The 144179-nt window shown below is 37.4% G+C and overlaps 1 protein-coding gene and 1 pseudogene across 2 annotated transcripts; one reads left to right on the top strand and one right to left on the bottom strand.

Moving 5' to 3' along the window:
- The first annotated feature begins 64122 nt into the window (after positions 1-64122).
- On the top strand, positions 64123-128654 carry LOC129902182 (K(+) efflux antiporter 3, chloroplastic). 2 transcript variants are annotated; one of them, XM_055977263.1, is made up of 19 exons: positions 64123-64477; positions 65166-65546; positions 66880-66981; positions 70307-70387; positions 73967-74068; positions 92790-92867; positions 99745-99813; positions 108070-108120; positions 108540-108653; positions 108774-108875; positions 108959-109093; positions 109193-109374; positions 109446-109581; positions 109995-110066; positions 110149-110241; positions 110349-110510; positions 110783-110872; positions 110943-111104; positions 127746-128654. In XM_055977263.1, exons 1-19 carry the CDS (start codon positions 64442-64444, stop codon positions 128244-128246), a joined length of 2649 nt encoding a protein of 882 aa, XP_055833238.1. In that variant the 5' UTR covers positions 64123-64441; the 3' UTR covers positions 128247-128654. The 2 variants fall into 2 exon arrangements, with proteins under 2 accessions (XP_055833238.1, XP_055833240.1); XM_055977265.1 differs by lacking the exons at positions 64123-64477; positions 65166-65546 and adding an exon at positions 65778-65906.
- On the bottom strand, positions 115335-117413 carry LOC129902183 (uncharacterized; annotated as a pseudogene).
- Positions 128655-144179: the final 15525 nt, after the last annotated feature.

Raw genomic sequence — 144179 nt, 5'->3', positions numbered from 1 at the left:
TATTTTTGAGACAAGTCTTGTTTCTCGGGTCCACTTTTGGGACTTGTACTCTTTTATTTAGTCAGCTCTATACTTGTGACTTCCAGATTCTAGGAGGGACCATTTTGTTTGTATATATATTTTGGCTTGTTTTTGCTTATCTATCTTGTATATCTTTATATTGCTTACTCTTGTTTAGTTTCTAACCTAAAATCCATTACATGTTGTTCCGGATTATAGGTTGGGTTACCTACTGGTAGTTATAGTAGGTGTCATCATGACTCGAGAAATCGGGTCATGAAAAATTCACCATCTAATTAAAAAAAACAATTCAAACTAATTAAGCCCTAAAATCAAAATTATACCTTCATTCAGTAATTCACAATCAAATATACAAACTAATTACATTAAGAGAAAAGACATAAAGTGACACCTGAAGTTGTCTTGAATTTTAAAAGACACATTAGCTATGCGGGCGTCCTATTACCCCCTTAATAATTTTGAACTGATATTATTACACCATTTTTTGATCAGTCCCAGATTTTAAAAAGTGTCATCACACACTAGTTATTACGTGACACATGTTAATTTAAATTTATTTTTTAAAATTTTAAGTTTTTCTTTATTTTTTTTTCTCTTTTACTTTTTGACTTTTTCTCACCCTACCCACCCCTACGTTCCAACCTCTCCCTCAATTTTCTTTCTTTCTTCTTCTTCACCTCCCACCCTCACCCCTCCATTTTTTTCTATTTTTTCTTCTTCAATCAACCTTCTTTCTTCTTAATGACACATTAATTAAGAAGGTCACATTAATTAATTTTATAGATAAAAACAATAGTGAAGTAAATCATAAAAGTGGATGAAAAATTTGATGCATTTGTCGCCGGAAAATGCTTTTTCGCTGGATAAAATGATGACTAGTAATGATCATCTCCCTCTTCATTTTTTTCCTTTGCCTTTTTACTATCTTTTCATCATCTTTATCGAATAAATTAAACAGCAACGATGAAATTTATTACCAATATAGTGTAAAAAGTATCTCTTTATCGCCGAAAAATGCCTTTTCACCGGATAAAATGGTGATCAATAGTAACTATCTCCCTCTTTATTATTCTTGTCATTTTTATTACCTTTTCATCATTCATATTTTAAAAAATCAAATACGACTATGGAAATCAGTATCAACGCATTGAACAAGAGCGGAAAAATAAATGATTCAACAGAAAATAAAAATAAAAAAGGAAAGAAAAATAAAAATAAAAAGTATAAACAAAAATAGAAAATACATTGGGTCATCTTTCTTACTCTCCTTGAGAGAATGAGCTACACTCTCTCTACCAGGTGGATATAAATGGTATACTAATACCAATATAAAATTATTTAGGGAGGTCATAGGACACCCGCAAAATTAAGGTGTCTTTTTGAAAAAATGGGACAACTTCAATGGGGATATTATGCCTTTTATCTTATATTAATAACATATATTCAATAAACTAAATACAATAAAATAACTAACAAATCAAAATTTAATCAATATGAAGAAAAAATAATAAAAATTCAAAGCCCTAACCTTTACAAGAAGAGAGAGAGAGAGGAGATGGGGTGGCGTATAGGGTTTGCGGAGACGTGGGGGCAGTAGTGGTTCAAGTACAGGTGGAGCGGCCAGCGCTAGTGGTGGATGTGCCAGACGGCAGGGACAACAGGGTGGGAGTGGAGTTCAGAGAGAAGAAAGAGACAGAAGAGAGAAAGAGAGAATGAGGGAAAACTCGTCTGGTATCCCACATAATTTAAGAAAAGCGACGGACAACATCATTATGAGCGTCACTTTTTTAAAAAGTTTTGATCACGATTTTGACCAAAAAGCGACCAACAATGAAATGTGTTTTATCTCTTATTTAAAATACTTGACCAATTATTTTAACCAATAGAGACGGACAAACCAAAGCCGTCCGTCGCTTTTTTAAAAAAATGATAAGTTAAAATTGAATGTAAGCGACGAACAACGTTGTTATTAATTAATATATAAATAATTATTTTAATTTCAAAGCAATGGACGATGTCTATAATATTAAAAAATAATTAATTATTATATATATATATATATATATATATATTTGGCATACAAATCCGTCAAAATAAGCGATGGACTTAACGTCATCGTTCGTCACTTTTTATAAAAAAAAATTACAAAAATGACGGACAACATCGCAATTTACGTCGCATTTATTATATGACGTTGTCTGTCATTTTTTCTTTCCTCATTTTTTGATTGTTTTTTAGTAGTGTTGGCTGGCCCAAGCACACAATGCACATATAGTAGAGATCGTGAAGAATTAGCTAAATTGGTTGTTGTTTGGTGTTTACCTTATGGTTTTCCTTCACATTCTACTTTTATTCATTATATTCAACAAGTATATAACCCATCTTTTCAAGGTTTTTCAAGAAATACCATTGAAATGATATTCTTAAATATCAAGCTGAACATTGTCATTATCTTCGTTGCATATTTGCTTATTTTGATGATAGAATAACTCTTACTTTTGATATAAGTCGTAGTCCTAATGGTAATAATTATTTTACTGTTACTGTCCATTGGATTTACCTTGATTGGATTATGCAAAGAAAATAATAGGCTATAAATATATTGAAGAGAGTAAGAGCCCATTTGGATAAGCTGTTTTCAGCTTTTTTGAGTGTTTGACTGGTCAATTTTAAACTCTTTTTGTGCTTAAAATAAGCCCAAAAAAATAATTAGGCATGTTTGATTTATCTTATCTAAAGAAGCATATAAGCCAAAAAAATAAGTTAGTGTAGCGCAATATATTCTTTTTTTGGCTTATAATTAGCTGCTTTTAAGATATTTTGGATAAACTAAGCCAAACAGGATCTAAAACTGGTTCTTAAATAGTGCAACAATAGGTCTTATTTTGTAATATTTTGGAGTATGTAATAAGATAATAAGTATTACTTTAGATAATGCTTCTAATAATTTTAAAGCAATTGATTTTCTTAAATCTGGACTTTGTTCAATTGATAATGATGTTTTACATATTATGTGTTGCACATATATATAGTTTGTTAGTACAAGATGGTATTTTGATATTTGGAGATTCTTGTAATAAAATTTGAATTGCTTCTTATTATGCCCTAAACCTACACCCTAGGCGTGGCCTGCAATCAAAAACCATTGTTGATCCCAAGCGAACCATTTGACCTGGTTAACTCACTCAGCAAAAGATTTAACTCATAAAACTAGAACTCGAACTGGCACAAATAAGAACATAAGTTCAACTCAAAGCATAAGTGTCAAAATAATTTCTGAATATAGTATAACTCAATGTTTTTAGGACATGATTCAAATAAATAAAATAACTCTAACACAGTTTGACTAGTCTACGAAGCCTTTAGGACTGAATCTGAAAGGGGTACCAGGAAAGGCCCACAGATACCTCAAACTGATAAATAAAAATTGGAAAGCAATGACTCAAGAGCACCTCTAAATGAAAAGAGGTCTCACCAAAGCTGGATAGAGAACTGGACCTTCAACGTGTTGAGAATCTCTATCACATGTGTCTACATCATAAAATAATGCAGGTCGAATGGTGTCAGTACATGAAATGTACGAGTATGTAAAATGGCAAAAGAAAACTTACATCAAGACACTCAACTCAAGAAACTCATCTCTAAAAATGACTCAACTCAATGGAACATGCAATGTAGTAAAACAGTGCTTAAAAAGGCATGCAATGATAGATGCAACTCAGTAAAATAAATTATAGTAATTTTATGTCATTAGAGAGATTCTCTAACTGACAACCACCACTTATGAGCTAGTGACGATAAAACAAAGCAATGTTGTCACATCCATCCAATACTTTGTCAGGGTAAGGGATGTGACATCCTCTTTGAATCCATATACAAGTCCTCTTTTGGGACAATGAGGAGTCGCTCGAATGAACGGCACGATCCTATCCAATGCTAGCTACGTAGTCTATGGGGATTGAGTTAATTAAATTCTTTCCCAAGTAGGTTCTCAATACTAATCCCAACAAACATCATTGTGCTTATATATTTTCACGACCTAATTTCTCAGGTCATGATGGCGCCTACTATAACATATTAGTAGACAAGTCGATCCATATCCCAAAACTATAAGTAATGGAATGTCAAGGTAGAAGATCAACAATTTAATCTAAAACAGTAAGGAAAATAACATGAGCATACATGAACGGGCGGAAGCAACTAAATATATACAAACCAAAAAGAATCCCTCCTAGAACCTGGAACTCACCTGTGCAGAGATGCTAGTAAAAGAGTACAAGTCCCAAAAATTGACCACAGAAACAAGTCTGTCTCAAAAAGCAAAAGACAGATAAAATATATATACAGAAGGAGACGGGTAAATTTAGGACACTATGTGCTCAACCTCGCCTCTGATCACAACTGTAGCTGGCTCGAATCAATGTCGGCAGCTAGTACTCGGACCTCCATCACGAAAAAAACTCCCTCAAAACAAAAAAATTATACTACAATGCTCCTTGCGAAAAACCCCATAATCTAGCCTCAAAAATTACTAAAAATAGAGTTAAATTGGCCAATTTATAATTCTCCAAAGTTCAATAATTATTCACTCAGAAAATCAATAAAGTCGAAGGTAAATATGAATTCTTACCTCACACAAAGCTTCTCCTCGCATTTTCGAGCTCACCACTAGATTTCCCATGAAATTCTCTTGAGTTTGGACCCTGAAATTGCCTAATTTGGTGAAGGAACGAGAGAGAAATCAATGTTTGAAATAAGGAAATATGGCTGAGTTCGAGTTTCTAGTCTTAATTAAAAGGCCATGAGGTTGCTCTTCGCGATCGCGGGGACACGTGTTGCAATTGAGACCAGCACACAAACATACCATCACAATCGCGAGGGCAAAGTCTCATGATCGCAAAGACCAATTAGGTCAAACCCTAGTCAACTCTTCAACGCGATCGCGATAGTTCCATCACGAATGTGATGAAGAAAGCCACCTGCACCAGATATCAGCTAAAAGCTGAGTTTTTGCCGAGTTTAAATACTCCAACAGGGTGCTTGGAACACGTTCAAAATACCGTGCGCGCAAATGAGATAAGTTTCCCTACCAAATTCAACATTTTGGAATGGCGCATTCAAGATTTCCATACGAGGTCCTTATGACTGAAAGTGGGTCCCACACCCAGGGTTATTTTGAGCAAAATTCCATAATAGGCCACGACATTATATCGAAAGCCTCAAGAAGCGAACAGAGGGTCTTTCTAGACCAAAATTCAATATTCCAAAATTAACTACGCTATCAGAATTTTCATCCAAGCACTTTTTTTGAGATTGTTGACCAAAGTCAACTATAGGCCAAATTTTGAAGGAAAAAGTGCCAAATGGTCCTAAACTCGTACGATTGCCTTGCTTTTCATGTCGACCATGCTACTAGCCTAATTTGGCCACTTCAGGGCTGACGGAACCGTCCAAATTTTGTTTTGAGGTCATTTTTCCTTAAGTTATGACCGAGATCAACTTTTCAAGTTATAAAAGCTCCAAAATAGGGAAACGGGCCTAAAACCCAAATGAACGACCAAGCGACCAAAAAGTCAGTGCCAGCAAGTCATAAATTACTTGAGGTTGCTACAAGAATGCTCTAAGCGATGGAATGAATGCTTTAATTCAAAAATAACCTGGAGGGTCATTACAATATCCACTACTAAAAGAACTTTCATCTATAAAAGTTAGCGTCAAGAAGTACTTGAAGGCTAAAATAAGCTGGGAAACTGTGCCCGTATCTTATGCTCGGTCTCCCAGGTAGCATCCTCAACTAGACCATGTCGCCAATGGACCTTACTAAATAGGAATGGATCTGAAACGTAACTATGTGACATATTTGGCCAAAATAGCAATGGGTTTCTCAATGTAGCTCAAACGATCATCAAATTCAACTGTGTCATACTGAATCACATATGAATCATCTAGACCATATTGATGCAGCATCAAAACCTAAAAAACTGGATGAATAGGTGAAAAGGCTGGGGGAAAGGCTAACTTATATGCAACCTCACAAACTGTCCTCAATATTCGAAAAGGACCAATTTACTTGGTGCTAAGCTGGCCCCACCTCCTAAATCTAATCACGCCTTTCATGGGCAATAGATGGAGGAATACTCTATCACCAACGCTAAATCTTAATGGCCAACACCTAATTCCAAATAATGCGACATGTAATTCCAAATATCTTTCCTCACTCCACTCCACCAGCAATGCTGCCTCAAGTCATGATACATCTTAGTGGTGCACAATGGATTGAATATCTAGAGTTAGGGGCCTCGCTAAGGATCATTTGAATCAATTCCCCAACTCTAGAAAACAAATTCAACCACCAAACATCTAAACCCCATCAGAATCTAACGTAGCCAGACCGGCATTACCTCCCAAAACCCAATCTCATAGTGCAACTAACTCCTCATCCTTAAACTGACGGCTATGAATCTGGTCCAACAGAGATGACTGAAGGCATCCGCTACTATATTCACCTTTTCTAGATGGTAGAGAATATAGAGGTTATAGTCTTTCAGGAGCGCAATCCAACAGTGTTACCTTGAATTAAAATCCCTCTGGCTCATATTTTACTAAAGGCTCCTATGACCAGTGTAAATCTTGCAATGCACTCTCTATGTAGCTTAAGTTGTCTCAAAGCATAAGCAATAACCCAGCCCTACTGCATCAGTACACACCCCAAACCAATGCTGGATAGGTCATAATAAATGGTGAATCCCTTGATCTCAACTAGAAGATCCAATATAGGAGCGGTGGTAAGAAACTCTTTGAGCCTCAGAAAGCTCCCCTCACACTCCTCCAACCAAAAAAAGGAGACATCCTAGTAAGTCAAATGAGTCAAAGGTGTTGTTATAGTAGAGAAACCCTCAATAAAATGCCTGTAGTACCCTGCCAATCCAATGAAGCTACGAATATCACTCATAGAGGTTGGTTTGGCCCAATCACGAATAGCCTCAATCTTCGCCGGATCTACCATAATGTTATCCTTGGACACCACATGCCCCAAGAATGCTACGGACTTAAGCATAAAGTCGTTGATCTCTCAAAGTCGAGAGCACTACTCTCAAATACTTCTCATGCTCCTCTCGGCTCCATGAGTATACCAGAATGTAATAGATGAAGAGTATGAAAAATGAGTCCAAGTATGGCCTAAACTCCTTGGTTATCAAGTCCATGAATGCGGCAGGGGCATTAGTAAACCCAGAAGACATCATTACAAACTCATAGTGGCCATAACAAGTCCTAAATACAGTCTTAGGAATGTCCGTTGCCCTAATCCTCAAATGGTTGTGGCCGAATCTCAAATCAATCTTAGAAAATACCACAGCACCCTAAAGCTGGTCGAACAGGTCATCAATTCTAGGCATGGGCTAATGTTATTCACCTTTACCTTGTTCAACTGCATGTAATCTATGTACATCTGTATAGTACCATCTTTTTTCTTAACAAAAAGGACTGGGGCACCCCAAGGTGATACACTAGGACGAATAAAATACCTTATCCAAGAGATCCTAAATCTAAACACTGAAAACCTTGAGCTCTATAGAGGGCCATACGCTATAGTGGAATGGAAATAGGAAGAGTACCCAGCGTTACATCAATAGCAAAGTCGATTTCGTTGTGAGGAGGGAAGCCAAGCAGATTGGTAGGATATATATCTACAAACTCTCAAATAGTAGGGACTAAATTATTATACCCTACACTCTTGTGCTCGAAGTGTTTCTTAAGCTTTTTAGAAGTTACCATATGAGCCAGATAATCTATAATGCTATCAAACAACTATAAGGAGAGAAGAATGAGTTACCCTATAGTAAGGAAGATTAGAAATAGGGTTATAAGAATCTAGAAGGAGTTGGAGGCCAAGTAATGAGTCGTAGGACTCGACTTACTTGCGTAGGCTACCAACTTGTATGTCTTATATACTTAAGCTACTTGAGTACACGTCGAGCTTACGTAGCAATGATTACATAGGGTCTTAAAGTAAAATGAGATTACGAATCCACGAGGAGGAGAAGAGAGTGACATGTGGCAGTAAAAGAGAGTGATACATGGCAGAAGGTGATGCACCTACTTAGGGTCAAGTAGGTGATGCAGCAGCTTGGGGTGGACCCCACCTGCCATGTGGCAGCCCCTAATTGGCTGCATAGATGCATTGGCCCAATAAGGGCTGGACACAAGTTACTCTTAGCGGATGAAGCATGTCACTCGAGTCTTTGATGATGATTTAAATTACATATGGTTACTCACTACTCCACTCGTGTATATTGTACCACTTCTTTTATTGAGTCCTGGCTGGGTACGTAATCGTGCACAGTTCACTACATTATGCACCAAGTCCCTCACTAAAGGGTCGGGTACGCTATATGAAGATATGATAATGCAATGGCATAATTGACTCACTGAGACCCTCACTAGAGGGTCGGGTACGTATGTATATATATGATGATATGATGTGATAAGGTGAGGATAGAGCCGGGCCCTATGATGGTCCTACAGAGATATGCTTTATCGAGTCTCTAAAAGGGCTGGTTATATTGTATGATATGAGTATGCATGCTTCTATGATTCACAAAGCACAAGTACAATGGTTTCTTCAAGTAACACAGTTATCTCCTGACTCTCTATTTCATATATGCTCTTAGTTTTGCTCTACTATGCTTTACATACTCAGTACATATGTCGTACTGACCCCCCTCTCTTCGGGGGGGGGCTGCATTTTATGCCTGCAGGTACAGATACACACTTTGGGGATCCACCAGCATAGGAGTCTCACTCAGCAGTTCAGAAGCGCTCCATTGTGCTGGAGCCTAGATTTTGGTACTAACCCTTGATGTATATATTTAGTTGTTCACGGGTATGGCGGGGGCCTTTTCCTGCCTTACGTTACTGTTCTTCCTCTTAGAGGTCTGTGGACATGTATGTGGGTTGTATATATATGTGTGTATAGTGGTGCCTATATGACTTATGTTTTGGGACGTTCCCTTTGTCGTGGCAGCCTTGTCGGCTCGCGCGTGTATTTATTATGGAATGACCCTACATGTTACAATAGCCTCGTCGGCTTATATGTTATATTGTCAGTTGATATGTTAGAACTCAAATGGGAGACAGTTTTACTTATAGTTAGCTGGGGTATATGCGAGTGTCCATCTTGGGCACCCATTATGGCCTACAGGGTTGGTTCGTGACATGAATCAACTGTAGGCCCTCCCTACTCACATATCTAACACAAGCCAAGTATGTCGAAGACCCACTAGCCACTAACCTCCAGTATTGAACAAAAGAGATCATCCCAACTGGTGTGCAACTATAAGATCCTTGCCACACCACCAGCGAAATACCAGGTATGACTAAGGTAACGGTCTTAGCATAGCAATCCAAGACTGCAGAGTGAGGGGATAACCATTCCATGCCTAGAATCAAATCAAAATCCACCATATCAAGTAAAATGAGATCAACTCTAGTGTCACTCCCCTAAATAGTCACCACACAGGATCTAAAGACTTGATCCACTATTATTATTTTTATTTTATTTTTTTACGGGAACAGACCCTATACGAGGCTCCCATCTCTCGTGCACAGCCAGGGGTTGAGCCACACACCCCCAAGCCTTATTATACATAAAACAGAAAAATACACGGAGGGGGACATAAACCTAACCTCCAATCCTATGGTGGTTCATAAGTCGGCCATCCTACTAAGGTCAGCCAACTCATCCCCGATACAAGCACATGAAAAGGAAACCTAAAAACTATGCACCTAAAGAAGAGGACTCCTCTCGATACAAAGAAACTAGGAAAGCATAAATAAGGGAGACTCGTCCTTTACATAAAATAAAGGAAAAATCTAAATAAAACTGGGGATGAATCCTCATAAAAGCTATATACAACAAAATTTTAGCGTCAACGAGGATCATCAAATAACATGGCTAAAAATATAACATGGAGACAAACACTATAATTGGGCGCTCAATCCAATGCTACAACACAAGTAGTAGATCATGGAGGCTTCTTAATCCTTTTGGTCTTCCTCCGTCTAAAGCTAGGTAGGCCGTCTCTATCTAGCATGTAGTATCCTCGTGTACCCTGAGGTAGCTGCTGGAGGGTGGTGTAGTGGCCTGGAGTGGTAAGAGTGTGACTGTGCTTGGAGAGAGCATCCGCAGTGAAGTTTGCCTCCCTATATACATACCTGCAAGAAAAGAAAACAAATAATTCGGAAATAACAACAAGGTCATGAGTTACCCGGTGAAGGCTCCACGGAGGTTTCATCTGATGATTGATCCATTTAGTGATCAACTCCGAGTCGACTTCTAGGATAACATGCTGAAAGCCCTGTTGAATGCACCATTTAAGCCCATAAACTGCTGCCTCTAGTTCGGCTTCATTGTTGGTTCCCTCCCCTAACGGTATGGCGTAGGCGAAGATGAATCTACCCATATGATCTCTTAAGATGTCACCCCCCTAATTTCCCCCGGATTACCCAATGCGCTTCCGTCAGTGTTCAGCTTAATGAAACCGAGTTGTGGCTTAGTCCACGAGACTTGGGTGATCTTCATTTCATGAGCACACTTATCTATGCAGGAAATAATGTGGATCCAGTTCGAAGGCCAATGGATATAGGGGTACGCGACTCTAAGTAGATTAGAGATGTTTTTGAAAACGGCAAATTTCACTCTCGCCAGGCTAGAAATCTTTCCCCCGTATTTGCTCGCGCACCTATTCTTCCATAAATTCCAACATATAAATATTGGGGTAGAGTGAAGGATAAGTTTGTGAGCTTCTGTGCGGTACTTGTGAAGCCACCAGCTCATAACAAGAGGTTTGAGGGATGTGGCTTCATGCTTTATGCCTAGGGAGTCAGAGAAGTAGCACCAAATATTCATAACGAAGTGGCCCGTGTTGAAAATGTGCTCTATGGTGTCCGGGCCTGGGTTGTGGCAGCAATAGCATGGAGTGGAAACATGACCGAATGCAATGATCTTTTCCTCCGTTGGCAGCTTGCCTCTAAAAGCCCTCCACAGGAAAAAAGAGCATTTAAAGGGGATGTTTTTATGCCAATTGTAATGGTCGGAAAGTGTCTTGGTCCTATGTTCCCTCACAAGCTGCCATGTCGAGGAGCATGTGAAGTTCCCATTGGTATTCAGCTTCCAAATGGCCTAGTTCGGTGTGTTTCCTTGCAGCTGAAGTGTGGAAGAAGTGATGAGAGGAACGAGTTGCGCTGGTGCCAACTGATTTAGCATATCGATGTTCCATTGCCCATCTATAAGAAAATCAGCCACCCTAGCATTGCTTGCTCTTCCCAACTCCTGCCTATAGTTGGCTAAGGGTCCGATACCTAGCCAATCGTCCCACTAAAAACAACATGAACCCGAGTGAATCCTCTATTGAATGTGAGGTTCGGTAATGTGTTTGTTGTGCATCATGTGTTTCCACACAAGCGACTGGCCAGAATGGAATTTTTTGATGATGGGGTTGGCTCTCTGACAGTATTTGGCTCTAAGGAACTCACCCCACAACGTTGGTTTAGCTCTAAAGATCCACCATTGCTTTAACTGGAGAGATTTGCACACATCTATAGTTCTCCTTAACCCAATACCTCCTTCGTCATAAGGGTAACAAAGTTTTTTCCATGAAGCCCAATCGTATTTTTTCTTGTTATCCTTCCACCCCCAGAAAAAATCAGCGGTGACTCTCTCAATCTGTTTGAGAGTGGTACGGGGGGGAGTAATGGCCGAAAGAAGGTGAATGGGGAACGACTGAAGTACGTATCTCACGAGTGTAGCTCTACCGCCGTAGCTGAGGATTTTGGAGTGCCACCCTCTAATTATGTTGACAACCTTAGAGACCATGTCCGTGTTGTACATGACTCTCTGCCTGCCAATGTACAGAGGGCATCCTAAGTAGGTAATGGGACTATGCTTCTGAGTGAAACTCGTAACCTGTTTCACCGTTTCCACATTATCTTGGAGCGCACTGGGATGCATCATGAAGTGGCTCTTATTCTTGTTTATAAGCTGCCCCGATGTCTTTTCATAAAGAGTCAAGGTCTTCATGATAATCTGAAGAATTTCCCTCCTTCCGGAGGAAAAGATGATAATGTCATCCGCAAAACTCAAATGATTAATCTGTGGGCCTCTTTTCTCCATATAAAAACCACAGTAGAAGTGGTAACTATGAAGACTATTCAATATTCTTGACAGCACCTCCGCTCCCAAAATAAATAAGGCGGGAGAAAGAGGATCACCCTGTTTGAGCCCTCTGGTGGAGTGGAAAAAACCATGTCTAGACCCATTAACGATAACAGAGTACCAGTTGTTAGACATGATTCGCCAAATCATATCAATAAAGGTCTCACTATTAAAGAATCACCTATCAGGGTCGAAACATGCAATGTCTCAACTAATAGCTCGGGGCTCATACTCAGTCGAGGGGCACAATATATAGATATATAAAAATATCTAGAGCCTGGATCAAATAAATTAGATGCGTTTTGACGGCATAATAAAATTGTACCTATGATCACATCATCTGCGGCATCAGCCTTTACTCTAGTTGGAGCTGCATAGAAGTGGGCCTAGGCTCTTCCACCCTGTGCATCAACTCTGTGTCTTGACCTGCCTCCCTCGGGACCACCCCATGCACCCTAATAACTACCCCTATAGTCCTAACCCTAGCCTCCGCCTCTAACTAGAGGTGCTGGTGCTGGCACAGGTCTATCTGCATGTGGAGCTGGTAAGGCTAGCCTACGGTGAGGGAACTCGTAGGACCAATGATCTATCTCCTCACACTCATATCACCCCTGGGAATGTTAGCCGAAAGTTGGGGGTCGGACACCTCGGCTGAAAGAACCCGCTTGCGAACCACATCGACCCTGACTCAGACCGATACTAGAACTAATTTGATGAGGCTTATAACCCTCCGAAGTTTGTAGAGAGGCCTGAAAGGCAGCTGGACTGACCTGACTAAAATCACTGGCGAGATCTATCATAGGACTCCCGGGGTCTAAAGCATAGCCCATCATGACTATCATCCTATCTAATTCTCTTACCGCTACCCCCTTGGGCCTCGCGATGGTGCTACTCGAGCGTGCGAGCATGTTCTACCACCTCCATAAATGAGCATCCACTCAAATTAAAGACTAACTCTCAATCCGTAGTTGGAGCCTCAATCCCCTAACGAATCACTGAACTTTCTCCTCCACAGTAGGTAATATCATGGTGGCATGCCTGGAGAGCTCATGGAATTGGGCCTCGTACTTTGATACTTTCATGGATCCTTGCTCCAAAGGTGAAAACTAATCCCGGAGTTGATATCTGATACTCCTGGGGTTAAACTAGGCTAAGAAGGCCTCTAAAACCTCAGCCCATATGACCGGTGGAGACCCAGCTGGCTTGGTCTCTCGGTATGTATGCCACCACTGCTTGGTAGGACTGTCGAGCTAATTAGCAATGAATTCAGCCCCTCTTGACTCCACTAAACCCAAGGTCTGTAGAAGTTCGCAACATGTAAGTAGAAACTAGTTGACATCCTCACCCAAAGCCCCAAAAAATCTCAGTAGTGATAGTCGAAGGAACACCCCGAGCATCTTCTGTTCCCGAAGTAGTTTGACACCCTCTAAATCGCTAGGCTGAGCGGTCGGTACCGATGGTTGCTGAACAACCAATGCCACTGGAGCAAGATGGTCTTATGGTGGTCTGCCGCATACCCCCAATGGCAGCCAAAATTTTGGCAAGCATCGCTTGTAGGAGAGTTGCGGATGGCTCAAGCGGTGGCTAGGCTGGTCCCGAGCCCAATGGCTATTGATATACTAGAGCTACAGGTAGCTCTACCTCTGGCTCTAGAGTCTTCTCTTGGTCTCGGGCTGGTGCTGCAGCCTAGGCACGACCCCATGGTTATCCTCTACCTCTAGTGCACATGCAAGCCATCCTATAAATGAGTGAAACAAGTGAGATTTCCATAAAACCAAAAGACACACACTACACGACAGCGATAAACAAGAGACATGTCCCTAAAGACATCTTGTAGCCTCCAGAAGATAAGTCACGGACGTGTCCGCTCCAATCCAATGGACTGTACTTGACGTTATCTCTCTACAAGTAAGACCGATGAACCTGGGCCAATGATACAAACTTGAAACGATTCGATTTCTCAGGTCATAATGGTGCCAACTATAACCCACCAATAGAAAAGTCGACCTATATCCCAAAACTATGAGTAATGGGATGTAAGGGTAGAAGACCAACAATTTAATCTAAAATAGTAAGGAAAATAACAGGAGCATACATGAACGGGCGGACGCAACTAAATATATACAAACCAAAAAGAGTCCCTCCCAGAACCTGGAACTCACCTATACAAAGTTGCTAGTAAAAGAGTACAAGTCCCAAAAGTAGACCACAAAAACAAGGATGTCTTAAAAACTAGAAGACAGACAAAATGTATATATATAGAATGAGACATTTAAATCTAGGACACTATGTGCTCACCCTTGCCTTCAATCACGACTGCATCTAGGTCGAATTAACAACGGTAGCTAGTTTTCAGACCTGCATCATGAAAATAGATATAGAGTGTAGTATGAGCACCAAAACAACAGGCACCCAGTAGGCATCATAGGCCGACTGAGCAAGATAAGCAAAAGTAAACCAAAATGCGAGTAAAAGATCGCAATCAAAGATAGAACAAGAAGTAAATATAGGTATGTACACTAGCATATCAGGAAAAAAAAGAATCTAACTAACTCTATAGAGCTCTGATAAATCCAACGGGTGCGCTCGTGCACAAATAAAGGATAACCACCTGTCTGGACTCCCATAAGCCTGACAGATGCAAGAATAACTAGAAGAAAAAGAACAAAACCTAAAGGATCATAATAATATCACCATTTCCCAGACTTGAACAAAACCATTTCCAACTCTCACACCTCAACCCACAACTGAGAGTACATGAAGACTTAACCGAAGATTCATCAGGGAATCAAGAATTTAACCACGTCCAAGCTGGACCATGGACTTCAATCGGGTAAATATAGCTAATGAGTCAACATGAGTAGGCTAGACCACAGACTTTAACCAGGTAACTATAGACAAAGGTTGAGCATGGGTAAGCTAGACCATGGACTTTGATCGAGTACCAGTAGCTAAGGAGTCGAACATAAGCAAGCTTGACCACGGACTTCAATCGAGTATCTGTAGCTGAGGAATCAAGTCGAATTAGAATCAGTGACCAACCGTGCATTATGGGGAGTACCCCTAAATCAAGAGTCATCAATGCATCACTCCAGCCCGAACTAAATATAACCTGAATTACCGAGAAGACTCCCAAGAATCAAGAACCGAGCGATACAGGACCGATAAGATAATAGGTCATTATAAAGGTATGGTCACAAGCTGAGTTACTGCATAGCTAAGGCTTAGACTATCAGACTCAAGTCTGTTACATTAGTATACAAGAAGCTAACCATCCGAAATGACGTCGGAGAATCTCTAAGGCCCAACGGCACCCAACATCACACAAGTCTAAGGACACACTAGTGTAAGCCTAGACTAAGGCCAAACATGCTACCAAACATATAACCACAGGCACAGTATTCATCATAGGATAGGAACAACCAACAACCATAGGAGTCATGCTTACACAGTCCAACAATTACACGAAATAAGGCATAAGACATAGATTCTAGGAATTTAGCATGCTCGATACAAAACCCATCCAAACTCATGCAAATAAGTGTAAAAATACCTAAACATGCCCAATCTTACGAGGGTAAATCGTAGCCTACCTGTAAGCCGACCATGCATGCTCCAACTCATGAAATCAGAGCTTTTCCGCTCTGAATGGCCTCCAAATAATGCCACGATATCAAATATAGAATCACAACGTTAATACGGTCATTATGACACTAAAATTATCAAATTCAGAGATGTACCTATTTTGGGGTCTAAAACAAGAAGTATGGGACCCGCGTCTGAAATTGACCCAAAAAATAGGTTCTAAATATCTCTCCAACCTCACAAATAAAAATTATAACAAAATTCGAGATGGAAAACTATGCGAAACGACCATGCAACTAAAATTCACAAAGTTTGAACTAAAAAATGAAAATGGAAGTTTCTTTGATCAGCTATAACTCAAGAACAAAACTCCATCAAACCAAACAAATTCTACTACGACATTTCTAGTGAAAAACCCTAGAATCTAGCCTCAAAATCACTAAAAACTAAGTTAAATTGGACAAGTTACAATTCTCTAAAGTTCAATAATTATTCACTAGAGCAGTAGCTAATACGAATTCTTACCACATACGAAGCTTCCCCTCGCATTTCTGAGCTCACCACTAGATTCCCCACGAAATTCTCTTGTGTTTGAACCCTTAAATGGCCTAATTTGGTGAAGGAACAAGAGAGAAATTAATGTTTGAAATAAAGAACTATGGCTAAGTTTGAGTTTCTAGTCTTAATTAAGAGACCAGGTAGTTGCTCTTCGCGATCGCAGGGACATGTGTCATGATCACGACCAACTCCCAAATAGACCATCGCAATTGCGAGGGTAAGGTATCACAATTGCAAATACCAATTGGGTCAAACACGATGAACAAAGCCATCTGCACCAGATATCAGCTAAAAGCTGAGTTTTCACCAAGTCAAATACTCCGATGGGATGCTCGAAATTCAATTCGGAATCTCGTGCGTGCAAATGAGATATGCTACCCTATCGAATTTGACATTCTGGACTCAATGGCGCAGTCGAAATTTCTACACAAGGTCATTATGATTAAAAATGGGTCACACCCAAGGGCCATTTTGAGCCAAATTCTATAATGGGTCTCGTGATTAGATCGGAAGCCTTGGGGAAAAAATGCAGGGTCGTTCTAGATCAAACTCAATATTCTAAAACTAAATGAATGACCAGGTGACTGAACAACCAATGCCAGCAAATCATAAATGACTTGCGGTTGGCATAGGAATGCTCTAAACGATGGAATGAATACTTTAATTCAAAAATAACCTGGAGGTTCATTACTTATATGCATACATACATACATACATACATACATATATATATATACATCATCTAGTCTCATTGGAATTTTCACATCAATTTACATCATCTTTTCTCATCATTGTCTCTTTTCTCAATCATAGATAACATTCATCTCATCAATTGCATTTAAAATATACATCAATTTTTCAAATTATGACATTTAAAATGTATTATAACTCATTCTTGAAAATAGACATCAAAAGACTCCCTCAACTCAACATTATACATAACTCATCATTCACTTTACATAGATAAATCATCACACTTTTAACATCAATAATGTATAAAATATGTAATGCCAACCTCAATTAGGGTTCATGTGGATATAAATATGAATCAGTAACCTCAAACATTGACTCATCAAATATCATATAATATACATACAAAAACTCTATAAAGGAATGTAAAAAGGTCAAGAAATCATTTTTATAGGATTAGAAACTCAAACATTATGACTCAATTGACTTTATGAATATGTAGGGTATGAGGAAAAACTTATTCCAATGTTAGGATACCCTTACATACCTGGAATGAAGATTCTCTCATTCAAACCAAAGACTTTTCTTGAAAACCTTGAACCCTAGCTCATTTCCTTCTCTCTAATGCGTACTCTCAATATTTCTAAGCGTTAATGACAAAAAATACATATTGGGTACTAATCAGGGGTTAAATTTAGTCCCAAATTGTCTTGGTTTAAGTTTGGAAAAGGTAGAGAAAAGATCAAAATACCCCTCATTAAAATGGACTAGACCGTCTACGGGTGCCTTCCTATGGACCGTAAGAGGTCACTCGTAGGACCTTGGTCCAAAAGTGGTAATTTTTAGAATTTGGGGTAAGTGGATCTACAACCAATTCCTATGGGTCATAGACCATTACATGGTCCATCCTACCAACTTGTAAGAGGAGTTGAGAAACTCTTCTAAAGGTAGAGTCTATGGGCCAACTCCTGCGGCTCGTGCATCCTTCTACGGGTCGTCAATATAGGTAATAGGATTCTTCCTTGGCCACTATATTTTGGCTAGATTTAGAGGGTTCCAATAATACTTTCCTACAGACCGTTGACCAATCAATGAGTCATCCTGGCAACTCGTAGGGATGGTTATGAGGCTCCTTTCTGAGGGTGGGATCTACAGGCCATTTTCTACAGCTCGTAGACCTGTCTAAGGATCATCAAGAGCGGTCTTAGGAAGGGTCTCAAGTTTATGAGATTTTTCAAAGTGTTGAGGTGGCCTATGAATGGCCACCTATGACTCGTAGACCCTCCTACGGAGCATAGGTGCCACTCGTGGGCACTGGACAGTCCACTCTTATTTCTTTTTCTCATATGTTCTCTTTGTTCTCGGGCTTTGTCTAGGTTGGAATTGTACTGGGTATTACACTTATAATTGGATTTTCAAATATAAAATAAAGGGTAGAACTACATAATTTAAAAATCATTGTAATGCATATGGTTTGGAATATACAAAAGTTCCAAAACAAGAGTCTACTAGATGAAATTCTTTATTAGAAATTCTTGAAGTTGCTAATATTTACCAATCTCCGATACAATTAGTTTTTAATATTAATAATGCAGACCCCAATTTAAGACTTTGTAATGAAGATTGGAAAGAGGCAAAATAACTTATTAATTTTTTAAGAATTTTTTATATAGCTACAAATGTTATTTCTGATAAATATTATCCAACTATTTCATCCCAATTAACAAAATATAAAAGAAAAGATAGGTTTAGAGAATCAATTCATTCTATGATTGAAAAATTCAAAAAATAATTTTTCCTATTCCTCAAATTTATTTGACTACTACTTTATTTAATCCATCATACAAATTAAAAGGTGTTGAAGAAATTTATGTTAATTTAGAAATTCAATCTAGTGGTATTCCTAATGTAGAAGATTGTAAAAGTAGCATAATAACAAAAGCTAAAAAACTAAGATACATATAGAGTCATGGAAAAACATGTTCCACCAGTTGTACCTCCATCTCGTAGACCTAGAAAAATTGATTTAGAATGATGAATGATTATTTTGGTCTTAAAACTTCTAAGAATAATAATTTTTATGAATATATTAATAAGGGAATGGCAAAGATTAGACATGATGATGGAGAACATCAACTATTACAGTGGTGAAAGAATCATGAAAAACAATTTCCGAACATTGATAAGGTTGTTTGAGATGTGGAAGCAATTCAAGCATCATTGGTAACTTTGGAGCAAGCTTCCAGCGCAGCGAGATTTCAAATTGGAGAAATCAATATTCATTAGAAAAGGATAGTTTGGAAATATCGGTATTATTTAGAGATTGGATGTCACGGCCCAATTTCTCAACTCATGATGGCGACTACTATGACCCACCAGTAGGCAAGCCAACTCATATCCCAGTGCTATGAGCAATGGGATGTCAGGGTAGAAATCCAACAATTTAATCTAAAAATAGAAATGAAACAATAGGAACATGAATGGGCAGAACAAAAACTAAATATATACAAATAAAAGATCCCTCCTAGAACCTGGAAATCACATGTGCAGAGCTACTACAAAAGAGTACAAGTCTCAAAAGTGGACCACAGAAACAAGGTTGTCTCAAAAGGCAAAAGATAGGTAAAATATATGTACAGAGTGAGACGGCTATATCCAGAACACAATGTGTTCACCCTCGCCTCTGATCATGACCGCAGCTGGCTCAAATCAACGCTGGTAGTTAGTAGTCGAACCTTCATCACGAAAACATATGCAGAGAGTAGTATGAGTACCAAAATATCAGTAACCAATAGACATCATAAGCCGACTGAACAAGATAAGCAAAATTGAACTGAAATGCGAGAAAATAACCACTACCAAAGACAAGGCAAGAAGTAAATATAGGTCTATACATGACCGTACTCAACACACAAAGAGAAAGAACCTAGCTAAATCGGTCGGACTCCCATACCATATATTTCATGTACTGACATCATTCGATACTACATCTTTTAATGATGCAGATACAGGTGTTCAGGATTGCAAAAGGTTCTTCATTGAGATCTTCACTTAACCAACTTTTGGTATAGCCTGCTTGATTTAAGAGGGCTCCATGTATTTACGTCTTTCATCTTATTAGACTCATAGCTATTATTCTTAATTTAGTAGAGTCTTCATGTACAAGTAAGTGAGTCAGTTTGGTATTATTATTCAGATGTTTTCAACATTATTATTATCTATATTCAGACTTATTTTCATACTTCTACTTTAGTATGATTAAGTGATTTAAATGTGTATCTCTTTAAGCTTCTGCATATATGTTTAGCCTTTCGCTCACTAGTCAGTAGGCTAATGGTTCAATCGGGACCAAAAATAGTTTATGAGTGTGTCACGATCCAACTCCGTAGGCCGTGATGGGTGCCCGAACTGGACACTCGCTTATACCCTTGCTAGATATAAGCAAACCTGTCCCCTGTTTGAGTCACAGTATATAACATGCAAGAAAAATATATAAGCCGACAAGGCCATCACGACGGGGGATACGTCCCCAAAATATAAACCATTTTTGCACAACTCTATATACATACCTATGTAACCCATATACAACCCACACACATATCTATAGACCTCTAAGAGTATAATAATAATAGAAGGTGGGACAGAGCCCCTGTTGTATCCCTAAATAAATAAAAAGAGTATACAAATCAAGAGACCAGTACCATGACTAGGCTCTAATACAATGGAGCTTCTTCCGAACTTACTGGTAGGAGTCCTAAGCTGGAGGGTCTCCAAAATATGCGTTTGTACCTGCGGGTATGAATGCAGCCTCCCGAAGAGAGGGGAGTTCAGTACCACAAATGTACTGAGTATACAAAGCATAACTGGAAACATATCTAGAGTAAAGAAAGCTAGGGGGATAAATTCATTACGTAAGAAAATAATATACCTGTACCTCATGAATCATAAAAATATGCATGCTCATATTATACAATATAGCTGGCCCTTTCAAGGCTCGGTGAATCATAACTGTAGGACCATCATAGGGCCCGGAGCCATCACCACCTTATCACATCACATCATCATCTCATATATATATACATACGTACCTGTCCCTCCAGTAAGGGACTCGATGAGTTGTTCATGTCATCCTATTATCATTTCCTCATATAGCATACCCAGCCCTTTAGTGAGGGACTCGATGGATAATGCAGTAAACTATGCACGATTGCGTATCCAGCCCGGGACTCGATGATAGAAGGGTTACCGTATACATGAGTAGAGTAGTGAGTAACCATATGCAATTTAAATTATTATCAAAGACTCAATAAAGTAATAAAGATGAATTGTCATTTGAAAATCATGACTATAGTCATATCAATCATGTCTAGAATATCACTATTGATCATATCAAAAGAGTCTTATAAATCATAGGCATTTTAGATCGTATTTTTGACTCGATAGAATACTCAAAATGTGCTATCATTCAAAAACCAAGACATTGGTCATATCAAGTACCTTTTGATTGCCCTATGTATTAGGTCCAAATGGAACTTTTGGAATCATATACCCATATCAAGTCATCATCAAATATCTTCTGGGAATCAAAAAGTTGGTTATCCTAGTGGCTTTAAGAAGAGGAACTTCCTTGGAATCGTATACACTTCATCTATTTGTTTCTTAAAGATCATGCCAAAAAGAAAGGAAGATTAGCTTTACATACTTACTACTTCCCAGTGTTTAGAAAAACTTGAGAAGCAATAGCTCAATTATTGTAAGAGTTCCAACATTAGAGGATGAGTAAGAAACACTTAGGAATGGAGTCACCTCCGAGATTGTATCATCTTTTCTGTACATCTAGAACATGCCAAAAGAAGAGAAAGGATAGGCTTTGTATACTCTCTACTTTCCCTCATGGAGTCATCATATACATATATGCCATGGTACGTACGGCTCGATCCTTAGATGGTAACATATGCCGAGGAATGTTCGGCCCGATCCTTATATAATAACATATGCCGAGGAACGTTTGGCCCGATCCTTAGATAGTAACATATATCATACTTGGCCCATAAAGGGACTAGATACCATAAATATTTCATCATAACATCATAAATTATGTCAAGGACATATCAAGAGAGAAGAAGGGTAGCTTTACATACTTATGTCAAAACATGCCAAGAGAAATAAGGTAGCTTCACATACCATTTTAGGGATTAATTGAAATATGTCCTCTCTAGATACCCTCTTAACCTATTTGATATGAAAGTATATCCCAATCTACAACCAAGTACTAATAGGAGTCATTTCCTATCCATTACCCTCGACTAGTTTGTTACTAGTTTCGAAGCTACTGAAACTCGGGCATCATTTCCCCTATAACTTCAACATTCTCGAGATTTTGTCTCGGCCAAAAACAACAACAACCATACCAACAAAAACAACAAGCATCATATTTTATAAGTAAATCACTTCAACATTATACAATAAATGCTCCAAACAACTAGCTCCAAACTACGATACCAAAATAGAGTTTTTAAATCTTTATTTTGCAAAATCTTTAATCATACCAAATGGAGGGTCGTGTGGCTACAAACAGAAGAACCCACATCTTTTTAAAACATTTTACAGCCCTGCAACACACAACCCAACCAGCTTCAACCGCAGCACCTCATCGACAACACACCACGCGACTTCGATTTAGCTAGTACGACTTTAATTTAGTTGTTTCTAACGTCAAGCATCCTTATGAAATTTTTATACTTCCAAACTCATTTAATACATGTAATACACTGCATAAAAACATCATATACTCCAATTTGAAAGGAAAACCTTACCTTGCCCAAACTCGCCCAAAACCCATCGAAACTTGCCTCGGAAGTCCCTTTAGCGCGCCCAAAACTTTGTGGCTGTTTGATAACGTTTTGGGATTCTCCAAATCTTAAATTTTCATTACTAACACCTTCAAAACATCATGGTGCACCCTAGATAATTAATTCATGGAACAAAATTGGAGACTCACCTTTTTTTCTCCTAAATCTAAGCTCTCTCTCTCTCTAGCTTCAAGTTTCTCTCCTTTCTTTTCTCTAGAATTTTCTTGTAGTTTTTTTTTGATAAAGATGAACTTAAGGGATAAGAATGAGTTGAAAAGTCATCTAATATGTATATATACCACCTTAGGGGGGTGACACATGTCAAGCCCTAAGTGGTGACATGTGTCAAGCCTTTATTGGGCCAACACATCGCACCACCCCTCATGGGCTGCCACGTGGTAGGTAGGGGCCCACCCCTTTGCTGCAGCTGCTGCTACGTGGCACCTCTAGCTGCTTCCACGTGGCACTCCGTCTTGCTGCCACGTGTCTCTCTCTTCTTCTCCTCGTGAATTTGTAATCTCATCTTGCTTTATGAACTTATGTAATCCTTATCACGTAGGCTTGGTATGTACTCAAGTAGCTTAAGTATGTAATATTTCCAAGTTAGTTGCTTACGTAAATAGGACGAGTCCTACGACTCATTATTTGGCCTCCAACCTCTTTCGAATTCTTATAACTCTATTTCCAATCTTCTCTACTATGGGGTATCGCATTCTCCTTTCCTTAGAGTTGTTTGATAGCGTTATAGATTATCCGGCTCACAAGGTAACCCTTAAGAAGCTTAAGAGTTCTTAAGAAGTCTTAAGAAGCTTTAACAAACTTAAGAGGCTTACAATCCTTGCAAGAACTTGAGAGCCTTTCAAGAGACTTAAGAACGCGTTCCAAGGTACAAAAGTATGGGGTGTAACAGAGTGTCGGTGATGCCTAGGATGTAAGCTCAGGGCATGATATTTTATTTCCAACCCCACTAAATTTTCCTCAATCGGAGTTCAAAATAAAAAGTCATAACCGTTTTACTACAAACACTCCTGTCTGAAAATTATGTTCCAGGAACTACGATCGAAAACTACCAACCGTAGAAGCATATATCGGTTGTAGTTCTTAGTCGTAAAATTAAGAAATTATACAAGGTGTCCCACAAATGCAGTGGTCTTGAGTTTATGTCTCCCATAAAAAGTCTTTAGAATATGGTCTTCCTTCAACTTTAAGTAGACTAAAAATACATTGTTTTCCCTCTATATCTCACATATTTTTAAACAACTCACCACGCTCAATTGCCTCTTAATTTTTTTCATTCTTCTCTTTCTTTATTTTTCTTTTGTTTATTGTTTTTTCTTTTCTCTTTTTTTTAAAAAACCTTTTTTCCTTTTCGTTTTCTTTCCTTTTATTTTTCTTTTTTTTGTTCTCAACTTCTATTATTTGTCTTTTTATCATTTTTCTCTTTCTTTATTTTTGTTTCATTTATTATTCTTTTTTAATTTAGTTTTTTCATTTATTATTTTTTCTTTTCTCTCTTTTTTCAAAATTATGCTCTTTTATTCTTTTTGCCCATGGACTTAACTTGTTGTTGAAAGTCCTTGGGTAATAAGTCTTACCTCTAAGGCTGTAGTTATAAAATATCTCATAAATTAAGACATCTTGCCCATGGAGTGTATCTTATTCTTTGAAAGTCCTTTATATAAGTCTTGCCTACAAGACAAGACTACTTATGTAGTATATGATAAATTAAGACACAAGATGATAGTGGTCTTGCACATGGAGAGGGACTTACTCTTTGGTAGTGTCAAGCCTTGCCTATGGAGCGTAACTTGTTATTTAAAAGTTCTTAGACTAAGTCTTGCCTTTAAGATAGGAGTTATAGAGCATCTCATAAGTCAAACATAGTGAAATAATGTAAATTGTTATATATATATATATATATATATAAATTATTCAAATACGTTTTACTTCTAAGGCCAAAATTATTGTGTTCCCCATAAGTTTGACTTAGTGAAGATGGCATAATTGTTGTCCATGAGGCGCAACTTATAATTTGAAAGTCCTTGGGCTAAGTCATGCCTCTAAGGCAAGACTTATAGAGCATCTCAAAATCAAGACCCAATGTGGTAGTGTCAAGTTTTGCCCATAGAGAGTAACTTGTTATTTTGAAGTTTTTGGTTCAAGTCCTACCTCTAAGGCAAGAGTTATAAAGCATCTCATAAGTTAGACATAGTGAAATAGTGTAAATTATTATCCATGAGGCATATGTTATTTTTGTAACCACTGAGTTATGTTTTTCCTCTAAGACAAAAGTTATTGCATTCGTCATAAGTTAGACTTAGTAAAAATGGTGAAAAATATTTCCCACGAGGCGGAACTTGTTCTTTGAAGTCCTTTGGCTAAGACTTTCCTTTAACGCAAGAGTTATAGAGCATCTAATAATTCAAGACATAATGTGATAGTATCAAGTCTTGCCCATGGGGCTTAGCTTGTTGTTTGAAAGTCCTTGGACTAAAAAATCTTACCTCCAGGGCAATAGTTTTAAAGTATCTCATAAATCAAGACACAATGTGATATTTTCAAAACTTGCCCATGAGGCTCTACTTGTTTTTTTAAGTCCTTGGTAAAAGAGGCAAGATTTATAGAGCATATGATAAATTAAGACACAATGTAGTGTGTCAAATTTTGCCCATGTGGTATGTCACAAACCAACTACCCCCTAGGCATGGCATGCCAAATAGGATCCCATGAGACCCTAAACAAGCCATTTGAGATAAGAATGACATTAAGATAATCAATATATTCAAGTAAATCTAAAGGCGAAAGGAAATTCTCAACATAGCCTGATATAGCATAATAGGAAAATCAGATACAACTCAACATACGTGGAATCATCTAATGTCTGAAAGCCTCTATCATAGACGAGGTGCTAAAACATGTCTCTAACTATCTCTAGCATAAGGAAAATTAGAACAAAAGTCTTAACAGGGTCTATTATGAACATCTTTGAAACATGAGGACTTGCCAAATGCTATGAAGGTTGATAGGAGTCTATACTAATCACGGGCCTGATGAGAAATGTCATGACCTATATTATAAAATAATATATCCAAAAGTATGTGGCAGTACAATAGTATGTACTGAATATGGACAATGTGCAACGCATAGTATGAATTATGATAATGCAATGACCAGGCTAAAACACGACATAATTTGATAAATTTGATTAAAAACATAATACATGGTCAAAGAAATTGTCATAAGAAAATCATACTTGTAACATAACATAGTTTATAATTATACGTCTTTATGAGAGAAACCGTTAACCGACATAAATCATGTGAGATATAACTTAAAGTCTAGTGGCTTTTCCACACCGAAAAGAGATTGTCCTACTTGCCAAGGTAAGGACCATGAACATGAGCTATTGTGGATCCACTAGATAGATTCAATTGAGACTAAGTCCAATGAAGGCACAAAGTTTTGGGGCAAGGAGATTTTTTCTAAAGAACTTCGCCTTTACTAATGGTGAGCCTTCACCCCAAAGTCCACTCGGTGCTAAGTAAACTATCAATGGAATATCATACATAAACATATCATAGTCTTTGAAGATGGTAAGAATATATTAATTCTGAGTTTATCATAGAATACTTAAATCATAAAAATAGCTTCTTTCAACATATCATGATTTAATAACATAATCATAAGAGACACTTATCTAAAGCATCTAAATCATGATAAGTTTTTTCATAGAAAATCACACTTCAACTGGAAGTGGCTAAATAATGGAAATCCTTCATAATGAGAATACTTCATTTTGAATCAACTTTGTTTTCATAAAAACATACTTCATACTATATCTAAAAACATCCTTACATCATAATTTCTTCAATTCATGATGCATGCTTGAAGTCTCAAAACTTGATTTCAAAATCAACATATATTTGTAAAAATCCTTAAAACATGTAATTAAGATAAAATCATGCATAATAATATCAATAGGATTGAATAAAATAGTAATTGTTTGAACCCAACACATAATCATAAAAACCTAGTTTTTTAGAAGAAAGAATTTAAAAATCCCTTGAGACTCCATGGATGAAATTCTCAGATACCTTGATGAATTCTAACTTTGGAATTGAAAGAGGACACTTCAATCCTTGAACCCTAGCTTGCTTAAAGAAGAAGAAGACCTTGAGAGAGAAATTACTTGAGATATTTTAGGGTTTTGAGTGAATGAGATAGAATGGGAATAATTTGAAGGGTAAAGGTAGTTATAGAACTTAGGAATAGGCTTAAAACAACATAGTGCTTAAAGGATAGAAAAATATTGAAATAGCCCTGAGAAATAACTGTCGGAGGGACTTTATGCACTACATCTATGGTGCCTAGATCCTCCAATAGATCATCCATGGGCTCATGGAAAACTAATGCAACCAAGTCTCTGAAGTTTGGTCTACGACCATCCTCTACGGGTTGTAGACACTCCAACGGTCCGAAGACTCTTTCGTCCTATTGAGCCTAAAAATCCACTCTATGAATCTCATCCTACAACTACTCCTTCCAGTGTAGGTCCCATCTATGAACTATTTTGTTGATCTATAGGAAAAGTTCAGAACCCACCTTTTAGAGCACTTTCCATGACCGCCTTGTACATACCGTAGGACCTTGTGTTGTCCGTAGGTAGGCTCGTAGAACTTGTTCTGAGACTTTTCATTGTTTTCCAACTTTCAGCACCTTCTATGACTACCGACCTCAGACTCGGTACTGTCCATAGGTTGGTTAGTACAAACTGGCAGTAATAATATTTTCTGCATTTTCTTTCCAACTTTTCAGGTGTTACATGGCGTAACTTGTAAAATTCTTTTTCTAAGTCTTGGATCTAAGGCAAGAATTATAGAGTATCTCATAAATTAAGATAAAATAAAAAATATATAAAATTTGGTGGTGGCCTGCACCATCAGGGGATTAGGTTGAATATAGGGGCACAGATAGTGTCAAAGTGAAAGGATTCCTACTAAATCAACAAGAAGTCCTACCAAGACTGGTGTCGATGTTGTGAAATCGGGTTGGGGTGCCCTTGATGGAATCCAACATAGAGCTATGCATGGATCGCCTATTTTACCCTCTTTGAGAGAGACTGGTTGTCTCCAAGAGGAAGAAGAAGAGGAAAGTGGGCAAAGCTGAGAGTAGCCAAGCTATTGTAGGTTCGAGTGACGAGGAGGATGATTATGATGCTAAAGATGATGTCCCTCCTTCCCAGAAATAATACCCATTATCTAGAAACTTCTTGGAGAATGATTTAGCCATCATCTGGAGGTCTGTGAGAGCTTCTACTGTTGGATTTATGCCCCACTTCCCTTTTCTCAAGATTTTATAGCACTCCACAGAGAGATGAGTGGTTAGAGAAAAAAGAATGTTATCCAAGACCACTTGCTGGCTGGGATGTGGAAGACTATTAAGGTCATGTTCCATTATGTCATTCCTGAGCAGGATCTCCCCCAGCATATGTAGGAGGACGTTCGGTAATTCCCCTTCCTAAGTGAGTTGTCATTAGGAAATCCCAACCTAGTTGATATTGGGACTTCCAGCTAGGACCCCTCCCCCTGTGTATTAGATATTGACTTGGTTTTGACCCATTTGGGCATGTAATAAACAATGCTCCCCTTTTTTTTGCACATGGATGCTTGGTTAAAAATTTCTATTCATCAAAGAAAATTGTTATGGTTGTTTTTAATCTAGTTCTACTGTTCTTGCATTAGTCATAACTTGAATTAACGATTTTAAATGCCCTAGAACTAAAAGGGAAAACAAGGCAAGAATTTTGTTCGACGCTGCCTGCTATAGCGACTTTCATGATGTTATTATGTAAGCATTATAGCATGTCAATCACGCTATGGTGGCCCCAATGAGGTCATCCCAAAAACTAAAATTTTCTACAAGGTTTCCCATTTTTCTTTATCAATGCTAACATTGAATTCACAACACAACCTTGAGAATAATCCCAAGATTGCCCCCAGACATGTATCATACGATCCTTGCATCATTTATCGTGAAATCAACCAAGCAACACATCCAAAATTTGTTAATCACAAATGTTCTCTCTATCATACAAGAATCTCTCTTTTCTCTCCCATGGTCCCTAACCAATCCTGACTGTTTTGAAACCAGGGTTTCTTATAATCAGAATTTTATCCTTGTCCCTTTTCATTCTTACTGACAGTAAGTCCATCCACGAGTTTTAACAAAAAATATCAGTTAATCACATAGCAGTTTATCACTCAATCATTACACATAATCAAGTTATGTATTTTTTATTACCCATAATCTCATAAAAATTCATGCAAATACATCTCACATAATTTTAGTCAATCAAGCAATATAGGGCACATAATTATAATTCCAAGCTTCATAACTAAATCAAGTCATAATTATTAACTTATTTTTTTCCTTGTGGATGGCCATTTAGCCTATCATCCATGTATTTACACAGTCTCTAAAGTCAGATACCAATTGGAACTTTATCAGTTCCAATTTCCCTTGCTCATGTCATTTTAGTCGGAAATGGCGGCGTTCAATTAACTCAATAAGATATCAATTGGAATCAGCCCATACAAGCAAGTAACAGACCATAAAAAAGGAGTGAAAGAAGTGGAATGACTTCCTAGAAGGCCTCATAGCTCTCCAAGATTAGATGTGGACGTCAATACAGCGATCTACGGGAATCTACTCAACATTTACTCTTGTACTAGGAGACTCGTAACCTGAATTTGATACCAAATTATCACGATCCAACCCATCAGTCCATATGGGCACCTACTTTAACACCTAGATAGAGAACCTATACAACTCCAGAAGTTGGAAAATTGGAACAAAAGAAAATTTCACAAAGAATGTGATTGTCTCTAAGTCTACGGCTCCCTAAACGACTTGTAGACATTCTTATGACTCATAAGGATGAGTCGTAAAGTTAGTCTCTAAAACTTCTCATGAAAAATCTCAGAAGGGATCCTACACTCAAAAGGACGAGTCATAGACATGATGATGATTCGTGATATTGGCTCATAGGGAAACTTTAGAACTCAGAAAAGTTGCAGGTTTCTCAGGCCTGCAAAATGAATTAGGTCTATGACCTGTAACACTTTTCAGAGTGGTAACCATGACTTGTAGGATTTATTCAGAAATCCAAATCTTGGGGGTTTCTCATACCTGCAGCATAACTCGAGTTGATGAGTCGTAGGAGTTTCTACAACTCATAGAGTCCAAGTCATAAGCATAATGTCTAAAGTTCAATGAAGGGTATATGGGTCTTTTTTCAAGCTCGATTCATGTATCTAGACACTTTTTGGGCAATGTTTAGAACTTATTAATCCCTCCACCCTTTAAATTTCCTCCTATTTTAATTCATTCTCAAAAAATTCCCTAAGGAAATCAAATCAATGCTCTCAAGGTGCTTTCTTACAATTCAAGTTAGGGTTTCAAGAACTCAAGTCTCCTTCTCAATTTCAAAGTTAGGTTTATCAAGGTATGTAGGATTTGATTTATGGGTTCCTTTCACCCATGTAATCCCAAGGTTTTCCTAAAAAATCTCTTCAATTTCAATTATTTTCTAACCCTAGATTGATTAACTGCATTGGGTTATTTCAATTATGTTTTAATTATCTTCAATATTCATTATAAGCATGATTATGCACTAATTGTATGATTTTATGTTATTTTAGGAATGTCAATGCATAAATATAGTTTCAATGATGAATTTAATGAATTATGATCATGAAGTTCAATGACTTTCGAAAGAAAGCTTTTATGAAAGAAATTGGGACTTATGAATGATTGATGAAAGTTGCAAAGATATTTAAATGATGATTCAAGAAGTTATTATGGTGTGATAAGGACAATTCTCACACAATTATGATTAAAGAGTGATAAGTACAATCCTCACTAAAGTTTATGGATTCTCATGAATTACTAAGTTAATGAGCTACTCTAATGATTATTTTTACAATGATGTTAATGATGATGTTTGAATTTTTTAATGAATTTCATTAGGATATTGACTAAGCACCTAGAGGATTTTAGAAAGGTTTCGGTCAGTAACCAAAGGTTAGTGCCCCAAAAATATCCTAGTAGCAACCTAAAGTCCCAAACTACGTTGCCCCTACAGGTTGACTTTATGGCCTAGATAGTGAATCCACATATAACTCATGATGTTAAGATATTCTCATAGAGTCTACCTTGGCAAGTAGCCTCTCTCTTCTCGATATGGGAGTTACATCGGATTTCATATTATAGCTCTTATGGTCTTAGATGTCGGTTAAAGGTCTTATCCCACACATGTTATATGTAAAGATGTAAGTTTTACTATGAAGTTTTATGATGCATTGACCATAAGTTTTTATGTGATTTCAAATGATTTTAAGCCTTATTCATGATTCATTATATTGGTCAAGCATCCTATTCCATATTTCTCAGATTCTATTTCTTGTTCACACATATCTCACATACTTAGTACCTTCTATGTACTAATGCATATTTTGCCTATATTGTCTCATAATGCAAGGACGGACGATACTCACGCTCTTCACATTCGTGGCTAGAGTTGATATAGTTGTCTTGAGAGTTAGGGTATCCTCATTCATCCACATGACTTCCCTTTTATGTTGCGACTTTGACTTTTTTTATGATTCGGGTGAGCTAGGAGCTTGTCCTAAGCCCCCATCAAGTCTAGTCTTAAAGGCATATTTAGATGATCAAGTTGAGGTAGTCCTCTTTGGACATTGAGTTGAGTGTATTTTATTCTTAGACATCTATGTTGAGCTATTTCTTCTACTTGTTTCTTTATGTTTATGTATCTTATGAATGCAATGTATACTAAGAGGCTTGGTTGTGGTCCTTCGGTTTTTGATCACCATGTCACTCTTCGGATCTCGCTTGATGTGTGACAAAACCCTTACCACCCAATTACTAAAATGGATAATGCGAAAGTAAGCAAAACATGATAAAACAGCTTATGATCAAAGATATAATTCTGAACTTTCCCTTTTTAATAGAAATTTTGAAAATACAACTAAAACCCTTTTGAAAAAACCATAGAATCCCCTCCCTAAGAACTAGTCTGAATAGGTACAAAAGCTTCTACGAATAAAGAATCAAATAAAAAATGGACCCAGCTTCTACCATAAGTGGAAAGGAATGAAAGTTGTGGCTGGCACTCAAAAAGCATTATTGGTTCTCAAGTGAACCGTTGGCTAGGGTAACTCATTAAGAGAAAGATTTAACTTATAAAAAATATAACTTATAATGGGCATGCAATTTATAAAAGTGCATTTCTCGCAATTAAATATAACTTTGTAAATAATGTAACTCAATATTTTCAACACAAGATAGAATATACGGTATGTAAAATGGCTGAAATGAAACTTACTAAAAAATACTCAACTAAACTCAACTTAATGAAGCATTTCATATATGAAATAGACAATGCTTTACAAAATATAGATATTTAATGCAACTTAATATAAAAATAGTACTTCACTCTTTGGGAAGTTTCTCTAATCGAAAATGATCACTTATAAGCTACGTAATGATACAATAAATGGTTGTCGTTGCCACAGACGTCTAATACCTTTCCAGGATAGGGGAGACAACTCATAGCATGGATCCAGTAAAAGTTCTCTTTTGGGACTATAAGTATTCACCCAAATGAATGGCATGATCATATCCTACGTTGGCTAAGTATTTTATGGAGTTTAAGTTGTTTTATACTCTTACCCAAATCGGTGCTCAACATTACTCTCAAAATATATTTATTATACTCATACCTCAAGCTAGTGTATGTACTCAATTAACTCATTTAGTCTTATTGGACTTAGCTCAAAACTCAAATCTTCTCAATTCATCTCTTCTTTTTGAAATAGATATAATCTCAATTCAATGATGTATTAAAAAGCATAATTTGACTTCTCAACACAATCTCAAAATAGATATTTAAAAGCATTACTACTCAACTCATTTAAACTCAATAATGCTCATGATCCACATAATAATTAAGAGACTTCTCAAAACTCAACTCATACTCAAACTTTTTCTCAATTAAAAGATGAAATATATTATTCTTTAAGCTTTAAACAATGCATAAAAATAATTAATGCAAAAACTCAATTAAAACTCATGTGAATTCAAACATGAACGACAATTTAAAGAACTTGAACTCATATGAATGATTACAATATCAAAAATATAGAGGGAACTTAATGAAAGATTTATAATAAACTTAAAACTCAATATACAGGCTTGAAACTCAAACTCAAACTCAACTCAACCGAATATAGATATAGGGCATGAGGACGAACTTAGTCGAGTGTTATGATTAGCCTTACATACCTAGAATGAAGATTATCTAAGCGAAACTTGAAGATCTTGCTTGAAACTCTTGAACCCTAGATTTTCTCCTTCTTTCCAATTCTTGCTCTAAAAAGATTCTAGTGTTAATGAGAGAAAGCCTCCTTGGGTAGTGATAAGGTACTAAGTTTTATCCCAAGGCGACTTAGTTTTAGTTTTGGAGAGGTGGAAAAAGTCAAAAATACCCCTATTTAGAAACTTCATCTTCCTCTACGGGCTCTTCTGCGGAGTGTAGAGCTTTTTAAGGCCCATAGAAGGCCAATTGTAGAACCTTGGTACCAAATCCAGAGCTCACTAGTTAAAGGCTTAGCTGGTCTACTATCATACTTCTACAGGTCGTAGACCTGATAACAGGTCGTAGAAGTTCACTCGTGGACTTGGCTAGAGATTTGGGACTTGGGGACTATGGGTCCCTCTATGGCTCATACAAACTCTCACAGGTTATAATACCCAATCATAGAAACGTGTGCACACTCCAGTAGCTATTGCAATGTGACACTAAAGTCTATGATTGATCCTATGGGACGTAGATTGTATTATAGATCATAAATATCACTCGTAGGATTCATCTCCGAAACTCAAAATTTGAATAATTATGGGAGAGATCTACAGGTCACATTTATGACTCGTAGACCTTTCTACAAATCGTAGGTGCCCTCATGGCCCACGTGATAACCCACTCTTCTCAATTTTTCCTTGCTTCACAGGACTTATCTAGTTTAAAATGGTATAGGATATTACATTATCTTCCCTTTGGGTTCATTTGACCATGTTATTGCTTGCATGATCTTAGACATCGATTAAAGGTCTTATCCCACATATGTTATATGTAAAGATGTATGTTTTACAATGAAGTTTTCTGATGCATTGACTATAAGTTTTTAGGTGATTTTAAATTCTTTTAAGCCTTATTCATGCTTCATTATATTGGTCAAGCATCTTATGCCATACTTCTCAGGGTCTATTTCTTATTCACGCATATCTCACATACTAAGTACCTTCTATGTCCTAATGCATATTTTGCCTATATTGTCTCATAATGTAGGGACAGATGATACTCACGCTCCTTATATTCATGGCTAGAATTGATATAGTTGTATTGAGAGTTGGTGAGTCCTCATTCATCGAGGACATGACTTTCCTATTATGTTGCTACTTTGAATTTCTTTTATGATTTGGGTGAGTTAGGAGCTTATCCTAAGCCCCCATCAAGTTTAGTCTTAGAGGCTTGTTTAGACGATCAAGTTGATATAGTCCGCTTTTGGACATTGAGTTGAGTGTATTTCATTTTTAGACTTTTGTGTTGAGCTGTCTATTCTGCTTGTTTCTTTATATTTATGTATCTCATGTATGCGATGTATGCTAAGAGTCTTGGTTGGGGTCCTTCAAGTAATCGATCATCGTGCCACTCTTAGTGTCTAGCTTGAGGTGTGACAAACTTGGTATCAAAGCCCAAGGTTTAGGAGTATCCTAAAGATTCTAACATGTCGTCTCAAGTAGAGTCTTGTTCATGGGTGAAGCATGCCATATCTATGAATATGAGACTATGAGGTGTCTTAGTAAAATCTCACTTCTTTCATAATCTATATCATGCGATGGAGTGATACTCTGTCTTTCCCGTCAAACAATTTTTTTTTATTTTTAGAAAATGCCTGGACGAAGATACCCCATTTGAAGAAATGTTGTTGGAGAGGAGAAACAAGCTACGAATGATCCTTTGAATGACCAAGTGACTAATGTAGAGTTCCAAGTGGCCTTCTAAATGCTTGCTCAAGCTAAGGCGGCTTAGGTGAATTGCGAGGTGGCAGCTTCCATGAACCCTATTATGAGTACGGCGGCGACAAGGGTTTGTGACTTTATAAGGATAAATTCTCTGGATTTTTGGGGATCTAAGGTGGATAATGCTCCATAAGAGTTTGTTGAGAGTATCCACAAGATTTTTGTAATAATGTGTGTTAGCCCAACTGAGAGGAAGGATTTGGCTACATATCAATTGAAAGGTGTTGCTAGGATTTAGTTTGACCAAGGGAAGAGTGAGAGGCCTATAAAGGCGGGCCCCTTGAATTGGGGAGAGTTCAAAAGAGTGTTTATTAATCTCTTCTTTCCATTAGAGTTAAGAGAGGCCAAGATATAAGAGTTCATCAACCTTAAGAAAGGGAATATGAGTGTGAGGGAGTATTACCTTAAGTTCATCCAATTATCAAAGTATGTTCCATTTATGGTTGCTGACCCAAGAGCTCATATGAGCAAGTTTATGTTCGATATGTCAGATTTGGTGTCAAGTAATGCAAGATGACCATATTAATTTGGGAAATAGATATATCTAGGCTCATGACCCATGCGGAGCAAATAGAGGATGAGAAGCTAAGGAAGAGAGCTAAAAAGTCCAAAAAGGCAAGGACTGATGGTGGTGATTCCTCTCAGGCTAGGTTCGAAAGTGGTAGGTGTCCTCAATATCGCCAAATATATTCCGATCAAGGTTCTTCCAATGCTATTACTCCAAGGTTTGACAATAAGAGGGTGCCTAACCATTTGCCCCAAGGAGGAGTCCCAAATGGCCAAGTTACCCCCGCATGCAAGATGCATGGGAACAATCACAAATGAGAGCCTAGCAGGATTGAATGTGTTCTATATATATGGCAAGCCGGGTCATCATGCCAAGGAGTGTAGAGTTAAGGATGGTCGTCCTCAAGGACAAGTTGCTTATAAAGGGAAAGTAAAACAAGGTTCCCAAGCTTAACCAAAAGGTAGTAAACGCAATAAATGATTTTATGCTCTTCATGCTAGACAAGAAGTGGAGAAAACTTTTGATGTTGTTACCGATATGTTATGGGTCTTTCTCTATGATTTTTATTTCGTACTTGATCCGGGTGTAAATTTATCCTTTGTTACTCCTTATGTGTCTATGAGATTTGATGTAAGTCCCAAAATATTGTTGGAGCCTTTTTCCATTTATACTTCTATAGGTGAGTCACTTGTGGCTAAAAGTGTCTATAGAAACTGTCCAATTTTGGTTTTTCGCAAAGTTACTTTATGTGATCTATTTGAACTTGATATGATCGATTTCGATGTTATCTGATCGATTTCGATGTTATCCTTGGTATGGATTGGCTATATGCATTTATTCTTTTATTGATTATAGAACCTGAGTGGTTAAGTTTCAATTCCCTAATGAGCCAATCCTAGAATGAAAGAGTAGTAATTTCATGTTTAAAGGTCAATTCATCTTGTACCTTAAAGCTCAGAAAATAATTTCCAAGAATTGCATATACCATCTTGTGAGGGTTATGGATACTAATTCTGAAGCCCCTACTCTAGAGTCAGTCCCAATTATTAATGAGTTTCCAGATGTGTTTCTTAAGGATCTACTCGGTGTTCCTCCTGAAAGAGAAATTTCCTTTGGCATAGACCTTCTTTCGACACTCAAAATATTCCTATTCCTCCTTACTGAATGGCTTCGGTGGAACTAAAAGAGTTAAAAGATTAATTGAAGGATTTGTTGGACAAAGGTTTTATTAGACCAAGTATATCCTAATGGGGTGCTACTATTTTTTTTGTGAGGAAGAAAAATGGTTTGCTTTGTATGTGTATTGACTACCAGCAATTGAAAAAAGTGACCATCAAGAACAAATATCCAATTCTGAGGATAAACGATTTGTTTGACCAATTGCAAGGAGCAAGTTACTTCTCTAAGATTGATCTTCATTCTGGCTATCACCAACTAAGGGTGAGGGAGTGTGATATTCCCAAGACAGAATTTCATACAAGATATGGCCATTATGAATTCTTAGTCATGTCATTTGGACTAACTAATACCCCCATGGCCTTCATGGACTTGATGAATAGGGTTTTGAAGTAATATTTAGACATGTTCGTAATTGTGTTTAATGATGATATTTTAGTTTACACTCGAAATAAGAAGGAGCATGTGAATCCATGAGGATTGTGTTCCAAACTTTAAGGGACAAGCAATTATTTGCCAAGTTCAATAAGTACAATTTTTGGCCAAAAGAAGTTGCATTACTTAGCCATGTGGTGTCCGGTGATGGGATTTAGGTTGATCCAAAGAAAATGAAAGTGGTGAAAAATTGGCCTAGACCATTGTCTCCTTCAGATATTAGGAGTTTTTTAAGCCTAGCCAGATACTATAGAAGGTTTGTGGAAAGTTTCTCATCAATTTCTTCGCCTTTGACCAAGTTGACCCAAATGAAAGTAAAGTTTCAATAGTCGGAATCTTGTGAGAAGAATTTCTAATAGTTGAAGGATCTTCTTACTATTGCTCCTATTCTGACTCTACCGAAAGGGTCCAACGGTTTTGTTGTGTATTGTGATGCCTCAAGGATAGAATTTAGTTGTGTTTCAATGCAACATGGTAAGGTAATAACCTATTGTTCTAGGAAACTGAAGGTGCACGAAAAAAACTATACGACTCATGACTTGAAGCTAGCGGCAGTTGTATTTGCCTTGAAGATTTGGAGACACTATCTTTATGGTGTCCATGTGTATGTGTTCACTAATCATAAGAGTTTGCAATATGTGTTTAAGCAAAAGGAATTAAACCTTCGGCAAAGGAGATGGCTTGAATTGTTAAAGGACTATGATATTAGTGTATTGTACAATCTGTGCAAAGCTAATGTGGTTGCCGGTGCACTTAGTAGATTGTATATGCATAATGTTTCCCACATTGAATAAAGTAAGAAAGAGTTAGATAAGGATGTACATATATTGGCCCATTTAGGTGTTTGTTTGGTTGATAATAATGATGGAGGTATTCTTGTTCAAAATGGTTCAGAATCTTCTCTAATGGTGGATGTTAAGGCTAAACAATATAATGATCTGGTGTTGGTTGAATTGAAGAAGTCGTTTGCCGAAAAATGCATTAAGGCTTTCTCCCAAGGGGGAGATGGTGTACTTCGTTATCAAGGTCGGTTATTTGTACCCAATGTTGATGGTCGAAGAGATTTGATATTTGGTGAGGCCCATAGTTCTCGATATTCAATTCATCCGGGATCCACAAAGATGTATCATGATTTGAGAGACATTTATTGGTGGAATGGCATGAAGAAAGACATAACTGAGTATGTGGCAAGGTGTCCAAATTGTCAATAAGTTATGGTTGAGAATCAAACACTGGGAGGTTTAGCTCAATTCATTGAGAGTCCTACTTGGAAGTAGGAAAATATGAATATGGACTTTATGACGAGTTTCCCTCGTACTAAGAAACAACATGATTCTATTTGGGTTGTAGTGGATCGGATGACTAAGTTGGCGCATTTTCTATTGGTTAAGATTTCTTATGGTGCCAAAAATTATGCTAAGTTGTATATTCATGAGTTGGTAAGACTTCATTATGTCCCTATTTCTATTATATCAGATTGAGGTACTCAATTCACCTCATATTTTTTGAAGTTATATCAAAAGGGTCTTGGTACAAAAGTCAAGTTAAGTACCTCTTTCCACCCTCAAACTGATGGCCAAGGCAAAACAACAATTCAAACTTTAGAGGATATGTTGAGGGAATATGCCATTTATTTCAAAGGAAGTTGGGATAAGTATCTACCGTTAATTGAGTTTTCCTACAACAATAGTTAAACTCAAGCATCCAAATAGCTCTTTTTGAAGCTTTGTATGGGATAAGGTGTAGGTCCCCAGTGGGTTGGTTTGAAGTAGGTGAGATGGTATTGATTGGTCCCGATTTGGTATTAGATGCTATGTAGAAAGTGAGACTCATAAGAGAGAGGTTGAAGATGGCTCAAAGTTGTCAAAATTCCTATTAGGATGTTAGAAAAAGAGATCTTGAATTTGATGTGAATGATTGGGTATATTTGAAGGTTTCACCCATAAAGGGTCTAATGCATTTTGGTAAGAAAGGGAAATTGATTCATAGGTATGTTTTATCTTATAAGATATTGAGAAATATTGGCAAGGTGGCATATGAGTTAGATATGCCATTTGAGTTAGCCATGGTTCATTCGGTGTTTCATGTGTTGGTGTTAAGAAAGTTTGTGGGTGATATGATTTCTATTGTACCATTGGAAGAAGTGAGTGTTAAAGAAAATTTGACTTATGAGGAAGTTTCGGTGGAAATTCTAGACCGGCAAGTAAAGAGGTTAAGGAATAAAGAGGTTCCATCCGTCAAGGTATTGTGGAAAAATCAACAAATAAAGAGTACTACTTTGGAGGCGAAAGCGGATATGATGAAGCGTATCTCTTTCCCTCCATTCAAGCATAAGGTATTAGGTTGCTTTTATTAAAATTGAATGAAATCATACATATTCAGTTCTTCCTATGTCATTCTTATGCATGCATGTTCATGAAGATTTATTTTAAAATCATGTTTTATGTTAAGTTTGAAAAATCTCATGTTCTATGCATTTTAGTGTGCCATTATAAATCATGTTGGGTAGATACTCCTCTTTTCGTGTCCTTTCTATGCTAGTTGAATTTCATTCGAGAAAGAATGTTCCCAAGGGAGGTATATTGTAAGACCTCGGGAGTTGAAAAGTTGAAATAAAAGAAAATTTCAAAAAAAGTATGATTGTCTCTAAGTCTACGACTCCTAAATGACTCGTATACATTCCTACGACTTGTAAGGATGAGTCGTATATTTAGTCTTTGAGCCTGCTCAAGACAAATTTCAAAAGGGATCCTACGACTCAATAGGATGAGTCGTAGGCATGAGGACGATTCGTGATATTGACTCGTAGGGGAATATTAGAACTTATGAAAATTACAGGTTTCTCAAGCCTGCAGAATAAATTGGGTCTACAACTCATAACACTTTTGAAGAGTTGTAACCAGGACTCATAGGATTGATTCAAGGACCCAAATCTCAGGGTTTTGTCAAACCTACAGGATGACTCGGGTTGATGGGTCATAGGAGTTTGTACGACTCATAAAGTCCAAGTTGTTGGCTCAAATTTTGAAGTTTAATAAAGGGTATAATGGTCTTTTCCTAAGCTCATTTCAATGTATCTACACATTTTTTAGGCAATGTTCAAAACCTATAAATCCCTCCACCCTTCAAATTTCCTCCTATTCTTATTCATCCTCTAAAAATTCCCTAAGGCAATCAAATCAATGCTCTCAAGGTGCTCTCTTATAATTCAAGTTAGGGTTTCAAGAAATCAAGTCTCCTTCTCAATTTCAGAGTTAGATTCATCAATATATGTGGGATTTGATCCATGGGTTTATTTTACCCATATATTCCAAAGGTTTTCCTCAAAAATCTCTTTAATTTCAATTGTTTTCTAACCCTAGATTGATGAACTATATTTGGTTGTTTCAATAATATTTTAATTGTCTTCATGATCATTATAAGTATGATTCTACATCAATTGCATGATTTAAAGTTGTTTTACGAATGCCCGTGCATAAAGCTAGTTTCAATGATGATTTTAATAAATTATAATCATGAAGTTCATTGTCCTTTTAGCGCTTTTGCCTTTAAAATTTGGCCTATAATTGACTTTGGTCAATATTCTTGGAAAACGCGCTTGAATGAAAATGCTAACAGCGCAGTAAGTTCTGGAATGTCAAGTTTGGCCTAGAATGACCCTTTGTTTACTTTCCAAGGCTTCTGGTCTAATCATGAGGCCCATTATAGAATTTGGTTCAAAATAGCCGTGGGTGTGGGACCTACTTTTAGTTGTAATGACCTTGTATGGAAATTTTGAATATTCTATTGAATCTAGAAGGTCGAATTGGGTGGGATAGCGTATCTCATTTGCACGCATGGGATTCCAAACGAATTTCAAGCACCCTGTCGAAATATTTAAACTTGAGAAATATCAGCTTTTTATCTAATATCTGGTATAGCAAAAAATTGCTCTCCGCGATCACCGGCCTTGGCCGTGTTAGGGGAGGTCCATGAAGTTGTTCTCCGCATTTCGAAGCCATGGCTGCGTTTGTGGAGGTGTAAGCCTTTGGACTCCGGGATTGCGAGACTCTGGCTGCGTTCGCGAAGGCCAAGCTTCTTGACCTCCGCATTCACGGGCCACCATAACCGTATTCGAGAAGGCCAAAGTCCTAGTCTTTTAATAAAAGACAAAGGACGATTTCAGCTCACTTCTAAAACTTCCAACATCGATTTTTGCTTCATTACAAGCTCAATTTGGGCGATTCAAAGGTCCAAAATTCAAGAGAATTTTATTGCCAACCCAGAGGTGAGTTTGGAAACTTGAGAGGAAGCTTCAGTGAGGTAAGAGTTCATAACTAGCTACTGATTTGGTTATTTTTGGAGTGTTATTTTGTTGAATTTGTGGAGATTGTATCTTGATCATATAAACTCCATTTTTAGTGATTTTTAATGCTAAGTTGTGGGGGATATCGTAATTAATGTCATGGTATAATTTCTTTGGACTGGGAGAGTTTCATTTTTTTTAGAATTCGTTGATCAAGATGCTTCCCTTTTTTACCTCCTTAGTTCAAAGTATGGGATTTTAGTTGCATGACCATCTTACGTAGTTTTTGCACCCTGAACTGTGTTGTAATTTTATCCTTTATCTTTGGATGTTGTTTAGAACCTATTTTTGAAGTCAATTCCAAAATTTTGAATGCAGGTCCCATATTGTCCGCTTTAGACCCCAAAATTGACCCGTCTTTGAATTTGATAATTTTAGTATCATAACGACCGTATTAATGTTGTGATACTATTATTGATTGCGTGGCAGCTTTTGAAGGCCACTCGAAAGTGAAAAGCTCTGGTTTTGTGAGTTGGAGCGTGCGTGATCGGCCTATAGGTAGGCTACGGTTTCTCCCCTCATTAGACTGAGCACGTTTAGGCAATTACATATTGAATTGTATAAGTTTAGAGGGGTTTGGGCGTCAAGCATGTTAAATTCCTAGATTTCATGCAAGAGGTATTATTTTTGGGAAATTGTTGGGCTTTTTAAGGATGACTACTATGGTTGTTGGTTGTTCCTATCCTGTGATGAATATTGTGCCTGTGGTTATATGTTTGAAAGCATGTTGGGCCTTAATCTAGGCTTAGACTAGTGATTGCCTTATATTTGCGCTAGTTTGGTGCCGTTGGGCCTTAGAACTTCTCTGACATCATTTTGGACGGTTAGCTCTCTGTAGACTAATATAGAAGACTTGAGTCTGATAGTCTGAGCTTTAGCTAGACATTAACACAACTTGTAACCTTACCTCCATAATGTCTAGGGGTATGCAAAAATTGAACCGACCGATAAACCGAATCAAAAAAAGTGTTATTAGTTTATTGTAATTGGGTTATTGGGTTAGCGGTTATTTAATGGTTTATAAAAAATAATTATTGAGTTATTGGGGAATCCGATAACCCATTAAGACTATAATTGTTTACTAATTTAATTTTTAAATTTTTACTCATATACAAATATCAAATAAAAAATATTAATATAAATACATAATAAGTTACCCACTATATAATACTATTTAGTATTTTAGTATTTACCCTTTAGGTTTTACCGCTTTAGGTTCAGTGGCAAAGGTTTGCAAGTTGCAACGACAGCGGCTCCAGGATTCATATATCTATTTTAAAAGCTTTTCTTATTGGTTAAACTGAAAATCAAACCGTTCAAGACCAAAATCGATAAACCAAAAATTGATAACAAATATCGTATTGGTTTAGTTATTGGTTTAGCATATTTAGAAACTAAAAATTGATAAACCAAACCAAAAATACTTAAAATCGAACCGAACTGATCGATACTCACCCCTAATAATGTCCTATTCTCCTATCGATCCTATATCGCTTGAATCTTTATTTTTGGGAGTCTTCTCAATGATTTGGGTTACATTTGGTTCCGGCTGGAGTGATACATTAATGACACTCGGCTTGGGGGTACTCCCTGTGACGTACGGTTGATCGATGATTCTAATTCGGTTTGATCCCTCAGCTACAGTTACTAGGTTAAAGTTTGTGGTCCAACTTACTTGTGTTCGACTCCTTAGCTACAATTACCCAGTCAAAGTCCATGGTCTAGCTTACTTGTGTTTAGGCTTCCTAGCTATGGTTACCCGATTGAAGTCTGTGGTCTAGCTTACCTATGTTCGACCTTTGGCTATAGTTACCTGGTTAAGGTTCGTGGTCTAGCTTACTCGTGTCGACTCATTAGCTACAGTTACCTTGTTGAAGTCTGTGGTGTGGTTTATACATGGTTAAATTCTTGATTCCCTAATGCATCTTCGGTTTAAGTCTTTATCTACTTTCAGCTATGGGTTGAGGTATTAGAGTTTGGAAATGGTTCAGTTCAAGTCCGGGAAATGGTGGTATTATGGTAATCCTTTTAGCTCCGTTCATTTTTCATTCAACTATTCTTGCATTTGTCAGGCTTATGGAAGTCTGTACAGGTGGTTACTCTTTACTTGTGCACGAGTATACCCGTCGGGTTTATGGGAGACCGACGAATTTAGTTATATTCTTTCTCTTTATTTGATAGTACACTCGTGTACATACCTACATTTACTTCTTTTCTTGTCTTTGGTTATGATCTTTTACTCGCATTTCAATTTACTTTTGCTTATCTTGTTCAGTCGGTCTATGATGCCTACTGGGTACCTGTTGTTTTGGTACTCATACTACACTCTACATCTATTTTCGTGATGCAGGTTCGAGTACTAGCTATCGTTATTGATTCGGGCCAGCTGCGGTCGTGATCTGAGGTGAGGGTGAGCACATTACGTCCTAGATTTACCCGTCTCCCTCTGTACATACATTTAGCTTGTCTTTTGCTTTTTGAGACAGCTTTGTTTCCATGGTCTACTTTTGGAACTTGAACTTTTTTACTAGTACCTCTGCACATATGACTTCCAGGTTCTGAGAGGGATCCTTTTTGTTTGTATATATTTAGTTGCTTTCGCCTATTCATGTATGTTCCTATTATTACTTTATTGCTTTAGATTAAATTACTAATCTTCTACCCTAACATCCTATTACTAGTAATTTTGAAATATGAGTCGGCTTGCTTACTGGTGGGTCATAGTAGACGCAATCATAACCTGAGAAATAGGGTCGTGACAGTAGTGGGCCTATCCCGGTACCTATTTCAAAGGTAGAGTTAGAGGCTTCATAGACTAGTTAGACAGACTTTGAGTTATTCAATTTCATTCATTGAGTTATGATTAGACTTTGAATTATATTTCATTATTTATATGATTAAAGTATTAAGAAACTATTTTGAGAAGTCGAGTTTATTTATAATTGTTGTGTCCATTGAGTTGTATTATTCGAAGTAAGTCTTTTGCTTAGTGATTCAGCCAGGACAAGAGTTCTCTTAGGAACCAAAAATGGTTTCTGAGTGTCAGACACGCCTAGGGTTTAGACTCGGAACCTAAAAAACTTGGTATCAGAGTAGAGAGTTCAAGAGTCCTAGAGAGACTATGAAGCCGAGTCTAGTAGAGTCCTTCTTATCAATGTGAAGCGTACCACATCTATAATGGGGAGTCTACAGCACTTTAGGAATTCTTTCACTTCTTTCTTACTACAGTTTATGATATAAAGTTTAACTCTATGAAAAATATCCATCTAAATTCGTGCATTCATGTGTTACAAATCATGCCTCCAGGAAGAACAGTCGGACGTCCTGTCAGATAGAACAGAAACTAGCAAGAGCCCCAAGTTCCCAAAGGACCAAGGTGTCCAGCTGAGCCTGACAAGTAGCAACCTCAGGTTGAACTTACCAATGTTGAATTCTGTAATGCCATCCAGATGATGGCTCAGGATATGATAGCACAGGTTTATCGACAGGATGCTCCACATACTTCCAGAGTTTGTGAGTTCTTAAGGATGAACCCACCAGAGTTTACTGGGTTTGCACTCAATCAAGATCTAAAGAACTTTATGTATGATCTGCAAAAGGTGTTTTAGGTTATGCACATTACTGATGTAGAGCGTGTTGAATTGGTTGCCTATCATCTCAAGGGTATTTCAAGAGTGTGGTTTGACAAGAGGAGTGGATGCACCATTCTTACGTTGGGATGTGTTTGAATAGGCCTTTTTGGGACATTTCTTTCCTAAGAGCTAAGGGAAGCTAAGGTGAGAGAATTCCTACATCTTTAACAAGAGGCTATGAGTGTGCAGGATTACAACCTCAAGTTCACCAATTTATACCGCTATGCTCTGAATATGGTGGCAGACATGAGGAGTAGAATAAGTTTGTTCGTTTCTGGACTATCTCGCTTATCTAACAAGAAGGTAAGGCAGTTATGTTGATAGGGCATGGAAATAGCCAGAGTTATGATTCATATGCAGCACGTTGAGGAACATAAGTTGAGGGACAGAGAAGAGTTTCGAAACAAGAGAGGTAAGATAACTAATCAATAGTCTAGTTAACAAAAAACTGGAAATGGGAATCACTCATCTTTTCATCAAAAGTCAATTGGACCTATTTCTTCATCGGCTAGTGCACCTGCCCCAAGAAATTGGAATGACTACAAGAGTTAAGTTCTAAGAATTTCAAAGCAACTTAGTCACAAGGTAGTATAGCACAAGGTGCTAACTGGGTCCCCTCATATGCTAAGTGTGGCAGGAACCACCTAGGAGAGTGTTGAGATAGCTGAAATGGATGTATCATGTGTGGACATACTAATCAATTTATGTGAGATTGTCCAAAAAATAGACAAGGTAATAAGGAAATAGATCATAATCATCTTCAGTAGCTCCAGCATATAGGACTTCTCAAAGAGGAGCAATTGTAGGGACGGGCGAAGGTACAAACCATTTGTATGCTATAGCTAGTCACTAAGATCAGGAGAACTCACCATATGTCATTATTGGTATTCTTAAAGTCCTTTCTATTGATGTATATACTTTACTTGATTCGAGTTCCACTTTGTCCTTTCTGACTCCATATATAGCTGTGAAGTTTGGGATTCATCCTGAACATCTTTTAGAGCTCTTCAGTGTTTCTACTCCTATTGGTGAGTTTACTCTAGATGAAAGAGCCTATAGAAATTGCACAGTTTCCATCTACTATAAAGACACCACCACAAACTTAGTTGAGTTAGACATGATAGATTTTGATGTCATTCAAGGTATGGACTAGCTTCATGCCAGTTACATCTCAGTCAATTATAGAACCCGAGTTCACCATTTTTAATTTCCTAATGAGATAATTATTGAGTGGAAATGTAGCCCAATAGTGCCGAAATATCATTTTATCTCATACCTAAAGGCAAGAAAGTTAGTCTCTATAGGGCATATCTACCACATTGTCTGAGTTAGAGATAATAGTATGGAGACATCATCCCTTCAATCAGTCCCACTTGTGAATGAGTTTCTTGAAGCCTTTCCTGAGGATTTGCCTGGATAGGGAGATAGTCATTCTCGATACTAAGTCTATTTCTATTTCGCCATATAGAATGGCTCTAACAGATTTAAAAGAGCTAAAAATAATAGTTGAAAGATCTATTAGATAAGGGATTCATTATTCCGAGTGTCTCACTACTCCTGTCTTATTTATGCAAAAGAAAGATGGGTCGTTGAAGATATGCATTGACTATCATCAGGTGAACAAGGTGACTATAAACAATAGGTACCATCTTCAAAGAATCGATGACCTTTTTAACCAACTTCAAGGTGCCACATATTTCTCTGAGAAATACCTCACATCAGGCTATCATCAGTTGAAAGTGAGAGAGAGTGACATTCCAAAGATAACCTTCAGAACCAGGTATGGTCACTATGAGTTCTAGTTATGTTCTTTGGTTTGACTAATGCTCCTACAATATTTATGGACCTTATGAATAAAGTGTACAAGTAGTATCTATACATGTTTGTTATCATGTTTATCGACAACTTCCTGATCTATTCGAGGAATGAGGAAGAGCAACCATCTCAAAATTGTCCCCCAAACTCTCAAGGAAAAGGAATTATATGCTAAATTTTTAAAGTGTGAGTTTTGGATAGAATCGGTGGTATTCTTAGACCAAATTATTTATGGAGATGGTATTCAAGTTGACTCACAAAGGATTGAAGTTGTTAAGAATTGATCGAGACCCACATTCCCGACTAACATAAGAAGTTTCTTGAATTTGGCAGGATATTATAGGAGATTTCTGAAAGGATTCTCATCCATATCGTCGTGATTGACTAAGTTGACTTAGAAGAAGACTAAGTTTCAATGATCCAATATTTATGAGAAGAGTTTTTTAGGAGTTGAAAACAAGGTTGACTATTTCTTCAATTTTGTCCCTACCCAAGGGAAGAGATAGGTTTGTGACGTACTGCAATGAGTCCAGAGTTGGATTGGGTTGTGTGTTAATGAAGAAGGGGCAAGTCATCGCCTATGCTTCTAGACAGCTTAAGATCCACGAGAGGAATTATCTGACTTATGATCTAGAGATGGCAGCAGTAGTATTTTCACTCAAGATTTGGTGTCATTATCTTTACGGCGTACATGTAGATGTGTTCATAGATAACAAGAGATTCTATTACGTGTTTAGTCAGAAAGAAATGACCTTGAGGCAGAAGAGATGGCTTGAGCTATAAAAAAACTATAACATGAGTATTCACTACTATCCAAGTTAAGCTAATGTTGTTGTTGATTCTCTTAGTAGGTTGACCATGGAGAGTGCCACTCATGTTTAGGAGAAAAAGAAAGCGTTGGCCAAAGAAGTGCATAGTCTTGCACGATTGGGAATTCGTCTTATGGACTCTGATGAGGGAGGAGTGACTTTTCAGAATGGGGATGAGTCTTCATTAGTTGTTAAGGTAAAAGAAAAGGATGGTCAAGATCCTATCCTCCTCCAATTGAAAGATTATGTTCATAAAGAAAAAGGGATAGCTTTCACCAAAGGAAGAGATAGTGTGTTGAGATATCAAGGCAGGTTATGTGTTCCGAGTGTTGATGGTTTTCGAGACAGAATTATGGCAAAGGCCCATAACTCCAGATATTTAATTCATCCAAGCTCTACGAAGATGTAACACGACTTGAGAGAGGTCTATTGTTGGAATGGTATGAAGAAAGACATAGCACAATTCGTATCCAAGTGCCTGAATTGCCAACAAGTCAAAGTTTAACATCAAAGTCCTTGTAGTGTAGCTCAGAATATAGAGTTGTCGGAATGGAAGTATGATATAATCAATATGGACTTAATTATAGGTTTATCACAATCTTACTACCAGCACGATTCTATTTGGGTGATCGTGGATAGAATGACCAAATAAGCCCACTTCTTGCCAGTTAAGACTACAGACTCAATAGAGGATTATGCAAATTTGTACATTAGAGAGATAGTAAATTTGCATGGAGTTCCCTTGTCTATCATCACAGACAGAGATACCCAATTCACTGCATAGTTTTGTAAGTCATTTCAAAGAGGTTTGGGTTCACATGTGAATCTTAGTACCGTCTTCCATCTGTAGACTGATGGTCAAGAAGAACGTACAATTCAGACCCTTGAGGATATGTTGAGCCTGTGTTATTGACTTCACAAGTAATTGAGATGACCACTTAGCGCTTATTGATTTTGCTTACAATAATAACTTATATTTGAGCTGTTACACCCCGCACTCTTGAGATCAGAACGTCTTCTTAAGTTCCTTAAACACTATCATGTGAGTCGTATAAGCTACGACACTATCAAACAACTCTAAGGAAAGAAGATTGTGATACCTCGCGAGAAGGGAGGTCGGAGATGGAGTCATAAGAATCCGGAAAGAGTTGGAGGCTAAGAAATGAGTCGTAGGACTCGATTTACCTATGTAAGACACTAAGTTAAGAGTCTTATACACTTAAGTTGCTTAAGGATATACCAAGCTTACGTAGTGCGGATTACATGAGCTCTTAAAGTAAGACGAGATTACGAACCCGCGAGGAAGGGAAAAAGACGACGCGTGGCAGCCAATGGAGGAGCGACACGTGGCAGCACCTCAAGAAAGCAGGTGATGCACCTACTTAGGGTCAAGTAGGTGATGCATCTGCTTGGGGAGGTGGACCCCGCTGCCATGTGGCAGCCCCTAATTGGCAGCATGACACGGTGGCCAATCATGGCTTGACACGTGTCATCCTTAAGGGATGACACGTGTCACCCCTTGGGACCACCCATATAAATGATATATATCTCAAACTTCAGCTTGTTCACCAACATTTCCAGCAGCAACGTGAATAAACAAAACCCTAAAGCTAAGGAGAGAAAATTGCGACGGCTTGGGAGAAAAATAAGGTAAGTCCCGATTTCGTTCCGTAAATTAATTATATAGCGTATACCACGATGATATGTAAGTATTAGTAGTATAAAATTAGAGTTTGGTGCAGCAAAAAACGGACAGCAAGCTGCCACGACGTTACAGCACGCTGAAAAAAAGTTCCGAGGCGCGATTTTGGCGAGTTCTAGCCAATTTCGGGAAAGGTAAGTTCTTCCCCTATAATTTGAAGTTTATGATGTTAAATTAGGGTGTATTACACACCTTAGTGTCTTCTGGAAGTTGGGGAAAAGGTTTGAAAAGTTCAGCGTTCGAAATAAACGAATTTAGAATCGCTATAGTTAAGTTGTTGTCGAATTAAGGTGTTGTGCGCGTGGGGGCAGCTGCTGGTTGTGTTGTGGCGTGTTTCAGGGTCTAAAAGTTCTCTAAATGAGGTGTTGGGGCTTCTGGTTGCATCCACATGACCCTCCGCTTTGCAATTAAAGAATTCGCGAAAGAAAGATTAAAAACTCTAGTTTTGGTATCTTAGTTTCGAGTGAATTGTTGGGGGGTTTATATTGTGTAATTTTGGTCGTAATATGTATATGTATGGGCTTCTGGTTGAATTGTTGGTTGGATTCAGGTGCTAAGGACATGGTTGGGAATTCGTATAGGGCACATTATAGAGGTGCTGCCCGATTTTCGTTAACATCCTAACTAGTTAAGGAACTAGTCGAGAAGGAGAGCAAAGAGATGAATGTTATGAATACTCGTGGGTATTCTAAGTTGCTGAAAAGTCCAAGGTTGTTAATACTTACATTACTTCCATGTTAAATAGGTTTCGAGGACAACGATGTGAACGTGGTTAAGAGAAGTCCATACAAGGTATGTGAAGCTTTCCTTTGGTGTGTTTTTGGAATAGATATGTAGAACTATTCTTCCTTTCTTTTGGCATGTCTTAGATATAAGTTATGAATGATATGTATACGATATTTGGGATTCAATCCATTCGTAAAGCCCTGAGTATGAGTCGAGACTCTTGTTTACTTCTTGGTATTAGAACTTCTGCAATAGCTGAGTCATTGCCTTTTTGTCTTCTATGTGATGAAAACTAATACATGTAAAGCCTATTTCTTCTTTCCTTTGGAATGGCTTAACTTTAAGTGAAATGGTATATGATATAGGTTTAGAGGTAATTCCATTTATGAGCTCTGATTGTAACTCGTGACTTGTAGTCACCCCTGAACATTAAGAGTCTGAAAGTAGTCAAACTACTATTATCGAGCCTGCTATATAATGAATAATAAGTAGAGGTACTAACTCCTCTTTTTAGAGGCTCTGAAATGATAAATGTCGTTGATTGCATGAGTTGAGTCTTTGACTAGATAACTGCGTTTCTGATTGCATAGACTATACTTCTGATTGCATAAACTGTGTGGCATTATTCTGATGCATGTTTGTGATCCCTGAAGCCCCAACTGATATAAGCCCTAATAAAATCTAAAGGGATACCTCGGATAATTACTTCCCCAGTTTTCATGTGACGGTTCACTTGACTGTTTCATCGAGTCTTAGATAATGACTTAGTTGCATATGGTTTCTCACTACTCTAATCGTGCATACTGTAACCCATCCTTCCTCGAGTCCCACGATGGGCCGGGATATGTTATCGTACATAGTGTTACTACTTCTTTCACCGCGTCCCGGGCCGGATGTGTATAGTTCCACGCACGAGGAGACGATGTCGTACGTGAGGTGTGATATATGTTATATATTATGACGATACGATTATTCACCGAGTCCCGGGCCGGCTGTAATATGATAGTATATGTGGTGAAATAAGGAAGGAACACCGAGTCCCTCCTTAGAGGGCCGGGTACATATGTATATTATGATGGTACGCTATAGACGTACACCACTCTATTCACCGAGTCCCTCACTAAAGGGCCGGATACTTTATGTAGGCATGCATATGAGATTAAAGCAATACATTGTGACCCTGAGCCCCGCTGTGAACCGGGTATAATACGATGATATACATGATAAGATAATACCGTATACGATGGTATGATACCGTATACGATGATATGATGAAATGAAATGCATTATGATATGATGATATGTGATTATGAAGTAATGATGATGACACCGAGTTCACTAGAGGGCCAGGCACAGTATATGATGGTGTATAGGATTACGTGTCCTAAGGTGCAGGTACAGTAATTTGTTAATAGTTATACTTATCCCCTGCATCCCTATTTCAGTTATGATCTCAGTTACGATGTGTTATGCTTTACATACTCAGTACATATATCGTACTGACCCCCCTTTTCTCGGGGGGCTGCGTTTCATGCCCGCAGGTACAGATGTTTATTCTAGAGATCCATCAGCATAGGAGTTCCTCTCAGCTGTGTCGGAAGTGCTTCACTGTTCTGGAGCCTAAATTTTGATGCTGGTCACTTAATGTATATATTTGTACATTCAGGGGTACGGCGGGGGCCTTGTCCCGCCATATGTTGTTGTTACTATTCTTAGAGGTTTGTAGACATATGTATATGTAGGTTGTTTGTGAGTTAGTTTCGATGTTGTCTATTCGATATGTTGTGAATGTTTTTGTTATAGCAGCCTTGTCGGCTCGCGTGCCCTTTCATGATATGATACAAATGAAAGAGGCTACATGTACATGAAAAAGTTTTTAAGTTTTAAACTATTGGGGTTTTTGTATATAGTATCACATCACACACGGTTCAACTTAAGTGTAGTTGATAAATACGCATGAGAGGGTCCAGGTCGGACCCCAGTTGCGGCCTACGGGGTTGGGTCGTGACAGAAGTGGTATCAGGCAGTTCGTCCTTGGAAAATCTACAGACCGTGTCTAGTAGAGTCTTATTTATCGATGTGTTGTGCACCACATCTATAGACAGGAGGCTACAGGATATTTAGGATGTTACTTTCTTTCATATCTAAGATCGTGCGATAGAGCCGAGCTATAGGAAATGAAATTCCTCATACTATCCTGCAATTTTAGCAGGAGGACAATGCTGATAGAAAAAGTAACTGACAATATTAGATGTTACGAAGCACGCAGGTAAGCAAAGGCACGAAGGACCTATGTCAGGTAAGGTGTTGCAATACAACTGATATATAAAGTTGGAAAATGAAAGGAAAATTAGACAGGAAAGTGCAACAGGTGCAGTTCGAAGGGACATACGAGGTAAGCCCATTTTCCTAATGCTAATTGTGGGTGCCCTGTGTGGCTGCGATCTGAAATGATATGAATATATATGTATGCCCTGTGTGGCTGCGATATGATACGATAAGAATATATATGATGTTGGCCCTGTGAGGCATTGTTGGCATTTTCTGCGTGCAGGTGTTGAGATAGTAAGAAATACAGAGGAAACTCTGCCCAAATTTTCCTAGAAATAAGAGGAGAATGAGATACAGGGCTATAGTATGTCTTGAAAGGTTGTCCTCGCAACAATGATGAGATTTGACTAAACAAGTATGGCTGACCTCGAGAAATAAGTTAATTGCTGAGTTAATGGCAATAGAAACTAGGAGGACGATACTGGAATAGTAGAATAAGTTAGAAAGGAACTATAAGCCAAAGAAAATGACTCAGAGAGGACTGATAGATCGGGATAAAACGAGATAGTAAGGCATTGCCTGAATTGATACATAGGGATTAACTATGACAAGTTATGGTTGAAGGAAGTAACGGTATGACTAAGACAAGAGTGCGAGGGATAAAGAATTGTGATAGATATGAAGTGTTAATAATATAGCTTGTGAGACATTAAGGACAAGACTAGCTAAGAAGGGTAAGTAACCCGTAGTAAGAATCGTGAAGAAAGTCAAGCGGTATTATACTATGGGTCTGAATGCGAACAAGGTACCAGGTGAACATAACAAAAACCATTATTAGAATAAGCAAAACTTAGTAAGGAATTAACTGGAAGGTATGATGTGGTCCATGTAAATGGAATGTAAAGATAGGTGTGGAACGGAAAAGCAAGCTATGGAACAAATAAGGAAGATTTATCAAGTTCCATAAGGAAAGTTTCGAATAAAGGTTATATGATGACGAAAAGGATGGCTAGTGCAAGGAAATAAAGGGTAATATGGAATTCTTTACGCCCAACCAAAAATAGAAATGAGTTGAAGGAATAATATAGAAGTTCTAATAGAGGCACTCAAGATAGATGCGATTAATTAAGTATAAGTACCGAACAAAAAGAGACATAGACAGTTACGAACTGGAAGTATAGTATGATGAAAAAGTATTAAGACAAGGCCACTACTACCACGAAGTTGATGTGGTTTTAAGCAGGATTAGAAATGAGCCTTAGGCACACGACAAAGGTGCAAGCTCAGGAGGCATAGAGAAGTATGGTGTACACGTGACTCCACTCTAATGATTAGTGGTATCCACTGGAATAAAGTTAGTATAATGACGAAGCTCGAAACATGAGTCATTAAAGTATAAGTACACTCAAGTGGGGAATGTGCACCAATTATGAGCCCTTCCTAATTACTGATTGGGATGAATGGAATATGGCTTTGAATGTACTACTACATTACGAATACTACTCGAGTATCAATCATTAGATGAGATTCGATTCGAGATATTCCAAATATTACAGCACCCTACGATTGTGCTAGGGTTTCCTAGAAAGGCAACCTAATGTGGGGATGATTTAACAGAAGATGTAGATATGGTGCAGCCCGTTAAATATGTTGGAATAGAATCATTCGTGTGTAAATAGCTGAAGATATACGGAGAATGACATAGGTACACCCTAAAAGGGAGGAAGTGGACAAAAGAAGTACAAGCGTAAAAGAAAATCAACTGATGCTATCGCATGTAAATGGGGACGCTTAAACGTCAAATGAGACCCCATAAGAGATGGACGTGATCATACCCAAATTGATGCACCGGATTCCATCAAAACTCCAAAGTTAAGCGTGCTCGAATGAGAGTAGCATTGGGATGGGTGACCCCCTGGGAAGTGAGAAAAAGAACAAAACAAGTATGACAAAAAGAGATTATAAAAGCGGGTTAGTACAACGACACATACAGAACAGAGTAAGCCAAGAGCAGAAAAGATTATGACTGAAATACAACGCACCTCGTGAAAATGGCACAAGAATAGTTGTGCAGCTTATGAATATTGGCATACTAAGAGCGAGGTCAAATGATTACTCGATAAAAGAAAGTCAGTAATAACAATGTGATTGCCCTATTTAGAATCTATTCAGGAAAAGTGTAAGATGGTTTGAGGCAGAACTATTAAGATATAATCGGTATTAAGGATAAGAGCCATAGTGGAGCCTTGACCTCGACTAAAGGAGGTAAGCCACTAGTATAGCAACGCTAAGGAATTTTCTGGACTGCTCTATGTCCGTACACACATTTATGTAAGGATTACAATAAGATGTATGGTAAGAAAACTGGAGAAAAGATCTGAGTAAAAGAGAAAGATAGCATACCTAAGGTATTAGAATTGGATTAAGAGGAGTTGTACAATAGCTTAAGTTAAAAGAAGCATCAGCAGTCTGATAGCCTATCTCAGGGAATGGAAACCCCGAATCAGAGGTGAAAAGCAGTTAATATGTATTATAGTACAAGCTGACCTCGCATTCTAAGGAACTGGGAGTTCATACGGGCTATGGTAGATGGGCTGACAGAATCAACCTATTCCCCTCCAAGTAGAAAGGCATATTCAGCTGAGGGTTCTGCGAAATGACATAGTAGGGAAACAATAAGATTTCAGGGAGTCCCCACATATATTATCTAAGATAGAAAAGTTCAATTTACAGCTAATTGCTGGAAATCATTTCGAAAGGGATTGAGGAACCCAGATGAATCTTAGTATGACATTTGGCCCTTCGATTAAGGGACAGGCCCAGATGTGATCCACTAAATTATTGATGAAGTAAAGCTTATTCCGGGACAAGATATCAATTAGCAGCCTAAAGTCAGCAAGAAGGGGATACATTGATCCTTCGTAGGGCATTTTTAGAATAGATAAAGCTGCCTATGAGTGAGACCTATCGTCCGATTTGAAACAATACATTCAATTTTCACAGATCAATGCTCCGTAAGAATGGGAACGACGCTCCCAGGATATTTCCCGTGGAGGAGGTCCACGTAACAGAGAGTTATCCTACGAGGGGCAACCTATCTCCATCCGGGATCAGCAGATTAAACGGGTTGCGAACTAACGACATAGTTTCCATCAAGGTACTGTGGCGGAATAAGAATCGTGAAGACATAAACTGGGAGGTTGAAAAGGACATGAAACACAAGTGTCCGTACCTATTCCCGATGTCTATGGATAGCCCCAGTCTTGGAACTCGTATATTAATTACTTGGACGAAAATGTATGCCATTCCAGTAGAAAGGCATCTCCCTATGATCCGTATAAAGTCTTAAGGAAAGTTTTATTCAATATTCGGGGACGAATGTTCTAAAGGGGGAAAGGATGTTACACCCTGCACTCTTGACCTCGGAACGTCTTCTTAAGTTCCTTAGACACTATCATGTGAGCCGTATAAGCTACGACACTATCAAACAACTCTAAGGAAAGAAGATTGTGATACCTCGCAAGAAGGGAGGTCGGAGATGGAGTCATAAGAATCCGGAAAGAGTTGGAGGCTAAGAAATGAGTCGTAGGACTCGATTTACCTATGTAAGACACTAAGTTAAGAGTCTTATACACTTAAGTTGCTTAAGGATATACCAAGCTTACGTAGTGCGGATTACATGAGCTCTTAAAGTAAGACGAGATTACGAACCCGCGAGGAAGGGAAAAAGACGACGCGTGGCAGCCAATGGAGGAGCGACACGTGGCAGCACCTCAAGAAAGCAGGTGATGCACCTACTTAGGGTCAAGTAGGTGATGCAGCTGCTTGGGGAGGTGGATCCCGCTGCCACGTGGCAGCCCCTAATTGGCAGCATGACACGGTGGCCAATCATGGCTTGACACGTGTCATCCTTAAGGGCTGACACGTGTCACCCCTTGGGACCACCCATATAAATGATATATATCTCAAACTTCAGCTTGTTCACCAACATTTCCAGCAGCAACGTGAACAAACAAAACCCTAAAGCTAAGGAGAGAAAATTGCGACGGCTTGGGAGAAAAATAAGGTAAGTCCCGATTTCGTTCCGTAAATTAATTATATAGCGTATACCACGATGATATGTAAGTATTAGTAGTATAAAATTAGAGTTTGGTGCAGCAAAAAACGGACAGCAAGCTGCCACGACGTTACAGCACGCTGAAAAAAAGTTCCGAGGCGCGATTTTGGCGAGTTCTAGCCAATTTCGGGAAAGATAAGTTCTTCCCCTATAATTTGAATTTTATGATGTTAAATTAGGGTGTATTACACACCTTAGTGTCTGCTGGAAGTTGGGGAAAAGGTTTGAAAAGTTCAGCGTTCGAAATAAACGAATTTAGAATCGCTATAGTTAAGTTGTTGTCGAATTAAGGTGTTGTGCGCGTGGGGGAAGCTGCTGGTTGTGTTGTGGCGTGTTTCAGGGTCTAAAAGTTCTCTAAATGAGGTGTTGGGGCTTCTGGTTGCATCCACATGACCCTCCGCTTTGCAATTAAAGAATTCGCGAAAGAAAGATTAAAAACTCTAGTTTTGGTATCTTAGTTTCGAGTGAATTGTTGGGGGGTTTATATTGTGTAATTTTGGTCGTAATATGTATATGTATGGGCTTCTGGTTGAATTGTTGGTTGGATGCAGGTGCTAAGGACATGGTTGTGAATTCGTATAGGGTACATTATAGAGGTGCTGCCCGATTTTCGTTAACATCCTAACTAGTTAAGGAACTAGTCGAGAAGGAGAGCAAAGAGATGAATGTTATGAATACTCGTGGGTATTCTAAGTTGCTGAAAAGTCCAAGGTTGTTAATACTTACATTACTTCCATGTTAAATAGGTTTCGAGGACAACGATGTGAACGTGGTTAAGAGAAGTCCATACAAGGTATGTGAAGCTTTCCTTTGGTGTGTTTTTGGAATAGATATGTAGAACTATTCTTCCTTTCTTTTGGCATGTCTTAGATATAAGTTATGAATGAAATGTATACGATATTTGGGATTCAATCCATTCGTAAAGCCCTGAGTATGAGTCGAGACTCTTGTTTACTTCTTGGTATTAGAACTTCTGCAATAGCTGAGTCATTGCCTTTTTGTCTTCTATGTGATGAAAACTAATACATGTAAAGCCTATTTCTTCTTTCCTTTGGAATGGCTTAACTTTAAGTGAAATGGTATATGATATAGGTTTAGAGGTAATTCTATTTATGAGCTCTGATTGTAACTCGTGACTTGTAGTCACCCCTGAACATTAAGAGTCTGAAAGTAGTCAAACTACTATTATCGAGCCTGCTATATAATGAATAGTAAGTAGAGGTACTAACTCCTCTTTTTAGAGGCTCTGAAATGATAAATGTCGTTGATTGCATGAGTTGAGTCTTTGACTAGATAACTGCGTTTCTGATTGCATAGACTATACTTCTAATTGCATAAACTGTGTGGCATTATTCTGATGCATGTTTGTGATCCCTGAAGCCCCAACTGATATAAGCCCTAATGACATCTAAAGGGATACCTCGGATAATTGCTTCCCCAGTTTTCATGTGACGGTTCACTTGACTGTTTCATCGAGTCTTAGATAATGACTTAGTTGCATATGGTTTCTCACTACTCTAATCGTGCATACTGTAACCCATCCTTCCTCGAGTCCCACGATGGGCCGGGATATGTTATCGTGCATAGTGTTACTACTTCTTTCACCGCATCCCGGGCCGGATGTGTATAGTTCCACGCACGAGGAGACGATGTCGTACGTGAGGTGTGATATATGTTATATGTTATGACGATACGATTATTCACCGAGTCCCAGGCCGGCTGTAATATGATAGTATATGTGGTGAAATAAGGAAGGAACACCGAGTCCCTCCTTAGAGGGCCGGGTACATATGTATATTATGATGGTACGCTATAGACGTACACCACTCCATTCACCGAGTCCCTTACTAAAGGGACGGATACTTTATGTAGGCATGCATATGAGATTAAAGCAATACATTGTGACCCTGAGCCCCGCAGTGAACCGGGTATAATACGATGATATACATGATAAGATGATACCGTATACGATGGTATGATACCGTATACGATGATATGATGAAATGAAATGCATTATGATACGATGATATGTGATTATGAAGTAATGATGATGACACCGAGTTCACTAGAGGGCCAGGCACAGTATATGATGGTGTATAGGATTACGTGTCCTAAGGTGCAGGTACAGTAATTTGTTAATAGTTATACTTATCCTCTGCATCCCTATTTCAGTTATGATCTCAATTACGATGTGTTATGCTTTACATACTCAGTACATATATCGTACTGACCCCCCTTTTCTCGGGGGGCTACGTTTCATGCCCGCAGGTATAGATGTTTATTCTAGAGATCCATCAGCATAGGAGTTCCTCTCAGCTGTGTCGGAAGTGCTTCACTGTTCTGGAGCCTAAATTTTGATGCTGGTCACTTAATGTATATATTTGTACATTCAGGGGTACGGCGGGGGCCTTGTCCCGCCATATGTTGCTGTTACTATTCTTAGAGGTCTGTAGACATATGTATATGTGGGTTGTTTGTGAGTTAGTTTCGATGTTGCTTATTCGATATGTTGTGAATGTTTTTGTTATAGCAGCCTTGTCGGCTCGGGTGCCCTTTCAAGATATGATACAAATGAAAGAGGCTACATGTACATGAAAAAGTTTTTAAGTTTTAAACTATTGGGGTTTTTGTATATAGTATCACATCACACACGGTTCAACTTAAGTGTAGTTGATAAATACGCATGAGAGGGTCCAGGTCGGACCCCAGTTGTGGCCTACGGGGTTGGGTTGTGACATGAGCATTCAAATGGCTCCATATGAGGCTCTTTATGGGAGAAGATGTAGATCGCCAATTGGTTGGTTTGAGATTGGTGAAGCTGAGTGGATAGGGAAAGATTTGGTTCACCAATCCATGGATAAAGTGAAAATCATTCAACAGAAGTTAAAGACTACGTAAAGTCGTCAGAACCCCTACACTGATGTTAGGAGAAGAGACTTGGAGTTTGAGGTCAATGATTGGGTATATTTTAAAATTTCTCCCATTATATGTTCACTACTTATTTGCATTGGTTCTGATATATTGTGACAGTATTGATATGAGGATTATGCCGAAAGGAAATAGTTTTGATAATGTCAAAGGAAAATGGTTCCGGCGATTGATATTTATGCCAAAGGAAAATGGTTTCAGCGGATACTCAAACAATATGAGTCCCCCATGGGTTCCAAACTTTTAGTTAGCGGATATGTATTATTAGGACAGACATGCATCACCATATATGATATTTAATTACATTGCATTGCACATCTTTTACCATTTGTGGACTGTGTTTACCCCTTATTATCCCTGCGTTTTAAACTTCTGATTGATGTGGTTTGAGTGAGACTTGCGAGTTGTATTGTTGGTGGTATATACATATGATATTAGAACTATTAGATTGGGTTAATTTCTATGCAGGTTGTAGTCTGAGGAGGTTCGGTTGGGATGACAAGAGTACTTGTATTTTATTTAGCTTTGCTTAGTCTTAGTTGTTCGCTTGCTAGATATCCTGTTGTTTGGTACTCACTCCTTGTTAATTACATGTGTGTAGGTTTCAAGCTCGAACAATGACTCAGTTTTTATTCCTTCATCTGAGGCTTTATAGAGGAGACTTGAGAGGTAGTTGTTCGATACCGGCGATCTTTCTTGTCCCTTTTTATTATGTTTTGTTCTATTCGAGTGACAAAGACATTAAGACTTGTACTTACTTTTATTTTCATTGTATTAGAGGTTTGTACATGTGACAACTAGTCTTTGGGGTATTGTAGTTGACTAAGACTATATATATATATATATATATATATATATGTATATATATATATATATGTATATATATATATTAAATTGCTTTCGCATTCTTTTCCGTAATTGATGGATTTTAGGCTAACTTGTCCAATGGAAATGGATAAGTGTCATCACACCCGGATTCAGATCGTGACGTTTTATCCCACTGACCCTGCTATAACTACATCGCCATCGCGGAAATATTTCCACTATGGCGGGATGAGGTCAGCTCGGACTAAGTTCAAATTCCAAAATTTTTATCATGCCACCCCAATTTAATTTGGTAATGAAATTCGATGTTTTTCAGGGTTTCGCATGAGATGCCCTTTTTAATAACGACGAGATCGATCATTACAAAAATGTAGCTAATGGGCTTTACAAAAATAACTTATGCCTCATGGGCAATAATTTACACTATTTAACTGAGTCTTACTTATGAGATAATTTATAGCTCTTGCATTAGAAGCAAAACGTAGCTTAGGGACTTTATTTTTTTTTATGCCTCATGGGCAATAATTTGTACTATTTCATCTAATCTAACTTATGGGATACTTTATAACTATTGGATTAGAGGCAACACTTAGCTCAGGGGATTTTAAAAAATAACTTCTGCTTCATGTGCAATAATTTATACTATTTCACCAAGTCTAATTTATGGAGTACTCTATAATTCTTGCTTTAGAAGCGAAACGCAACTCAGGGGCTTACAAAAATAACCTATGCCTCATGGGGAATAATTTGCACTATTTTACTAACTTATGAGATACTTTATAACTCTTGCCTTTGAGAAAAAACTTAGTTATTATGCCTCATAGGCAACAACTTACACTATTTCACTAAGTCTAACTTATGGATACTCTATAATTCTTGCCTTAGAGGCATAACCTAGCTTAGGGGCTTTATAAAAACTAACTTATGTTCCATGAGCAATAGTTACACTACCTCATTTTATAATTTACACTCTCTCTCTCTCTCTCTCTCTCTATATATATATATATATATATATATATATATATATATAGTGTAAAATATTGAATTACATTTTGCTTCTAAGGCAAAATTATAATAATCCCCATAAGTTTGACTAAGTGAAAATGGTCGAAATTGTTATTCATGAGGTGCAACTTGTTAATTTGAAAGTCTCTGGTTAAGTCTTGCCTCTAAGACAAGAATTATAGAGCATCTCATAAATCAAGATACAATGTAGTAGTATCAAGTTTTGCCCATACGTCTAATGCAAGAGTTATAGAGCATCTCATTAGTTAGATATAGTAAAATAGTATAAACTATTGTCCATGAGGCATATGTTATTTTTTTAACCCCTGAGTTAATGTCAAGAACATTAATACAACAATGTATGCTTCATAGTCAACACTTTGCACTAATTCATTATATCATACTTGTAACATAAATCTATAATCTCACCATAGAGACAAACTCTATTACACTGCATCTTTGAGATATTTTATAAATTTTTGTCTTAGAGTCAAAACATAGCTCGTAAACATTTTTTAAACAATAACTTATGTTCAGTAAACAACACTTTATGTCGCTGTTTAACTTATGACACAAATCTATAATATTTGCTTCATAAGTAAAATTTAGCTCTTATTTGCCTTGAACTCATGACTGAAAGACAATATTTAGATATAAATCACGATTGTCCAGATAAAATACATGTTGTAGGAACTTAGATTAAAAACAAATAAAGAGAGTTCTAACAATTGCACAAATTCAAACTTGAGTATTCCGATTCATGACTATACATGTTTCAAAGTACAGGTTCACATCTCAAAAATATACTATAAGTTTATTTTATTTTTGCAAAAATATCAAGCAATGTAATAAATTTTAAGAAATATTTATATCATCCAATTTCATAAATTTGTCAAATAACCCCTTCAATATCCTCATCTGAGTCTCAGTCAAAAATAAACTTATAACAGTCTTATACTTAGCATCACCACCCACCCACCTTTTGCCAAAATAACACACTTTTTTTAAAAATATTTGTCACAAAAATTAGGGGAACACTGAATAAATAGTGAATGAAAAACAAGAAAGAAGAAGAAAACAAAGAGAGACGGCGAGGGGAGGAACGAAAGTTAAACCTGTTCACATCGCTGCTACTAGGAGAGAGAAGGAGAGCACACATATATGATGCTATTTCAATACTGGCAAAAAAGTTTTATCTCTGTACATAAGATAAAAATATGAATTAGTCTTTAAAGAATTTTTTATAGGGGATAACAAATCAAGGCTACATACTATGGAAATACTAGGTGTAATTTCATGAAAATTATAAGCAAAGATTATTTTTATAAGGATAAACTATAAAGGAATTTTACATAAATAAATTCTTTTAGATTAATTATTACCCTTTTGGGTATTTTTTTAAAATTATTATTCATATTATAATTACCTTCTATAGATAAATTTACCCCATTGCTCTTCTCATCTCTCTACTTCTCCTTCTCCGTCCAACCTCACCAGAGATGGCTTTTTCGACGAACAAAACAACAAACAGCCACCACCCCAATTTTCATTTTCCTTTCTCACCTCCACAACACTACCAAATAAATCCAACAACAATAAACAACGTAACAATCAAATCGAAAACCTTTCAAGATCCGACAAGCTCCATAAAAATCAACGATGGCCAGTCCTTTTTCTCCTTTTCCTTTCATGTTTTTTTTTTAATTTTTTTTAATGTTAGAACTCCATTGACATTTAGATTTGGCCAAAAAAAGGCAACACTTCATCTTCAGTGCAGCCAAGGAGAGAATGGGTGGTATGAATTATTGCGGCATTATTTTTTGATCACTTCAGCATCGTGAGTTTGCCGTAGAAAAAAAGGAGGACATGAAGGAGTGGAGTACGGTAGTTGTGGTATTGTTTGCACCAGAAAAATTGGGAAAAAGAGGAGTTTGGTGACTACCTTGTGGGTGGGTGGACTACATGGTGTTGCTTTTGGTTGGTTGGAGCTACTCGTAGTCCCGACAATGGTTTGATAGTGGTGGTTCAGCGGAAAAGAAGAGGCGAATTAAGCTTTGAAAAATTGTATTAAAGCTTTAGTAAATATAAATAATACTAGTAATACAATTAGAAATCAATATTATACATTGTTATGAATTCGATAATTGTTATTTCAGAACAAATATAACACATTTCTAATAACGTAAATTAATCTAAATGGTGTTGGAGTGTTTGAAATTCATCGATGATACTTATAATGCATTTGTATTAAAAAATATTTCAGTTATAAATTCACCACATACATTGAAACATGCCTTAATATGTATAATATTGAATTCAAAATATATAACAATTGTTGTTTATTATTTTTCTTATTAACAATATTAAAAATGTATTATATACTATTCAAATTAGTTTATGTGCTGTTATATCAAAACTATATAGAAATATATTATATACTGTATTTAGCCGGTAAGAAAAGAAAAGCTAATCTATGTAAAAGTAAAATGTATGCTATAAATCATAAATAAGGTTATCTATCACAATTATTAATAAGAAAATTACAAACTCCGACACCAAGCAAATTCCCTATAATTCATGATATAATACGGCCTACTATAAGTGAAGATTATGTTTATAAGGAGTCCATAAACTATTAGTGGACCAAACGGTCAATTATGGGCAGCCAATCATATTATCATAATTTTGGGTTTGGATAAATGAATGTGGCGTGTGGAGACATTAAAAAAAATACCCAAAAAAAAGAATAGGAAAAAAAAATAAAGGCCACGTAAAAGGCTGGGTTTGTGAGAGAACATCTTCAACATCCATTTTGGTCCATGAATCATTGCTTGCAAAAAATGTTTACTTAGCTCCTCAATCCTTCCCCTACAACTCTTTCTAAACAGCAACAGCGTGGCCACTCGTCACCCTCTTCATTTCCTTTTGGCTTTTCCTCACCATTCATATTCTCAGTATAAAAAAACGAAAAAAGAATCTGTTGAGGGAGGGTTGTTGTTGTTCTATTCTAAAATCCATTGCTCAATGCTTGGTGTATTTCATAGTTTTTTGTGTTGAAAGTAAATACTATGTGTGACTTGGTCCTTCACTTTCCAAGTCCCAAGGTATGAATTGTATTCTTTCGGTTGAATTTTTAAGTTACACAACAACACTCCTAGATAATCTAGAAATGCTTTAGGTTTTGGAAATACTATTAATTATATGGGATTGGGATGGGCTACCTCACATTAGAAGAAGGTATATAGTAAGTTGTTTGGACTTTGGAGTCACATAGACTGGTATATATCTTGTTCTATAGTAGCTCTTTAACAACAGTCCCACTCATTTTTCTTAATCAACTTCTGGATTCTCAGTTTTAAATAAATAGTCAAGTAAATACAAGTCAAGTGCCAAATAAATCTAGCAAGCCAAGGCCCATCACAATGACAATCAAGTTTGGATGGAGCATGTATATATGTTCTTCATATCACATTAATAATTTTCTTAACTCAAACTAAAATTGGGAATATGGTATTTTTTGATTTGCAACTCTTGTTCTAGACTTGATGGATTGTACTAAAATACCATAAAAGGTTACAACCATGATGTGATCCGCTTTTGTAGCTACATTCTGCATTATGTTGAGACTACACCTTTCTTTTACACCCAGAATGTACAAGGAACAAAGAGTACAATTATGTAGACAGATGGTTGAATTCTGCCACATAAATGCAACTATAAATGAGATTGTCTAGTGATCATACACTCAAATAAATGAGAACTAATTATACTTTCCCAATGTTTACCTTGCAGGGATATAATGTAAGAGCTCAAACGAGGTCTACCTGGTCCACCTTTTCTGCTTCTTGTTTGCATCGACATTATTCTAATGTATCATATGCCTATAACAAATCCATTCATATTTCATCAGTTTCTTCATATCACAAGATAAACCATCCATCTTCTGGAACAAATGGTGTCTGCAAACGTACACCTCTTTCATCATTGTTCAGTGGAAGAAGAATTTGTATCTCAAAACACCAGAAATCCTTGAGGTGTAGGTTTCAGATATATGCATCACTTGATGTTGCAAGTGCTGTTGATGTCATCAATGACCTCGGGTTGGACACTTTGACATTCTTAGCTGTTACTGTACTGATTGTTCCTGCCTTCAAGACCATAAAAGCTAGCCCTGTGAGTTGAATACATCATTCAAGTCCGTCCTCTTTGTTAGCTTCTTGTTATTGGTTATGCGTGTATGTGTCAACAGATAAGTACTTTTTCATGAACGATTTCCACTTTTCAAATCAGGTGCTACTCTCCTTTTGTTATTTGATACTTTAGTCAAAAACAGAGTCGACTGAAATATCTCTTCGTTATAGTGAAGTAAATTTTGCCGATGAATTTTAGGGTCAAATGAGGCCTCAGCTGGCGTCAAGATTACCTTTGTTCAGCATTGAGGCATTAGAGAGTACACTTCAATCAGTAACCAAATGGAGTTTCTAGTTCAATCAGTAACAATATTGCTGTAATGCAGATGGTTTATAAGGGAAGGTGGATATCGTTCAGCGTATCCTAACAAGAAAAAGCATCCATTTACTGGATATTAGTTTCTAAAAATGCCTTTTAAAATGAGAATATCCAGGAATAAACACATGATATTTTTTTGTAGACTTACATGCCTTACATCATGACAAAATTGATCTGAGTGAATTATATGCCTTCATTTGATCCGTATTGTCAAAAGTCAGTGTGAACAATCTCAGCTCACATTGTATCTTGGATTCTATCCTAAGTTAACATTAAAACATGTATGTCCTTAATATCGATATTATACCCGAGTTCTACCCAAAGACTACTTGCCTGAACTTGTTTTTTCCAGTGAGAAAGAATAAAGCTGCTTTTTGACTTGGTGAAAAGGAACTTTGAATTGTCGATATTTGGCATTTACCATACTTGCTACATTGAGTTTATCTGAACTCAGTTGTTAGCGTTTCATCATAAAATATTAATCACTGGAAACCTCAGCACTGTATTAAGGTATTAACTACCAGCCATTTTTGGTACTTGCACAATTGCACTGGCATTTGAATTAAAATTTACATCGCCTAGGTGAAGTCTTTGATGTATTTTACCTCTCTATGAGGGCGTCTTTAATGCCTTCCACTGATAATTAACATTTCAAGTCTAGCTCAAGGCTTTTATAGACATTTGCATTAATAAACAATCTAGTGTCTCTTTGCTCTGAATCTCTTTTGCGTCCTAGACAAATCATGGAAGTTCCTAGAAGTGATTATAATTTTAAAATGCATGAAAAGTTCCATGAAATAATTTTCAACTCTTATTTGGAAATAATTGTTTGACTATGCATCTAATGGTTTATATGTGAAAACTTGGTGTGAATTCATTTGTAAACTAGTCATCTGTTGGAGCGCATCAAAATTGCAAGTCACTGATGTTTGAGACAGAGATTGTATAGTACTGATCTCTTGTAGTCATATGGTGCTAATCTATTTATTGGTTCCAGATACTTGGTTTTTTCTTTGCTGGAGTTGTGCTCAATCAATTTGGGCTGATCAGAAACATCACGGATGTTAAAGTTCTTTCGGAGTGGGGGATTCTTTTCTTGGTAAGCTCATTGGTTGCTGTTTATCCCATTTTGAATGTTTGACCGTGCATGTAGTGTGTTGATATACCACTTAAAAGCAAGAAACCCAAGTTGGTAAATAGTTAATATACGAGTAAGTAGATTATCAGTCTTTCCCTTCATTTACGCTTGTTCTTTCTTCTTCATTTCACCAATGTTTTGTTTGTTATTGTTCTGTTCATAAATCCCTACTCCTATCTCTTTCACTCTCTTAAATAAAATAAAAAGAATGTGCCCCTTGCTAAAGTGCAATCATTTTTTTAATCATGTATTTGTTGAGGGAATCAGTTACAGAGAAAGTTGGAGTTGACTTCACACTGTTTTGCTTTGTTTTAGCTTATTTATATACTCTATTTTAATTGATAATGACATCCATGGCAAAGTAGCATAGGCACTTGTGAATATTATTGGTTTAGACATATTTCATGTACTTGTGCTGATGGGAGGTAGCAGACACCCCGGGGAATTAGTCGAAGTGCACACAAGCTGGCTCAGATAATTATTAAAAAAGATATTTCATATTGTAAAGGTCAACCAATATTTATGTTATTTGCTTGTACGTTTGATTTTCTGACTTCTTGCAAATCCTATTTATTAGAACAGGAAGCGCTTATTGATAATCTAAATCAATCAATCAATAATAAAAAATAACTATGCCTGAATCTCAAACTAGTTGGGGTTGGCATTATGAATCCTTAGCCAACTTTCGCATTTCTATTGTTTCTCTAAAAGGAAAAGGTTCAAAAATGCCCTCAACTTATTAGATATGTTATAAAAATATCCTTAACGTATTAGAAATGACTCAAAAATATTTCCTTATTCTAATTATATATGTCAATTGTTTTTTTTACTATTCTTTGGCAGTTGTTTAGTTTCCTTTTGATTTGTAATTTTTTTTTTGGAAAGTTCTTGGTTGTTTGTGTAAATGTTTGTCTTACCTAGTAGAAGTACTTGCTTTAAATAAACAAAATATATGAACTAACATATAAATTAACCCAAATGTATGCTGTTTAAAAATATTCTCTTAGTCACCGAGAAAGAGGAATTTCACTAAGCGTGTATGCCTACAAAAATATACTTTTTGTTATAAATTTTTGTTGAGATTTTTTTCTTGTAAGATGTTTCTTAAGAAAGAGTGTAAATACAATATCACTTTATATAAACTATACAAAAATCCCAGTAGCTTTTAAAGTCTAAAGTTGTAAGGTAATGGGGAAAAAAAGATATATAATTAAGATGCTAATAGTAGTTAAATGGATTAAAAAGTTGAGACTTAGTTTATTCGAATTTCAAGGAAAAGATTGTTTTAAAATATTTGATATTATAAAAATATTATATTTATAAGTTCTAATAAATTTTTAAGACCGCGCAAACACGGGCATATTCACTAGTATTTAATAGTTGATAAACATTTTTTTAGGTAGAAGGAAGGAAAATATGCACCATTTGTAATAGGTTAAGGGCATTTTTGACCCAATAGGTGGAAGGAAGGGAAAATTTGATCTAATCGGTGGAAGGAGGGGCAAATTTGAACCGTTTCTAATACGTTGAGGGCATTTTTGGCAGATCAAGATGCTCTATTGTAATTGAGCACCTTGGAAATTTAAACTGTCCAAACTTCCAATTAGCTAGTATTGGGATGACATTAGCAGATTCATTACTACTCACATTTACTTACAGGATCTGGTGCATATGGTAGCATCTGATGTTAAATTCATCTTTCCCATTGCTCGCATGTTGTCTTATTTGGAAAAAAACTTGTATTATGTATGTTCTTATAAAAAGATCAATGACAAACAATCAATTAAGCGTATGTTGACAAGCAAAGACTATTTTAGCTAAGATAAGTGATTTAATTTTTCAGTTGGGTAAGACTTTTGATTTGGGGTTGTAGGGGGTGGGGGTGGGGGACAAATAGAAGTGACAGCATCTGTTGTGTTGTTTAACTTAAAACTTTTTTTGTGTGCATTCATGTTCTTGTGAGTTGAAGATGTAGTTAATTCCTGCATTTACACCTAAACATGATAAGTTACGAGCTCTAGTCTAGTGGTAAGAGGCGCAACTTGTGATGTTTGGGGTCAAGCGCAGTCAAAAGCCAGATATTTATGTGGAGAAGGGTAGAGGGTGAACCCATTATCCATCGAGTTTCAAACCGTATGCCACTTTGCCCGGGGAGATTGTTTTATACGTAACTTAATCATGAAAATGAAAGGGTGACATGGCAATGGTTTGCTAAGGTAGGAATATTTTTCAGGATAAGGAAGGCAAAAGAACAAGAGAAAGTTTTATTCTTTGAACTTAGCTTTTAATTAATACCAATATTTCAATGGAAACAAAATGGAAGTAATTGATATTTGAAAAGGTTCTAGGTTTCTCTTCACCTTTCCAAGCTATTGACGGTTAATGTTTCAAAGTCCTTTTAACAAGTTACAGTAGGACTGAAATCAAGTAACAGAAACAGGTTTTATATGGAACTTAATCATGAAAATTCAAGTCTGATATCACAATGGTTTGCTGCAGTGAGAATATTTTGCTGGGTAAGGCTTTGTTATGAGGAAGATAAAAAAGCTTTATGCTTATTTTGCAGAATAGAACTTAGCTTTTAACTAATAGCAATATTTCAATGGAAACAAAAGCCTAGTAATTGATATTTCAGAAGGTTCTTCACCCTTCCAAGTTATGTTACTTCAAACATTGTTTTGCTTGATCAAAAATAAATGTTACTTCAAGCTTGCTATATCTTAAATGGGGGAATATGCTCTGCTGTTCCATCTGGTAGAATGAAAATGTTGCTCCCTTCATTTCTTTCACATCACAGGATTACAGATTCAATTTGTTGATTAAAACATTCTCTCTTCTCCTCCTGTTTTTGTCATATGCTGTCATGGATTCCCTCTTTATCTTTCTAGCTGTATCCCCTGTTTATTTAGAGAATAATACCTAACTAGACATTCCTTACTTGATAAAAAAAATAATTCCTAAGTAGAGATGTGTTTTTCAGTAACTGGAATCCTCTGATCCAACAACATATAATGTGATTATATTCATAAAGAAACATAATGATAATTATGAGATTAGGAGTACCTAAGAAGATGAAAGGTCAATATGCTTGGTGGATTGTTGCATTTCTGTAAATTTCTAGGTAGTTTTATCTGGAGAATCAAGATCTTGATCTGTTTTAATATCCTATTTTTCTATTTATCAAGCATTTAGTATATTATCAGACATTTCTTCTCTTGTATCCTTGGTTTTATTTGTTAAGAATGTTGTAAGGCTGAATTTGACTCAAGGAAATATCTTTTTACAGCTTTTTGAAATGGGATTAGAGCTTTCACTTGCACGCTTGAAAGCACTTGCAAAGTTTGCTTTTGGCATGGGACTGACTCAGGTATTTTCTCATAAAAAAATTGAATAGCCCCTTTTAATCATATCATCATAAATCATATTCATTCATATTCATATTCATATTCATATTCATATTCATATTCATATTCATGCATTCATATTCATATTCATTCACATTCACACACACACACACACACACACACACACACACACACATATATATATATATATATATAATTAAAAGTGGAAAGCTCTAACCTTCAAAGTTGGATTACCATTTTACCCTTCCACTAAATTACAATATGATTAAATATCTAATTAAATACATATATTTTAATTGCATAATAGCAGAATTTGAAGTTCACTTTCATTCGTTAATTATGGCATTATAAATTCTCTTAGTTATTACTATATATTACTAGAGTATATATTAGTAAATTCAAAGCAGTTTTTAAAATTACATTCTCTTAATTACACCAATAAAACTTTAGAATCAAAATAAAGGAGGAAGAATTGAATTATTTTTCGGCTAAAAGAAAATTTTCATCTGTCACACGTTTTTAAACCCTTCACTTCCTCTTCTTTCTCCTACATTAATATTCTATTCATGTGTTATCTTTTAAACTTTTCCTTCCCTTGTAAATTCTCTATTAATTACATACACTTGTAACTGCCAAAAACTATTTAATGAACATTATGATACCTTTTTATATTATCAGTACATGCCTACATAAGTTCATATAGATGGATGGTTATTGAGGTGTGCAAGATGTAAATTGCATATTTTGCCCAATACTTATTACAATATCTTAAAATCTGTATGAAGTCATGATCGATATTCTAATTCTCTTTTTCACATTATGCGTGATTGCTTTACCAAATTTCTTTTTTATCTCATGCTTACATTTGATTTTTCTATCTATTTTTTTTGGTGCTTCAATTAACGCATTCTATTTCTTTGTTATTGTTGTTACATGCTATGTAAGACTTTTCCTAATATTTGCCATATCTTCTTTACTTTTGTATTATCTTTTCATACTGCTTTGATATGCGTTATTTGAATCGAGGATCTTTCGGAAACATCTTCTCTACCTCCGCGAGGTATAGTGTAAGTTTCCATGCGAATTAATTATTATACTGAGATCAAAGTTACACTGTTGGGTTGAACGAACACTATAAAATGAAAAAAAATTAAAGATAAACTATTTAGATGTGTTCTCTTTGTGTGTGTGAGTGTTAATTTTAACTTATGGTTTCTGATCTCTCCTTAAATTCTTCAATAGTTCTATATTACTGTTTTGGATACGAATTGATATGGGTACACGCAGTGCATGCCGAGAGACTAGTAGATTACTAAAATTCTACATTCCATGGAAAAAGACCTTCTATCGTTTCAGCAACAGACATTTATATTAAATTCCTGTTAAGAAGTTGCAATGTTGCTTCATTACGCTTTTTAGATAAATGTAAGAAAGGCAGGCTTGTACTTGAAGACAACACACCTCCCCCTTGAGATATTTATTATTGTTATTGTCTGCGATTTTAGGAATTATTATGTGGGATATGGCTCTACATAGAGTAGAAGTTGATTCTTTGCTTTTGGAACCATTTCATGGCCTTTAGGAATTCAGACTCCATTGCGTTGACTAACTGGGTTTCGGGTCTCTCTATCTATGGAGTTACCACTAAATATGGTACTCATTTACCTTATCTTCCTTTTCCATCATATTATAATGTTTCTAGCTCATGGATAGTCAGTAATGCATAACTAAATCTGCAGATAAAGATAAAAGGATATATATTGACAGACACTATTTGGGTGTGTATTGGAATTAGCCGCTTTCAACAAGGCAGTCCTCACCTCATCTTCTTGGGTTACATCAGTTTACCATCTCATTTAATCCTTGCAGCAAGTCTATGGAGTTGATACGTAGAGGCTTACACTCTGGTGTTGCTAGAGTACTAATTTACACTTTCGGCACCACTTTGCTACAAATTAAATAATCACTCTCCCGCTTCTATTATAGAATAGAAGGGTGTAATTCATTCTAGCACCAAATTCATCGTATATATTACTATGGTTGCAAAATAATGCAATAATAACCTTGATTAAGAGCATCTCCAATCCTTTTTTAGACTTTCTTACTGATTTATTGATTTACAGTAATGAAAACTCAAAGCTAACTCTGTATAAATTGTGATCCTTGGTCGTTGTGTCTCAAGAGAGGTGAGCTTTTGTTACTTCGTCTGCCATTAGCATGATGGAGTGAGGGCAGCTCCACCTCCTCCTTACCAGGTGGAGACAGTTCCCTGCTTGATACAGACATGCTGCTTGTTAATATTTCATTTTTCAATTTAAAGCTTCTTAAAGCCAGAATTCTCAGCCTTTTTGGTTAAGGCCAGATTTCTCACCCATTTCTTTCTTTTTGACACATCCTCTTCTATTCATGTTCTGTTGAGAGCTTCACAGTCATGATACACCAAGTGTTTCTTCTTCTATTTTTGCTGACACACATTACAGGGTTGAGCTCAAGTTGGGGGAACCTGTTAGTACTTGTTATTGTACTATTTATTTGTTTTAGTTGGTTTCTGGAGAAGGTTATACTTTTTCAGGTAATATCTTAGCAATGACATGCTAATCATATGCTGCTTTGTTACACCTTCACAAGGACGATTTGGTGAATGTTTCTATTTGTGGAGTCAATGGGTCATTGCAAGGAAGTATTAAACTTGTTCTTTGATGGCAGTGTAAATAGTCCTTGCCCAAAGGAAGCAGACAGTTCTGGAATGCTGTTCCTACTTGCATATTTCGGATTATCTGGTTGAAAAGAAATAATAGGTGTTTAATGATAGGAGGGATAACATTTCACTTGTAAAACTATATGCTTAAAAAGTCTCTATTTATGGGGTCGGAAGAATATTGTATCTGATTTTGAGTCTTTGATAAGCCTTCTGCACTTCTTCAACCTATAAAAGGATGCTCCCTTTTCTGATGTAATCTCTCAGTACCTTGTTGTACTTCTTTAATAAAATATTTAACTTGTCTTAAAAAAAATGCTAAACTTAAATCCGGCTGAATTGCGTCCTGAGCACAAAAATTGTATAATAAAATTAATGGCAAGGGGCTGAAGAGCAAATCGACACGGGAAGAGAGTTTATTGTTATACTTTCACTTCTTCGACTTCGTCAAGAGAAAGCATTTGCATTAGCACTGATAAGATCACTTCTCTGTGCTTTTAGTTTTACATTTTTTTACATTATTTTATGCCATTCATGAATAATCAATATGCAATATTGATTGAATCTGATGAGTAAAAGTTGCCTCTTATGCAGCAATAACTATGTCTGGCTCTTATTTAACTTCTTTTCTGCATTTGAATTCTTGCAACATGATGTAAGTGCCTAGGCGATTAAAGTCTCAGAGAAATAAGGAAATTAAAATACAACCTTTTGCTGGCGAAATTAGTTTTCACAGTCAAGTATGTGTTATTTTTTGATGCTCTAGCATAATGGAATACCTGAAGTTTGATCAATCTGATGATTTCCCTTAGGATATTTGTAACTAGGTACTACGTGGTCCTTCAAACATTTGCCTTATGTTTTCTTGTTTATTATGTTGAAGGTTGTATTGTCAACTTTGGCATTTACATCTTTCGAGCTTCCACCTAATGATGCTATCGGGACAAAGATTTTGGAGTTTCTTTTTCACTCAAGGCCTGATCTGGTAAGTATGATCCTTTAGGAACTAATTGTACTGAATTAACTCCTATAGCAGATAGAGGGGCTTTTATGAAGGCTAGAAATGTATGCAGTGTGTTGGTATACCACTTTAAAGCAAGATACCCTAATTGGTAAATAGTTAATCAGATATGAGTAACTCTTGTTCGTTCTTCTTGATCTCACTGTGTTTTGTTTGTTATATTATTATGTTCATAAGTCCCTAGTCCTTTCCCATTCTCTCTCCTAAATAAAACAAAAAGAATGGCGCTTCTTGTTAAAATGCAATAATGCTTTTTTAATCATGTTCAAATCAGTTACAGAGAAAGTTGGAGGTGACTTCACACTGTTTTGCCTTCTTTCAGCTTATTTATAAGCTACTGTATTTACTATGATGTCCATGGAAAAATAGCATAGTCACTGAAGATATTATTGGTTAAGACATATTTCATGTTGTAATCTATGCTGGTGGGAGGTAGCAGGAATTATAAAGCGCTTATTGATTATCTGTCAATCAACAATAAACTAAGTCTGAATCTCAAACTAGTTGGGGCTGGCGATATGAATCCTTAGATATTCTTCTCTGTTCTGGCCTAATTCTATTGTTTCTCTAAACGCTCCATTGTAGTTGAGCAGCCAGATTGGCCATGAAAAGCCATCTGGAAGTTGAAAGCACCTAGTAGAGTAGCTTGCTTTGTATTGGTGGCAACAAAGGAAGTTTGTTTAACTTAGGAGAACTTGCAGAAGAGACGAATTATTCTTAGAAACAAATGCTATATGTGTGAAGAAGACTTAGAAACTGTCAATCATCTATTTAGTCAGATGGGCAATGCCCCCAAATGTTAAGAACATGCCTGAGACTTGGAAAATTTAGAAGATGACAAATAGTTAGTTGTCTGTATAGAGAACAGTCATTTATGTGTTTTGTGGACAATTTTTCCAGAGAAGAATAGGTTCTGCTTTGAAGGAAAGAGACAACATATCTCCGGGATAAAGAATAGGTTCTTATTAAATTTGCCGTTCTGGTGTAAAAGTAGTGTTATGGAAAATTGGATCAATATATGGATTTAGAGGAGTTGGGTGATATGTAGAAGTTTTTTTGTATCTGCAGCTGGGGTGTTGTAATTGTACCATTTTGATCCAAATTTTCCATAAAATGTTACCTTACCAAAAAAAATGTGCGGTGAGTTCAGATTTTATGGTAATAGATCATGAACTATTTGGAACAAAGTCCAAACATTCAACGTCTACTATCCACACACATCCTTCAAGTTCCATCTTTTTTTGGTACCAAGAGCACGGGAATAGAACATGGGCTTATACTTTCTTTGACAAAACCCTTTTCAAGCAATTCCTCTACTTGCCTTTCTAGTTCTCTTGTTTCATCGGGATTGCTTCTATAAGCGAGCCTATTCTGAAGTTGAGAACCAGGAACAAAGTCAATTTGATGTTCTATTCCTCTCGAAAGAGGTAATCCCTTAGGGACATCTGGATGAAATACATCGCCAAAATCCTACAAAAGTTTTGAGACAACATTAAGCATAGAGTTAAATTGTTAGTGTTAAATCATAACTTCTCTATAAGTAAGAAGGATAAGGGGCAGCCCCTCTTGTTTTGCTAGTAAACACTCTGGCTTTTGCAAGACTCACTATTTTTTCACCCTCAACCACTTTCCTCTCACCAATTCTTTTTTTGTATCACTCTTTACGGCCTTTTCTTTTCCCTCATTTCTGCCCTCTCTTTCCTCACGCCTCACTTGATTTTTCCTCTCTCATTTTTTGATCCCTCTCCATGTTTTCCCATTGTTTCTTTTAGTCGCTGTTAGTCTTCATACACTTGAGAAAGAGTAAAGGGTGCAAGAGTATACTTCTTTCCCATATGTTCAAGAGAGTACTTATTTCTCCTCCCATCATGGAGGGCATATCTATCATATTGCCAAGGTCGGCCTAACAAAATATGATAAACTTGCATTGGTACAATATCACAGAGAACTTCATCAGAATACTCCCTAATATAAAAGGAAATCATGCATTGTTTAACTCACCTTTAGCTCCCCACATTCTTTCAACCATTGAAGCTTGTAATTGGCCTTACACTTCGTGCATGGAATGCCCAATTTCTCCACTGCGTATGTGCTCACCACATTAGCACAACCACCATTATCAATAATCATAGAGAAAATTCTACCCTTTATCCCACATCATGTATGAAAAATATTTTCTCTTTGTGCCTCATCAAGCTCTCCCATATTAATGTTCATAAGCCTCCTAACTAACCCCAAAAATCGTCCCTCATTATGAGGAGCCACGTCTCTCTCGTCCTCACTCCTAGCACCTTCTTCTTCTTTTTCTCCCTCACTTTTATCACTCTCATATTGTCACGACCCAAGCCTAAGGCCTAGATGTGACATGGCGAATGAGGAACCCGAAAATACCTCAAACAAGCCTCTTAACATTTTTTTAGCCATTCATAGATAATGACAATAAATAAACAAGAGGAAATCATAATAGTAAATCTTCAACTTACATATGTCTAACAATACCTCTAACTTTTAGATTTAACGGGGCTAAGACAAGTCTCTAGCTCACCATCAATCATAATAGAAAGAAATGTCATATTAAGTGTCTAAAGATGTCAATATATCATAAGCTAAAAAGATAAAAGAGTATTGTTCCTGAAACATGGGAACTCACCAAAAGTAGCCTTCAAACGAAATCTCAACTAGCCACATGGAGGAGAACGATGAGGAGCACCGGTTCCTACATGATGATATCATGTAGGCAAAAGAGTATGCATTAGTACTTTGAATGTACTAAGTATGTAGGCATGCATGACAAAGTAAAACATTTAGGACATTTATGAGGTAAAGTACATAAGTGAGTGCATGCATGAGTAATCAAGTAGATATTATTTAAATCATAAGGGCAAAAAAAAGGGCAGCCTGGTGCACTAAAGCTCCCGCTATGCGCGGGGTCCGGGGAAGGGCCTGACCGCAAGGGTCTATTATTTAAATCATACATATGTGGATATATACATGCATGAGTAATCATGTAAATAGCATTTGAAACGTTCATTTGTGGGAAGTTGACTATAACTGACATTAAGACTATGTGAGCTATTACATGAAATCCAACATAACCCCCTACGTTGGCCGGAGAGTCTACTTGCCTAGGGTAGAACTCCATCAACTTTACATTCATTCTTTAACTTTAACTTTAAGGGCTTTCATGGATCCATTAGCCTAAGCTTATAAAGGTTCCTATGTTGGCACATAGTTAATGAGACAAGGGGTTGATACTAGGATTCTCTTACCGAATCCCACCTCAATGCCCATTCAGTGCTAAGTCAATCCCACAGAATAGTTTAATACTTCAAAATAGTCATAGCATATAGCTTGAGAATTTAAAACACATCACATTCGGTGGAATAGCTCATTAAAACCTTTAGTGATTCAAATATGCAAGAATTGTCCTTATAGCATAAAGAATCTATTATTCATAGCATTTCATCATTCTTTTATTTCATAAGATGCCCTTTTGATCATAGACATTGCTTTCATAAACATTTAGTTGGAGTCAAAACTTTCAAGTCAAACTTCATTGAAAAATAGTAAAACTAGGTGGGTTCAAATCACTTCAACTTTAAAACATGAATGTAAATGAAATTATGCATAAATACTTTGAAATCCATAAATTAAAAATCATGCTTTAAACAACCCATCATGAATTTCAAGAACCTTTAAAGAGCTAAATAGAGAAATTACTTGCAAACCATCAATTCATACATATGAAATTATTTTGCATCAAAATAGACCAATAATCATTAGTTTAACCATGATTCATGCTATTAAGTAGAAATAAGAATTACCCATAGGTTAATCTTACTGGAAATCAAGAGATTTAGTTGAACGAGTTTTGGACTACTACATGGGTGGAAGAACCCATGGATGAACACGCACATACCGTAGAATAAAGCTTAAAGAAAATAAACATAATTTATTATATAATCAAAATACTTTAGGCATGAGTGTGGAAGAAATACTCTCATTGAAGCCTTACATACCTGGAATCCAAAGCGTTACTCAGAATCAAAGGATTTAATGAACACTCTCGAATCCTAGCCTTTTCTCCTCACTGGAGCGTTTTGTGTACTACCCGGAGTATATGAATCACCGGAATAGTATTTCTACACTACTAAGAACTAAAACTATATTTTGAGAATGAGTAAAGAAGTGTATAGAGAAAAGAGTTGCTTGAGAAATCTTGATGAACAAAATGATGAAATAAAGTGGGTATTTATAGGTGTGAAAGAGGGACCTAACAATAATTAAAATAATTATAAAGAAAAATTTGAAAATTTAATGAAAAATTATGATGTCATGGGTGATGTCAAATGGAGGACTATTGATGTCATGGGTGATGTCAAATGGATCTAAATCTTTCCTTGGTTGGTGAAATGAACCTTCTTTTAACGGAATACCCTTTTTTGGAGCTGCGTTTGAACAAGATAACTTTCTCATTAGGATTTTGTGTCTTCATATGAATTGTTGCTCTAGAAGTTTACTTTCATGTCGTTCAAGAATCAACCGATTTGGAGCATCCTATAATGAGATATGATTTTTCTTCTACAAACACTCCATTTCGTCACAACACCATGTTTTGCAAAAATTAATTTATTTGACCTACTTAACCTCTGAAACTTAAAATATGGTCTTCACAAAAGTTGTAGGTAATGATGTTGGGTTATTCAGAAATTTGAATTACCTAATTTGGACCATCCTATGAAAAGTTATGCCCAAAATACAGAAGCTGTATCATTTTTGTCGAGAATTGGAACACCATATACAACGTTTTTAGGGGGTGTTACACATATTCCCCATTATTTTTAACTAAGACAATTCTTCTATTACGACATCCAAACGCCTTATGTCCCCTCCCTTGGCACTTGTGACATTGTATAGCACTAGAAGGATTAGAAGTTTTTGTGTTGAAAGTTTTACCTCCATCTTTGGCCTCCCATTTACCTTTGCTCATATCATCTTGTGATTTGGGTATAGATTTCTCCTCATGTTCTGGCCATGCCTTCCTTGGAGCTGTAGTAGATCTATTCTTCCATGAGCTAGCTTGTTGCCTCTTTTTATTTTGTTTTTCTACTTTTACAGCCAACTCTACTAATTCATCTAAATTCACATATTGTTGCAATTCTACTACATCAACTATTTCTCCATTTAAACCATTAAGAAATCTTTCCATATTGGCCTCTTTTTCCTCGTTACAATTAGCTTGGATCATAGCCATATCCATAGCCTTAAAATAATCACCCACAGACATAGAACCTTGCCTCAGGGTTTGAAGGTATTTTTGCAGATCTCTTTGGAAGTGTGATGGCACAAAATACTTCCTCATAACCCTCTTCATCTCGTCCCATGCCGCAACGGGCGGTTCTCCATTGTCTATTATGTCTTGGCAAAATTTCTTCTACTAGCTAGCTAGCAACATAGTCAGAAAATTCAACAACAAGAAGTTTAACCTTATTACCTTAAGAGTAGTTATGACTGTCAAAGATGGCATCCACTTTTCTCTCCCAATCAAGGTATAAGTCTGGATCTCTTGTCCCTTGGATCTTCATCTTAATACTACTGAGATTGTCATCCTCAATCCTAACTCGTGGTGCCCTCCATTCATTTCTCCTTTGGTAAGCTTCTTCAAGTTCGTCCTCATAGTCGCCAAATTGATCCTCAGTTTGATGGACTTGAGTTTCTCGAACAACTTCTCTCCTAACTCGAGGCATCGGGTTTTGATGGATTATCATCACATCGGCCATGTTCATTGGATTAGGTGAGTTTTGGGCGATCTCTAACACATTAAGTCGGGCCGTAATCATTCTGAGCTCCTCGATTAAGTCATTGTTTTATTCCCAATGCACCATCCTTCCATGTTAAAGACATCTAAAAAAATCAAAGAAACAAATATCTCTCAACTTGCCTTTTTCCACTCAAATTACAACCTTTGGTTGGTTCCTTTATGATTTATATATAAACCCTACTAGTAACAATCCTTTTAAAAGTAAGATGTAGAGGAAAAAAAAGACCAACTCCTTATCGTGAGACCTTGATGATTGTCTTCTTAGGGCTTCTATAGAATCATCCTTGTCCATGGAGCTATTAAAGAGCCTACCTCATCTACAAAGCAGATAGTTGTTAGTCTACTTATTTAACCTGTTTTAGCTTGAAGGTTAGTTGTGAACAGTAACAGTTCTGGGAATATTTAGCAGCAGATTTGATTCAATCTATTCCCTTGTATTTAACTAGAAATAGAAATACTTGTACAATTTATTGAGATGATAATGAATAGTTACATTTACATTTTAGCTATCACTTTCTCTTCTTCTAAATCCATTTCTTTTCTTCCATCAAACTTTGGCTAAATCCTTGAACTTCTCTGTAAGTTCCTGATTAAGTACTGGATCCTTGAACTCTTGATAGGGTTCCTGCCATTCAGATAACATTGGTATCAGAGCTGTATAATCCTTGGCAACAATGGTGAAGGGTACTAGGGCAAATGTTAAATCTGGAAGTGAGAATTCTCCAACAGAAATGGGAGAATTGCGTGATATGGTTCAGAGACTGGTCGCGGAAGTTGGACGTCTCAATGGGGAAGTGTCCAGTTTGAAGGGATTTGATCAATTGGTCAAATCGAAGGTGGTCGTGGAGTAGAGAATCCAATCGAGGTGGAAACTGCAAATCTAATGGAGGGAGGCTCAACTGAAAGGCGAAGGGGGAAGAGTCTTGTTGATGCTAACAATTACAACCATGGGATGACTCAATATTCCACATTGGATTTTATAAGGTTGGATTTTCCCAAGTTTGCAAGGGAAGATCTGAGTGCTTGGTTGTTTATAGTGGACCAAATCTTTACCTTGAATGAAGTTCCCTTGGATCAGAGGTGGGCATTGCAACAGTTCATCTTGAAGGGGAGGCCATTCAATGGCATTCATCATTCGTGAGATACAGAAAATACGTACAGCCTTCATCTTGGAATGAGTATGTGATGGCTTTGGTGGAGAGATTAGGGGCTGATTATGATGATCCTATGGAGGAGATTAAGAATGTAAAGCAGACTGGTAGTGTAAAGGAATACCAAGCTGTTTTTGAAAGAAATTTGACCTGGGTGAATCTATCTCAAGAAAATGCCATAAGCTGTTTTTTGGGAGGATTAAAACCTGAGCTCAGTTTAGCAGTAAGGATCACTAACCCTATGAGTTTGTCTCAAGTGTATAAGTCGGCTAGGATGCAAGAAGCTTATCAAGTTGCTCAGGCTAGAGCTTATAGGCAGAACCCTTGATATATGGATCAAAGATTTCGGAACAAACCTATCTTGCCAACTCCTAGCACTGGGGGATCTTCAAAAAATAAGGGAGTTACTAGAAGGACACTGAGTTTAGAGGAGATGAATGGGAAGATATCCAAGGGGTTATGTTACTTTTGTAATGAAAAGTATGTACCAGGTCACAAGTGCAGGAACTTGAAACAGCTATATCTCTTGGAATTTGTGGATAAGGAGGAGTTCCAAGTTCAGGAGGTGAGGGAGGGACTGGAATGATAAATGAGTGAAGTTGAATCAGCCATTAGAACAGATGAAAATTTCTGTTAATGCATTCAATGGATCATTGGGTTACATAACACTCCGGGCGACTGTTATCACTCAAGAAAACCATTGAATATTCTGGTTGATACTGGTAGTAACTTCATAGATCCAGGTGCAGAATTTGGAATGTCCTACTAAATCCACTATACCTCAAATGGTTGTTGCAGCCAATGGAAATATGATAGGCTGAATTTCGGCAACAACCTCTCTACCTCCACAAGGTAGTGGTAAGGTCTGCATACATTCTACCCTCCCCAAACCCCACTTGTGGAATTTCACTGTGTATGTTGTTGTTGTTGTACAAGGGGCTGACTTCTCTGCTGAGTTTCTTCTACTGCCACTGGGGACTTGTGGAGTGGTTTTAGGAGTACAATGGCTACTGACATTGGGGGATATTAAGATGAATTTCAGCACTCACTATGAGTGTACAATGGAAGATAACATTTACTTAGAGGTGCAGACAAGCAAGTTGCATCTGTTGGAGCTGGCAAGCTGGAGAAGATGTCAGGTAATCAATCCCTGTTGTGTGATTCAAGTAATCCCTACTTTGTGTACTGAACTGTTTGCATTAGAGACTAAAGACAATACTGATAAAAATCCTATAATAGTGAGTTTATTGGAGGAGTTTGGTGGACTATTTGCTGAACCTACAGGGTTACCACCATCTGGGGGGGGGGGGATTTTTTACCACAAAATTGTTTTACAGAATGGCATTGAGCATATTAAAAAAAGACCCTATACTATCCTTCTGTCAAAAAGGACATTATTGAGGAACTTGTGCAACAGATGTAGATCAGGGCATTGTTCAGCCTAGTAAGCATTTCATTTGCCTCACCAGTGATGCTGGTTGGCAAAAATGATGGCTCATGGAGGCTTTGTGTAGACTATAGGGATCTTAACAAGCACACTGTTAAGAAAAAATTCCCTATACCCATTGTAGAAGATCTTTTGGATGAACTAGGTGGTTCAGTGATTGTTCCCAAAATAGATCTTAGGACTGGATAACATCAGGATGGATGAGGAAGATATACCAAAAAACAACATTTAGAACTTACCCTAGGCATTTTGAGTATTTGGTGATGCAATATGGATTGTCTAATGCACCAGCAAGCTTTCAAGGTTAGGTGAATGCTGACTACCAACAATTTCTGAGGAAATATGTCCTAGTCATTTTTATGACATTTTGATCTATAGGCAGTCTGTTGATGACCATCTACTACACTTCAGAGATGTGTTTGTTGAAAATGAAAAGTCATCAACTACTTGCCAAGGAAAGCAAATGTTTCTTTGGGAGTGGATAGGATTGAATATTTGGTCCGTTTCATTACTAAGGATCCACTGATCCTCAGAACACAATTGCTTTGGAAAATTTGCCTGTTCCAACTACTATCAAGAAATTAAGGGGTTTCATCAGATTAGCTGGTTATTACAGAATATTCATACAGGAGTTTGACATCATCAATAAACCATTAATTGATATTTTGAAAAAAGATAGTTTCAAATGGTCACCAACTGCTGCTGATCCTTTTGAACAACTGAAGGAAGCTTTAACTAGAGCTCCTGTTTTGGCTTTGCCCGATGCTAGCAGGATTGTGGTTGAAACAGATGCTAGTGGTTTTGGTATAAGAGCTGTGTTGATGCAGCAAGGGCACTCTATTGCCTTTATCAGCACGGCACTATCACCAAGACATGCAGCTATGTCTGTCGATGATAGAGAATTGTTGGCTATTGTGCATGCAGTTTCTAAATGGTCTCAGTATTTGCTTGTGCAAAGGCTCATTGTGAGAACTGATCAGAGGCTCTAAAGTTCTTAATGGAGCAGAAACTCCACCTTAACTCTCAACTCATGGGGCTAACCAAGTTGATGCCTTTTTATTATACCATTGAGTATATGGCTGCTGACGCACTTTCAAGAGTATCTGGTGCTGAGCTTCTAGCTTTGGTCATCTCCAATCCTAGTTCTGATTTGTTGCAAGCTATTGAAGATAGTTGGACAATAGATATGGAGTTAAAGGGACTGATTGAGGGACAACAGATAGTTCCACCTTGCCCACAACCAATCTGCATTTGATTCTCAATTTGTTCTACCAAGTGAACTGAGTATGACTTGTGGATAGTACACTACTCAATAGAGAGCTGAAACTACAACTTCTGAGACACCATTTGATGAGGGCCCAATTGAGAAACATCAGGCTGAAAACCATATAAGTGACAGAAGTTTCTCAGTAGGTGATTGCGTGTACTTCAAGATCAGACCCTATAGACAAATTACTATATCAGGTCAACTTCATCACATATTGGCTGCTAAGTTCTATGGTCCTTTTCAGATTGTTAAGAAAGTTGGTCTTGTGGCCTACACTGCTGTTTCCAGATACTGTGAAAATCCACCGTATCTCTCCTGAAGAGATGTTATGAGGTCCCCTCTCATGCTTATCCACCTACTATTGATGTTACAAACCCCCACTGTCCAGAACCTGAGGCCATATTACAAAGACGAATCATTAAGAAGTTGTGAGAAATATTGGAGAAAAATATTATTGAATTATGTATCTACATTATTACACAGAGACCCTATTTATAGACTCTACAATACAATCCTTTACCAAGTAGGATACTATTTACTATTTCTATTCCTACTACTATTCATATTCCTATTCTAAGTAGGATTGTATATATCTATTCCTTTTCTAACACCCCCCTTAAGCTCCTGCATACAACTTGTTACAAATGTAATTAATATGAGGACCGATGAGGAACTTGGTGAGATATCTGCAAGTTGATCACTCGACTTCACAAAATAGACAGTCAATCTCAATGTGCTCAGTCTTCTCAAAAAAATATTGGATTTGATGTATAATGCCAGTCAATCTCAATGTGCATGGTCTTTGCATGAAATACCAGATGTGATGCATAATGTTGATAAAACACAAAATAATAAATTCCTGAATTGCAGTGTTAAACTTCCCAAACCAAGCTTGAGAAGACTGTTTCAAATCATAGAGTGACTTACACAATCGACATACAAGGCTACCAGACTCCCCCTAAGCAACAAAACTAGGTGGTTGCTCCATGTAGACTTTCTTACAATGCAGCGATTGCTGGAAAATGTTCAAAATCTAATATAAAATATATGGATAGTCTTGGAATTAATAGACGAGTCGATATTAAACAAGAAAGTCACAAAAAACTGGTCAGAACATGCTCATGCGTCAGAGTATTAGATTTGATGGCTAAAAGTGGTCACAATATGAAAAATAAAATTATATAGGTAGGGTCAGAATGATAGAACGACCCTATACTGGAAAATATAAATTTTATGGGTAGGGTTGGATTGATGGCACGACCCTACTGAAAAAGAGAAATGATATAGATAGAGTCGGAATGGTGACATGATCCAACACAAATAAGAAAGTAGTCATCAGAACGATGGTACGATGCTATACAAATTAGATATGAAAAAATAGTCACCGGAAAGATGGCATTGTGCTACACAAATCGGATATGAGAAAGTAATCACCAAAAAGATAGCACGGTGCTACACAAATTAAATATGAAAAAGTAGTCACTGGAAAGATGGCACAGTGCTACACAAATACTGACGGATATGGGGTTGACACAAAACAACCCTAGAAAGTCACTGAAAATTGATGCACAGTGACCTATCTGTTTTCTTCCCTTGCATATGAGATTCATACATATATCATTGACCCCACTGTTGTTAACATAACCATTGGCCAGACGAGCGACATATATGAGTAATAGCCGTAGATGACAACAGAAGCTTTTTGATTCTCTACCAAGATCATAGAGGCTCTAATATCATTTGAGAAATATTGGAGAAAAATATTATTGAATTGTATATCTACATTATTACACAGAGACCCTATTTATAGACACTACAATACAATTCTTTACCACGTAGGTTGCTATTTACTATTTCTATTCCTATTACTATTCATATTTCTATTCCTATTCGAAGTAGGATTGTATATATGTATTCCTTTTCTAACAGAAGTGTAATAAAGCAGTAGCACAAGTCTTGGTGCAATGGAAGGACTTATCAGCTGATGCTGCTACTTGGGAGTATTTCAATATCCTTCGAACCTGTTGATGTTTTAAAAGATGGGGGGAAAAAGGGTTAAAATTGTTCAAACAGAAACAGTCCAAGAAACTGAATTGAAGTATAAAAATAGAGTGAACTTATGAAATTCCAGCCATTTCATTAACTTGCAGAAGTTCTGAATTTATACAATGAAAAAAGCTAACAATTTCCTATCTAGCAGCCACTTACAAAGTGGATGGAAAACTGAAAAAAACATGCGCCACTAACAACCATAAAAGGGCCACTAACTTCAGAAAATTAAGCAACTAAAGTTGACTAATTCTAGCTAGAAAATAGGAAAGCACTAAACTAAAACTAAGTAAAAAACAATAAGCTGGAAGTTCAAAAATGCCAATTGTCTAACACTCCTCCTTGGCATTTTCGTGACGAACACCAATGCTTTGCCTAAGATGTTCAAACCTTTCCTTTGGCATAGACTTAGTGAAAATGTCAGCTAGATGGTTCTCTGATGAGCAATGAACAAGCAACACTTCATTAGATTGATGGACTTCTCTAATAAAATGAAACTTGATCTTGATGTGATTAGTTCGACCATGAAACACTGGATTTTTTGAGATTGAAATTGCTGAACTGTTGTCACACATGATCCTGGTAGCTTCAGTTTGTTCATGGCCCAAATCCTTCAACATCTTCCTTAGCTAGATAGCTTGGTTCACAGCAGATGCAGCAGCTATGTACTCAATTTGTGCTGTTGATTGAGCTGTAGTTTCTTCTTTCCTAGAGCTCCAACTAAAACAACTTGTCCCCAAATAGAACAGATATCCAGAAGTGCTTCTGGAATCATCAACGCCGCCACCCCAATCACTGTCAGAGTAACCGACCAGATTCATAGTCTCTTCGGCAGAAGCTGGGAAAAATATTCCAAACTTGCTGGTTCCTTTTATATACCTTAACACTCTTTTAGCCGCTGTGAAGTGTGTGTCTCTAGGCAAATGCATGAACCTAGAGAGCAAACTTACAACAAATAGAATGTTAGGTCTGCTTGCGGTTAGATATAGAAGGTTACCATTTAAGCTTCTATACATACTATCAGCCACTTTTTTAGAATCCTCATCCTTGCCAAGCTTCACACCAGTAGAGATTGGAGTACTCACAGGTTTGCAGTCTTGCATTTTGAACCTGTTTAGAATATCTGAAATGTATTTCTGCTGGCATATAAAAATTCCATCACTGGCCTGCAACACTTCCATGCCAAGGAAGTACTTCATGACTCCAAGATCAGTCATTTCAAAGACTGACTCCATTTCATCCTTGAACCTTTGGATTAGTTCAATTTTGCTTCCTGTCACAAGCATGTCATCCACATAAATTGAGACAATTGAGGACTCACCACCAGTGACTTTCACATACAAAGTAGCTTCACTTTGACTTCTACTAAAGCCAAGTTGGTTGAGATGATTGTCCATCCTCTCATACCATGCCTTTGGGGCTTGTTTTAGTCCATACAAGGCCTTCGTTAAGAGATAAACTGATCCTCTTTTCCAGGAATGGAGAAATCATCAGGTTGCTCTATATAGATCTCTTCAGCAAGCAAACCATTCAAAAAAGTCGATTTGACATCAAGCTGATGAATCTGCTAGGAACTATGAGATGCAAATGCAAGAATAAGCTTGATTATGTCATACGTTGCTACTGGGGCAAATGTTTCCTAGTAATCCACACCATATTGTTGTGCGTATCCCTTCACCACCAATCTAGCCTTATGTTTGCAAATTGTTCCATCAGGATTGAGTTTTGTCTTGAAAATCCATTTTACACCAATCACCTTGCGGTTTCTAGGCCTGCCAACGAGTTGCCAGGTTCCATTCTTCTCGATCATGTGTATTTCAGCTTGCATAGCTCTCCTCCATGCTTGAGTGTCTTGTGCTTCAGCATAGGTTGTTGGTTCAGAGAGAACCAAATTACACCGCTGATAGACATCTTTTAAGATTCGGGTGCCACGCACTGGTTAGTCATCCACTAGTTCATCTTCCGCATGTTGAGGCTGCTCTCTTGAAAATAAATCAGAAAAAGAGATCGTCTGATTTTTCCAATCCCAAGAAGCTGCTTCATCAAACTTCACTTCTCGGCTGATAATTAGTTTTTCTATTTTAACAGAAAATCCTGTATCCTTTGGATGAACTATAGACCATAAATATGCCTTTCTGAGCCTTGTTGTCCAGCTTACTCCTCTTTGTTTCTGGAACTTATAATAACATATACACCCAAAGATTCTGTGTTGGTGTACTGATGGTTTGTTTCCACACCAAGCTTCATGTGGAGTCATGTCCTGCAAGGCCTTAGTAGGCAATCTGTTCAAAAAATATACCGAGGTATTGACCGCCTCCGCCCAAAACTGATTTGGGATCTTTCTTTCAAGCAAAAGACACCTGGCCATCTCCATTACTGTCCTGTTCTTCCTTTCAGACACGCCATTTTGGTGTGGAGTGTACGGTAATGTTAATTGACATTTAATACCTGTGCTATTACAAAACTCCACAAACTGAGAAGAAGTATATTCTCCTCCATTGTCAGACCTTAAAGCTTTAATACTGAGATTATATTGATTTTCTACTAAAGCTTTAAATTGTTTAAAAACATCAAAGACTTCACTCTTAAGTCTAATGAAATAAATCCAATACATTCTGGTGTAGTCATCAATAAAGAGGAGAAAATATTTTTTACCATTCAAGGAATCTGCTTTCATTGGGCCGCAGACATTCGTATGAATGAGCGAAAGTTTCTGGTTAGCTCCCCATACTTGATTTGCTTGAAATGGCAATTTTGTTTGCTTTCCCTGCTAATAGGTTTCATAAACTTGAGCATTAGAAAGTAATTCAGGCATATTTTCCACTAACTCCATTTTCATTTCTGCGATGCTTCTTAGATTGAAGTGACGAAACTTTTTGTGCCATAGGTTTGTACATGTTTGTGAAGTAATAGTGTAAGCCTGCTCAGTTATTTTCTCCCAATCAACTGAAAACATTCTGTTTCTTATCTTAACACAAAATAATTCTACTCCAGAAGGGTTAGAAACAGCACATTCCAGATTCTTAAAATGCAGAGAATAATTATTTTCAAGCATTTGTCCAACACTCAACAAAATTTTACTCATATCGGGTGTGTACAAAAAATCAGGAATAGTTTTGATACCTGATATTGTTGAGATAGATACTGTACCTCTGCCTTTGACTTCTACAGCCTAACCATTTCCCACTTTTACTTTGGATTTGTAAGTATCATCAAGGAATTTGAACATTTGAGCATCATTGCACAAGTGATGTGTGCAACCACTATCAAGAAGCCACAAATCAGAGGATTCATTGATTGAAAAGTATGAAACTGCAAAGAGTTGCTCCTCATGTGCATCTGCAGCTTCTGCTTCTTTTGCTTGCAAAGCTCCATAGGCCTTTGTTTTTGATTTGCAAACCTTGGATGTGTGCCCCGTCTGCTTACAGTTGCCGCATGTAGAATCAACTCTCCACCAACAGTACTTCTCTAGATGTGTAGTTTTTTTGCAATGTTTGCACAGAGGGAACTTTTGCTTTATATCTACACTATTGTTTCCTCCATCATGCTTGCCCTTGTTCTTTTGTTGAACTGTTGCATTCCTTATACCAAAATTTTTCTTTTGTACAGAGAAAGCTCCTTCAGTGAACTTGTCCCGTCTCGTAGTCCTTTGCTCTTGTGCTTGAAGAGCACTCATTAGTTCACCTAATGAGAGTTTCCTCAGGTCTTTGGATTCTTCAAGAGGGGAAATCTTAGATTCAAACCTCTCAGGAAGAGTCACAAGTACTTTCTCCACAATCCGTTTGTCAGTAAATTCTTCACCAAGAAGTCGAATGTTATTAACAATTAAGGAGATTCGATCAACATACTTATTGATTGTTTCATCTTCCTACATATTCAGGGATCCAAACTTTCTTTTCAGGTTCAACACTTGCATTTGACGTGTTCTATCGCTGCCTTGATATTCTTCTTTCAACGTATCCCAAACCTCTTTTGCTGTTTTACAAGCCATGATTCTATAGAACACGGAATCTGCCACAGCATTCTGCATAAGTGACTTGACTTTAGATTTCTTTGCCTTCTCTTCGTTGTTGGATTTGATCTGAGCCAAGGTAGGATTTGCTGGTAGAGCAGCAATTGGTTTATCTTCCGTCACAGTTTTCCAAAGTTCATAGGCTTTCAGAAAAGCTTGCATCTTCACAGACCAAATTTGGTAATTTTCACCGGTGAAAGTGAATGGTGGATTTAAAAGTAGGTTGTTGGATGCCATTTGTGCTGTAGGTTAAAACTTTTTGGACCTATAAGATCAACTAGAGGCTCTGATACCACTGTTGAAACAGAAACGGTCCAAGAAATTGAATTAAAGTATAAAAACATAGTGAACTTATGAAATTCCAGCCATTTCATTAACTTGCAGAAGTTCTAAATTTATACAAGGAAAAAAACTAACAATTTTCTATCTAGTAGCCACTTACGAAGTGGATGAAAAACTGAAAAAAAACATGTGCTACTAACAGCCATAAAAGGGCACTGACTTTAGAAAATTAAGCAACGAAAGTTGACTAAGTCTAGCTAGAAAATAGGGAAGCACTAAACTGAAACTAAGTAAATAACAATAAGATAGAAGTTCAAAAATGCCAATTATCTAACAAAAATGACTCTCAATGGATTGAAATGTCTGTCAATTACTTTTCAATGATTTTATTAAGCATTAAGGGTCTTTATATAGCCAACATAAAACACATAATCTTTGTAATTTGAAATTTAAAACAACCTAAAATATCTCAACAACTTAACTACAATTCAAAATTCAAATTTATCTTAAACTAAACAACTTATTTTGCTAAAAACTACTGTAGTAAATAAAATCAAATTACAATACTCCTCCTTTGCTTTAGTGACTGCAATTTTAAAAACTGCTCCTCAGTTTTTGCTCTAGCAGTTGTGTTGAATTTTTCTTGGTTATTTTTGAACTTGCACAGTTTTTTTGGATATTGATCTTTCTCTTTTTCTTTCTTTTTCTTCTTTTGATTTTGTGCTTCAAACATCTATTAATACATTGCCTTGTGTAGATTTTCTATTGAAAGTGCTTTTATTTGGACAATTGTAGGATTTACAAAGTGTTGTTGTAAGTGTTTTCTTCCATCACAGCAACACATATGACATAGGTTATAAAATATGATTTAATTTTCACTGATCAAAGCTAGATTTGTTCGTGAAACTCTTTTGGACATTCAAAGAGAGACTGTTGTTTGCCATTTTTTTAGGTTAAAAATAGCATGTGCTTTGAAAAAAGCGCAGGTTGAAAAATAGCCCTAATGGGTTAAAATGTATAGCCCTGACAGATTAAAAGGGTAGGCCTTACGGGTTAAAAAGGTATGGTAGTTCTTTGGAAGAACTCACAGATCCCGTAAGATCAATAAAACTCTGAAACCACTGATAGTTTTTTAAAAGATGGGGCAACAAAAAGGGGTTAAAATGACTCTCAATGGATTGAAATGTCTTTCAATTACTTTTCTATGATTTTATTGAGCATTGAGGGGTTTTAAATAGCTAACATAAAACACATAAGCTGCATAATTTGAAATTTAAAACAACCTAAAATATCTCAACAACTTAACTAAAATTCAAAATTCAAATTTATCTTAAACTAAACAACTTATTTTGCTAAAAACTACTGCAGTAACTAAAAACAAATTCAACAGAACCAGTTTTCTCCTTTTGATCCTTGAGGACAAGGATCTCATTGTGGAGGGAGTACTGTTATCAGAATTATATGGTAGCTGAGTCAGAAGACGAGTCAACAAAGCAGTTAGTTGTTAGTCAAATTAGTTAACCAGTTTTAGCAGGAAAGTTAGCTGTGAACAGTAACAGTTCTGGAAATTAGTTATTAACAGATTTGATTCAATTTATTCCCTTGTACTCCACTATAAGTACTTGTACAACTCATTTAGAAGGTTATGAATAGACACATTTGCGTTTTATCTATCTCTTCTTCAAAATCCGTTTCTTCTCTTCCATCAAACTTTGGCTAAACCCTTGAACTTCTCTGTAAGTTCCTGATTAGCTACTGGATCCTCGAACTCTTGATAGGGTTCCTGCAATTCAGATAACATCATACCTCCAAAAAAGGAATAGAGTACATCTCTGTCCCATTTACCATAAACCGTTTTCCTATTTTAGTGAGAGTTCCCTACGACTGAAGGTGAAGAAGAAGAAGGGATTCGACGGCGGCAGTTGAAGGATTAGAAACGGCACGACAATGAAGTGTTAGAGTTAGTCGTGAAACCAAGAAACATAGTGCAACTTCTAAATTGCTGGATCAATGTGGGCAATACTACAGTAAAGGAGGAGAGATGGAAGATTGTCCCAGCTTGCATATGGTGGACAGTATGGAAAGAAAGGAATTGAAGTTGTTTTGAGGGCAAGAAGAACAATTTACAGATTTTAAAGATGAATTGTCGAGCTCTTTATTATTTTTGGTGTAAACAGAAAGTTTTAGTACAGGCAGGAGATCTTTTGATGTTTTAGACTATCTGTGACAAAAAGCATAGATAGAGTCTGTTAGATTGTAATACCTTTTGGAAGGGGGACTACATTGATGTAGTAAATCTGTGGATATATGGATGGAAAGTTACCGTTCTCAAAAAAAAAGAAAAGAGAAGGGCTATTCTTTGTATAGGGCTATGCTGGGTTGCTAGTCTGGTTAAATCTTCTAATTTATAAGATATAGATATTGATTAGGTGCTTACATTTACACCATTTACGCTCTCCTTTATCCCCTTTTTGCGTCATCAGTAGCTTATTGGATGCATGCATTTTTTTTCTTATAGATATGAAATAATATTCTTTGCTTCTTCATCTTTTTTTATATTTTGGTATGGATATTTGATAGGCACTTAAGTACACAATGTTTACACTCTCCTTTATCCTCTTTTTGCTCCTTCATCAATAACTTATTTAGGATGCAGGTGAATATTAGAAGTGTTGATGAGGCTGTAGTGATTGGTGCCGCTCTCTCACTGTCTTCTTCAGCTTTTGTTCTGCAGGTAATTTCTTGTTAAGCTACAATGGCCTGATATGTTGCAAATGGCTTCTATTTTTTTGAGATGAAAAGGAGTGTGCAACGAGCAAATGCCTACTAAAGGCTTTTCTTTTAAAAAGTCTTCTTTCTGTTAAAGATTCATTTCTTGGGGGAACTCTTTGGCATCCTTTATTAATGGCAATTTATGTGCAAAGCTGCAACTTTCTAGGTTGAACTTTAATAGGGATATATTTGCATGGATACCTTGTAATGCCAATTTTTATGAGAAAGGTAACAGATTTGATAAAAACCACCCTTGGTACGTAAGAGGACACATAGTTACAACTTAAATATCGACTAGGCCCAGTGATGTTTAACAGGGACTCTACATCATCAACAAAACCTTCTTTACACCAAAAGTGAAACAAAAATAAACAGTTCATCTTGATCTTCTGTTGAGAGCTATGAATGTCTACAACACATCATGAGTTCCTTTCCTGTCACACTGTCCACTAAATACATGCCCCTTCCTCAAATTTTCTTTTGTCAAGATTGCCTCTTTAACCACTAACCAACAAAAACATTCTCTACTTTGAAGAGTATCTTCACTTTCCAGACATGTTTCCAATGCCATTCCCCAAAAAACTGCCCAGTTCTGTTTAAACCTGCATATGCAGAACCCACAGTGAAACTTCCTCTACTACACCTATCCCCCACCAGCTTATCCTTTTGTTCAGTAGTACCTATGAAGTTCTCCAACAGCTTGAAAAAGTCAACCAATCTACTGTTTTCCAGTCATTTAAGAGCCTGATGAAGCTTAAATTCCAACCCTCAGCCACTATGATCTTTGGATGCTTTACCATATTTAAAATGTCAGGCAAAACATCTTTGAGAGGATCATTTGCAATCCAATCATCATTCCAAAATGAGGTCCTAACACCATTTCCCACTTTTATGCTCACATACAAAGTCTATCCATTGTGCTTTTATGAGTCCCTACACTAATTCCGTATGTAGCTGACACCATCTTTCAACAACCTGTACTCTATATTTTTCACTTATCACCCTTCTCCGTAGGCCTGGTCCTCCATAGAGAATGTCCATAGCCACTTTATATGAAGGCTCTTGTTATGTTGTCTCAGATTTCTAATTCCCAAGCCCCCTCCTCCTTGCTACAAGTCACTAACTTCCCGTTCATTAAATGAACATATTCGTCCTGTACAAGTTAAAGTTCTATCTCTCTGAATCTCAAGCACGGGGCCACCTATGGCCCGTAGCTCCTTCTACGATCTATAGGATCCTTTCGTCGAACATAACTTGAGCTACTAGAATTTTCCAACTTCAGGACCCTCACTTACGAACCCCATATATAGATCGTAGGACCTTGTACGGTCCTTAGATCCACTCGTAACTTAAGCTAACGTAGGCAATTTTTCCCAAGTGCTTGGGCTTCCTACGATTGCCCTCCTACGGATTGTAGGTCTTCCTATGACCTGTAGGTCGGCTCATAGAAGCTTGCACCAACAACATTTCTGCAACTTTTTTCTTCGTTCTGACATTTCAACTTTCGGGGTATTACAATTACCTTTACTTTTTCACACTTGAACACCTTAGAATTTAGGCTCAAATATAGTCTCATTTTTTCCAATATTGATTAATCTTGTCGATGCAAATTAGTCGTATACACGTGACTTCGCCGTAAGTGAGACTCTTGCTGACGGTGTCCTCTTCTAACTCACATGTCTCTTAATCTAGAACTCGGATTGACGAGCGGTTTGTTTTTCTGGAAACTAGACTCAAATATCTCTAATTGGATAAGTCGTAAAGCCTCTAAGAGCCTGTTTGGATTGGCTGAAAAAAGTAGCTTTGAAGTCAAAAAATAAAAAGTCAAACTTAAATGACTTATAAGTTGAAAAATAAAAAGTAGGGAGAATCTTGCTTTTGATTTTTAACTTATTTTAAGTCAATTTTAACTTATTTTAAGTCATTTGTAAATTTGACAAACACTCTCATAACCTAAAAATGACTTAAAAGTTAGTCAAGCCAATCAAAACAGGCTCTAACTCTCCTTATCTTGGGAGATATGTTCATTTATAGTCAAACCATAAACATGGTCACTTAGTATTGTTCCCAATTGATGACACTTGCCACATTTGGCTTTACTTCAGTTGTGAACTCACTCTTTTAAGACCAAATACATTCCAAATCTTTCAAGTTCAACTAATTTCATTGACGGCAACATAGTCATACATGCACAAGTAATTATGAGGTGTTACAATAGTGGCATTCTGGGTGCAACTTATTTTGATTACTCTTTTTGGTGCTTAGAAGGTTTTTTTTTTTATATCATGACTGTGACTTTATATTGCAGCTATCCTGAAATTTCTCTAGTATCTAACTTTTATTTTGTACTTCAATTCTTTTCCATTATGACAAGACCAAGTTCTCTAGAAGTTTGCAAAGGAGTAGATTGTGTTCTTCATATCTAACCAAATTTTAGTCACAAGCTTAGAACTTCATCCTGTAACTGAATTTTAGCACCTTCAATTATAGAGACAACAAATGTCTTTAACACAGTTCCACAAGTTTAGCCACTACCCCTTTCATTCTCTCTGTAAGAACTTTAGCAAAAAGCTTGTAGATGCTGCCTATTAAGCTGATAGGTCTGAAATCTTTCAGTTCCTTGGCACCCTTCTTCTTTGAGATGGGAGTAATAAATGTTGCATTCAAACTTCTTCAAACACTTCCTGCTCATAGAAGTTTTGGAAAGCTTTCATGATATCCTCCTTTACCACCTCCCAACATTTTAAGAAGAAACCCATGGTGAATCCATCAAGCCCAGGTGCTTTATCAATTGCACACATTTTCTGACATTTCAGGACTTCACTATCCTACCCTCCCCAGACCCCACTTGTGGGATTTCATTGGGCATGTTGTTGTTGTTGTTGTTGTTGTTAGGACTTCACTATCCTCAAAGTTCCTTTGCAGGTTCTCCTTTCCTCCTTTATTAACCTGGGGCAATTAGCATCAGTGTAGGCAGGTCTCTGGTCAGTAGTCTCAGTATATAGCTTCTTGTAGAAATCTACTTTCTCCCTTTCAATTCTGGCAAGATCTTGGGTTAAGTTTTCCTTGGATTACTAGTTGATCAATGTTGTTGTACCTCTTGTGTGCATTGGCCATTTTGTGGAAGAACTTAGTGTTCCTATCCCCCTCCTTTAACCACAATGATCTTGATTTTTGTCTCCGTGAAATTTCTTCATAATTGAGCAATTCCTCGTACTACAGTAATCCAGAATTCTTCCTTGTTACCTCATCCTCTGTTAGTGCTCTACCCTTACTAACTTCATCATAAACAGCTAGTTCTTTGTGTAAGTTCATCCTTTTAGCTTCCATGTTCCCTTGATCATTCCTGCTCCAAACCTTAAGCTTTCCTTTCAATGCCTTAAGTTATGGAGCAAGTATAAATCCGGTCTCCCAGAGAAGCTGGAAGTGTCCCATTATTCCTTGATCCCGTTTGTGAACCCTTCTATGTCTAACTACCAGTTTTCAAACTTGAAATAATTTTTGTTTTGGTTGCACACTCCTCCCAATTAGACTTAGAACTTTGATGACGAACTTTTGTAAATCTAGAGTTTTTGAACCATGAGTTTGATGGAATCAGTAGACAAGGGCTCACATCAATTGACGAGATGTCTGCTTTACATACAAGTGGTATATGGGAGCTTATTTCTCTTCCTGTGGGTAAATCTACTGTTGGTTGTCATTGGGGAAAGACTACTCTTCGAGATCGATGCCATGAGCATATCATTGGATATGCAAATGGTGATTGGGCAGGATCACCCTTCGATAGATGTTCTATATCCCGAGATTGTGTTTTAATAGGATGTAATTTGGTGTCCTAAAAGAGTAAGAAACAGAGTGTGGTTGCTTGATCTAGTGCAAAAGCAAGATATCGAGCAATGGTTGTAACAACTTGTGAGGTAGTTTGGATTAAATAGTTGCTGAAAGCTAATATTTGGAGAAACTGGTCATATGGAACTTGTGTTTGATAACCACTCATTAAGTGGTTGTAAAGTTAAAAAAAAACTCACTTCATGGTTAAGATCTGAATGATTAAAGATTCAAACCTTGAAAACTAACAAACTGAATGACTGAGATCTGAATGATTAAGATTAAAACCTTCATTAGGTGCAAACAGATGAGGCCTTAAAGGTAATGTGCCCCTGCAACATTCAAAATCCTATGAGTACACTGGTAATGTGCTCCTTGTTTTATCTTATGTACTCCTTCAATTTATAGAAATATTCTTTGGTAATGTGCGTTGCGCATATGTCCCATTTAATGAGTACAACGTGTTTGAATTACAACAACATATTCAGTATAATCCCACAAGTAGGGTTTGAGGAGGGTGGTGTGTATGCCATGTTTACTGCTACCTTTTGCAGGTAGAATAAGTTTGAATTATAGAACAATTTTAAAAAAAGAGTAAGTTCCAGAAATTGAGAATGTTAATTCTATTTAGCTAACTTAATAAATGAGTAAATGTGATCCCACATAAGCCCTTGATGCCTAACAATAATTTCAATAACATGAGAATAGGTTAAAATTATATCTTCCTGCCAAATGTGCATTACATTTTAAGCAATATATAAGCCTCATGTCCTCTCTATTAGATGGAAAAGACACTGAAGTCATAGGGAAACTTCTTTGTCAAAGTGAGTTTTTCATTACCTACATGAAGAACAAATTTCATTGTTGTTGCATTTGCGAATTCACAAAAAAATTGAACCTACAAGAAAAAAATAGTGGATTTAATTTGTAGACAATTCAATATTGTCCAGTTCATGATGAATATATAATGAAAATTCCAAATCTAAGTAGGGATTGATAACCATGAAATTCAATTTAGGAAAGATAGTTTACAAAAATATCAAAAAGATTACTAATTGTAAAAAGGGAGTCAAGTTTATTAATCTTAATTCATTTTATTCCTCTTGAATCTTTAGATACTTCCTCCGTCAATGTTAACCAATTCCCAGAATATATTATGTGAGCACACGGTAAGGATTAACGTTGTAATGGAGCCCATCAACCTTTAGAGCATAAATTGCATTTTCAAATAGAAAATTAGAAAGCAAAATAGGTTAGATAAAAGTATATTGATCCAGGAACAAAAATATATGCTTAGAATTTGATGGTAGGTAGAGTCATATGCTATACAATGAGTATTTTAATGAAGTACTCCACTTAATTCCATGGACAAATGTGTTCCCTTCTCTCACTCCACCCCATCCCTCCCCCTTTTTAATCCAAAGTACCGTTTGCACTTGTAATTACAAGATTACAAAAGAAGAATTATTGAACTTACAAAGTAGTTGTTTTACCTCAAAAATGGAATTCTACATATGCTTTGGTGAGGATTACTTGGAATTTTGATCTCAAGAATATGGGTGCTTGCTAATAAAATTATCAATATCCCGTTTCTCATTTCACATTGGAACCAAAAAAGGCTGCTGGTTCTTGGTGAAATATATGTGTGGTAAAAGATATATTTAGTGTTCAGACTCAATTTTCCTTGCATCATATAAAAGTATGAACTTGCAAAATTAAAAAAGCAAGTACTAATTTAAGAGCTTATAGAATGCTGTTAATTGATATTACAAAGTGACCAAGCTAATTTAACTAAATGTTAAAAAAATGGAAGCACATAAATGAGGGACAATGCTGCAAATTCCCAAACTACTTCATTACTCCGTAAACCATCAACACTGGATTACATATATCCATCTAATTTGATCAAAGACTTCCTCATAAGCTGGTATTCAGATTTATATATCAAGGAATAATCTGATGGAAACTTGCAATAGTAATGCTACATCATTTATGTTACTTGATCCAACCAATTTTTAATGTCAAACTGGGTAAAATCTGGACAATACCTGACCTACTTCCTCACACAGAACAATGCATATTTTGGCAGAAACAAATGCTGATAATAAGTACAGCTATATCAACCAGTGATTTTTCAAAAACAATGTAACTAATGGATAATGAAATCATCTAAACTTGTGCAGGTTATAAAGTGATAGAAAAAATATCAGAAGGCAATAGGGGTAGAAGATAAATGAGCAAAAGTTTAAGTTATGAGATGAAAAGGCTCACGTTGAACTTGTGGTTAGAAAAAAATCTTTACAGTTAATGACATTAATGGGAGTTATTATTTACATTTAATAGGATGCCAATGTTTAATGGTGAAGGAAAGGGTGTTACGTTTGTCTTCTTCTAATTGAATATATATATATATTTGAAGTAATATCAAGTTGAAGGATGTTACAGTCACTTGACTTTATAAGGTTATTTTCGTAATCCAACTCTTAACTTGAGGGCTTCCCACTTATAATATAGTATATAAGTGTATATATATATATATATATATATATATATATGTGATGATATGATGTATGATATATGATATAATATGATGATATGATGATATGATGAAAAGAACCTGTTTGTACCCTTACAGTACCCTCTTGGAACTTGTCATTAAAACTTCTTCCTTACTATCAAAAAAAATTCACTGTAATACAGAGATGTTCAATTTTATTATTTTCGTAGCTTTATGTGAAAGATATACCTAAAAAATGAATGTTTTTATTAATACTGAAACTGTTTGTAGAGAAGTTTCATGTGTCTTTGCCTGTGTATGCTCGTTCTTACTTCTAGTTTTCTTATTTTTCTCTAATCTCTTTAGCTTTATTGAGTATAGTTTCTTATCATTAAAATTGCTGAATTAATGTGTTTGTGTGTGGGGGGTGGGGGTTACGTTATGTTAGCAGAACTTGAAATTATTGCTTGTGAATGGATCTATGGATTCTGTGCTCATTTTTGCGTAATTTTAGATTCTTGCAGAGAAGGGTGAGCTTCCAACTAGATTTGGCTCGGCTACATTGGGAATACTTCTTCTTCAGGTTATATTTGCATTTTACATGTATGACAATGTATTTTCTTTTTGAAGCAGTATGGTATTATAGATATAAAAAAACCAGCACTGCAAGAGTTCTGTGGTTACCCAGAAAATAATAAAAGAAACGAAAAAAAACAAGAAAACCCTGTGTGTGTGACCAAAAGATTCCAAGAATCATAGCAGGGTTTCATATCCTCTATCCTATCCTGTTTACACCAAAAACATATCAACCAAAATGCAACCTGATTTGATCTTCAAGAATGAATTCTCTTGTCCTTCAAAGCATCTCCTGTTGCTCTCTTTCCATATGCACCACCTGTTTTGTATTCCAGGCCTTCTTCATTTGCTTTCATAGTCCTTTCCTATTCCAGCATGACAGTAACTTAGTGGTAGAGCTTGGCAATACTCGTTTAATTCCCAAAATGTTCAAGAATAATTGCTACAGTCGTGCAGCATCTTTGCAATGCAGGTATAGATGTTTGATAATTTTTGCCTCTTCTTTACACATATGAAACCTGTTAACTATTTGGAATCCCCCTCTCTGTAAATTGTCCAGAGTCAAACAAGTTTTTTAGCTGCCAAACATTCGAAACAACTAACTTTCATAGGAGCTTGCAACTTCCAGATTTGCTTCTAGGGACCTATAAGAAACTGGTTCACTTCTTTCATGAGTATCGTTAGAATAGGAATAGGTATATACAATCCTATTTTAACAATTGTGTTATAACATAGCTTGACAGTATTAATCCCTTTGTTCTGGCCTCTCCCTATCAAATAATCTTCATTAGTGGTTAGGCTTACAAACATAGGTAATATACTGAAGAATTCAGCAACCTCATTCAGCTCCAATTTGTTTTATGTCTCTTCTGAATTTTATATTCCAACTTATGCCTTCCCAACATCGTGCTACTGTGAATTCTTTGTCAAGTACCAATCTATATATTACAGGGAAAACTTCTCTTCTGGGTGGATAGCCGAGGTTCTTTCGAAAACAGTCTCTCTATCTTCACAAGGTAGTGGTAAGGTCTACGTACACTATACCCTCCCCAGACCCTACATAGTGGGATTTCACTGGGTTTGTTGTTGTTTCCCTTCCATTACCTAACGTGAAGTCAATATGCTGTGAGAAAACAAGCCATAAGGAGCATATATTCCTCCAGAAACTAATTCCTTGTGAAGGGGCACCTCTTTTAGTGCATCATACATTTAAAGAACGAAATTTCTCTGCTATTACTCCCTCTACAAGGGGCCAGCTTTCACGCGGAATCTCCAAAACCACTTTATTAAAGGCTTCTGTTTTGTTTCCGTACGTTCCTAATGCGCAAACCTCCTTGCTCCTTTGTTGCAATGACAGTTCTCCATTTGACAAGATTAATCCCTTTGTATTATTTATTACTAGGGTTGGGTCAAATTTGGGCGAGTCGGGTCAAATTTGGGTGGATGATGATGGATCAAGATAACAAACGGGTCAATACCCAACCCAACCCAGATTTGCTGAGTCAAAATGGGTCAAGTAATGGGTTACACAACCGGTCTAGACCTAACTCAACCCAATCTTTACCAAGTTTAATTGTTTCTTAAAAATATTTTAGTACCTAATAAAATCACTTTTTTCTTTATTATGGATATATATATCATATCAAAATAATTTTTTTTTTAAAAAAATATTTTGACAAAATTTCTATGAGTCACTTTGGATTACATATCAACTCAATGTTTAATCGGTTGAGCTAATAAATTGGCGGTTTAACTTAAATGGGATGGGTTTAATTTTGCCACCTCTATTTATTACCTTGTCATCAAATCTCCTTTTTAGATTGTCTGTTTTCTTCTCCACTTGAAAACGTAGCCTCCCCCCACCCCACCCCACCCCCACCCCCACACCCAAAAAAGAACAAAGAAATAAGAAACAAAGAAGGTATTGTTTCTTCCGGTTAGCCAATCCGTTTCACATATAACTGTCACTTCCTTGCCAAATAAATTCAGATTTTGCTTTTGCCCCCTATCACAGTTATCTAGCAGGAAGAAACTCTGTTTGGAACCCTAAAACTGCAACATTCTGCAAATCTTGAATTGTGTTCACTGGAATTATTCCTCAAATATGTTACTTGATTAGACTCTAGTTTACAAAATTAAGGAAATCATTTGCATAGAGTAGATATTTAATAGAAAGGCAATTATCCTGTTTGCATTTTACTCTGAAACCACTGATCCAGTTAGCAGAAAGCCAGAAACTACAAAATCGATCATATTACCAAGTCTTTCCATTACCAACAAGAATAAGAAAGGGGAAGTGGGATCTCCTTGTCTGAGACTTCATTGGGAAGCAAAGAAACCCTGTGGTGATCCATTTATAAGTACACAGAGAACCTGACAGGGCTGATAAAATGACAAATCCGATTCAACCACTTCCTGTCAAAACCTAAACTTGTGAGGACCTTTAACAAGAATTTCCAAATCACATGATCATATGCCTCTTCAAAGTTTGCACATTATACCTGGTTCTTCTCTCTTAAGTCTTGATTAAAGTTTGCATCAACAATTTGCCTCCCTTTGAAGAGTGTCATTTGATTACTTGACACTAATTTTGGCATCACCATATTTAACCTCTCGGTGAGAATTAGGCCAATAGGTCTGTCTTTCAATTCTCTGGTCCATCAATTTACTTAACCTAATAAAAAAGTTTCGCTCCCAAGTTGTAGATTCAACCTTGTTGATTGAGACTGAGATTTTGGAACCCGACCTTCATGATACCATTCAAGGAAAAGAACTTGTTCAATGGTACTGATAGGAAAAGTTTGTACTATCGTTGAATTCAGTAAATGTTCAGCCGTCGAGTGTTTTGCATGATGTAATCTTTCTATGGCACCTACCTGATGCGAAATAGTACTGTGAGAAAGATGAAGAGGAAGAAGTTCCGTCGAAGATCTGCTCCTGTTTGGAGCAACATCGTCAATTTCTAAGATTAGCTATGATGTGTCTTCTTATAATATCCAATAAGTTGTTGCAGTAAATGAAGCACTGGTTCGGTACTTATCAATTAAAGTTAGACACTTTCAAGCCGAAGTACACAGATACCTGATTTCGGGACCACAATTTAAGCCGAACAGCTTCGGACATGCAGTGTCGGAAGTTGGGATTTACAAAGATAAACTTCATACAAAAATTTCATACTGCTGAAGTTAATGCACATATGACTTAACTTTAGTCAGTTTTGCCTGAAGTTCATGCACATATGGCTGAAGTTCAGTCATTTTGCCTTAACCTTAAGCAGAAATGTGTGAACTTCAGCCATATTACCTTTAGACAATTTAGTTTGAATTTTGTCTTGACACACCGCATATCTGAAGTTTTCTCTAAGTGGGAATACGTGCAAAAAATTTTAAAAAGTGGGTACCTGTTAAATAGCGGTATCCAAATAGGGTACCCTGTGAGATTTGTACCAATATCCAACCCATCTTTCACTTTGGATGTGACTCCTACTAAAGGAGGCCCAAATTTATCGGCCTTATTAAGATCAGTTGTTTTATGCAGATTTACCAAGACCAAGCGTTTCTTTGCAGTTTCCTTAATAATAACATCATTTATCCTCCACATGACTTCAACTTAAGATGAGGATTTATCTAAACTTCCTCCTACCATCACAAGGTAGGCATAACATTTGTTTACACACTACCCTCCCAAGACCCCACCTGTGGGATTTTACTAGGTTTGATGTTGTTGTTGTTGTGCCTTCAACACGGGATTTTGTAAGATGCTTGAAAATCTTATGAAAGTGAGTGAGAAAGAAAGGAAATTTCTGTTGGTAATAGATTGTGCAAGAATCTTAAACACAATTAATAGCCAATAAATCTGTCCGTATGGAGTGGACAAAACTCCAAGAAATTAATATTCAACCATATATTGTATCCTACTAAAATAATCCTGACTAGATATTTATAGGATACATATTGTCTACAACAAACAACTAGAAAACTGTAAAGCCTAATCTGATAATAGTTGGAATATTGGCAACTGCTGGAGAGTATCAAGGAGGCAGTTACTTAATGTTTGTGCTGACTAGTTCCATGTGCAGCTTCAGACTCTCTATTTCCCCTTTCAGGCTTTCTTTTTCTAAAATATGTCTTCAAAGGTGGGATCGTCCCCCTGAAAGGCGTCTTGTCCTCAAGGCGAAAGGAAGGAAATTAACCAGCAAGTAAGTCATACTCCTTCCAACTAGTTCCTTCAACAGAATGATGACTCCATTGAATGAGTGATTCTAAAGTTGAATTTCCAGGTCCTTTCACCAACGGTGCGATAATACTATTTTGGGCTCCACCATGAATTCCAAATCAGCTGAAAGCAGTAATGGTGGCGGTGATGGAATATCAGCATATACATAAGCTGGATGAAGCAAGGAAACATGAAAAATTGGATGTACCTTTGCCGTTGGAGGCAGCTGCGATTCATAAGCAGCAGGACCCATTTTGGGAACAATTTTATATGGGCCAAAATAGCAAGGAGACAACTTCTCATTAGGATGTCTGGCCACTCTTTTGACGATAAGGCTGTAGACGAAGTAGAACAACATCACTCACGTTAAAAGACAATTCATGTCGCTTTGAATCTGCTTGGGATTTCACATGAGATTGAGCCTTCAAGAAATTGGAGTGCAGTAACTTTGACTGCCAAAAGTAGCACTTCAAGATCAGCAAGTGTAGTTTCACCAGGAACAAAAGGATGCAATGGTGGGGGCTCCCTCCCATACACAACTTGAAAAGGAGTCATATTAGTTGATGAATGATAGTCCGTGTTGAAAGAATACTCAGACGAAGCTTAATATTGATACCGTGATTTAGGCTTTTCATGAGCAGAACAACGAAAATAGGCTTCAAGGCACCGATTCACCACCTCTCTTTGGCCATCAGATTGGGGATGGTAAGAAGTACCATACGAATACGAATATGAATACGACTAAGACATAAAAATTCTTTCCAAAAAGCACTCAAGAAAATAACATCACAATCTGAAAGGCTTTAACGAGGTAAGCCATGTAACAGGAAAATTTCCCTAAAAAACAAAGCAGTCACTGTTTTGGCAGCCAACGGATGAGATAAAGACAGAAAATGACTATATTTGCTGAACCTATCCACTCCTACAAGAAAATTGTCATAACCATTTGAAGAAGGAAGACCCACAATAAAGTCCAGGGAAACGTCTTCCCAAACTCAATTGGGAATCGCCAAAGGCTGCAAAAGACCACTTGGAGCCAAAATTTCATAATAACAATTCTAGCACTCCTCCTTTGCTTTAGTTACTGCAATTAAAAAACTACTCCTCAATTTTTGCTCTAGCAGTTGTTGAATTTTTCTTGGTTATTTTTGACCTTGCATATTTTTTGGATATTGATCTTTCTCTTTTTCTTTCTTTTTCTTCTTTTGATTTTGAGCTTTAAAAACACCTTCCATGACATTGTCTCGTGTAGAACTTCTTTTGAAAGTGTTTTTATTTGGACAATTCTAGGATTTACAAAGTGTTGTTGTAAGTATTTTTCTTCCATAACAACAACACATATGGCATAGGCCATAAAATATGATTTCATTTTCACTGACCAAATCTAATAGTTTTTGTCATTGAATTTTTTTTTGGCATTCAAAGAGAGACTGCTGCTTGACATCCTTTTTTTGAAAATTGGTTTAAAATAGCCTGTGCGTTGAAAAAAACACGGATTGAAAATAAACCTGATGGGTTAAGATGAATAGCCCTGACGGGTTAAAAATGGTATGATAGTTCTTTGAAAGAACTCATAGATCCCGTAAGATCAATAGAGCTCTTGAAACCACTGTTAGTTTTTTTAAAAGATGGGGCAACAAAAATGGGGTTAAAATGACTCTCAATGGATTGAAATGACTTTCAATAATTTCATTAAGCATTGAGAGGCTTTAAATAGCCAACATAAAATACATAATCTACATAATTTGAAATTTGAAATTTAAAACAACCTAAAATATTTCAACAACTCTAACAATGTAACAAAAATTCAAAATTCAAATTCATCTTAAATTAAACAACTTATTTTGCTAAATCTAATTCAATAACTAAAAACAAATTTCAACAATTATCAACCGGGATTTGCGTTAAAGATGGCTGGCAGACAGTGAAAGTTTCGAATGAGAAGAAAGGTCAGCAGAGAGTTGATCTAAAAGTTGCTTTGTTTATGGATCAACTTCAAATGCTTCCCTTAAAGTGCTAAAATCCAATGAAACATGCATCGCTAGAGTCAAAAGATCAGCATTTTGAAGACGGGGAGACGGCACATCGACTCCTTTATTTTGACTTCCTGCTTTATAGATAATAGTGAAATCAAATGGCAATAGCTTCATCAACAAACACTGCTGTTCAGCAATAGGTATCCTCTCCTTTGATTCAGGAAATATTTTAGGTTGCAATGATCAGTTCTGACGACAAAATGCTGACCCAATAGATAGTGCTTCCACTTTTGTAATGCAAGAACTAAAGCCAATAACTCACGATCTTATTTAGATTTAACCTGATTAGAAAAGGAAAATCCCTTACTGGAATAGGCTAAAGGATGACTTTGTTGAAGTGGAATAGCACCAACACCATCAGCTGAAGCATCACACTCAACAGTAAACTGATATTCAAACATATATTTAATCCTACTAAAAAATAATCTTGACTAGATATTTATAGGATACATATTGTCTACACTATACAACAAACAACTAGAAAACTGTAAAGTCTAATCTGATAGCAGTTGGAAAACTGGTAATTGCAGGAAAGTATCAAGGAGGCAGTTACTACTTGTTTGGCTGACTGGTTCCATGTGCAGTTCCAGTCTCTCTATTTCCCCTTTCACACTTTCCTTTTCTAAAATATGTCTTCAAAGGTGGGGTCATATCGGATTTAGATTTTGAACCCAATAATTCTTTCTTTAGCCATAGGGTTTTCCCCATTCTCCAAGTTCTCCTCTAACTGCAAGTTATCAGTCTGTCCCACCGAAGGACCCCATTACCCAATGGTCTTGCATCTTCTCTAGAGGACCTTAGACTTAAATCAGACCACCTGAGAGTCACATTGTTGGCGGCGCTGCAATTCCTTCCGGCCATTTTCCTTCAAACTATTGCTGTTCTTTCTACCCATAGAGGAGTCTTGAAGATCAATTCCTCTAATTCCACTTGTATCGTTGACTGCATAAAATCTGGTGGCCCTTCGATTCTTAATCTAGTCCATCGGAGATGGTTTCTCAAAGATATGTCTTCCTCAGTTTCTAACCACCCACTGTACTTCTTCTCAATCTCTTTAAACATCTTATCAGACCACAAATATAAAGGTATCCCTAGTAATCTGATCCATACCAATTCCTGTTCAAATGTTTTTTTTGGAAAAACAGCCTGTCTTCAATAACCACCATTGAAGGTTCAATGCCAAATTTTTCCAGCACCATTTATCCATTTGGACACTTTGTGCCTCCTCCTTTGATGGGAATTCGGATAGGAAATTGAACTCATTCATTTCAAATACACTGACCCTCCAGATACTTCCCAAATATTCTGTACCTATCTTGTTTATTTATTTTTTTTATAAAAAAATTGTCCCTATCTAGTTACATCTGAGCATGTTGGGATTTCTCTGCTAAGATCTACAAAGTTGTCTACCAAACAGTTTTGAAGAGATTCCGACCTCTGTTTAGTAATGTTGGAGACCACATATAATTTACTGATTGCTTTTCACCCCAGGTCTTCTTCCGTCAACCCCTTTGGCTAGACTGTCTCTGAATAACTCCCTGGTGGGTTACCATGTAGTTGTCTGGCCTTTTCTGTGAAATAATCTCTTTAAACATCAACCCAGCCCACATTATGTGAGAGTTCCGGAATGATAATACTACTCCTCTGAACTCCTTGTTCCGCACTGATGATTATGAATCTGCCTTGGATGTCAAAATTCTGCTCCACTGTATATTCATATATCTGATCAGACTCATTCCAACTTTATGACAATATTCTCAACATCCTCCCTATAAGGGGGAGTGAAAAGGAAAATGGAGACCTAGTAAACAGGGAGCTAGAACTTTTGATAGTTCTAATAGGTCTACAAGTTTGACATTTAAATCCTCTTACGTACCTCACTTACATTTAGAATGGTGAAAAGGTCTTATTTCCCTTTCTGCATTATATTCAGGGACAATGGTGTGAGTAGCCAGGGAATATGCTGCCCATTAATCTTTCCTCATTTGTTCTGTGCTTCTTGATATACACAGGATATTGCTGTTGTGCCTCTTTTAGTCATTCTACCGGTGCTGGAGACCCAGGTACGTGGAGCTTGGAAATTTCGAATGTTTATAAATTTTCTTTGAGCAGTTAGTTTGAAAATATTATGCTTAAAATCTGTCTCTAAGCATCATTATTTTAACTACTTAGATAGGTTTTCTCCCTTTAAGTATGAGAGGTCAAAATATCTCATCATGGACGATATGTTAAACTGCAAGAGTTATCAATGAGTCTCTATTAGATAAATTATTTTGCAAGAGTTGTCAATGACTCTCTATTAGATAAATTAGTTCCCCAACTTTGTCAAAATTTCCTTGGATGGGGTACATAAGGTAATTTCGCAAATATTTTACACAGATGTGGGATCAAGCTAACGGACATGCCATTTTTTGTTTCTATCCTTGCTGCTGTATGTGTTTATGACTGTTATTAGAATTATTTTATCTTCAAATCTCTGCAGAATCTGATAGAAGAAAGTATTTGGCCAATGCTTGCAAAAGAAAGTCTGAAGGCTTTAGGTGGACTGGGGTTGCTTTCTTTTGGAGGGAAATACATATGGAGGCGAGTTTTTGAGGTGCTCATCATTGTTCTTTGGCCAAGAATAACATATAAATTAGGGGAGAATATAGGCACAGTGAATAAATACACTTGTATTTTTACAGCTGAATCAATAGATTGTTTTTATCGGTAATAGGTTGTTGCAGAAACAAGAAGTTCGGAAGCTTTTGTTGCACTTTGTCTTTTGACTGTTGCAGGAACATCACTATTAACGCAGAAGTTGGGCTTTAGTGACACGGTCAGATACACCTCTGAAAAAGTAATATCAATTGACCCAGAGAGGAGTTGAGTCCATCATTTGATATTTATCCCATGGTGCAGCTTGGAGCATTTTTAGCTGGGGCTCTGCTTGCAGAAACAAATTTCCGTACTCAGATTGAAGCTGATATAAGGCCATTCAGAGGATTACTTCTTGGTTTATTTTTTGTGACTACTGGAACTTCTATTGATATGCAGGTATTCTCAAGTATGACCTTCATTACGTTGTGTAGTATGCACTCTTTGTGGGTCTTTAACCCTTTCTCTAATTGCACATAATTCTTAACCTCATGCCAGCTTCTTTTCCGGGAGTGGCCAAATGTGCTTTCTCTGTTGGCTGGTCTGATTGTTATCAAGACATTGATCATAACGGCAATAGGTCCTCGAGTTGGACTATCCCTTCAGGAGAGTGTGAGAATTGGATTTCTTCTTTCTCAAGGAGGAGAATTTGGATTTGTTGTCTTTTCCCTAGCGAATAGGTGAGTTCCATCTGAAGTTCTGTGAAATAGAATAATTTTCTTCAACTGATAATACAACCATTTTACTGTAGGCTAGGAGTGCTGCCACTCGAGCTGAATAAACTACTTATCATTGTTGTTGTACTATCTATGGCACTGACTCCGTTACTTAATGAAATTGGACGAAGAGCTTCTGAGTTTGTTGGTGAGAAGTTTGACAATGAGGATGTAAGTCTTTTACCAGTCCCTGGAATATGAGGGAATGTAATGAAATTGATTTATCCATGAGCAATATCTCCCTCTTTGAATTTTATCTCATTTCTTCATCTCTCTGAATCTTAAAATTTCACATATGAACATTGAGATTACCCTAGCAACGGATAAACTGTATTTTAGTTTTCAGTAAACATGTAGGACGAAACTTTGTTGAAATTCCTGTGTGTCACATATAGTCTAGTATAATATTTGATTGCCTCATCTGTTCAGGATAAAAAATATGCTTTGCTGTCTCTTTCTCCTGAGGTGATTTGAAATAGAGCAGAGTTATTATCTGAGGTCCTCAAGCTCTTGGAGTCTCTGACCAACGTGAATCAGAAGTTAATTGTTCTTATAACTACTAATGTAATTCTTGATCATCTCAGAGAACTGCTGAAATGGAAAACTTTGATCTGAGTGAACCAGTAGTCATCCTTGGATTTGGCCAAATGGGTCAGGTAATGCAATTGTGGATCGCTGTTGCTTAGGAAGAAGCCCTGCTTTATCTTTCTGATGGTTTGTTTTTCTATCTTCATATAGGTCCTTGCCAATTTATTATCAACACCACTAGCTTCGAGTGATGGGGAGGAGTTGCAATATGTTGCTTTTGATCTAGATCCTTCTGTTGTAAAGGTTACTTTATTTCATAGATTAAGTTGTGTGCAATTGCAACATTGCATGTTCTTGTTGGAAAACCAAAGGAACTGGTTAGTGATATTTTGTCCATGTCACTGCAACAGGCTTCTACAAAACTTGGTTTTCCTGTTATTTATGGTGATGGTTCACGTCCTGCAGTCCTGCAGTCTGCTGGTATATCTTCTCCGAAAGCAGTCATGGTCATGTACAGAGGAAAAGAAAGGACCACAGAAGCTGTCCAGAGAATTCGACTAGCCTTTCCAGCGGTACTTTCCCCCCATCCCTTCTTGTGTATATCGGGCTGCAATGGAGAATTTAGGGAAAAGGTTCAATTTTACAAAATTGAAGAGGATAATCCAATTCAAAATGGATAAAAAAACTTTACATAGATGAAAAGTACAAAGCTGTAACTATTCTTGTGCATCGCTGGTGTTGGATACATTAAATACATCTGGGTTCTTATGACTCATCATAGTGTCAGGTTCAGGGTCATCAATTCTGACCTTTGCTATTTCTCGACTGAATATCAATTTTACAGGTACCAATATATGCACGAGCTCAGGATGTGATGCATTTATTAGATCTGAAGAAAGTTGGAGCAACAGATGCCATTCTTGAAAGTGCAGAGGTAAAGCCATGGCAATTCTTCTTTTTTTCTTTATGTTAATTCTGATCATGCCCTATATATTTTTCTGCAGACAAGCTTACAGCTTGGCTCTAAACTTCTAAAAGGGTTTGGTATCATGTCTGATGATGTAACTTTTCTAAGTCAACTTATTCGAGATTCTATGGAGCTGCAAGCGCAAGAGGTTGTTGATAAATCTGATAATCAGGTGTCTAAAGTTATGAAACCATTACAGGTACCAATCGTTAAAGAATACATATATATGCTTTATTTCCATATGCCTGAATAAATATTAATTATGAATTTACTAGTGTTGGAACATTAAGTTTGCCATCTATTCCTTCCAGTACTGGTGGTCTACCACTAGCTGACTTTTGGGTGTGGTGAACTAGGTTCTCATGGTCTGAAATCTTTGAGTGTATCTACCTACGTTCTTTTTGGTCCAAACAAATGATTATATTAATAAACTACCAAAGTACATGGAGTGTTGTGTGATACAAAAAGGAGGGACTCGTATGCAAGTCAGTACAAAAAGGGATATGGGAGGGGCGACTTTGTGAAAAGTCATTACAAGGGGGAAAAGGTTGGGGTTGGCTATTCCTTGAAGAAGATATTCTTTCCCATTGATAGCTTCCTGCAGTGCGTCCTTGACAAAAAGTGGAGAGTCTTCAAACACAATGATGGAGTTGTCGTTCACCTCTTCGCATCCATATTCTTCCAGCTTGTGTGCTACCCAATTTTGTTTCCTCTAGACATGCTCCATCAAGGAATCAGTTAGCAATCCGTGCAAGTATCTGCAATAGTTTAAAAAGTGATGAGTGAGCTATATGTTGAGACATTATGCTAGTGATGACCTTCTGTGCATCAAGATTTATTGGAGAGGGGTAAGGTTCTGTTGATGGGCTAGTTTGAGGCCGTAGAAGTGAACCAGCAGTTCAGCCTGATAGCAATTCGAAGGTGCAATATTTCCTGACTATCCAAGCATCCAATATCCCAGGTTATCGCAATAAAACTTCACCAATGCCCGCAGTGAAGTTTAACTGTTTATATTCTCTTACTAAACAATTATATATTGCGATCTCCCTTCACGAACCTTTTTATAGACACTCAAAATCAAAACCAGATGCGAGTGTTTGGTATGGAGGTTTTCCAATTTTCTCATGTTTGGTTGGTCAAAATGTTTTCGAAACATTTTCTCTAAAAAATCAAGCTCCTTTAAAATGGGGAAAATGCCTTCTCTAATGAAAGTAGGGAAATCAAGTTCCATAAGTGACATTCTAAGTTCATTGTCTCCTCCCACCCACCGAATAGCCCCAATCCCCACCCTTGACCATCCTACCTGTGAGAAATATAGGAGAAAAATATTATTGAATTGTGTAAGAACAATATTACACAAAGACCCTATTTATAGACATTATAAAACAATCCTTTTCCAAGTTGGATACTATAAACTATTCATATTTCTATTCCTATTCTAAGTAGGATTGTGTACACCTTTTCCTATTCTATGTAGAATTGTGTACACCTATTCCTATTCTAACACTCCCCCTCAAGCTGGTGCACACAAATTATATGTATCTAGCTTGTTACAAATATAATTAATACGAGGACCGGTGAGAGACTTGGTAAAGATATCTGCAAGTTGATCACTTGACTTCACAAATGTGGTAACAATATCTCCTAAGTGTATCTTTTCTCTGACAAAGTAACAATCAATCTCAATGTGCTTAGTCCTCTCATAAAAAACTGGATTTGATGCGATTGGGCTACTTGATTATCACACACAAGTTCTATATGACCGGTTTCTCCAAATTTTAGTTCTCTTAGCAACTGTTTGATCCAAACTAGCTCACAAGTTGCTACAACCATTGCTCGATATTCTGCTTCTGCACTAGATCGAGCAACCACACTCTGTTTCTTACTCTTCAACGACACCAAATTACCTTCTACTTAAACACAATATCCGGATGTTGAACATCTATTAGAGGGCGATCCTGCCCAATCAACATTTGTATATCCGATGATATGCTCATTGCCATGATCCTCGAAGAGTAGTCCTTTACCGGGAGCTGACTTTATATATCACAGAATACGAATAACTGCATCCCAATGACTATCACAAGGAGAAGTCATAAACTGACTTGCAACACTCACAGGAAAAGAGATGTTAGGTCTAGTCACTGTGAGATAATTCAACTTTCCAACCAGTCGTCTATACCTTTCAGGATTATCGAGTGATTCCCTTTGTCCTGGAAGGAGTTTAACATTTGGATCCATAACAGTGTCAATGGGTCTACATCCCGTCATTCCTATCTCCTCAAGAATGTCTAAGGCATTTTTGCATTGAGAAATAACAATACCTGATCTAGATTGAGTAACCTCAATAACTAGAAAATACTTGAGTTTGCCGAGGTCTTTAGTCTGAAAATGCTGAAAGAGATGTTGCTTCAAATTAGTGATACCATCTTGATCATTGCCAGTGATAACGATATCATCAACGTAAACAACTAAATAAATACACAAATTTGATGTAGAATGTCAATAGAAGACAGAGTGATCAGCTCCACTACGAGTCATATTGCTAAATTACTGTGCTGAACTTCCCAAACCAGTCTCAAGGAGACTGTTTCAGACCATAGAGTGACCTACACAATCGACATAAAAGGATACTAGACTCCCCCTAAGCAACAAAATCAGGTGGTTGCTCCATATAAACTTCTTCCTCAAGATCACCATGCAAAAAAGCATTCTTGATGTCCAACTGATGAAGAGGCCAATTACGAACGACAACCATAGATAGAAAAAGACGGACAGATGCTATTTTATCCACAGGAGCGAAAGTGTCACTATAATCTAGCCCAAATATCTGAGTATACCCTTTGGCAACAAGGCGAGCCTTCAGTCGATCAACTTGACCATCTGGGCCAATTTTGACTGCATAAACCCAACGGCAACCAACAATTGATTTACCTGTAGGAAGGGAAACAAGCTCCCTAGTACCACTCGTATGTAATGCAGATATCTCATCAATATAGCCCGCCTCCATCCAGAATGAGAGAGTGTTTCACCTGTAGTCTTAGGAATGGAAATAGAGGACAAAGATGATACAAAGGCATAATGTGGTGAGGATAAATGATGATAACTCAAGAAAGTATATTGTGGGTTAGCATTTCGAGTGGATCGTATACCTTTTTGAAGTGTAATTGGTTGGCTAGAAGGAGGCAAGTCCGCAGTAGGCGCAGAGTCCGGTACATGACATGAATCATCTAGGACTACAACTGGACGCGGACGACGATGATAAGTCGAGAGTGGTGGCACTAATATTAGAGATGTAGGAGAGACTGCAGATTCCTCAAAAGTCGGTACATGTAAGACCTGATGTATGGGTAAGACCTCACATACATCAGGATGATCAGAAGATGTATAGTAAGGTTGAGATTCAAAGAATGTGACATCGACGGACATAAGGTATCAATGAAGTTCAGGGAATAACAACGATACCCTTTTTGAACTCGAGAGTAACCGAGAAAGATACATTTGAGGGCACGAGGGGTTAATTTATCTTTCCTTGGGGCTAAGTTATGAACAAAGCATGTGCTCCCAAAGACACAAGGGGGGATAAAGTAAAGACGTGACTAAGGAAATAGTATGGAATGTGGAACCTAATTTTGAATAGAGGATGAGGGCGTTCTATTAATTAACTAACAAGACGCATGGACTGTATCACCCCAAAAACGCAACGAAACATGAGATTCAATGAGAAGAGTGCGAGCGGTCTCAATGAGATGCCTATTCTTCCTTTCTGCTACACCATTTTGTTGAGGGGTGTACGGACAAGATGTTTGGTGAATAATTTCATGGTCAGTCATAAACTCCTAAAATTGAGAGGATAAGTATTCTAAGGCATTATCACTACGAAAAGTACAAATAGAAACACCAAATTGATTTTGTATTTTAGCAAAGAAATTTTTGAATATAGAAAATAACTCAGAACGATCTTTCATTAAGAAAACCCAAGTGCATCTTGAATAATCATCAATGAAACTAACAAAATAACGAAATCCTAAAGGTGAACTAACTCTACTAGGACCCCAAATATCAGAATGAACTAATGAAAAAATAGACTCTGAATAGCCGAAAATCAAAGTTTATCCGGTCCTTGAAAAATTCGCTTTTTATGATTACATCGGCAATAATCCAGAAAGCGAACAACGGGGATTGAACCCGCGCGTGGTGGATTCACAATCCACTGCCTTGATCCACTTGGCTTGCTTTTCGTGATTACTATGAAATAGATGGCGGACTCAATTCATCAGGAACTGGAAGGACGACATCTCTCTCAGAAAAAAGGGAAATAAAAGACGAGCTATTGCATCAAGAGCTGATTCAATTGCAGCACTTACTGTAAGAAGAAGAGCGTGAACTCTTCTCGTTGTTGCGCTTGCCGTTAAAGAGTAAGATGTTGATTCTATAGCAGCTCCGATTCCTTCACCGATTCTTCAGTACTACATGAAAATGTAGCACGATTGTGTTTCCTAAGTTGATACAACTCACAGTTTAAACTAGACAAACTAGGCACCATCTTTTGCAGCTTGGATAGACTCGGATGTCCCAAACGTTTGTGAATCTGGTCTGAAGGATCTATAACGGAGCATGCCATGAAGGAATTTGAAGAGCTAAGATAGTAAAGGCCTTGTGATTCATGTCCTGTGCCAATTGTCTGTCCCGTACTGCGGTCCTGCATGAGAAAAAAATCATCAAAAAAGAATATGCCACAATGTAAGGAATGCGTCAAACGACTAACGGATGCCAGATTAAAAGGAGAGCCAGGGACATAAAGAACGGAGTCTATAGTGATAGAAGATAAGGGTTTGGCTTTTCCATCCCTTTTGGTTTTGTTTGGATCCCATTAGCTAAAGTAATAGCTAGAAGAGATTGTGAATAAACAATATCAGACAAAAGTGATTTATTACCAGAGATATGGTCAGAAGTGCCTGAGTCCATGACCCATGATCCAAGAGTACTAGATTGTGAAACACAAGCAAAAGAATTACTTGCAACAGAAACATCAGGTTGTCGTCCGCAAATAGCATACACCATGGAACCTCCTTCGGAATAGACCGTGTCAGCTCATCCATCACCAAGGCAAAAAGAAAAGGACTCAGCACATATCCATGATGTAGTCCCATCTCAACAGGAAAATGCTCTGACTCACCTCCCACCATTCTAACCCGAGTCTTGGCTCCAACATACACGTCTTTTAGCGCCTTAATATACACCATCGGGACACCTTTAGCCTCTAGACACCTCCAGAGAACATCCCTTGTAACTTTGTTATAGGCCTTTTCAAGGTCAATGAACACCATATGAAGATCCATTTTTCTTTCTCTAAATTTCTCCACCAGTCTCCGCATAAGATGGATTACTTCAGTAGTCGACGGCCCCGGCATGAATCCGAACTGATTCTCTAATATTGACACTCCTCTCCTCACCTTCATCTCCACCACTATCTCCCAAATCTTCAGTGTGGCTTAACAATTTGATACCTCTGTAATTATTACAGTTTTGGATATCACCCTTGTTCTTGTACAATGGAATCATAGTACTCCACCTTAGTCAACCACTCCAAACCTGCCTTGTCAGTACTCTTCCAAAAGTCCACCGAAATCTCATCGAACCCGGTCGCTCTCCCCCTCCTCATCCTGCTAATAACACGTCTAACTACCTCAACCCTAAAATACTTGCAGTATCCAAAGTCTTGAAGACTATGAGAGTACGCCAAATCATTTAGTACAATGTCTCCTTTTTCATTTAAGAGTGTGTGGAAGTAAGCTTGCCACCTTTGCTTGATAGAGGTCGCATCCACTAACACTTCACCTTCCTCGTCCTTGATGCACTTTACTAGATCCAGGTCGCGGGCTTTTGTCTCTCTCGCTTTGGCGAACTTATACAATCTCTTATCCCCACCTTTTTCCCTTAACTAGACATATAAGCGTTCAAAAGTTGTCGTCTTAGCACTGGTGACCGCCGATTTCGCTTCCGTGTTCACCTTCTTATAGATATCTTTAAGCCTACTCTTCTCCTCCTTATCCACGCACTCCAATCACTCCATATAGGCAACCTTCTTAGCTTTCACTTTGCCTTGTACTTCTCCATTCCACCACCAATCTCCTTGACGACCACCAAATATTCCTCTCGATATCCCTAGAACCTCGATAACAACTTTTCTAATGCAACCAGCAATCATGTCCCACATGTTGTTCACATCTCCGCTACTACTCCAGGATCCTAAACCAATCAAATTCTCCACTATCTCGTGAGAATCTAATCCTGGTCGGTCATAAATTGTCTTCTTTCTCCTATCCCTCTTAATCTCCAAGTCCATCACCAAAAGCTTATGTTGGGTAGTAATATTTTCACTCGGAATAACCTTGCAATCCTTACAAAGGCCTCTATCACCCTTCCGGAGGAGTAAGTAGTCAATCTTTGTCCTAGCTACCGTGCTACTAAAGGTGACCAATGGTTATCACTCTTCAGAAAACACGAGTTTGCAATAACCAAAGTCTTCATGGACATCATCAAAACCATTAGAAGTTGTACCGATATGACCATTGAAATCTCTATCAATGAAAATCTTTTCGGTACTCGGTATACCTCTCACTACCTCATCCAAATCCTCCCAAAAGAGCCTTTTGACTTCTTCATCCGGGCCCACATGGGGTGCATACGCACTAACAACGTTCACAATAAGCCTGCCGATAACTAGCTTAATAAACATCACTGATCCTCTTTACCTCCACCACACACTCCTTAAGATCCGTGTCGACTAGAATACCTACTCCATTCCTATCTCTTAAGCCTCCTGAGTACCATAATTTAAATCCATCCACATCCCGAGCTTTGGAACCTATCCATTTAGTCTCCTGGACACAAGCTATATTAATCTTTCTCCTCTTAAAGTTCTTCACTAGCTCTATGGATTTCCCTATAAGCGACCCTATGTTCCATTATCCCACTCTCAACTTATGAAAACCCGTCTACCTCTTACCACTGTATGAGCAATATGAGCATTATTGGACGATTGATTAGGTTGAGCCACAGATGCTACTTGTGGAGATAGTTGCTTACTTGTACGATTTCGAAGGAACTCATTATATTCCTCTAGAGCAATATGATCATAACTGGGTGGTGGACCATGCAAAATATAACATATGTCACGAGTATGCCCAAGTTTATGACAATGACTACACTTCGATCGAGGTTTCCCAAAATGCCCTCCTCCTCGCTGATTCTCCATAGATTAATATGTTTGTTTATCTATGATTTGAGTGTCATGACCCGATTTCTCAAGTAATGATTGCACCTACTATCAACCCACCAGTAGGTAAGCCTAACCCCACAGTCCAAAACCATAGGCAACGGACCATCACAAGCGGAAGGAAAGAAATGAATAATAACAATTATAATAAGAGAAGAATAAGATAAATACAACAAGATTACCTCCAAGACCTGGTATCAGTCGGTAGTTGAGCTACTAAACCAAATAAGGAAGAACAAGGTTCATACAGATACAATGATAATAATAGTAATACAGACTGTCTCCGAATACAAAATAAAGACTAGTCCAAGCTGAAACGGAGGGAGATAGGCAACTCTGACCGCCAAGAGCTAAACCTAAGTCTCCAAAATCCAACAGCTGCTCTGCACAATATCTAAATCATAGTGAAAATCCATCCTATGATCTCCATGGTGTAGAAGTATAGTATGAGTACCAACAAGTGTCACTCAGTATGCATCGGCCGACTGAGCTCCAAGTATAAAGCAAGTATAAAGAGCATGTAAGCAAGGAGTATATATCACAAGTAACTAACAACAATAATACGGAAGCCTGCAATAAGAACATCTAATATAAGGAAGAAAGAAGATAGGAAACAATCAAGAAAGCAAAGGAAGTACCTGGTGGCGCCAGCCCAAGACCTAAACACGACAACCTAAATGACAACCTACTAACATAAGTAAGCACAAATATCACAAAAAGGCTCCAAGGACCGTATCAACTAAATCCCTGTACCAAAAGTTAGATAAATAAGAACAAGGACAGTAACTACCTTCAAACAAGAGACCACCCTTTATATCGCCACAAATTTGCAACTAGTAAGTCAATACCTCCCGAGCCCTTGTGTGCCCATGAAGTTCACTCACAAATAGGTAAATCTGTACGGCATCCCATACTACCGACAGGCACAAACAACTATGTTGGTGAAAGGCAATGCATATATGAAGGAAAGTAATGCAGTAAAACCAGTAGTACCATCTGTGTCAAGTGCCTCATACCAAGATATATACACCTACATCCAGTCCCAACCAGGAAGTAGGATCCATGCCCCTCTATGGGATCGCCATGGGGGGACTCGACAACGCCCTGTCCCGATCCAGGTCTTATATCAATCTATATATCTGATCATCAAGATACAGTCTGCCGCGGTGACTGGAGATAAATAGCCAAATCAGTATAAAAAGGGTCGAAAATCTCTATGACCGGGTCAGTATTATAAAATAAACGCATCCTCAATGCCTCGAATCAATATAATAAAAAGAGCGCATACTCGATGCCTCGAGTCAATATCATAAAATGAGCGCATCCTTGATGCCTCCAAGCCACTGAAAATAGTAGTAATAAAGGTAGTACGACCCCCTTTCGAAAATCAGTATAAAATAATTTGGGTTACAATCCAACTTTCTCAAATCAATGCTAAGAACCAATGCACGCACCGGGCTCGACTACATCCATGAGAAAACAATGATCCAATGCAATGCATGCTATCACCAGCACCCAAACAACATGCACAATCACATACAATAATGACACCACAAGCACCTTACCCTCTAGAGCATGAAAACTAGGCTAACAAATGTATCCGACCTACAATTAAGGCCGAAAGCTCAACTCTACCACTATAACTCAATCACAAGGCCAAAAAGGAAACTCAACCCTAACTGGGTGACAAAGAGGAGGAAAATGAGGAACAGGTGCTCATCTAGTCAATCAATACCTCAAATCGATTTGGGAATATAACCTCGAGATTTACAACCACAGCTAGCCCCGCCAAATGGCAAAAAGAAAGCATAGGGGAATCTAGCTCTAAATCTAGAAACAAAATCCAATAGTAATTCACAAGCCTAACCGGCTGGAAACCACTACACCAAGGCTTCAACACAACTGTGCTACAATAATGAGGAACACTAAGTCTCATAAACTCCCGCCAACAATGGCTACAACAACTAAGGATCAAACCACATCTCAGTCTCAGGCACAAATCCGCCAATCATCATAAACATGAATCAAGCCACCTAAAATAGGCTAACCAAGGCCAAACTAAAGCATAATCATTAATCTTACCAACTAGACTGGAAGTGTCATAAGGCATCCTAGCCTAAGGTTTTCACCGGCACAGGGAACCAAAAAACTAGGAATATTTTGAAGCCGAAGACGCGCACTCCATATCCACTTTACGGTAGCTTTTCACTCAAAAATCAACTCAACTGCCTCTATGCTATAAAAATATCGATCATTTCGTCAATACGAACGTTTTGACACCAAAATCGTATTTTTTGGAGACGGACCCAAAATTGGGTCTAAAACAGAATTGTAGGACCCGCGATGGGAATCACGAAAATGACTCTGTGAAAATGTTCTAAATGCATTGTTCAGCTTGTACCCCAAAATGGGGCACAAATAGATGCTCAAAACAACCTAAATCAGCCCAACGTTTCAAAACACCATTAAATCTTAAACCAAGCTAGGGCAGCCCCTTTGGGCAAGAAATTACCTCAAACTGACGACCTTCACGCTTCCTTGAACCTACCAACATGTAGCCACGACTCCCACGAAACCAACATACTTGGAACGCCCAAATTGGAGGTCCCTAGCTCCCAAAATCGAAGAAAGAAAATGAGGGTCGGGGCTGGTTTGCGTCTGCCTTTTAACTTTAGACCATACGAACAATGCATCCCGATCGCAGAGCACTATGCTCGCGATTGCGAGCTTCAAGGAAAATGCACATCGCGATCGCGATAGTGACCTCGTAATCGGGAAGACCTAACAGAGAGAGGTTCACTATCGCAACAGTCAAAATTCCCTTAAAATTCGATGTTCCAGACTCAATGGCTCAGTCAAAATTTCCAGTCGAGGTCGTCTTGACAAAATGTGGGTCCCTTACCCAAGCATAAATTTTTCCAATTCTACAAAAAGGCTCAAAATGAGATCGGAAGCCTTGGGACATGAACGAAAAGGTCATTGTAGACCAAACTCGACATTCTAGGCCTAACCGCATTGACGAAATTTCAATCCGAGCGTGTTTACCAAGATTGTTGACCAAAATCAACCTTAGGCTAAAGCTTAAAGGCTAAAACGCCTAATGGCTCAAACTCTCACCGTAAGGCTCGATGCTCGTGCCGACCATGCTACTAGCCTAATTTGGCCATTCCGGAGATAACGGAACCATCAAAATTCCATTCAAAGGTCGTCTTCCTGGAGTTTTGACCGAAGTCAATTGTTTAAACTTCAAGAGTTCCAAAATAGGAAACAGGCGTAAAATTCAAATGAACGACAAGGAAACCAACTGTCAGTGTCAACAAGTCATAAATGACTTGGGGTCGCTACAGAAAAGCTCTAAATGCTGAAAATATCGAAAAAGAAGAAAATGACCTTGAGGGTCATTACATTGAGATGCAATAACAGAGGAGTCAATGGTGGGTGATGAGGCTACTTTATGACTGGGAGGTGCGGCAAGACGAAGTAGACGAGAGAATAATTCCCACATACCTTGACAATCAAATCCCCAAAAGCAATAAAGTTTGATGCAGGGCACTACTAAAGAATCACCTACCGGGGTCGAAACACGCAACGACTCAAATAATGGCTCAGGGGTCATACTCAGTCGAGGGGCACAATAAATAAATATATAAGAATATGTGGAGCCTAGATCAAATAAAGCGGATGCGGGCTGATGGCATAATAAAATCATACCTGTGATCACATCGTCCGAGGCCTCAGCATCTGCTCTAGTTGGAGCTGCATAGAAATGGGCCTGGGCTCCGCTACCCTGCGTATTGACTCTGCCTCCTGACCTGCCTCCCTGGGGACCTTCCCATGCACCCTGATGACCACCACTGCGGTCCTGGCCCTGGCCTCCACCTCTAACTGGAGGTGTTGGTGCGGGCACGGGTCTACCTACCTGTGTAGCTGGTAAGGCTAGCCTGCACTAAGGGTACTCGCGGGACCAATGATCTAGCTCCTATTAGTGAAGCAAATTCAATGGCACTCATAGCACCTCTGCGAATATTGGTTGAAAGCTGGAGGTCGGCCACCTCAGCCTGAAGAACCCGTCTGCGAACCACCTCGGACCGGCACTAGAACTAATCTGACGGTATTGATCACCCTCTGATGTCTGAAGAGAGGCCTGGAAGGGGCGGCTAGACTGACCCGACTGAAATCTCGAGCGAGATTTATCATAGGACTCTCGGGATCTAAAGCGGCGCCCATCATGGCTATCCTCCTGTCTAGCTCCCTTGTCACTACCACCTTGGGCCTTTCGACAGAGCTGCTCGAGCGTGCGGGCATGGTCTACCACCTCCAGAAATGAGCGGCCCGCTGAGACTAAAGACTGAGTCTCGATCCGTAGCTGGGGCCTCAATCTCCTGACGTAGCACCGAACTCTCTCCTCCTCAATAGGTAAGATCATGGCGGTATACCTGGAGAGCTCGTGGAATCAGGCCTCGTACTCTGATACTTTCATGGAGCCCTGCATCAATTGTGAAAATTGATCCCGGAGCTGATCTCTGACACTCCTAGGGATAAACCAGGCTAAGAAGGCCTTTGAAAACTCAGCCCATGTGACCGGTAGAGACCCAGCTGGCCTGGTCTCTAGGTAGGTACGCCACCACTACCTGGCGGGACCGTCTAACTGATAAGAAGTGAAGTTAACTCCTCTCAACTCCACTAAACCCAAGGTCTGTAGCCGCTCGCGGCAAGTAGAAACTCGTGGGCATCCTCACCCACAGCCCCAAAAAATCTCGGTGGTGATAGTCTAAGGAACACCTCAAGCATCTTCTTCTCGAGGATTGGCAAGACGCCCTCCAAATCATCTAGCTGAGCGGCCGGTGCCGATGGCTGCAAAACAATTGGTGCCGCTGGTCCTGCGGTACTGGAGCGGCGGGAGCTGGGGCCTGCTACATACCCCCAATGGCAGCTAAAATTTGGGCAAACATCGCTTGTAAGGCTGGAGCTGAGGTTGGCTTGGGTGGTGGCTGGGCTGGTCACGAGGCCACCGGTTGTTGGTGTACTGGATCTACTAGTGGCTCCACCTCCGGCTCCGGAGTCTACTCTCATTCCCGAGCTGGCGCTGCAGCCTTGGAAAGACCTCGTGCTCGGCCTCTACCTCTGGCGCACGTGTAATCCATCCTGTAAAAGAGTGGAACAAGTGAGATTTCGAAAAACCAACAAGTCACATACTATACGACAGCGATACAAAAGGGACACATTCCTAAAGATATCCTGAAGCCTCCTGAGGATAAGTCCCGATGTCTCCGCACCGATCCGTAGGACTCTACTAGACGTTTGCTCTGTATAAGTGAAACCGGTGAACCTGGGGCTTTGATACTAAATTATCACGACTCGATTTCTCCGATCATGATGGAGCCTACTATGACCCACCATTAGGCAAGCCGACCCATATTCCGGAACTGCAAGTAATGGGATGTCAGGGTAGAAGACCTGCAATCTAATCTAAAACAGTAAAGCAACAATAGGAGCATACAATGAACGGGCGGAAGCAACTAAATATATTTACACAACAAAAGGATCCCTCTTAGAACCTGGAAGTCACATGTACAAAGCTCCTAATAAAAGAGTATGAGTCCCAAAAGTGGACTACGAAAACAAAGTTGTCTCAAAAAGAAAAAGACAGGAAATATATGTACAGAAGAAGACGGGTAAATCAAGAACGCAAATGTGCTCACCCTCGCCTCCGGTCACGACAGTAGTTGGCTCGAATCAATGCCGGTAGCTAGTACTCGGACCTGCATCACGGAAACAGATGCAGAGTATAGTATGAGTACCAAAACAACAGGTACCTAGTAGGCATCATAAGTCGATTGAGCAAGTTAAGTAAAAGTAAACTGAAATGCGAGTAAGTAATCAAAACCAAAGACGGGACAAGAAGTAAAGATGGGTATGTGCACGAGCGTACTAGCAAACAAAGCGAAAGAATCTAACTAACTCCTCTACGCTCCCAGTAACCGCTTGCATGGACTCCCATAAACTCGACAGATGCAAGAATAGTTGAAAGAAAATGAACGGAACCAAAAGGATTTCAATAGTATCACCATTTCTCGGCCTTGAACCGAACCATTTCCAAATTCTAACACCTCAACCCACAACTTAGAGTAGACAAAGACTTAATCGAAGATTCATCAGGAAATCAGGAATTTAACCACATGCAAGCTGGACTACGGACTGCAACCGAGTAACTGTAGCTAATGAGTCGACATGAGTAGGCTAGACCATGGACTTTAACCGGATAACTGTAGCCAAAGGTCGAGCACGAGTAAGCTAGACCGCGGACTTTAACCGGGTATCTGTAGTTAGGAAGCCTGGACACAGGTAAGCTGGACCACGGAATTGAACCTGATATCTATAGCTTATGAGTCGAACACAAGTAAGCTGGACCACGGACTTTGACCGGGTATCTGTAGCTAACGGATAGGTCCGAATTAAAATCAGCGACCAACCGTGCATCACATGGAGAACCCTCAACTCGAGTGTCATCAATGCACTACTCCAGCCCGAATCAACTATAACCCGAATCACCAAGACAACGTCCAGAAATCAAGAATCGAGCGATACAGGATTGATAGGAGAATAGGGCATTATGGAGGTAAGGTCACAAGATGAGTTACTTCCTAGCTAAGGCTCCGGCTATCAGACTCAAGTCTGCTATATCAGCCTACAGGGAGCTAATCGTCTAAAACGACGTCGGAGAAGGTTTAAGGCCCAACGGCACCAAAATCGTGCAAGTCTAAGGCAATACTTGTCTAAGCCTCGACTAAGGCCAAACATGCTTCAAAATGTGTTACCACAAGCACAACATTCATTACAGGATAGGAACAACCAACAACCACGGGAGTCATGCTTACATAGTCCAACAATTACCCGAAATAAGTCCTAGGACATGGATTCTAGGAATTTAGCATGCTCGACACCCAACCCCACCAAACTCATGCAACTCAATGTACAATTGTCTAAACTTGCTCAGTCTTACAAAGGGAAAGCCGTAGCCTACTTGTAAGCTGACCACGCGTTCTCCAACTCGCTAAACCGGAGCTTTTCCCATCCGAGTGGCCTCCGAATGCTGCCACACTATCAACAACATAATCACAACATTAATACAGTCGTTATGACACTACAATTATCGAATTTGGAGACGGATCAATTTCGGGGTCTAAAATGGGAAATGTGGGACCTGCGTCCGAAATTTCGAAATTGACCCCAACAATAGGTTCTAAACATCTCCCCAAGCTCACAAACCAATTCGATAAACAGTATAGGGTTAGGAAACTATGCAAAACGGGCATGCACGAAAATTCTCATATTTTGAACTAAGAAGGTGAAAGAAAGAAGCAACTTGATCATCTATTTCTCACAAACGACACCCCCATGACCCAAACCGAACATACCCCGATGTTCCTTATGAAAAACCCCACAATTTAGCCTTAAAAATTACTAAAAAAGGAGTTAAATTGGCCAAGTTACAATTCTCTAAAGTTCAACAATTATTCACTCCGAAAATAACTGAATCAGTGGTTAATTATGCATTTTTACCTCAAACCAATCTCTCTCTCAAGTTTCCGAGCTCACCACTGGATTTCCTACGAAATTCTCTTGAGTTTAGACCTTTGAATCACCAAATTTGAGCAAGAACCGGAGGAGAAATCGAATCTTGAACTTTGAATATGAAGCTGAGTTTGTATTTCTTGTCTTAATTAAAAGACCAGGTAGTTGCTCTTCGTGATTGCGGGGACACGTGTTGCGATCGCGACTTTCTCCCAAACAGACAATTGCGATAGCAAGGGTAAGGTCTCGCGATCGCGAAGACCAATTGAGTCAAACCTCAGTCAACTCTTCATTGCAATCGCGATGGCTCCTTCGCGAACGCGATGAGGAAAGCCACCTGCACCAGATATCAGCTAAAAAGCTAATATTTCTCAAGTCTCTATTCTGATGGGGTGCTCAAAATTTGTTCGGAATCCGTGCGTGCAAACGCGATATGCTACCCCACCAAATTTGATGTTTCGGACTCAACGGCGCAGTCAAAATTTCCATACGAGGTCGTTACGACTAAAAGTAGGTCCCACACCCAAGGGCCATTTTGAACCAAGTTCTACAACGGGCCTCGGGATTAGACCGAAAGCCTCAGAAAGCGAATGAAAGGTCGTTCTAGACCAAACTCGACATTCCAGAACTAACCGCGCAATCAGGATTTTCATCTAACCGTGTTTTCCTAGAATGTTGACCGAAGTCAACTATAGGCCAAATTTCTAAGGCAAAAGTGCCAAATGGTCCTAAATTTGTACATATTGCTGCCGACTATGCTACTAGCCTAATTTGACCATTCCGGAGCTGATGGGGCCGTCAGAATTCTGTTCTGAGGTAGTTTTCCTAAAGGTATGACCGAAGTCAATTTTTCAAGTTATAAAAGCTCAAAAACAGAGAAACAGGCCTAAAACCCAAACGAACGATTAGGCGACCAAACAGTCAGGGCCAACAAGTCATAAATGACTTGGGGTCGCTACAGGAATGCTCTAAACGATGGAATGAATGCTTAAATTCAAAAATAACCTGGAGGGTCATTACAAAACCCGTCTCCCTCTTACCACTGTATAAGCATTATTGAATGATTGATTAGGTTGAGCCACAGATGCTACTTGTGGAGATGTCTGCTTACTTGCGTGATTTTGAAGGAACTCATTATATTCGTTTAGAGCAATAGGATCATAACTTGGTGGTGGACCGTGCAAAATATAGCATATGTCCCGAGTGTGCCCAAGTTTATGACAATGACTACACTTGGATCAAATTTAGTTTTCTTGTAGGTTATTCTTTAAATATAGTCTAATCCAAACAAATTCAGATCTTAATTTCAAAGGAACTATTCCCAAAATGTTAGTTCAACACTGATTGAGGGAGCAAATGTGTTGGTTGAACTTTCACTGAAAAGGGGTCACTAGCTTGAGCTCTTCCCTTTTCAGCTTTTTGTTCTTTCTGAAATTGCAAATGAGAAAGATGGCTGATTAATTGATTCCAGATATCTGTCCCAGCAGGTTTAAGGCTCAAAATTTGATTTTTGCTTAATAGAGAAGGCACTCTAAGCTTGTGGTCTCTAAAGATGATAGTCTTTTAACCCCTATAGTACGTCCACCCTACTTTAACTTTACCACCATTTCAAGAGTAAATATTTGCAGAACATTTTATATTCTAAATATCACCTGTAGTGTATATGTTTTAATTCTTTCTAAACCTATACCATATTAGTAAAAAGATGAATTAGTCAATGTCCAAAACAGGTTCTAATTTGTCGATCTTCCTAAGCATCCACATTTGGACAGGTTAAATGGGATGGATACACGAGAGTTTTTTAAATACAAGGCTTCTGGTGGCTTCACAGTTAAAGGAGTTGAAACATAAGCTTATTTGTTTCCATTGATTATGCTTACAACTCTCCGAGCTGCTATATATTCTGTGTTTTTGCTGATTATTTTCATATGCTTAAGCTGGATAAATGTGGCTATTAACGAAGTTCAAGAACATCTTTATTAGGTAAGAGCTGCAGACTTTGTCCAGGGAGTACCCACGCTGTCAACAGACACAACACAGGATCTAAAGGATAGAAGTTACAGTTTGGCTGCAGCTGATCAGTCATCTGATGATGGCGCCACACTGTTAACTGACACAACACAGGATCTAAGGGATAGAAGTTATAGTTTGGCTGCAGCTGATCAGTCATCCGATGATGGCGCCATGCTGTCAACTGACACAACACAGGATCTAAGGAATAGAAGTTACAGTTTGGCTGCAGCTGATCAATCATTCGATGGTGGCGTCACGCTGTCAACTGACACAACACAGGATCTAAGGGATAGATGTTACAGTTTGGCTTCAGCTAATCAGTCATCCGATAATGGCGAGAGCCACCCATCTCATGATCTAGAAAATGGAGAACAGCTGTTTGAGGATGATGATATGGAGAGTGCATTTCCAGCTAACTCGAGACGTGATGGTGTGGAAAGTGATGCAGGTGAGATCTCCCAACAAACTTAGAGTGCTCAGCTGGTTCTGCTGTTGCGACCTAAGGTCCTGGCTTAAGAGTGCCATCCTTTTAGAACAAATTAAAAAGACAACAAGAAGGTGAACCTTGCATTTGGAGGCATCCAATTTAGGTCTATCCCTCCAGTGAGTACTTTTTGTAGATTCCAATTTTTGATAGTTGCATTATTGATGTATGACTGAGGATGAGACACGAGCATGCTAGGAAATTGTCTTACAAATTGAAGATTTGTTAGTGATCATATATTGTACATAGTCAAGTTTATGGGATTGGGTGTTAGCTAGATTTTATTCACCAATCCAAAAAGAAGGTAAACTCAGTTAGATTTTGCTTATACATCTGAAAACAAGAAAAGTTATCGGGTTATTCAAAGAAAAAAAGATGATGACTGAATCTATCAATTTCTTCTTCAAACAGTTATGTAATATGAGGTCTCTTTTAGTAGGCTCCAAGTTTGGCTACTTTAGCCCATACCCCTTCTCGTCTTCTTGATTTGGACACCCGTGCTCTACCTGTTATTTTCAAATTTCAGTAAAAGAAGAATTCCTTTCAGAAGAGAATCTTACTAACATTAGAAAAAAAGAAATCATAGAAATATGATCACCATCCTTGAGAATATTACTTCAAAGGAAAAGGTCAGAAGACTGCCAACAACCACAGTGGAGTGATGCAATTATTTGAAAATACCAAGTGTAAAGTTTTGGTTTCATGACAAACACTGATATTTCAATTCTTGATAATCTTCATCAGCATCAACTTCACAAATCTCACTTTATTTATACATATTTTCCCCTGTAAGTCTCAATTTCAGCTTCTAAAACCTTCCATCACTTTCTTTCCTCATCTCACAATCTATTGAGAAACTTTCATTTTTAATGTATTGTTTTATGTTTGTTCTAAAATTTACTCTGGTTCAACTAAAATTCAATTGTATATTTAATAACTTAGGTTTTTTGTTGTAATCATGTGCGTTATTCAGTATTGTGTATTGATACATAATCGTATGTAGAATAAAAATTTAGAAAAATTACAGAATTCCAATACTCTAATGTTATTTATTATTAGGTATTAGTTCATAATCATATACAGAAAAAATTTAAACAAAAGTTAGAAAAGTTATAGAATTTCATTATAGTGTGCTGGAGCTTTACTTGTAAAAATTCGAAACTTCATTTTACAGTGATGGAGTTTCACATAAAGGGAATTTTTGAACTGGCACAGTAAGTTTTACATATTAAAGTTTGAACCTACATTATATTCGGCTGGAGGTTGTATGAAGGGAGTTTCTGAACTTCATCAGGGTGTCTTGGATTTTCACATGTAAAAAATTGAAACTCTATGGTTTAACATGAAGTAGAAGTTTTCAAACAATAGCACACTATATTGGAGTTTTTGTGTGTTTTAGCTAATGATGTTTTTTTGTTCAAATTTTATTTTTGCACTAAAAGGTGTACTTTTCAATTATATTTTAAATAAGGTTTTACTTCAAAGTTTTAATATTGGTCCAAAAGTGGTTAGCATAAACAATTTTAAGTTGGGTGAGTGATATTTAACCATGGATCAAATATGAGATCAAACCATATTAATCCCACTGAAAAAGGAGTAAGGTAACTGCAATTAAAATATGAGTTGTTGAAACTATGTGTCATGCCTCGAGCCTATACACTGGATAGGGCTGTACAGGGCAAATCGATAAACCGCACTAAACTGACAAATCGAACCAAACCAGAAAAAAAACGACTAGTGGTTTGGTTTGACTTGGTTTGGTGTTTGAAAAAAAAAACCGACCATAATAAGGTTGGTTTGGTTTTAACTAAAAAAAGTCAAGCCGAACCCAAACCGGCCCGATTATAGATATACTACTTTTAAATTATGTTATACATAAAAATATTTATTAAAATATAATTTATAAATATTTTTTAAAAAATTTTCATCATTTTTTTTTTTACATTTAGATTTGGACTTGAGAAACCCATCTAAATAATATACAAATAAAGTCCATCTTATAAAGTTATATTATAAAGTTAAAACTTCAAACAATATTCTGCCTCCATCTTATATGTTGATATTTTGTACTAGAACTCTTTTTAAGAAGCACTGCTCTGTTCTTTTTATTAGATACTATGAAAAACCCGAGAAATCCGAAAAAACCCGAAAAACCCGAGAAAAATTGATATCAAAAAACCCAACTTTTTTTGGTTTGGTTTGGTTTATAGATTTAATAACCCGACACAAATGATTTGGTTTGGTTTGTAAAAAATCTGAACCAACCCGGTTCATGTACACCCCTAACTCTGGACGTGGCCGGCATTCGGAATGATGATGATGATGTTTAAAACTTTAGAATATTAAAGACTGAATTGACTCACTAACTTTGTCCATGAAGCCTTTACTAATGAGATAGGTGTTGGGACAAGACCCACGACTATCTAAACAAAGAACTAATTGTCTAATAGTACTGAAAGATGTAAATAAATGGAGCCCTCCGAAAGAAAGCAGGTCTCACAAACTATGCCGACAGAAGAAGGTCTCAAAGGAGCACATGTTATTGATCCTGAACACATGTATTTGAACCATTTAAAGATGCAGCGCCGAATGACATCAATACATGAAATATATTATATGTAATACGGCTGAATGAAACAATAAGCTAACTGAAATACATACGTTGAACGGAACTAGAAGTAACTCAACTAAAAGTAAAGCATGTAAATGCAATGAAAACAAGTAAAGCTTTACAAATGAGATATGTAATACTATCAACTACTAAAATAATATACTTTTACTTTTCTTGGAGAGTTTCTCTAATTGACTGTCACGACCCATACTAGACCCTAGATGTGATACAACGAATAGGATTCCGGAAGACCCTAAACAAGCCTCTTAGCATAGCATAATCATGATAATCAAAGAGAACTCAATGCGGAAGATAATTCTCAAATATAAAAATCTCAATAAAAGAGAACCCAAACATAACATTCGAACAAAAAAGGAAATACATACTAAGTCTGACAATCATCTACTACGTAGACGGGGGCGTAGGACAAGCCCTAGCTCACCCAAACAATCTAAGTCTGAAAGTGATGAGAAAGAAAGACATAAAAAATTATCATGGTTGCGGCCTCGAAGCATGAGGCCTCACCAAGCGATGTAATACCAATAACAATTCGTACTAGCCACGAGAGTAATGAGAAGCGTCAGACCCTATATAATGAGACAAGGTAGGCACAAGTATGCATTAGTACATGGACTGTACTAAGTATATGAGAAATATATATATAACATACATAAGAGACCATGGTAGGCATAAACATGAAATGCATGACCAAAAATCCTTTAAGAACTTGTAAGTAAATAGTAAATCATGAGATGAGGTCTATGAATAATTTAAAAGACAGTGAAAAGCTTTAAGGAAAACATAGTCATTTTGTGGGATATTAACCATAACCGACAGTAAGATCATATGTGCTATACGGGGCCACGTAGTTTGGGATTAGAGGTTTCTACTAGAGACTCCCTTTCCAAGCCTCCACCTCAAGTCCTCTCAGTGCTAAGTTAAATCCTAATGGAATAGATAAAGTCAATTATCAAAGCATAACATTAGGAAAAGCAATAATAATTTACCAATCCACATCATAAAATCATATATGAATAACTCCCTTCAAATCATGATTCATAACATAATTCATATAGACACTTAACTTTCTAAGCAGCTAAATCATGATTTCTTTCATATTGTGAGAAAACCTTTCAGAAATCATTGATACTTACTAAAAAGCACTCTTAAAACATACTTCATCCTTTTCATAAAACATGCATAAATCATTCATCAAATTCATGATCATAGTTCATAGTTCATAAGTTATATTAAAAGCATAATGCATGGGTACATATGAAATCCATTATAAGTCATGTATTTTAGTCAAATCATGCATAATAAGGTAGAATAACATCAATTGAATCATAATAAAAAGAACCCATTAAGATTTGACATGAACCCTAATTAAATTGGGTGAAATAGATCTTGAATAATTGAGAACTTTTGGGACTCAATGGATGAAACGATTCCATTGGTGAATTTTCACAAACCTTGAAAATCAAATCCCCAAAAGCAATAGAGCTTGAACTTGAACCCTTGCTTGATGGAGAAGAAGACCCTTGAGAGAACCCTTGGTGCCTTAGAGAAAATTTTGAGAGAATGAAAGGGAATGAGGAAGGTTTGAAGAGTTTGGGTAGATACAGGTTGTCCAATTTATCTCAAAAAAATATAGTTTAGGAGTTAAAAGAATAGTAAATGTACAAAATAACCTCAAATAAATTATGTCGAAGTGACCCTACGAACGGGACCTATGGTCCGTAGGACCTTCCACGAATCTTCAAAAGCATCTATAGAACCTGTGTGTAAAATCAAAAGCTACTGGAATTGCACTTAAATCCCGCGACCAAGGTCTACAAATCGTAGACTCCCCTACGGATCGTAGGGACCTTTCGTCCTGCACACTTTTGAAAAAACAAAAATAATAGTCTCTGATTCTCACTCTACGGACCATCCTATATGTCATGATCCAAACTCGGGCCATGATGGAGTCTACTATAACGCCCAAGTAGGCAAGTCAGATCAAACCTAAATATTTGCAAAAGGCAACTATTTAATTAAATAAACAAGTAATAACATAAGAAGGCGGAAGCAAGAATAATATAACAAAAAAGTTGAGCCATGGTATAGATGGGTAAATACGATACAAAATATACAAAAGGTCCGAAAGTGACTAAAAATGATAAACTAATTATCCCTTTTGTAATCTACTTAATTTATCAGCTAAATCATTATCCTTTCCTTTAATATATTCAAACACAATATTATTATTATCACGACCCGACCTAGGGCCTAGTCGTAACACAACGATCAAAACCTCGAAGGGATCCAACCAAGCCTCTTGTACATATCATAAGTATACATAAGGTAAAGTAAGAGTGGAAACATCATAAGAGAGTCTAAACTAATAGAAATTTAAGAATGTCACATGACAACATAGACTCGAAATAATTGTCCAACTAGATGCCTCTACACATGAGTATGGGCGGGGGCTAAGACATGTCCTTAGCTCACCTTCAATATGAAACATAACAAAAGTCTTTGAAAACAGTAACCAACTTGATGACTAGTCCCCGATAAATGAGGACTCACCATACATCGCCGGATAGAAAATCTTACTAGCTACGTGAACGAATATGATCTTCAACCTCAACCCCTACATTATGAGACAATGTAGGAAAAAGTATGCATTAGTACGTTGGAATGTACTAAGTATGTAGGCAATGCAATTCATAGAAAATCATGTTTGTACAAATGACCATTTTACATAGCGTGGTAGGAGAAGTAGTTGAAAATCATAAGTAGTCTTTAAGAAGGACCAATGCATAATAAACCATAAGAGTATTATGTAAAGTAAAAGATAGGATTAGTCATTTAAAACATAAAAAGACCATACATATGTGGGATAGGAACCATAATCGACAATAAGACCATGCGAGCTATACCATGGAATCCCAATATTGCCCCTACATCAGAGGAAAGGGGAATCTACTTGCCAAGGTAGACTCTACCCCGCTAGGTGGGTCATGCATATGCTATATGTAGATCCACTAGCTAGGCCAAAAAGGCAATCCTACGGTGGCACGTAGTTATGAGACAAAAGACTTTATATAAGGACCCCATATTTTGAGCCCCCACCTCAAGTCTACATTCGGTGCTAAGTCAAATCCCACGGAATACATACATAGCATAGAAATCATAATTTCATAAATCATAGTCATTATCATAGATTTGAAATCATAGAGTAGCTCATTTTCATAACATGAGTGCAATGTGGGTATTGTCCTTCCACATTACAAATCATACATGCGTAAACATATCATAATTGAAATACATAATCATAATTCATACTTTGAAAATTCATGACCATAGTTTGTACTTGAAATTAGGGTAAGAATGAATGCATGACCAATTGATTTGAAAACCATGAAATTTACTTGAAAACATGCATGATCATAAACTTTCTTTTAGCCCATACATAATTCATATAGATAATATCCTTTGAAAATATAATTGAAAAATAATCATAATTTACATCATGAACCCTAGAAATCAAAATAGGAGGATTCATAAAAAAAACTCTTCAATTCAATGCAATAACCATCAATTTATATCAAAATAGACTCATATTGGAGTAGAGATCATAATGCCCATAAAATACCATACTTTAATTTGATATAAAACTTGAGAAATTGAATGGTCTTCATGGATAAAAGTATTCATGAATCAATACCCACATACCTTACGTAAGAAGACCAAATAATTTGGAAGAACTTGAGAGTTTTGATGGAGAGCTTGAGTGAATTTACTTGAAGTCTTCAATGGAGTCCTTGAAGGTCTTTTGTAGAGAGAGAAATATTTGAGTAGGTGAATTATAGAAGAATGGATAGAATTAGAGGTTTAGGTTAATTTATAGAGTTGAATTAGGTCCTAAAAACATCTAGGTTCATTAGCTAACATTTTGGGAAAAGTCTAAAACGCCCTTACTAAAAATCTAAATCGTCCAGAAAACCCTTGCCAGGTCCGCGACGCGGACTTGTCGCGGACCTTTCTATTTTGTGCAGTTTCTTGAGAAATCTATCTTTCGATCTACGGGTCCTAAAAATCCACCGAGACTATTTTCCTATAGGTTTTGACCTCCTGATCGATATTCCGAACTCGAATTTTCCAAAAAGATTAAGGATAACGCATTACATGAGTGGCCTATTCCCAAGGCATTTTTAAGGCAATTATGAGCATTTTGAAGGATGTTATAGATGGAGAGATTGAGTGAATTTACTTGAAGTCTTCAATGGAGTCCTTGAGAGTCTTTTATAAAGAGAGAAATATTTGAGTAGGTGAATTGTAGAAGAATGAATAGAATTAGAGGTTTAAGTTAATTTATAGAGTTGAATTAGGTACTAAAAACGTCTAGGTTCATTAGCTAATAATTTGGGAAAAGTCTAAAATGCCCTTACTAAATATCCAAGTCGGCTAGAAAACTCTTTCCAGGTCCGCGATGTAGACTTGTCGCGGACCTTTCTATTTTATGCAGTTTCTTGAGAAATCTATCTTTTGATCAACGGGTCCTAAAAATCCACCGAAACTATTTTCCTGCAGATTTTGACCCCTTGATCGATATTCTGAACTCAGATTTTCCAAAAAGATTAAGGATAATGCATTACTTGAGCGGCCTATTTTCAAGGCATTCTTAAGGCACTTTTGAGCATTTTGAGGGATGTTACACTTTTGTTTATGGAATACCCTTTTTCGGAGTTATTATTGAATAAGATAACTTCTTAATTAAGATTTGGTGTCTTCACATGAATTGTAGCTATAGAAGTCTTCTTTCATGTTGTTTAATAATCAATAATTGGGAGCATTCTACAGTGAGATATGATTTTTCTTCTACAAATACTCTATTTCATCACATCACTAGGTCTTGCAAAGATTAATTTATTTGACCTACTTATCCTCCAAATATTAAGCTATGGTATCAAAAAGGTTGTAGATAATGATGTTGGAGCTATTTAGAAATTTGAAAAACCTAATTTAGACCATCCTATGAAAAGTTATGTCCAAAATACAGAAATAGTATCATTTTCATCGAGAATTAGAACACTATATGCAACGTTTTTTGGAGGTGTTACAACCGGGGACTAAGCTTCCCCTTCTTTCCAAAACACATTACACCCTTCATGGATGAGATTTTTATGTAAACCCAATTAGTAACCTCAAACTCGAGTTCCCTCCTTCTTACATCCGAATGGGACTTTTGTCGGCTTTGGATGGTCTTTAATCTTTCTCTAATGAGTCTAACATTTTCCATAGCCTCATACACAAAATCGAGTCCTATCAAGGTAATTTCACCAAATTCAAACCAACCATAGGAGACCACTATATCTCCTACCATATAAAGCCTCGAATGGAGCCACTTGGATACTTGAATGGTAGTTATTGTTATAGGCAAACTCGATCGATGGTAAGTGATCGTCTCAATTACCCTTAAAGTCAATTACATAAGCTCTGAACATATCCTCCAAGGTTTGAATAGTATGCTCATCTTGACCATCAGTTTAAGGGTGAGAAGTCGTACTTTGGTTAACTTGAGTACCAAGACCCTTTTGGAATGACCTCCAAAACTAAGATGTAAATTGAGTACCTTATTCTGAAATGATAGATAATGGAACACCATGAAGCTTAACCAACTCACAAATGTAAAGTATAGCATAGTCCTCGGCTGAATAAGATGTCCTTACAGGAAGGAAATGCACCAACTTAGTCATTCGGTCAATAACAACCCAAATTAAATCATGTTGCCTACGAGTACGAGGCAAATCCGTGATGAAGTCCATATTCAAGTCTTCCCACTTCCAAGTAGGAATCTTAATATCTTGAGCTTAACCTCCCAATTTGTTGTGCTCACCCTTTATTTGTGGACAATTAGAATATTTAGCCACAAGCTTCGCAATATCCTTTTTCATGCCATTCCACAAATATACTTCCCTCAAATATCGATACATCATTTTGGAACACAGATGAATAGAATATCTCAAACTATGTGCTTCAAAAAATATCATTTCCCTCAAGCCATCAACATCGAGAACACACAATCGGCGTTGATATTTAAGCACACTATCTCCCCCTTGGGAGAAAGCCTCAATGGCTTTTTCAAAAAACACTTTCTTCAACTCAACCAAAGTCGAATCATTATCTTGCTTTGCCTTATCATCCACCACAAGAGATGATTCGGAATCATTTTATACCACTACACCACCATCCTCAAAATAAACCAAGTGAACACCCAAATGAGCTAGCCTATGAACATCACGTACTAACTACTTTTCATTCTCAATATTCGCAACACTATTCATGAATAATCTACTAAGAGCATCGGCAACCACATTTACTTTACCCGTATGGTACAATACACTCATAGCATAATCCTTCAATAACTCAAGCCATCTTTTTTGTCTAAGGTTCAAGTCCTTTTGGTTGAACATATATTTCAAACTCTTATGGTCAGTGAATACATCCACATGGACACTATAAATATAGTGCCTCCAAATTTTCAATGCAAACACAATCGCCGCTAATATACCTTACCATTTTGCATTGAAACACAATCAAGATCAACTGTTGAAGCATCATAATATACCACAAAGTCATCAAACCCTTCTGGTAAATTCAACACCAGAGCAAAAGTAAGTTTATCTTTCAACTCTTGGAAAGTTATCTCACATGCCTTGGACAATTGGAATTTCACCTTCTTCTTAGTCAAAGTAGTGAAGGGCGATGCAATGGAAAAGAATCCTTTCACAAACTATCTATCATAATCAACTAAGTCCAAGAAACTTTGAATATCATAAGGAGATAAAGGTCTTGGCTAATTCTTTACTGCTTCAATTTTCTTAGGATCAACCATAATATCTTCACCGAAGACTACATGGCCAAGGAAAGCAACGGACCTCAACCAAAATTCACATTTGCTAAACTTAGAAAAAAATTGATGATCCTTGAAAATTTGCAAAACAATCCTTAAATAATCGACATGCTCATTCTCACTCTGAGAGTAGGTCAAAATATCATCAATCAACACAATAATGAATATTTCCAAATATTGCTTGAACATCCTATTCATGAAATTCATAAATGTTGCAGGAGCATTCATTAGTCCAAAATACATCACCAAGAATTCATAGTAACCATACCGAGTTCTAAAAGCCATCTTCGGAATATCACATTCTCTTAGTTTGAGTTGATGATAGCCCGATCAAGGATAGATCCTTAAAAAGTAGGTTGCACCTTGAAGTTGATTGAATAAGGCATCGTTCCTTGGAAGGGGATACTTATTCTTAATAGTGACCTTGTTCAATTGCCGATAGTTAATACACATGCAAAGAGAACCATCCTTCTTCTGACAAAGAGAACTAGATCACCTAATTGAGAGGTACTCAGTCTAATGAAGACCATATCAAACAAATCTTTCAATTGATCCTTTAAATCCTTAAGTTCTGTCAGAACCATTCGGTAAGGAGGAATAGAGATAGATTGGGTATCAGAAAGAAGATAAATACTGAATTCTATCTTTCTTTTGGGAGGGATATTAGAAAGATCATTGGGAAACACTTATGGAAACTCATTAACAATAGAAACTGATTCAAGAGTAGGAGCTTCAGAGTTCGTATCCCTAACCCGTAGTAGATGATAGATGGCTTTATTAGAAATTACTTTTCAAGCTTTAAGGCACGAGATGAATTGACCCTTAAACATGGAATTACTTCCTTTCCATTCTAGGACAGGCTCATTAGAAAACTGAAATTTAACCACACGGGTTCTATAATATATAAAAGTATAATAATGTATAGACCTAATCCATACCAAGGATAGTATCGAAATAAATCATATCAAACTCTACAAGATCAACCGATGTGATTTTATGAAAAAATGAGATCAGACAATCTCTATAGACTTTTTTTAGCCAAAACTGAATCAGCAATAGGATTATAGACCCAAAAAGGGTCTAACAAGATCTCAGGACTAACAAAAAATTTCATAGCAAGATAAGGAGTAATAAATGATAAAGTAGCACTTGGATCCAACAATGCATAAAAATCAAACTCAAAGACTTTCAACATACCAGTCACCACATCGGGCAAATCCTCCAACTCTTGACGAGTCTATAGAGTATAGAATCTATTTTGGCGCTATCCGCCATCCGAAGTAGTACCCTGCTGATATGATCAGCCTATAGTAGTCTGAGTCTAAGTTTGGGGTTGGCCACCTCCACCTCTAGAAGCACTCGAAGGGCAATCCTTCACTTGGTGACCTGTCTTACCCTAACCAAAGCAAGAAAAAGAACACTCTAGACATTTTCCTAGGTGCTTCTTCCCACACTTCTTGCATGTGGGAAAAGGTTGACCACTAGAATATCCTCCTTAAGGCTTTGGGTTAGAAACCCTATCTTTGTTGAACCTTGGAGCTGGAGTGTTAGAAGAATTTTTGCTAGAGAAATTTAAACAGAATTTAAAGAGGCCGCTATTTCCCGACTTACCATGAGAATATTTACCACTATCAATCCGAGCCATCTTGGACTTCCTAGCTCTCGTTTTTAACTTTTTCTTTTCAATCTGTTTGGCACATGTCATTAGCCTCGATATGTCCATTTCCTTGATCAACATGGATATTATACATTCTTTGATCACCAAATCCAACACACCTAAAACAAACCTGCTCATACAAGCTCTAGGATCGGCAACCATAAAAGGAGCATACTTTGACAATTGGGTGAACTTAAGGGCATACTCTCTCATACTCATGTTTCGTTGCCTCAAATTAATGAATTCTTGGACCTCGACTTCCCTTAACTCCAATGGAAACAAATGATCGAGGAAACCAACCTTGAACTCTTCCCAATCGATGGGACCATCTTCTCGGCCCCTTTCGCCTTTTCATTAATCATACCAAATTTGAGCCACTCCCTTGAGTTGATACACCGCCAAGTTCGCTTTCTCCACTAGACCAATGCTCATTATATCAACAATCCTACCAATTCCCTTTATAAATTCTTGTTGATATTCGTCCACCTTAGAGCCATTAAACTCAGAAGGGTTGATACGGGTGAAATCATGAACTAAGCTAGCCGTCGTACCCATATTTAGGTTCACAGAAGGTACAACTTCCCTATTATATTATACCACTACGGCTTGATAAGGCACTTGGAGTTTGGCCAAAGGATCATTTGGATCTTGTTACTCTTCTTCAAAATTTCTTCTTACGGGATCTCTTCATGGAGGCATAATTCGGTAATCGCAAAAAAAAACATTAGTGGAAAAAGCCTTAGAGTTCAACTCAATTGCAGGACATAAGAATGATGAAAGAAGAGAATATTCCTAAACTCCCCATAGCCTCCTATTCATAGATGTGGCACATTTCTTACCCATGAACAAGACTCTACTTGACATGGCATGATATACTCCCAAGGACACTTTAAACCATGTGCTCTGATACCAAGTTTGTTATAATCCAAGATAGGCCCCAAATATGACATGATGAGTAGGACCTTGAGAGACCCCAACCAAGCCTCTTAGAACATCATACATAAGGTAAATAGAAACAAAGATTAAAAAACATGAAAGCGGAGTATAAGTCTCAATATAAATATCACAATAAAGGAGATATCAAACTCAAACTCCGAGTGAGCATGAAATTATAGACATAGCAAAATCTAACATGTCACTACTAGTCTAGACAGGGCATAAGACAAGTTGTTAGCTCACCAATATAAAGAATAAAAGTCATAAGGAATAAAGGAAATCATAAATGTCACATCCTCAAAACATGAGGACTCACCAACAACAATAAAACTAACTCCGACATCTAGCCACGAGCTGGTGCAAGTGATGATCATCGGACCCTACATTATGATATAATATAGGCAAAAAGTATGTATTAGTATATGTAATGTACTAAGTATATTAGAATCATACATGAAAAACAATAATAGGACACAATCAATATGAAACTAATTCTGACATCTAGCTTCGACATCTAGCCATGAGCCGCGTGCAAGTGATGATCGTTGGACCCTACATTATGATATAATGTAGGCAAAAAGTATGTATTAGTACATGTAATGTACTAAGTATATTAGAATCATACATGAAAAACAATAATAGGACATAATCAATATGAACATGTGATGCATGACCAATAGCTTGAAAATATGAATAAAACTTGAAAACAATTGAAATCATACCATAAGGTCAATGCATCATAAGAAATCTTTAAAAGCTTGTAGTTATAGCATGTACATATATGGAATATTAACTTTAACATATATTTAAGACCATGTGGCTATAACATGGAATCCAATGTAACTCCCATGCCGATAAGAGAGAGGCTACTTGTCAAGGTAGACTCTATATAAACATGAACATGAGCTATATGTGGATTGACTAGTTAAGCCATTAAGGCACCTATGGTGGCACCTAGTTTTGGAACTAAGAGTTTCTACTAGGGTTTCCTCGTGGATTCCCACCACAAAGTTTGCTTAGTGCTAAATCAATCCAAATGGAATACATAAAAAACATAATCATTAGGAAAGGTAAAAAATACCAATCCACATTCATAAAATATAATAATAAGATTAGCTCCCTTTCTAAGAATCCAAATCATAACTTCTTGCATATTGTGAGGAAACCTTTCACAATTCATGGTTTCTTACTTGAAATCCATATTTAAATCATAATTCATAACTTTCATAAATCCTCGATCAAAAATACATAGTTCATACTTGAAAAATGGCATAGTTCATGGGGTCTTAGTAAACCTCATTAAAAACATAAAATTAAGATTAAATCATGCGTGAATATATCATTAAAATCGATTAGATGCCTCATTGAATTGACCCAATACAAATTAATCAAAATCCTAGAATCATTGAATTGAAACTTATTGAAGAAAAGATAAATCTTTAGGAATCCATAGATGTAATAGATTCCATGGATGAATTTCCAACATACCTTGGAGAATTCTAGCCTTGGAAATTGAAAGATAAGAGTTGAAGCTTGAATAACCCTAATCCACCTTGAGAGGAATCCTTTGGAGAAAAAGATTTATGTTCTAGAGAGATAAGTTTTAGTTTCAATGACTTGGGAGAGAATGAGGGGAATTCAAAGGGTTTGGGTAGTTATAGGTTTAAGAAATATGTCCAAAATGATTATTTATAAGGATTAAATAAGTCAAAAAGGAAGAAATTAACCTCAACCTCATTAAATGACTGACGGAGTGTAGTTGCTAGATCGGTCAAGCTCGCAGTCCTGGTCAGTAAGTCACCGATATCTTAGGCTAACTCGCCAACTTGACTTGAGTTTCTAAAGATTTTCTTTGATATATTTGGTGAGTTATCTCAGCTTCTTGACCAAGTGGGCGAGTCGCTAAAATTACCTAACCCTTGCCAATTCCCTTCCTTTCTCTACCAATTTTCCTGATCTTTCTAGTGAGGAACTAAACTAGTCAATCTCATTTGGCAAGTCGCCAAACCCATTTTCTTCTTGCCAGTCTTTCCTACTTCCTAAGCAATATTTTCAATACCTTTATGCAAGATATCCCTCATCTCCCAACCATTTTGCCGAGTCGCCGAACTTGTGTCTACCTTGCCTAAAGTTTCCCCCTTCTAAGCCTATTTTCTCAGGACCATTTGGCGAGCGGCCACCCACTTTGGTGATCTGTCGAATGTACTTGGAGAGTCATCGAGTAACTCAATGAGCGTCAACTGCCACTTCTCCTAAGTTTCCCCTTTCAATTTCAATATTCTGACTTTCCAACTTTTGGGGCCTCACAAAAGTCCCGATTTAGTTCTTCACTCTATTATCTCCCCCTTAGGTCTGAAGTTGTTAGTCTATGTTTATGGACCTATTCTATATTTTCTCAACTGTGCTATATTTACCTTACCCTAACGATTGGGGCAGCGCTAATCACATGACTACTAAACTTTAGTCAAAGAGGGAAAGGATTGATTGAGGTGAGTTTTCACATTTGAGGCCTCGTAATGGTGGTCATTCACTGTTTCGCCAAAATTTCGCTGGTCAAAATTCTTCTAGTACTTCTGATCCAAAGTACAAAAAGGATAGGATGTCTAACCCTAAGACTTAAGAGAGTGGTCTGAGTGGTCAGACTATCCCCATATGTAGGAAGTGTGGGAAGAACCATCGAGTAGATTATTTGGCAGGTTTTGATACTTGTTATGGTTGTGGAAAGATGTGTCATAGAGTGAGGGATTGCCCCTCAGTTGCTAGTATAGATTGAGTTGGTCGACCTCAGACTCAGACTACTACTTTAGATCCTTTGGCTCAGCATGATACTTCATCAGATTCTAGTGGTGGTCAATGCCACAACACATTCTATGCCTTTTAGATTCAACAGAATTTGGAGGATTCTCCTTATGTGGTCACTTGTATGATATGAGTCTTTCAATTTTATATTTATGCTTTGTTATATCCTAGAGCAAACCAGTTTTTTATGATTCTTTATCTTGCTGTGAAGTTTGATGTCAGTACAGAAATTCTATTAGAGCCTTTTTCAGTCTATACTCATGTTGGTAATTCAGTTTTAGCTAAACGACTCTACAAAAAATGCTCGATCTTAGTTTTTCATAAATTCACCTCAGTTAATCATGTGGAGTTAGACATAACTGACTGTGATGTTATTTTTGGTATGTATTGGCTTCATACATGTTATGCCTTTATTGATTGTAGAACCTGAGTGGTTAAGTTTCAATTTCCTAATAAACTAGTGCTAGAATGGAAGGGTATTAACTCCTGTTTAAGGGTTAATTTATTTCGTGCCCTAAATCTTGAAAAATTATTTCGAAAGGTTGCATATACCATCTTATATGGGTTATGGATACGAATTCCGAAGCCCTTACTCTTGAGTCAATTTCTATTGTAAACGAGTTTTCGGAAGTGTTTCTCGATGATCTTCCTAGTATTCCTTTGGAAAGGAAAACAAACTTCGGTTTTAATCTTCTCCCAGATACCAGTCTATTTTTGTCCCTCTTATAGAATAGATCCTGGAAAGCCTTAAGGAGTTAAAGGATTTGAAGCTTTAATAAAAGAGATGGCTTGAGTTGTTGAAAGATTATGACACGAGTGTGTTGTACCTTTCACAAATGGAAAATGTAGTTGCGATGCTCTTAGTAGATTGTCCATAATTAGTGTTTCCCACATTGAGGATGAGAAAAAAGAGTTAGTTTATGATGTGAATAAACTAACTCGTTTGTGTGTTCGCTTGATTGATTCTGATGATGGTGTTGTTGTTGTACAAAATAGCCCAGAATCGTCTCTTATGT

Source organism: Solanum dulcamara, chromosome 9 (genome assembly GCF_947179165.1).
Source record: "Solanum dulcamara chromosome 9, daSolDulc1.2, whole genome shotgun sequence".
In the NCBI taxonomy this organism is placed as follows: Eukaryota; Viridiplantae; Streptophyta; class Magnoliopsida; order Solanales; family Solanaceae; genus Solanum; species Solanum dulcamara.
Note: the sequence above shows the minus strand (reverse complement) of the source record. Positions and strands in the feature narration are given on the sequence as shown.

Excerpts from the sequence above, each read along its gene's own strand:
- LOC129902182 (XM_055977263.1), top strand. The coding sequence starts at position 64,442 with ATGTGTGACTTGGTCCTTCACTTTCCAAGTCCCAAG. Across the intron at positions 109,582-109,994 it reads AGAAGTTTGACAATGAGGAT|AGAACTGCTGAAATGGAAAA; the intron begins GTAAGTCTTTTA and ends TGATCATCTCAG. Across the intron at positions 110,242-110,348 it reads TAGATCCTTCTGTTGTAAAG|GCTTCTACAAAACTTGGTTT; the intron begins GTTACTTTATTT and ends TCACTGCAACAG.